This window comes from Oncorhynchus tshawytscha, linkage group LG09 (genome assembly GCF_018296145.1).
Source record: "Oncorhynchus tshawytscha isolate Ot180627B linkage group LG09, Otsh_v2.0, whole genome shotgun sequence".
Taxonomy (NCBI): Eukaryota; Metazoa; Chordata; class Actinopteri; order Salmoniformes; family Salmonidae; genus Oncorhynchus; species Oncorhynchus tshawytscha.
The window spans coordinates 15,878,690-15,989,183 of record NC_056437.1 but is presented as its reverse complement, the minus strand read 5'-3'; the positions used below and the strand labels follow the sequence as shown (position 1 = coordinate 15,989,183).

The window sequence follows — 110,494 nt, the reverse complement described above, 5'->3', positions numbered from 1 at the left end:
CCTCCTCTTGCAGGAACTGCTGACACACTCCAGCCACATGAGGTCTAGCATTGTCTTGCATTAGGAGGAACCCAGTGCCAACCGCACCAGCATATGGTCTCACAAGGGGTCTGAGGATCTCATCTCTGTACCTAATGGCAGTCAGGCTACCTCTGGCGAGCAGATGGAGGGCTGTGCGGCCCCCCAAAGAAATGCCACCCCACACCATGACTGACCCACCGCCAAGCCAGTCATGCTGGAGGATGTTGCAGGCAGCAGAACGTCCTCCACGGCGTCTCCAGACTCTGTCATGTCTGTCACATGTGCTCAGTGTGAACCTGCTTTCATCTGTGAAGAGCACAGGGCGCCAGTGACGAATTTGCCAATCTTGGTGTTCTCTGGCAAATGCCAAACGTCCTGCACGGTGTTGGGCTGTAAGCACAACCCCCACCTGTGGATGTCGGGCCCTCATACCACCCTCATGGAGTCTGTTTCTGACCGTTTGAGCAGACACATGCACATTTGTGGCCTGCTGGAGGTCATTTTGCAGGGCTCTGGCAGTGCTCCTCCTGCTCCTCCTTGCACAAAGGCGGAGGTAGCGGTCCTGCTGCTTGGTTGTTGCCCTCCTACGCCCGCCTCCACGTCTCCTGATGTACTGGCCTGTCTCCTGGTAGCGCCTCCATGCTCTGGACACTACGCTGACAGACACAGCAAACCTTCCTGCCACAGCTCGCATTGATGTGCCATCCTGGATGAGTTGCACTACCTGAGCCACTTGTGTGGGTTGTAGACTCTATCTCATGCTACCACTAGAGTGAAAGCCAGCATTCAAAAGTGACTAAAACATCAGCCAGGAAGCATAGGACCTGAGAAGTGGTTTGTGGTTATCACCTGCAGAACCACTCCTTTATTGGGGGTGTCTTGCTAATTGCCTATAATTTCCACCTGTTGTCTATTCCATTTGCACAACAGCATGTGAAATTTATTGTCAATCAGTGTTGCTTCCTAAGTGGACAGTTTGATTTCACAGAAGTGTGATTGACTTGGAGTTACATTGTATTGTTTAAGTGTTCCCTTTATTTTTTTGAGCAGTGTATATATATATATATATATATATATATATATATATATATATATATATATATATATATATATAGTAGTATATATATATATATATATATATATATATAGTACATACATAGATGGAGGCAGGTAGCCTAGTGTCATTGCTTGCTCCCGCTCTTCCTCCCCCTGGCGCTCGGATCTCCAGCCTCCCCCCCATCACGCGTATCAGCGATCATTGGACTCACTTGGACTCAATTACTATATGTCTGTTCCCAAGCTCTGTTCCCTGCTTCGGGATTGTCATATGTCCATGTTACCCGTGTTCTGGCGCTATTCCTGTCTTGTTCTATGTCTGTTCCCTATTAAATGTTTGATTCCCCGTATCTGCTCCACTCCTTACACCTAGAGGTTAAGCGCGTTGGGCCAGTAAACGAAAGGTCGCTGATTTGAATCCCTGAGCCGACTAGGTGACAAATCTGCCAATGTGCCCGCTTTACCCTAATTGCATCTGCAAATTGCTCTGGATAAGAGCATCTGCTAAATTAAATGAATATATATACTACCTCAATCAGCCTGACTAACCGGTGTCTGTATGTAGCCTTGCTACTTTTATAGCCTCGCTACTGTATATAGCCTTGCTACTGTTTTTCACTGTCTTTTTACAGTTGTTTTTATTTCTTTACTTACCTACTTGTTCACCTAATACCTTTTTTTTGCACTATTGGTTAGAGGCTGTAAGTAAGCATTTCACTGTAAGGTCTACCTACGCCTGTTGTATTCGGTGCACGTGACAAATAAACTTTGATTTGATTTGACGGTAGAGAAATTAACATTAAATTTTCTGGCAACAACTCTGGTGGATTTTCCTGCTTTCGGCATGCCAATTGCACGCTCCCTCAAAACGTGAGACATCTGTGGTATTGTGTTGTATTGTCTAAAACTGTACATTTTAGAGTGGCCTTTTATTGTTTCCAGCACAAAGTGCACTTGTGTAATGATCATGCTGTTTAATCAACTGTCAGGTGGATGGATTATCTTGGCAAAGGAGAAATGCTCACTAACAGAGATGTACAGTGCCTTTGTAAAGTATGTTAGTTTACAGCCTTATTCTAAAATTGATTAAACTGTTTTTCCCTCATCAATCTACACCCAATACCCCAAAATTACAAAGCAAAAACAGGTTTTTAGAAAAAAAAAACAGAAATATCACATTTACATAAGTATTCAGACCCTGCACTCAGTACTTTGTTGAAGCACCTTTGACAGTGATTACAGCCTCCAGTCTTCTTGGGTATGACGCTACAAGCTTTGGCACAACTGTATTTGGGGAGTTTCTCCCATTCTTCTCTGCAGATCCCCTCAAGTTCTGGCAGGTTGGATGGGGAGGGTTGCTGCACAGCTATTTTCAGGTCTCTCCAGAGATGTTCGATGGGGTTCAAGTCATGGCTCTGGCTGGGCCACTCAAGGACATTCAGGGACTTCTCCCAAAGCCACTCCTGAGTTGTCTTGGCTGTGTGCTTAGGGTCGTTGTCCTGTTGGAAGGTGAACCTTTGCCCCAGTCAGGTCTACATTGTAGAATAATAGTGAAGACATCAAAACTATGTAATAACACATACGGAATCATGTAGTAACCAAAAAAGTGTTTATTTGAGATTCTTCAAAGTAGCTACCCTTTGCCTTGATGACAGCTTTGCGCACACTTGGCATTCTCTCAAACAGATTCATGAGGTTGTCACCTGGAATGCATTTCAATTAACAGGTGTGCCTTGGTAAGAGTTAATTTGTGGAATTTCTTTCCTTCTTAATGCGTTTGAGCCAATCAGTTGTATTGTGACAAAGTAGGGGTGGTATACAGAAGATGGCCCTATTTGGTATAAGGTAGTTGTTGTGTTGTTTGTTAGAATACTTGTTAGATTTTACTGCATAGTTGGAACTAGAAGCACAAGCATTTCGCTACACTCGCATTACCATCTGCTAACCATGCGTATGTGACCAATACAATTTGATTTGATTTGACTTGAAATAAGCAAAGAGAAGCGACAGTCCGTCATTACTTTAAGACATGAAGTTCAGTCAATCCGGAACGTTTCAAGAACTTTGAAAGTTTCTTCAAGTGCAGTCGCAAAAACCATCAAGCGCTATGAAGAAACTGGCTCCCATGAGGACCGCCACAGGAAAGGAAGACCCAGAGTTACCTCTGCTGCACAGGATAAGTTCATTAGAGTTAACTGCACCTCAGATTCCAGCCCAAATACATTTTTCACAGAGTTCAAGTAACAGACAGATCTCCATATCAACTGTTCAGAGGAGACTGCGTGAATCAGACCTTTTTTTAATTGAACCTTTATTTAACTAGGCAAGTCAGTTCAGAACAAATTCTTATTTACAATAATGGCCTACCCCGGCCAAACCCGGACGACGCTGGGCCAATTGTGCACCGCCCTATGGGACTCCCAATCATGGCCTCAAGGTCGAATTGCTGCAAAGAACCACTACTAAAGTACATCAATAAGAAGAAGAGACTTGTTTTGGCCAAGAAACACAACCAATGGACATTAGACCGGTGGAAATCTGTCCTTTGGTCTGATGAGTCCAAATTTGAGATTTTTGGTTCCAACCGGCGTATCTTTGTGAGACGCAGAGTAGGAGTAAGGATGATCTACGCACATGTGGTTCCCACCGTGAAGCATGGAGGAGGAGATGTCAGATGTGATGGTGTGGGGGTGCTTTGCTGGTGACATTGTCTGTAATTTATTTACAATTCAAGGCACACTTCACCAGTATGGCTACCATAGCATTCTGCAGCGATATGCCATCCCATCTGGTTTGCGCCTAGTGGGACTATCATTTGTTTTTCAATAGGATAATGACCCAAAACACACCTCCAGGCTGTGTAAGAGCTATTTGACCAAGAAGGAGAGTGATGGAGTGCTGCATCAGATGACCTGGCATCCACAATCACCTGACCTCAACCCAATTGAGATGGTTTAGGATGAGTTGGACAGCAGATTGAGGGAAAAGCATCCAACATGTGCTCAGTATATGTTGGAACTCCTTCAAGACTGTTGGAAAAGCATTTCAGGCAAAGCTGGTTGAGAGAATGCCAAGAATGTGCAAAGCTGTCATCAAGGCAAAGGGTGGCTACTTTGATGTCTTCACTATTATTCTACAATGTAGAAAATAGTTAAAACAAATAAAGAAAAACCCTTGAATGAGTAGGTGTGTCCAAACTTTTTACTGGTACTGTATGTATATATATATTTTTTACATCAAACTAGTCAGGGATTGCATTGGGAAAATAGCTTTCTTGTCTCACCTTTTGAATACAGTGGCTGAATCATAAAATGGATTCTATTTCTATAGGCTGATTTTTTTTTTTTACCCTCTTCAGTTGAACAACCACATTATTGTGAAGGGCACCCCCTAGTGTTTCTTCAGCAGACTGCGAATTCTCTGTCTCAGTACTTCTTCGTGACAGCCAGGGAGGGGGAAGCACAGAACTGTAAGCTCAGGATCCATCTTAAAGAGAAAATACGAAATAGAAATCGCGTCCCAGGTTTATCTCTTAAAAGCTGTATATTTTCTGCGTGATCCGTGCTAGGGAGGCCGAGGAGGGGGCTGTGTCATCGTCTGTAGGATGTCCCGACATGAGGGTAAGTGAAAAATAGACGTCCATAGCTAACATTAGCTTCCTGGGGTTGGTCAGTGGGTTGCCATGTTTTGTATTGCAATGCATTAGACAGGGCTCATGATGGCGGCCACCATGAATTTTCTCAACCTCCTGATTGCTGAGTAGAACCAGGCTGATTCTTGATAACGACAGTCTTCGTATTTATGAACAGTCATGTTTCAAAGAAGTAATACTTCTAGTGAGCGGTCGTTTCTTATTCTAGCGAGTTAGCTAATGCTAGGTAGCTTGCTATCTAACGTGGCTAGCTAAAGTGATGGTCCGACAGCCAGTTGCTATAGCTAGGACGTTGGCTAGCTAGCTTTCTTCAATGACAACGTCGTTAGCCTAGTAGTTAAGTTTTCAGACTGGCCTTTTTTAGGAAGGGTGAATGCGTGGTGTGTGTTGGTATGGCCACATTGTTTTCGTAGGTAGTTTAGTTAACAAGTTATTTAACTGGACTAAGTGCTGAAATACTCCATGCCACCCAAGAAGGGTTTGGTCACTGAATGCACTGTCATCAAGGTAGTTTGAGGCCTCAGTCACAGTGGCCCAAACTTAACCAGGCAGCTAGCTAGCTGCTACCTAGTTTACTAACTAGTTCGCCCGTCTTCTACCTTCACTTAATTAACGTTATCTAGCTACCGGTGTTATGGTTAAATTCTTTAGCTAACTCATTGGATCAGTAGAGTATGCTAGCTAACTGCAAACAGAGTGAATCGACTAACTAGTATAAGTTCGCTAGCTAGTTAAGTTGACCCTGTTAGAGCACGATTTTGGAGAACACCCGGCATCAAACCTACTTGATAGCTACTTAGACATCTGTCTGGCTTGCTGGACTCACTTGTTGGACTACGTCATATTAGGTCTGGATGAATAGCCAGGTCTGGATTTCTTTCTCCTATAACGTTAGCTAACTAAGGATCTGTGCACATATGAAGGAAGGCCTGTCAGTGTATGGTGAAAGTGTTCTCAGTCACTGTCCCTCCATAGTCAAAATGACATACAGTTCCAACTGGGATGTTTGCCTAAGCAGCACACCTTTATCCAGAGTCCAGACAAGCATTGCATAGACACCCATAGGTGTGACAGACACCAGGCATCTGAAAACCATTTGAGTAGTGTATCAAGGGGTGTAACTAAATGATTTGGTGTCATTTTTTTCCATTAGTGTTTTATTGTCATCAAGAATGGGAAGTCAAGGGCTGTTGTCATCACAGAGCAAGGGCAAATTCTCAATTTGGAGAATCCAGACAATTTAATGATAGATCAGTACAGAAGTTCTCAGAAATGTCTGACTGTGGGTGCGTTCGTAAATGAATTCTGGCTATCTTTTATTTTATTTAACCTTTATTTAACTAGGCAAGTCAGTTAAGAACAAATTCTTATTTACATTGACGGCCTAACCAGGACGATGCTGGGCCAATTGTGCGCCGCCCTATGGGAGTCCCAATCACGGCCAGTTGTGATACTACAGACCCTGGTTCGATTCCAGGTTGTAACGCCTCTAGCACTGAGATGCAGTGCCTTAGACCGCTGTGCCACTCGGGAGCCCTACTCCAATTTCAGAGCGCTCTCGTCTGGAGGAACCCTTGCTCTAGATGACATGAAAACAGCCTAACTAGGGCGAGTAAAATTGTCAGTGAGGTGTTGTCTCATTTTTATCTGGAAGAAGCTGGCAAGCTAGCCAACTTTAGCAAGTTAGCTTGGGTGCTTGACTGCCATTGTTAGGTTGGAACACTCGGATCAACCCTATTCCTCAGCCAGAGCATCCAGTGTGCGCTCCAAGAGCGAACCGCTCTGAATTTACAATCTGGACAATATGACAACTCTCTGAATTTAAGAATGCCCAGAGCGCGCTCTGAGTTTACTCTGGCACTCCAGAGTGAATTTACGAATGTACCCTAAATGTGAGCAATGAACAGCAGCATAGCCTAACCTTTTTCAGTTTCAGAATTTTGTTTCTTGCTTTGTCAGTTATCTAAGGAGGGATGTGTCAAATGCCTTGGCTTTATGACAGCGGTGAAATGGTCTCATTTCAGCAGCATTAACAAAGTTAAGGTTCTGGTTATAGCAGTTTACATAGTGCCTGTTGGAAGGAGGAAACTACAGTATGTGTATCAGTACAGTATCACTGAAATCACCACGTGATATGATCGAGAAAAACCACGAAGGGACAGCTAGATGACAGTTTTGTGTTTCTTTTAATTTTCACTCTGTCTATACACTCTTCTTTTCTCTTGATCATCTCGTCTGTCCATCTGCTGTTTAGGCCTGCTTAATTTACTGCACTGTGATATAAAGGCCTGTTTTGCATTTGCAACAACAAATGCAAATGATTACGTACAAATGCATGAGAACTGGACAAGATGGGACCCTATTATTCTGTTCTAGCCAGGTACACACACTGGCATTCATTAATGACCTGCTATTGATGTTCGGTGGATTTGAAAAATTCCTCTCCAATCACATTTGTGGGTTAGTGCCAGTGCCAATGTCATCCAGCCTCTCTTTCTGACTGTCTGCACACAGTGTCCTACTGCACCACCTTAGTGGGCTATTAGCCTGTACATTTTGACATTGAATCCTCCCCCTTGTTTTGCAGGTGTGAGCTGTGACGCGTGTTTAAAAGGGAACTTCAGAGGGCGCCGGTACAAGTGTTTAATTTGCTACGACTACGACCTGTGCGCATCGTGCTACGAGAGCGGAGCTACCACAACGAGACACACGTCGGAGCACGCCATGCAGTGTATATTAACCAGGGTAGACTTTGGTAAGGACATCTGCCGTGTAGATTAACCAGGGTAGACTTTAGTAAGGACATCTGCAGTGTAGATTAACCAGGGTAGACTTTGGTAAGGACATCTGCAGTGTAGATTAACCAGGGTAGACTTTGGTAAGGACATCTGCAGTGTAGATTAACCAGGGTAGACTTTGGTAAGGACATCTGCAGTGTATATTAACCAGGGTAGACTTTAGTAAGGACATCTGCAGTGTAGATTAACCAGGGTAGACTTTAGTAAGGACATCTGCAGTGTAGATTAACCAGGGTAGACTTTGGTAAGGACATCTGCCGTGTAGATTAACCAGGGTAGACTTTAGTAAGGACATCTGCCGTGTAGATTAACCAGGGTAGACTTTAGTAAGGACATCTGCAGTGTAGATTAACCAGGGTAGACTTTGGTAAGGACATCTGCAGTGTATATTAACCAGGGTAGACTTTAGTAAGGACATCTGCAGTGTATATTAACCAGGGTAGACTTTGGTAAGGACATCTGCAGTGTAGATTAACCAGGGTAGACTTTGGTAAGGACATCTGCAGTGTAGATTAACCAGGGTAGACTTTGGTAAGGACATCTGCAGTGTAGATTAACCAGGGTAGACTTTGGTAAGGACATCTGCAGTGTAGATTAACCAGGGTAGACGTTGGTAAGGACATCTGCAGTGTAGATTAACCAGGGTAGACTTTGGTAAGGACATCTGCAGTGTAGATTAAACATGTTACATTATGAGAAGGGACAGGAGTTTTTTTTCCTGCCCACGTGACCCAGCAGGGCTATCTTGTAGTTCTTCCTGGTGAGGTGGCCCAGCAGGGCTATCTTGTAGTTCTTCCTGGTGAGGTGGCCCAGCAGGGCTATCTTGTTGTTCTTCCTGGTCAGGTCATGTGGTCCGGAAAACTCTTCGCACTTAATGTTATTATTAATTTGATTTTCGTTGATCCTTTTGCTTTCAGTGTATTTGCATGGTGAATTTTAAATGTATTTTTGTCTTTGTTTTCTACCTTATGCGCTTTGAGCATGTGAAATGTGCTCAACAAATTCAATATGATTATTATTCGATATGAGGTTTGTTGTATTATGGCGATTATTATTAATGTGTCTCTAAAGATGGATGGTTTTGCTTTGCAGACCTGTATTATGGCGGCGAGGCGTTCTCAGTAGAGCAGCCCCAGAGCTTTTCCTGTCCTTACTGTGGTAAAATGGGCTACACAGAGACATCCCTACAGGAGCATGTCACCTCAGACCATGCAGAGACTTCCACAGAGGTGGTAAGTGGGGGATATCCTAGTGTTTCATCTAGCATAACTAAGACAGGACAGACTGGTCCCTCAGTCTAGCTCTGTCGCTATTCTGCCTGAAAAAATGTGGCCTCCATTTCTTTCAATAGAATGTTTTGGTGTTTACCACCTCTAAAAATCTAGGGGAAACATTGCATCCAATGACATCTCATACATCCAAATTTGATTCCAGGGCTCATGGAAGCATTAATGCAATTCTCAAATAATTATTTGACAACTGATGCTTGTGAATGGTCAGTTGAATATATCCAGAGGGTGCTTACTGCTTCATTTCAGATCTGTCCAATATGTGCTGCGTTGCCGGGCGGGGACCCCAATCATGTGACTGACGACTTTGCTGCTCATCTCACACTTGAACACAGAGCACCTAGAGACTTAATATCCTTTTACGCAGCTCGACTGTGTGTGTGTGTGTGTGGTCTGCTTGTGTGTGCCGACCGACCTTTGTGGATGCGAAAACTATACACGCCTGTGGATGTGACTATTCCAGTTACTTGCGAGCCCCTTGGTCTGTACTCCTTAACCCACTGTGTTTTACGATGAGTCCAGTGGCGTCCGGCATGTGCGTCGGATGTTCCACCACGGTCGTGGGCTGGGCGGTCCTAGGGCACGCAGGACCAACATGCACTTTACTAGCAGCTCCACTGGGGGGCTCTCTTCCTCACAGAGTTCCTCTTACTCCCCCAGTAACAGGGAAGCCATGGACCCTATAGCAGGTGAGCAGTGCACCTGGTCTGACCAGTCTGTCTGTCAGTATAACTACAAACAGGGTCTTCCTCATAGAAATGGATAGAGATTCTATAGTTTCTCCCCTCTTGTAGCTCCTATGTACTTGGTTACTCATGGAGTCATTTGACATAAAATAAGTAAAATTCTCTCTCCATGAGTCTGAATGGCTCCTGTCTCCAATTAAGTATAACCAGTACAACCACTGTGTAATGTCTCTTGTCCAAAGCACTGTGACACCCCTACAGTAGTGTGGTGTCTCCCAACAGCGTGTCTATACTGGAGAATGTTAATTTGACTGTCACCAAAATGATCTCAAAATAAATCTCTTCATCTCCCCTCCCCACAGAGCTATTGTCTCAGCTGTCGGGCGTGCGTCGCTCGGCGGGTGGCCAGCTCAACTCGTCGGGCCCGTCTGCGTCTCAGCTGCAGCAGCTACAGATGCAGCTGCAGTTGGAGCGCCAGCAGGCCCAGGCGGCCCGCCAGCAGCTGGAGACAGCCAGGAACGCCACACGACGCTCTAACCCCGGCGGCAACATCAGTGCCACCATCCCACCTCCCAGCGCCAACTCGGTCGGCGTGGCCGAGAGCAATCCCATGGCCTCCCACAGCTCCCAGTTCCTGCTCACACGGTGAGTTGTCTACTCGTGGACAGAGCCTTCTACTTAGTGTTTTTAAAAATAGATCAATGCTCTGCAGACTTGACATCTGAGGCCCTTCTGGACTTCTACCACATTGTTACAGCTCCCAGGACCCAAGTTGTTCCTATCAACTCCCTGTGGCATGGTCTCCCTTATCCTCCTGTTTGTCCCCCTACGTGGTGTCGTAGAGGGTCATCTCCCACCCCCCCGCGGTGTCGTGGGTCGGCACCTACTCGGTGTCGTGTTTTTGCTATGCCAGATTAAGTGATATGACATGATATTTTATAAAATCATTTCTCTGTAATTAATATTACCTGATTTAAACTAATCATGTAAATGTAATTAACTAGGAAATCTGGGCACCACGGAATAATATTTATAGAGCTGTTGTCTCCCGAATAAACTCTTAAAGACCTGGGAATATTTTATATCAATAGCAGTCACATCTGAACGTCGTAAAATTCTTGGTTATCGTCACAAACCGTGGCTAACAAGTTGAATCAGCAGTAGAAAATTTGGTTTAATTATTTATTTACTAAATACCTAAATAATCACACAGAATTACAGATACACAGGATGGATCATACATTGATTACTAATTATGTCATACAAGAAAACGTCCCTAGCGGACGGGGCCGATATGACGGCTGGTTACACAAAGAAAGGGGGTTGAGTTTGAATGAAAGCTCGAGAAGACTGAGAAACCAACGGATTGGGTCTCTGTAGGACCTCATGAAGCTATGCTATCGTAAATACAGAATCTAATGCATTCTAAATTTGGAAAAGGAAAATAAAATAAATATTTACTCTGAGCTGCGCTTCGATAGATTAGTCGTAGATGGAAGGCTGGGTTGCCCAGCAGAGATATCCCTTGTCCTTGGAAGAATATGTATTGTGGTAGAACGGATACGTTGTAGTACCATCGTCGTGTGGTAGAATGGTTCTGTTGTAGTACCCTGTCTTTCTGAAGAGATTGTCCGTCCTTTCCTAGCCCACGTTTACAGCTGCTGCTAACTCAACGTCTAGGATGTATCACTTCTTTAGTGAATAAGAGTTCAAAGTTCAAATCAAGTTGCCATACTATAAGCTCATGCTATATTCTGGCTGGTATAGTCGAAATTCATCCTTCCAGCGTGTCGATCGTCACCTCCACGTTGAAATTCGCTCTTCTAAACGTATGGACATCAGTCCTCACGTCATCGGGAACACAATGATAATTTCGTTAGGTTGTAGTCGTTCAACCATTCGCAACCAGAGCTCACGCTGAGGTTGGCTTAGTTCTGTAGTTGATATTAGCTCTTTTAAATGTATGGACAGCAGTCCTCACGTCACCGGGAACAACAGGTTGACTCTCGTCAATGGGCTTTTGTAGTGGTGGAGAGAAGGGTGTGTTTCCTAGTTCACAACCAATGTCTGTTCAATTGGGCGGGGGCCACTGAGTGAGCAGAGTTTACTTATGAAAACAATTCTCTAATTTAGAAGCTAAAATTACATTTGATTTTTTCACAAAGAGTTTCATATTTAAACATTTAAATTGCACAACAATTCCATGTGAATCCGATATCTAGAATGTGTAGACTTTCCAAGATACAGTTTATGTCGTCCTATCATCAGTAATAATGTTTCAGACAACAACTGATCTGACATCATATTATTTAAGTACCAACAGATACTTTCAACTGGTTGGATTACAGAAATATTGTTCCGTTCCCAACCTTTTGATGTTACCATACTCTCTCTATGTTAACAAAGGGCTTTCCAAGAGTCAAATCTGTAGAGAGAGAAAAGGGGGAAAGGTATTTATGGGGTCATAAACCTCACCAACAGAACGTCATGACAGCGGTGTCGTCTCCCAACACCCTTATCTCATGTAGAGGTCCACTGATTATGATTTTTCACCGCCGATACCAATTATTGGAGGACCAAAAAAAGGTGATACCAATTAATCGGACTGTCTGTGTGTTTGTAATAATGACAATTACAACAATACATCAATGAACACTTATTTTAACTTAATGTAATACATAAGTAAAATCTATTTCGTCTCAAATAAATAATAAAACATGCTCAATTTGGTTTAAATAATGCAAAAACACAGTGTTGGAGAAGAAAGTAGAAGTGCAATATGTGCCAAGTTCCTTGCCCAGAACATGAGAACATATGAAAGCTGGTGGTTCAATATTCCCAGTTAAGAAATTTTAAGTTGTAGTTATTATGACGCGTCGACTATTTCTCTCCATATACCATTTTTATTTAATATACCTTTGACTATAGGATGTTCTAATAGGCACTTTAGTATTGCCAGCCTAATCTCAGGAGTTGATAAGCTTGAGTTGATAGGCATCACGCTGTGAAGCAAACATTGCTAAGAGCTGCTGGCAAACGCAGTCAAGTTCGAATGAATGCTTACGATCCTGCTGCTGCCTACCACCTCTCAGTCAGACTGCCCTATCAAATTATAGACTTAATTAAAATAAACACAGAAATACGAGCCATTGGTCATTAATATGGTCAAATCTGGAAAGTATCATTTCGAAAACAATACGTTTACTCTTTCAGTGAAATACGGAACCGTTCCATATTTTATCGAACAGGTGGCAACCCTAAGTCTAAGTTATTGCTGTTACATTGCACAACCTTTAATGTCATTTAATGTTATGTCATAATTATGTATAATTCTGGCAAATTAGTTCGAAACGAGCCAGGCTGTCCAAACTGTTGCATATACCCTGACTGTGTGCAATGAACGCAAGAAAAGTGACACAATTTCCCTAGTTAATATTACCTGCTAACATGAATTTATTTTAACTAAATATGCAGGTTTAAAAAAATATATACTTGTGTGTATTGATTTTAAGGAAGGTGTTGATGCTTATGGTTCGGTACATTTGTGCAACGATTGTGATTTTTTTTTGCGAATGCGCTTTCGTTAAATCATCCCCCGTTTGGCGAAATAGGTTGTAAATAGGTTGCAATAGGTTGTAAAGTAACAGGCACCGCATTGATTATATGCAACGCAGGACAAGCTAGTTAACCTGGTAATATCATCAACCATGTGTAGTTAACTAGTGTTTATGTGAAGATTGATTGTTTTTTATAAGATAAGTTTAAAGCTAGCTAGCAATTTACTTTGGCTCCTTGCTGCACTCGTGTAACAGGTGGTCAGCCTGCCACGCATTTTCCTCGTGGAATGCAATGTAATCGGCCATAATCGGCGTCCAAAAATACAGATTACCGAATATATGAAAACTTGAAATCGGCCCTAATTAATCAGCCTCTACTCCCAACCTCCTTTACATGGTGTCTCCCAACCTCCTTTACATGGTGTCTCCCAACCCCCTTTTCATGGTGTCTCCCAACCCCTTTTCATGGTGTCTCCCAACCCCCTTTTCATGGTGTCTCCCAACCCCCTTTTCATGGTGTCTCCCAACCCCCTTTTCATGGTGTCTCCCAACCCCCTTTTCATGGTGTCTCCCAACCCCCTTTTCATGGTGTCTCCCAACCCCCTTTTCATGGTGTCTCCCAACCCCCTTTACATGGTGTCTCCCAACCCCCTTTACATGGTGTCTCCCACCTCAATCTGTTCTCAGCATCCACAGGCCTAGCCAGGTCTTTTCTCCCACTACCTTGAACCGTCTCTCCCATTTCCTTCATGTAGTCCCTCTGGTCTGTGTTAACCAGGTATCCTCCTCTCTGTTCTCCTACAGTTTGAATGAGCCCAAGATGTCGGAGGCGGAGCGGCAGGCGCTGGAGGGTGAGCGCGCCGACCGCAGCCTGTTTGTCCAGGAGCTGCTGTTGAGCACGCTGATGCGTGAGGAGAGCTCCTCTTCGGACGAGGACGAGCGGCGAGACTTTGCCAGCTTTGGGGCCATGGGCTGCGTGGATATCATGCCTTTAGACGTGGCCCTGGAGAACCTCAACCTCAGGGAGAGCGGTACTGGCGGTTACAACAGCAGCTCTAGGAGCTCTAAGGAACCTCCACCACCTCCTCTTTGATGATATCCCAGCACCACGCAGACTTTGGCCTCTGTGCTGCCACTGCCAGTGACGGGCGGGCAGCAGGATCTTTTGGGGTTTGTTTTTTGGTGATTGTAATTTCAGGTCTGTCACCTTTGTTACATTTGTGTACAACCATAAAAAAGGAGAGTGGGAGCGATTGGGGAAAGTGCAAGTGGATGAGTGCGCAGCGCTAAGCGAGCGAGAGATTGAGAATATATATATATATCTCAAATGTTGATAATCAGTTCTACACAACTAATTTTTTCCTTTAGCAGGTAAGCATTAGGTAGATGTGGCAGATCTCTCTTCCTGTTCTCATGCAAAATGATCTCCTTATAAATACCCCACATTCAAAACCTGAGGAGGAACCAGACACCCTATGGTGAAGCTGCTGTGTGTATTTATGACTTAACAAATAAAAAGTGCTTGGATGGTTAACCATAAACTACTGCATGAGGTTATTTGCATCGTGCATGACTTTTAATGACCTCATCATTAAAAAGGGAGAGAGAAAATATCCCGACGCTTTCTCTCGCCAACCATTTTAAACGGTTACTTGAAATATGATTTGAGTTTTTCCGAAAAATGTGATATTGCAAAAAAAACTGACATGCTGAATAATTTAGTAACTTTTTAAAACTTTTTTGTTTGAAATAGAAAAACAACATATTGGAATCTGCAGTAGTTTTAAAAAGAAAACAATGCAATGTGTTTATCTCTCAGCTCCGGTTGGTCCTTCCCTCCTTTGTGACATCGTCTGACTATAACATCAACTTGCTGCACTAACAGCAAAACTCAAGAGAAACTCGAGACATCTGCATTCACTTAGCAGATAAAATAATACAATACTAGGAGCAGAAAAACCCGATCTTGTCTCTGACATTTTTCCTAGCTGTTGATTGTTCTAGTGAGAAGCTGTGTGTAACCACCAGATGTTGTTTCTAATTTATGCACCTGTACAGAAGAACTAGTCTCCCATTCTCATCCATCGCACTCTACTCTTCTCCATCTCTCTGCTTCTGTAGGCCCAGATTCCCTAAGTTCATTTGTATTACTTTCTTTGAGGAAGGGGAGCGCGAGACTTTCCACATTGCAGGCATTGTTTTTTGTTCGACTGAAGAATATTTTTTTTTCTCAGCTAAGGATAGCACCTTCTATTTATTATTTTAGTTTCTCTGATTCTTTTAAGCCTTGTAATGAATCATACCACCTCCATGCCTATACTCTTATCCTCTGTAAAATACAATGAGATGTATATTGAATTTGTGCGTTAACTTTCATAATGGTTCTAGGATATGGGCAGACTTTTTTTTATTTTTAATGTAAATTTAGAATACAATAAACTGCGCACAGCTTTTGATGAAACCAAGCCCCTCCCTCTTGATCTTTGTGGTGTCTTATTTGGCTACTGTATAGGGCTCTTCACACTACTGAGCTGAACTGAGCTGGCCTGGTTACTCATCCACCATAGTTGCTGGAAAGGACAATGTGAGAAGAAAATATCCAACCCTTATCCAGTACAGTTTTGGTTTGGATCTGCTAGTGTGAAAAGGTTATATGTATCACAATGTGCTAGGCTATAAAGGGATAGTGTGAGATTCTGGGAATAAAGCCATATTCTAGTTCCCCCGTGTCAGGTGAACTTGTGGATACCATTTTTGTCTTTGCGTGCAGTATGAAGAAAGTTGGAGGTAGTTTTGTGAGCCAATGATAACTAGAGTTAAGCAATGACTGGATGTCTACAGGTGCGTTAGTATACTCAACAGTACCTACAATTGTATTTACAATTTCACCTGACTCTGGGTAAGTAAAAAAATTGCTTAATTTCCAGAATCTCGCAGTATCCCTTTTAAGGAGTTATTTTATTTAACTGGGTGTGTACCAAACAAGGTTACAAAAGCAAGGCTCAACAAAATACTATTGTGCAGCACCAACTTCCCTGGTTGTAAAGACCAATGTACTTTGACCTCTCACTACCTATGCACATCAATGCCTGCACCTTTTTACTACTAGTATGACTGAGCAGTGTGCAACACACTGCACTCACTATGGAAACAAGTAGGCCCTAGTGTCTATAAACACAGCCTCACCCTTGTCCTACAAACAATGCTGTGCCTGTAGACAGCCGTTTCCCTGGACCTGCAAACTACACTGAGATTTTTTTCAAACACAGTAGCTAGCTACATACTAACCATGCTCAACTCTACCTGCATGGCATAGAGTGCATTTTGGAAAGTATTCAGACCTCTTGACTTTTCCACATTTGGTTACGTTAGTCTTATTCTAAAATGTATTAAATAAAAACTGTCATCAATCTACACAAAATTCCCCATAATGACAAAGCAAAAATGTTTTCTTTTTTTTTTCGTGCAAATTTATTACAGAAATACCTGATTTACATAAGTATTCAGACCCTTTGCTATGAGAATTGAAATTGAGCTCAGGTGCATCCTGTTTCCATTGATCATCCTTGAGATGTTTCTACAACTTGATCGGAGTCCACCTGTTGTAAATTCAATTGATTGGACATGATTTAGAAAGGCACACACCTGTCTATATAAAGGTGTCACAGTTGACAGTGCATATCAGAGTAATAACCAAGCCAGGAGGTTGAAGGAATTGACTAGAATGCCAAGGCAGGATTGTGCACAGTTCTGGGGAAGGGTACAAAAACATGTCTGCAGCATTGAAGGTCCCCAAGAACACAGTGGTCTCCATCCTTAAATGGAAGAAGTGTGGAACCACCAATAAGCTTTTTCTGTGGTGTAACTGTGTTGGTGGTGTAACTGTGTTAGAGCTGTCAAATCTGTGAGCTCTGGTGGTCATTGTCACAAACCACAGAAGTTCAGAACAAGAAATTGTAAGCTATATGGAAATGACACCTTGTAATTCATTTTAAAGAAGTAATAGGTTAAAATCAGTGTACAAACTTGTAACACAGCTGCATGGGATTTTTACTCGTGCATCCAATGCAGGAGCCGCTTGTTGATTTGACAGCTCTATCACAGTTCACCCTCCTACACGCTTTAAACATTTTTTACATTTGTCAGTTTACACAGGTTACCGCTGATCGAATCCTGGCCTAAATGACTGCAACAAAGGTTATGCTCATTAGGGCACACTGTAGCAAAATGTTTTGCGACGTGAAAATTTTTAATTTTTTATATTGGGTAAGTTCAGATATAGAACCACTCCATTTTGTGCCTAATGAAATTGACCAAGCACTAAGAGAAGAATTTGCGGCCCCCAAATCTTAACCTAGAACAAAGCGGCGTGTTTTGCTCTTAATTGTAATCAGAGGGCTGATATAAATACTATGCATGGCAGTCTCTCTTGGCTAAGAATTGAGGAGAGACTGACTGCATCACTTATTTTTATAAGAAACGTGTTGAAAATCCCAAATTGTTTACATAGTCAATTTACACACAGCTCTGACACACACTTATGCCACCAGGGCTATTTTCATAGTCCCCAAATCCAGAACAAATTCAAGAAAGCGTACAGTATTATATAGAGCCCTTATTGCATGGAGCTTCCTTCCATCTCATATTGCTCAAATAAACAGCAAACCTGATTTCAAAACCAGATAAAGCAAACCAGCACAACGCGATGCTCCTCTATTTGACCTAGATAGTTTGTGCGTATATGTAGGCTACATGTGCCTTTTAAAAATGTATGTAGTTCTATTCTTGTCTAATGATGTTCTGTATTATGTCATTCTGTATTATGTTTCATGTTTTGTGTGAACTCCAGGAATCCTAATAAAATACCAAATAACCAGTTGGGGAGGAAATGTAAGAACTGTCCTGGGACCACATCATCCTGTGCAGCGAACACTGCTAGTTTTGATTTGACTGTGTATCAGGACCTTTGCTACGGGCCAGCTGCCGTTGTCACTTAACTGTGTTTGTTAGATCCCAACTTTGACCTTGGAAATCCTTTCATAAAACTGCGAGGGCTGGCTCTTTTAAAATAGCCACCAGACGCAATGGTGGGTGCACATATCAAGTATCAATCAACAAGGCTTAGATACTCTGCCTGTCTATCAGATAGACTAGAGAGTTGGGTCATATTCAGTAGGCACAAAATGTAAGAAAGTACCTCCCTGGAAAGAACAGCTATATGAACAAGTAACTCCTTTTCTGTTGCAAAAACATTTTGCTATGGTGTGCCCTGATGGTGGAGCAGGAGCAGTAAATCAATGTGATTTATGAGATGCATGGATCTGGTGAGGCTACTGGGGTACAAGATTGGGAGCGTGCTATGGAATTCTGCTGCAGGTCGGTAGCCTACTTGCAATATATAATGTGAATTGATTTGATGAGATATTATTGGCATATCCGGTTTACAATTTCACATAACCTGCTAACAATTGAACAGCTGCACAAAGACACCCATATCTCAGATAATTCAATCAGCTTGGTGTTCTATAAATTATTTAGATGTACACAACTTCACGGAACATAACGCATGAGATTGGTATTGTAAATTATAACTGACATTCTGAAAGGAGACAACTTATTGTAAGACATACCACCTTTATTAAATGCACAGTGTTACAAGGAACAATTCCATTAACTGCAGAGAAGTTACTCGCATGATGCACAAAGATTTGATTGATAGAATTGAATGTTACGTAAGCAGTGACACAATCTGCTGGGAGAAAAAAAACACACACACACACACACCGCAGCTCAGGGGCATCATACTCACAAACGTATGAACGTGTACACTCTGACTCTCACTCAAAATCATTCAGCCAGCAAGTAAAACATATCTGCACAGGGATAAAAAAAAAATGCTTTTTCATATTTACAAAATAACCAGTGGCAATCCCCCCCATCCCGAGAGCTTACATTCAAAATAACATACTATTATTCATGATGCAGTCACAGTTATTCATCTGAAAGAAGACCAATAGGCCAGAAATAGACGAGTGGTTGGGTGGTGAAATGATGATGGTCCCCATTGGTTCACCTGGTCGCTGGATTTGGTCCTTCGATGTTCCAGGTGACCAAGAAGTTATGGCCTTCTCACAGACAAACGGCGCTCAGTCAGTCATAACCTCTATGGTCCTTCCACCAGATAGGAAAGAAGGGTGAGCTGGGATATAGGACTGAATCAGTTCCTTCTTCATAGAGAAAATACCATTTTAAAGGAATCTCTTCTCGAGTTCGAAAGTTCCACCAAAAAATGTGATAGTATTCTCACTGATATGAACAAGCACAAATAAATTATATTTGTTTTTTTAGCACTAATACATTTGTATTTACATATTGCCAGTGGCCCATAACACATTTTTGTCACACATTTTTTGATAAAGTACCTGTTTGAAACAGAATATACTATAGAACATACTATTAATTTAGACAAATATACGAACTGTACAAAATGGAATGCAGATTACAAGCGATTCAGAATATTCAGAGCAGACACACATGACTATAATAGAGAATGGCCTAAAAAGCTGGAACTGGTCAAGAAAGAACCGACCATTGACAGATGGTCGCCAAACAAATATGTACGCTTTTTCAGTGTTATGTTGCAGACAGTCCAACATAGCTGAAGGCAGGTTTTTGTGGTGTTTAGCAAAGAATGCAACAGGGATGATGGTGATAATACAGCAATTGAAAAGACAGTGACTCAAAGCACAGGAATTTGCGTGTGCACTTCTGACTCACTAAAGAGCATTATTGCCACAGCAAACATTAATGCACTGGATAATCTCCATATCAAAAGCCAAAGGTTATGGGAACTGGGATCTTATGTAGTATCACTGATAAAACAGTAGTGTAGAGATCACGTTTATGAGTAAGAGTTCGGCCTGAGATTCTATCAGATAGTCCCTTTTCGGCTATACATGTTAGTGTCGCCATGGAGATCGCGTTCAAAGTAAACACTGCAGATGTTGGCTCAATTGGAAATTACTGTTAAATGCAAACTGCGCTACAACGTGGATCTTCTGCAGTCCGGATTGAATCCTGGCCTTAGCCTACTCCAGTAAAGACAGCATAGAGATAGAGAAAGTGGAAAGATTTTACATTGATATCACTGCAGAAAAAATCTGATCTGAAACACCACAGATCCCTGTGACATTAATGGTCCTTTTCCATATTGACCAGTCATAATGGAATGCATGATCACCATGAAGATTCAGTCAAAAGCAGGGGAGATGGTGGTTAATAGGAAGTTGTTTTGGTAATCATATATTGGTAGATACTGCCTCAACAGAGTTACCAAGTCATCACATCCTTGATAGGACCTGTTCAGGAGGCCTCACAGCTCTACTGTACAACATGGGGGATCAGACTTAAGCTACTCTCACAACTGATCCTAACCACTGCAATAGCTTATAGGACAAAGATCATCAACTACACTGAACAAAAATATAAACGCAACATGTAAAGTGTTGGTCCCATGTTTCATGAGCTGAAATAAAAGATCCCAGAAATTGTCCATACACACAAAAAGCTTATTTTGCTCAAATTTTGTGCATAAATTTGTTTACATACCTGTTAGTGAGCATTTATCCTTTGTCAAGATAATCCATCCACCTGGCAGGTGTGACATGATCATTACACAGGTGAACCTTGTGCTGAGGACAACAAAAGGCCACTCTAAAATGTGCAGTTTTGTCAAAACACAATGTCACAGATGTCTCAAGTTTTGAGGGAGTGTGCAATTGGTATGCTGACTGCAGGAATGTCCACCAGAGTTGTTGCCAGATAATTTAATGTTAATTTCTACTGTAGCCACCTCCAACATCATTTTAGAGAATTTGGCAGTACATCCAACCGGCCTCACAACCGCACACCACGTGTAACCACGCCAGCCCAGAACCTCCACTTCCGGCTTCTTCATCTGTGGGATCGTCTGAGACCAGCCACCCAGACAGTTGATGAAACTGAGGAGTATTTCTATTGGTAATAAAGCCCTTTTCTGGAGAACTCAGACAGCTGATTCAGATATAGCTGGCTTTAGATACTTACAATAGTCTATCCACTCAGAAATCGACTGTTTGGAATTATGAATTTAAGATTTATTTTTGATATTTTTGTTGGCTGGGCCTGGCTCCCAAATTGGTGGGCCCATCCATGGCTGTGCCCCTGCCCAGTCATGTGAAATTCATAGATTAGGTCCTAATTTATTTATTTCAATTGACTGATTTCCTTATATAAACTGTAACTCAATAAAATCATTGAAATTGTTGCATGTTGCGTTTATATTTTTGTTCAGTATAGATTCAGCTGTGGCCGATGTCTTCATTGAGCGGATGCTCAGGGGGCCGGAACATAGTTATAAGTAATTTGTAGACTACAAATAGACCGCATGAACTCCAGACCTTGCTTACATTTGTATACGGTCTCAATTGGGGCGACTAACCAGTGCTCCCGCACATTGGCTAACAGGGCTATCTGCATTGTGTCCCACCCACCACCCCCTCTTTTACGCTACTGCAACTCTCTGTTCATCATATATGCATAGTCACTTTAACCATATCTACATGTACATACTACCTCAATCAGCCTGACTAACCGGTGTCTGTATGTAGCCTCGCTACTTTTATAGCCTGGCTACTGTATATAGCCTGTCTTTTTACTGTTGTTTTATTTCTTTACCTACCTATTGTTCACCTAATACCTTTTTTGCACTATTGGTAAGAGCCTGTAAGTAAGCATTTCACTGTAAGGTCTACTACACCTGTTGTATTCAGCGCACGTGACAAATAAACTTAGATTTGATTTGACTTAGGTTGGAGTCATTAAAAATAGTTTTCATCCATTCTACAGATTTCTTGTTAACAAACTATAGTTTTGGCAAGTTAGTTAGAACATCTACTTTGTGCATGATTTTAATAATAATTTTTCCAACAATTGTTTACAAACAGATTATTTCACGTATAAGTCACTGTATCACAATTCCAGTGGGTCAGAAGTTTACATACTGTCCACTAAGTTGACTGTGCCTTTAAACAGCTTGGAAAATTCCAGAAAATGATGTCATGGCTTTAGACGCTACCTATAGGCTAATTGACATCATTTGAGTCAATTGCAGGTGTACCTGTGGATGTATTTCAAGGCCAACCTTCAAACTCAGTCCCTCTTTGCTTGACATCATGGGAAAATCAAAAGAAATCAGCCTAGACCTAAGAAAAAAATTGTAGACCTCCACAAGTCTGGTTCATCCTTGGGAGCAATTTCCAAATGCCTGAAGGTACCACGTTCATCTGTCCAAACAATAGTACGCAAGTATAAACACCATGGGACCACGCAGCCGTCATACCACTCAGGAAGGAGACGCGTTCTGTCTCCTAGAGATGAACTTACTTTGGTGCGAAAAGTGCAAATCAATCCCAGAACAACAGCAAAGGACCTTGTGAAGATGCTGGAGGAAACAGGTACAAAAGTATCTATTTCCACAGCAAAACAAGTCCTATATCGACAAAACCTGAAAGGCCACTCAGAAAAGAAGGAGCCACTGCTCCAAAACCGCCATAAAAAAGCCAGACTACGGTTGGCAACTGCACATGGGGACAAAGATCGTACTTTTTGGAGAAATGTCCTTGGGTCCGATGAAACAAAAATATAACTGTATGGCCAAAATGACCATCGTTATGTTTGGAGGGAAAAGGGGGAGGCTAGCAAGCCGAAGAACACCATCCCACCCACGGGGGTGGCATCATCATGTTGTGGGGGTGCTTTGCTGCAGGATTGTAACGTTCGTCGTTAAGGGTAGACCAAGGCGCAGCGTGATTTGAGTTCATCATATTTTATTAAAATGTGAACCAGCAAAAAAAAAACAATACACCGAACGAAAAGCTTTGTCGTGCAAAAATACATGCAACCAAACAAAGATCCCACAACTGAAGGTGGGAAAAAGGGCTGCCTAAGTATGATCCCCAATCAGAGACAACGATAGACAGCTGCCTCTGATTGGGAACCATACCCGGCCAACAAAGAAAAAAAAACATAGATATACAAAAACTAGAGTACCCACCCTAGTCACACCTAACCAAAATATAGAGAATAAACAGGGATCTCTAAGGTCAGGGCATGACAAGGAGGGACTGGTGCACTTCACAAAATAGATGGCATCATGAGACAGGAAAATTATGTGGATACATTGAGGCAACATCAGTCATGAAGTTAAAGCTTGGTCACAAATGGGTCTTCCAAATGGACAATGACCCCAAGCATATTTCCAAAATTGTGGCAAAATGGCTTAAGGACAACAAAGTCAAGGTATTGGAGTGGCCATCACAAATCCCTGACCTCAATCCAATAGAAAATTGTGGGCAGAACTGAAAAGGCGTGTGCGAGCAAGGAGGCCTAGAAACCTGACTCAGTTACACCAGCTCTGTCAGGAGGAATTGGCCAAAATTCACCCAACATATTGTGGGAAGCTTGTGGAAGGCTACCTGAGATGTTTGACCCAAGTTAAACAATTTAAAGGCAATGCTACTAAATACCAATTGAGTGTATGTAAACTTCTGACCCACTGGGAATGTGATGAAAGAAATCAAAGTTGAAATAAATTATTCTCTCTACTATTATTCTGACATTTCACATTCTTAAAATAAAGTGGTGATACTAACTAACCTAAGGCAGGGAATTTTTACGAGGATTAAATGTCAGGAATTGTGAAAAACTGAGTTTAAATGTATTTGGCTAAGGTGTATGTAAACCTCCGACATCAACTGTATCTCTATTATGCGTGGTAATACTTTGGAACATATTTCCAAAATTAAAATAATTTGGGGCTGCTTTTCTGGTGTTTTTACATTTTTATGTCCAAAAATAAAAATATATTATTATTTTTTGATCAAAAAACATGGGGGGCAAATAAAATCACCCACGGGCTGAATTTGGCCAACAGGTGGGGAATCCTGTTATAGGATATGAGATATACTGCATATCAATCAATGTAAGATCACAGAATCACACCCTGGTTGCAATAATATGCTATACAAAATGGAAACAAGTAAATGAGTAATTTAAGTGCATAAATAGCTGAATAGGGGCATTCTACCAGAAAACCTTTTCTAACTCAAGGCTCATACTAAGAGCAGCGCCCATACTCTGTCAATTCCCCACAAATACAGCTGAAATAGATCAAATATCCTCAAAAGGCAAAATCCATCATTTCCTATCAGCTTCAATATACTGTAACATTTTATCAATGTCGACAACAACCTCAACAACATTTGTAAAGCTGCCTCTGAAAATGCAAAACAAACAGTGGAGTAGAGTTATGGGCCACCAAAAGAATCATACGGTGGAAGATAAAGGGGATGCTCTATCTAAAGGGGATGCTCTATCTAAAGGGGATGCTCTATCTAAAGGGGATGCTCTATCTAAAGGGGATGCTCTATCTAAAGGGGATGCTCTATCTAAAGGGGATGCTCTATCTAAAGGGGATGCTCTATCTAAAGGGGATGCTCTATCTAAAGGGGATGCTCTATCTAAAGGGGATGCTCTATCTAAAGGGGATGCTCTATCTAAAGGCGATGCTCTATCACCAGCCATTGCTGGTGAATGTGCTCTTCACAAATGACAAAACAAAAGGACAATGTTATGCTATGCTCAACTTCCATATGCTGTGATTTGAGTTGAGGCAACTCAAAGTTCCTCCCTCTTCCAACTTTATACTAGGATATTTTTCACTGTGCTTTAGTTATGCAGTTAAGACTGACATGTGTAGTGCATTCTAACCACATTCAAAACACCAACACCTTCTACATGGACAATGGACAATGTAAGAAGCTAGCAAAATATATTCAGAAAGAAAATCCCACTGATAATGAACCACAAGCAGAAAACATTCATAAAAAAAAAAAAATAATAATAATAATACAAATTAAAAACAGATTTATAAATATGGCATAGAGATGCCATTGTCTTTTAAAATGTAAACGCTTATTTTAATAAGATTAATGTGTTTTCGTAATATGCACATATGGATATCAACACTCAGGGATTTAACGGTGTTGGTTGTGTGGATGAATGGCTCTCATTCTCTCTGGACTGAGGGTACCTACATAGAGACTTAACATAACATTCATAACCCTACATGCTGCAGTACATTAGCATTTCATAAATACATGGGGAAAAACATTCATGACATGCTTACATACTGCTTATGAATGTGTTATGAAGTCATTATAAGTCCTAAGAGGTACCCTTCATGGCCAGCTCTGGTTGGCCATGACGACAACAGTCCAGTCACAAATCAAAATGTAAAGACATGACTTAACATGGAAACAATAGAGTCAAGAGCCCGTGACATCAATTAGAAAGTTCTCACATCATAAAAATAGTCCATGACATCTATATAAGTGTTTTTTATTGTACCTTACTTCATTGCAATGGGTTTAGTTTTCTTTGCACGTCTCGACTTTATATGTCGCTCCACACGAGATGTTCCTCCTCATGTTAGGAGGAACAAGGAAATGCTGCATCCATGTTGGCACGTATCCATTATAATTTTGAGACGCAGCGATCTGTTTCGCTGACCCAGATTTGGCCTAGTCCTTTTTTGGGGGGGGAGGGATTTGACCCCTTTTTCTCCCGAATTTCGTGGTATCCAATTGTCTAGTAGCTACTATCTTGTCTCATGGCTACAACTCCCGTACGGGCTCGGGAGAGACAAAGGTTGAAAATCATGTGTCCTCCGATACATAACCCAACCAAGCCGCACTGCTTCTTAACACAGCGTGCATCCAACCCAGAAGCCAGCCGCACCAATGTGTCGGAGGAAACACTGTGAACCTGCCAACCTTGGTTAGCGTGCACTGCGCCTGGCCCGCCACAGGAGTCACTGGTGCGCGATGAGTCAAGGATATCCCTACCGGCCAAGCCCTCCCTAACCTGGACGACGCTAGGCCAATTGTGTGTCGCCCCACAGACCTCCCGGTCGCGGTCGGTTGCGACAGAGCCTGGGCGCGAACCCAGAGTCTCTGGTGGCACAGCTGGCGCTGCAGTACAGCGCCCTTAACCACTACGCCACCCGGGAGGCATTGGCCTACTCCTTGACTAAATTACAATTTAATAAAGATTACAGATCATTTGGTATCATGGACATTATTAAGTTATTCTTTGACTATTATTTAAAAAGTCCCCGTCAAAGTCCAAGAGTATGTAATTCAAGGTTAACTGATATTTATGAAATCCTATTTTTTGCTCTTGATTAACTAAACCAGAATTGGGCCTACTCCAGGATTCTTTTAATCTGGGTTTGAGAAACGGGTCCTAAAAGTATTTTCAAATGGACAAGGAAAGGAAATGGCAATCAAATGTAAGGCTTTTGTCTATGTGATGAGCAGGCAGAAGCACAGTCAGCACACAGAAACACATACAGTATGCTCACACACACCTCTACCCTCATCCTACCCATATACACACATACAGTATGCTCACACGCACACACACACACACACACACACACACACACACACACACACACACACACACACACACACACACACACACACACACACACACACACACACACACCTCCACCCTCATCCTACCCATACACACACACACACAGTATGCTCACACACACAAACTCCACCCTTATTCGCACCCATACAAACAGTATGCTTGCTCGTACGCATACAACTCCACTCCATTCCCTCCCATACGCAAACACAGCCGATCAGACTCACTCAGCCCAGAATATCCAGGTAGACAGGCGAGGCCTTGGACAGATTCTGGAGCAGGCTGTGGATCTCTTTGATGTTCAGTCTCATGTAGGGTTCTCTCTGCCAGCAGCCCAGCATCAGGTCGTACACCTCCTTTGGACAAGAACGCGGCCGCTGCAGCACGCGCCCCTGGGTGATGCACTCAATCACCTGTAGGGGGGGGGCACCACGGGTCACTACCACTGCTCAGTACTTTTTCAATTTAATTAAAATGAAATGCATTTATCCCCACAGGGTCAATCAAGGAAGCCATTGCTCATATGATAACAGCGTCTAAACAAATGTGAGGTTCACCAAGGTGATGTTTTTTAGACTGGTTTATTTAATAGATTGCTGGGAAATGTACAGTACTTTATTTTAATTATTTAACCTTTATTTAACTAGGCAAGTCAGTTAAGAACAAATTCTTATATACAACGACGGCCTACCCCGGTCAAACCCTAACCACGCTAGGCCAATTGTGCGCCTCCCTATGTACCCGTCAAAGGTTTCGACACACCTATTAATTAAAGGGTTTTTCCTTATTTTTACTATTTTCTACATGTACAATGGTCTAATGTCCATTGGCCATGTTTCTTGGCCCAAGCAAGTCTCTTCTTTTTGGTGTCCTTTAGTAGTGGTTTCTTTGAAGCAATTTGACCATGAAGGCCTGATTCATGCGGTCTTCTCTGAACAGTTGATGTTGAGATGTGTCTGTTACTTGAACTGTGAAGCATTTATTTGGGTTGCAATTTCAGAGGCTGTTAACTAATGAACTTATCCTCTGCAGCAGAGGTAACTCTGGGTCTTCCTTTCCTGTGGCGGTCCTCATAAGCCAGTTTCATCATAGCGCTTGATGGTTTTTCAGACTGCACTTGAAGAAACTTTCAAAGTTCTTGAAATGTTCCGGATTGACTGACCTTCATGTCTTAAAGTAATGATGGACTGTAATTTCTCTTTGCTTATTTGAGCTGTTCTTGCCAAAATATGGACTTGGTATTCTATCAAATAGGGCTATCTTCTGTATACCACCCCTACCTTGTCACAACACAACTGATTGGCTTAAACGCATTAAGGAAAGAACTTCCACAAATAAACTTTTAACAAGGCACACCTGTTAATTGAAATGCATTCCAGGTGACAACCTAATGAAGCTGGTTGAGAGAATGCCAAGAGTGTGCAAAGCTGTCATCAAGGCAAAGGGTGGCTACTTTGAAGAATCTCAAATATAAAATATATTTTGATTTGTTTTACATTTTTTGGGTTACTACATGATTCCATAAATGTTATTTTATAGTTTTATGTCTTCGTTATTATTCTACAATGTAGAACATAGTAAAACATAAAAGACAAACCCTGGAATGAGTAGTTGTGTCCAAACTTTTGACTGGTACTGTATATTCATAATACATTTCAAATCTATGTGGACAATACAAATGTGACCTACTGTAACTAAGATTAGAAAAAGAGACAACAGCAGAGTGATGTATTTGGAGATAAATCTCATCATTGGAGGTCAGGTGCTATGGTTAGGGACCTGTGTTTTGGGCTATCATGTCACATGACCTCAATTTGACCTCAATTTGAACTAATTTGAACAAATTAAAGCAATTGTCTGAGGATGGTGCCGGACGATCTGACATAAAAATAAAAGGGGACAGTTTGTTGAAAAAGCTTTAAATAAGAGTTTAAAATCCAGGTCATGTGACATGACTGTCCAAAACACAAGTCCCTAACTATGCTACCAGTGTAGTCAATCTACTTTAGGAAAGGTTTGAGCTTCTGTCTCTGACCTTGTCATCTCAGAACCCAGAACCAAATCCCATTTGAGTGCTGCTGTCTGTCATAAGAGACTACTGACCTCATTGTTGGAGAGCTGGTACCAGGGCTGCTTCCCATAGGTGAAGATCTCCCAGAGGACCACGCCCAGACTCCAGACGTCGCTCTCCGTGGTGAACCGCCGGTACATGATGCTCTCAGGAGGCATCCACCGGATGGGCAGCATGGTGTGACCCCCCACCTGGAAACAGACAAAGGATCCATCAGGAACCATCCAGGAAAACCACAGAGAAGGTCAAAGGAAGGAGATGAAGGTTAGAACAAACTGTAGTGAAGAAAAGAAGCTACCCCCTGAGAAAGGGTTAAATGGATAGGTGTTGAGTCACTTAGCTCCACAAGAAGCTGAAAGGACTGAGTCAGTCAGGTCAGTAACCAACCTACACGATAAGGCCTTTGGTTAACATGACATGTACACAAATGTATATTGTGTGTGAGCCTAGAGTTCTCGTGGAATGCAATGTCATGATGTGATATATAAAAAATAAAAAAATGTATTTAAACCCAACTCGCACAATTCATTTTTGCCTGTAATGGTATTAACAATCTTCTGCCATGGCTAATATTGACATCACATGTGTCGGTTTACAATAACTGGCTAATTATTACATGTGTTGAGCCAAGTGCTGTTCAGCTGCATTCTTGGTCTTCCTATATGTGTATTAGTGAGTGGGCCTATTCATATGCTGCTATCTGATTGGGGGATGATGGGTCTCAGTTACATTCATCTGTTTTGTATTGATTCTCCCCAGAGAGGGCCAGTCAGCAGCAGAGGGTACTGTTGTCTACATAGACCCTAGGACTGTGGCTGACTGGGAGACAGAACATGTCTGGAACTAACAAATCATATTACTGGCTTAAAATTACTATCTGTAATGTCTGTAGCGTTGTCTATACTATAATTTTTTATTATAACTTTTTTTGTGTTACTTTTACCCATTTTTCGCCACAATTTCGTGGTATCCAATTGATAGTTACAGTCGTGTCTCATCACTGCAACTCCAGTATGGACACGGAAGAGGCGAAGGTCGAGAGCCGTGCGTCCTCCGAACCACAACCCAACCAAGCCGCACTGCTTCTTGACACAATGTCCACTTAACTCGGTAGCCAGCTGTACCAATGTGTCGGAGGAAACACCGTGCACCTTCTGACCGTGTCAGTGTGCACTACGCCCGGCCCGCCATAGGAGTCGCTAGTGCGCGATGGGACAAGGACAACCCTGCCGGCCAAATACTAACCCGGATGACGCTGGGCCAATTGTGCGCCGCCCCATGGCATGGGTCTCCCGGTCGTGGACTCTAACCCAGAATCTCTAGTGGCTGTTTATACTATTCTAGTGTAGACTAGATAGTAACAGCTAGCCTGGTCACCCAATCGGTTTGTGCTTTAACTAGCCAATCCCAGTGCAGCATTACAACAACAATAAAGTTGGGTAAAGCAGAAACAGATTGGGCTAGCCGCTATGGTAGATTATTTTTTCCTCACAATATGTGAAATGGGTTAGATACTGGAGAGGAGTTTTCATGAAATCTTGGTATTTTAAGAACAGTAAAAAAACAGACTTGCCTTCAACTAGTGTAGTAGAATTCACAGCAAAATTTGCATTGCAGTGTTAACGCAAAGTCAACCATGAACTCCTTGCTCAGGGAAAAAACTGCCAGTGCAATTTGCACTGTTGCCCCCTATAACCATGGAAACAGCATGTATATGCAGATTATAGAATTTGCATTTAAATGGCATTAAAAATAGATTTTTTTTAAAATTGTTAAAATAACTATTGTTGTAACTGCATGGCTGTTACAAACCAAAACCATAACAAAATTAAAATTATACATGTGAGAGTATTCCTGTCCTGCTTGTATGTATGCATGTATGTATGTATGTATGTATGTATGTATGTATGTATGTATGAGACTCACTCTGTAGTAGTCGGTACTGTACACATCCCTGGACATTCCAAAGTCCCCAATCTTGACCAGCAGGTTCTCTCCCACTAGACAGTTGCGTGTGGCCAGGTCTCTGTGGACAAAGTGCTGGGAGGCCAGGTAGACCATGCCTGCAGCAATCTGCTGGGCGATGTGCAGCATCTGGGACTGGGTCAGCTCCACCATCAGGCTGTGCTGCCCATCAGCCATCAGCACCATGTCAGGACCATGGGACCTGCACCACAACACAGGTGGGTCAGACACAATGCAAACTATAGTTACCTACAGCTGACTACAGCGAAGGATAAGTGCAAACTCATACGCTTGCATTGAAATGGAGTTCTCCAGTTTTAATTCAAATACAGTATCACCATCAAACTAACATGCAGTACCAGTCAAATGTTTGGACACACCTACTCATTCAAGGATATTTCTTTATTTTTTACTATTTTCTACATTGTAAAATAACAAGCAAAGACATGAATGTATGAAATAACACATATGGAATCATGTAGTAACCAAAAAAAGTGTTAAACAAATGGTATACAGAAGATAGCAGTCGCAAAAACCATCAAGAGCTATGATGAAATTGGCTCTCATGAGGACCGCCGTGGGAAAGAAAGACCCAGAATTACCTCTGCTGCAGAGGACAAGTTCATTACAGTTACTAGCCTCAGAAATGTCAGCCCAAATAAATGCTCCAGAGTTCAAGTAACAGACACATCTCAAAATCAACTATTCAGAGAGGACTGCGTGGATCAGGCCTTCATGGTTGTATTGCTGCAAAGAAACTACTACTAAACTGCAACAGAGCTATATCTATCCTACCCTGCCTTTCTAAGGTCTTCGAAAGCCAAGTTAACAAACAGATCACCGACCATTTCGAATCCCACCGTACCTTCTCCGCTATGCAATCTGGTTTCCGAGCTGGTCATGGGTGCACCTCAGCAGCTCTTGCTGCTGGTGATTCTCTGATCCACCTCTACACAGACGACACCATTCTGTATACTTCTGGCCCTTCTTTGGACACTGTTATCTAACCTCCAGACGGGCTTCAATGCCATACAACTCTCCTTCCGTGGCCTCAAACTGCTCTTAAATGCAAGTAAAACTAAATGCATGCTCTTCAACCGATCGCTGCCCACATGTGCCCGCCCGTCCAGCACCACTACTCTGGACGGTTCTGACTTAGAATATGTGGACAACTACAAATACCTAGGTCTATGGTTAGACTGTAAACTCTCCTTCCACACTCACATTAAGCATCTCCAATCCAAAGTTAAATCTAGAATTGGCTTCCTATTTCGCAACAAAGCATTCTTCACTCATGCTGCCAAACATACCCTCGTAAAACTAACTATCCTACCGATCCTTGACATCGGCGATGTCATTTACAAAATAGCTTCCAACCCTCTACTCAGCAAATTGGATGCAGTCTATCACAGTGCCATCCATTTTCTCACCAAAGCCCCATATACTACCCACCACTGCAACCTGTATGCTCTCGTTGGCTGGCCCTCGCCCTCTCTAGGGCGGCAGGGTAGCCTAGTGGTTAGAGCGTTGGACTAGTAACCGGAAGGTTGCAAGTTCAAACCCCTGAGCTGACAAGGTGGATGGATGGAGCGCTGCATCAGATGACCTGGCCTCCACAATCACCCAACCTCTACCCAAGTGAGATGGTTTGGGATGAGTTGGACCGCAGGGTGAAGGAAAAGCAGCCAACAAGTGCTCAGCATATGTAGGAAAAGCATTCCAGGTGGAGCTGGTTGAGAGAATGCCAAGAGTGTGCAAAACTGTCATCAAGCCAAAGGGTGGCTACTTTATCTCAAATATATTTTGATTTGTTTAACTCTTTTTTTGGTTACTACATGATTCCGTATGTGTTATTTAATAGTTTTAATGTCTTCACCATTATTCTACAATGTAGAATATAGTCCAAATAAAGAAAAATCCTTGAATGAGTAGGTGTGTCCCAACTTTTGACTGGTACACGTCTTATTTCTTTCTATTCAATACAAACACAGGAAGAATGGACACAGGTAGACATCGGGACACAGGACGGTACCTGAGGAACTTGTTGAGGTCGCCGTGCTTCATGTACTCGAACACCATGATGAGCGGGTCGCTGTCCACACACACGCCGTAGAAGGTGACGATGTGCTCGTGCTGCAGGTTGGTCAGCAGCTCCGCCTCCCGGTGGAAGTCAGCACGGCCGCTCTCACTGGCCTCTTTCAACGTCTGAGGAGGACAGGGATGTGCGTGCATGGGTACGCATGCACACATAATTATCATAATTGATTGCTGGGATTGTTGATTTTTTTTCAGTCTCCTTCCTACAAAGTTCAATTAAATCCAAAGAGATATTAGTTTGTGGTACTATTATCCAAAACAATGCACAATGAAAAGCACAAACTGCAATTTTTTATATCAAAGCCAGGACAAAAGACCCATTGTTTCATTATTTGACTTTTGTAAAGTGTATGTTGATAGTTTGAAATAACTGCGTGGAGAGGTGTACTTTACCTTGACAGCCACCAGGATCTTGTCCTGATCTGGAGTCAGGTTGTAGCACTCAGCCAGAAACACCTTCCCAAATGCCCCCTCTCCCAGCTCACGCTTCAACACAATGTTGTGTCTCTTGATGTGCTGGACAACTGAGATGTAAAGAGAGACACAGTTAGGCTATGAAAAAAATGATGTTTTGTCAAATACACTGGATAGGTGCAGTGAAATGTTTTGTTTTACAGGGTAAGCCATAGTATTTTCGGCGCCCCTGGAGCAAAGAAGGGTTAAGTGCCTTGCTCAAGAGCACATTGAAATATTTTTCTTCTTGTCGGCTCAGTTACTGGCCCAATGCTCTAGGCTATCGGCCACCCAAGGCTCATAAAAGGCCTATTAAGAAGGGTGAACTGACCAGGAAAACCTCCTGGCCCTAGTTATAATTAGTCAGGTCAAGAGGTGAAGAAAACCTCCTGGCCCTACTCATTACATACACTGAAGCTATAGCAACAGCCCTAGTCTACTGCTGTATAGAGGATATCCACAGACGAAAATAGAATAATGTACTGTTCGCTTGTCAGACCAGTTTGGTAGCCATTATGGTAGGCGTTATGGTAGCCATTAACAGAACTACATTTCTCACAGGGCAACAAGTGCAAAAGTCAGATGTGTTTGTCTGGGTTTACCAAAGCTATCTATGGCCAGAATGTATGTCCAGTGATAGCAGGGGAGGCTCATAATAATGGCTGTAATGGAGTCAATGGAATGGTATCACATGTGGTTGATGCCATTCCATTGACTCCATTGATTCCAGCCATTATTATGAGCCGTCCTCCCCTCAGCAGCCTCCACTGAGTGATAGCCTCTCTACCATACAGTCTGATACTACAGCATTAACTGCAGGTCACACGGCAAGAGGTCAACCAAATTCATCGCCATGGTAACATCAGACAGGAAGTGGATGGAGAAGACAGTCCAGTCAGTGTCCCTGTCATGGATTTATCAGAAAAATACTAGGTTACGCCACCAGCAGGACTTGGCGGCACGGTAACTCACATGTGTCCGATTTCAGCATGCTGCCAGATTGGCGGAAATACTGCGGGTTCTCGATGACAGGGATCTTTGTCATTCCAATGATCACCGCATCGTGGCTCATCTCCGAGGACGACGGGGTGTTGTTGCCGTTTGAGACGTGATGAAGAGGACTGGCAGAGTCATCATCATTACTGATGACCGAAGAGGAGGAGCCTGAGGAGGAGGTGGAGGAGCCCAGTGGGAGGAAATATAATTATGACAGGAGTGAGAGGTCTTTTTCATGTTTGACTTCTGTATGTTGTTATGTGGCAAAACTTAAAGCTGCAATGTGGTGGGACTAAATATACTGTAGAAATGTGCACAATGTTCATTATCATTTAAATGGGAATCCAACTGAGTCCTGCAAGTCTTAATACAGGTCTGGAAAACGACTCAACTGAGATTAAAGAGAAAAGCTTACCCTTCATCCCAAACTTAGAGTTTCTTCCGTATTTCAGAATGATCACCATCAGAACACATACAATTAATGCCACACCAGCGATTCCCACCACTACGTACACCTGGGAAAACATCATTCGACAACATAAAATACCTGCCAATATCAGTGCACTACATTATAGTACTGTATATAAATAACCATGCATGACAAATGATGGCGTATATGTTAACTTACTGCAACACTGTCGTCTATTGGGGGTAGTGGTGAGTCTGAGAGAAAAATACATATTTAATACAGATTGAAAATAGCATTAAGCATACAAACATTTACATTGAAGTACATAATCTAATCTAATTTCCTCTCAAACGCTGAAAATACTGTCTGGTTGGGATATGTACAGTATTAAAGATGTGTTAGCTACGTCATGTCATGTTGACCACAGGATTTCAACGTTAAAGCACCTACCAGTGGTGTCTAAGGACCAGCATGGTGACGATATCCCACAGCACAGGATGAGCAGTGGACAGAGGACATTGAAATGATGACAAGGCAGGAATCGTCAATCTGTCATTATCCCTAAACTCTTAAACTTAATGTCATGTCAAGAGAAAAACACATACATACATGTCTCTGTAACAGCAAATTTTAGAATGATAATTCTTAGCAAAATACTTACAAGGGTAATATGGCTGTTCTGAAAAAAGTAAAAAGGAGAGTTGGCGTGTTATTCATACACATCCGTTACATACACTATGCTATACAGAAAACAGTATATTCTCAGAAAAACAGAGTACCATGTAGAACCATTTGTCCCCGCAGGAGACTTCAGGTCATATAGAACTATTTTGGTTCCACAAAGAATATCTGGTTCCAAATAAAACCCTTGAAAGGATGCTATTTGTAACCAAAAAGGGTTTTATCTGAAAACTGGAAACTGGAAACTGATCTGTTCTATTTGAAAACTTTTTTCAGGTCCTACGGGGACAGATCGTTCTACATAGTGCTCTTTTTTTCTGAGAGTGTATAAAACCGCTTATATCTATTATATAACATCTTATATAGAATTGCAGTAACTATAAATGAAACAGGAGTGAGACCTGAGGGATAGTCGCCCTCGTCTGGCGGGAGCAGGAAGTGGGCGTCAATTACTTTCTGGTCCTCCCCGAACTCGTTCCTGGCCACCAGCGTATACTGCCCGTTGTGGATGTGAGTCGGGTTGGCAAGCTGCAGGCAGCCGTGGTGAACGCTTCCAAGGCTCTTGTGGATCTCAGTCTTGATATACTCTTGTTCGTGGAGCTCCTGGTCCTGGTGGTACCACTGCAGCTCGGGCTTGGGGTTCCCAGTCACACTGAAAGGGATACACCAGTGGTGGAGTCTCAATGGCTCCAGCAGCTCCAGGATAGTGGGGCAAACTGACAGACAACAGGAACAGGAAAGGAAGAATAGTCACAGGATACTGGGAGTGGGTGCTAGACACGAGGAAGGAGGTCTGGAGGAGTGCCGTGGGAGGGATGGAGGGAGGGTATGGTATGGTAAGGCATTGAGGGCAACCAGGAGCTGAACAGGAGGAGAAGAGTATGGCAAGGTGACAGGAAGACATGTAGAGTCAAACAGATTGTTGAGGGATAGTGGACAGTACTAAAGGAGAAGTGAGAAACATTATTTTCAGTAAGGACACAGAGTCACCAGACGAAGTCTTTCAGAATGTAGACCACAAATATAAGGATGCTATAGATCCAGGAAAAAACACTGTAGAATCATCCGTGAAAATGACATTTTACATTTTGCAACCACAGTGCCAGAATAAAATGTAACTAAAAAAGGCACATGTACTCAACACAATAGAACACGTCCTTACAGAGGATGTTGAGTTGGAGGTAAGCCTCGGTTTGGCCGACTACGTTCTCCACATTGCAAGTGATCACTCTGCCGTTGTCCGAAGGCGAGAGACCTGACAGTGTCAGATTGCTTTCCAGCTCCAAGACATTGACCTGTAAATACATTTATCATTATTAGCGCAAGAATTAGTGGTATTATTAATAGTTACATATAATACATGGTAGATACAGTTAACAACATATCATTGTGATCATAGTGAAAAATCTGGAGTTAAAATCTTAAATGCTGTAAGTTCTAAAACACCTTCTAAAAGTATGGAATAATGTACTGCTATTATTATAAAACAATTAGATATTGCTTTTCATAATATATGTATTGAAATGTAAAAACTTGTGACAAGTTTCATGTAAAATAATGAATAAAATGTAGTGCTATGTGGTTCAGTTACATATAAAGCCAGGAGTTATTCAATGCCAACATGGCCTCATCATCCTAGCTCTTGTAATAGTCAGAGGATTGTGCCTTCATAATATACCAAAACAAAGAACATCATCTCACCTCATAGCTGGTGAAGATGGTGTCCAAATTCCACGAGATCTCAGGGGCAGGAGACCCTGTTGCACTGCACACTGCTGTGACATCACTTCCCTCCGTCTTTGTGACGATAGAGGGACTGACCTCCACTGTGGGAGCCTCTGTGAGACAAACGTAAACAGAACTTTTAACAACGTTGTTTTACTGTACAAATCAAATCAAAAAGTATTAGTCCCATGCCCGAATACAACAGGTGAAATGCTTACTTACAAGCCCCTAACCAATGCAGTTTTAAAAAATGCAGATAAGAATAAGAAATAAAAGTAACAAGTAATTAAAGAGCAACAGTGAAATAACAATAGCAAGACTATACACAGGTGGGTACCGATACAGAGTCAATGTGCGGGGGCACCGGTTATTTGAGGTAGTATGTACATATAGGTAGCGTTATTAAGGTGACTATGCATAGATGACAACAGAGAGTAGCAGTGGTGTAAAGAGGGGGTGGCACTGCAAATAGTCTGGGTAGCCATTTGATTAGATGTTCAGGAGTCTTATGGCCTGGGGGTAGAAGCTGTTTAGAAGCCTCTTGGACCTAGACTTGGTGCTCCGGTACCGCTTGCCATGCGGCAGCAGAGAGAACAGTCTATGACTAGGGTGGCTGGAGTCTTTGACAATTTTTTGGGCCATCCTCTGACACCGCCTGGTATAAAGGTCCTGGATGGCAGGAAGCTTGGCCCCAGTGATGGACTGGGCCGTAAGCACTACCTTCTGTAGTGCCTTGTGGTCAGAGGCCGAGCAGTTGCCATACCAGGCAGTGATGCAACCACTGCTCTCGATGGTGCAGCTGTAGAACCTTTTGAGGATCTGAGGACCCATGCCAAATCTTTTCAGTCTCTTGAGGGGAAAGAGGTTTCGTCATGCCCTCTTCACGACTGTCTTGGTGTGCTTGGACCATGTTAGTTTGTTGGCGATGTGGACACCAAGGAACTTGAAGCTCTCAACCTGCTTCATTGCAGCCCCGTCAATGAGAATGGGGGCATGCTCTGTCCTCTTTTTCCTGTAGTCCACAATCATCTCCTTTGTCTTGATCACGTTGAGTGAGAGGTTGTTGTCCTGGCATCACCCGGCCAGCTCTCTGACATTCTCCCTATAAGCTGTCTCGTCATTGTCGGTGATCAGGCCTACCACTGTTGTGTCATCAGCAAATTTAATGATGGTGTTGGAGTCGTGCCTGGCCGTGCAGTCATGTGTAAACAGGGAGTACAGGAGGCGACTGAGCATGCACCCCTGAGTGGCCCCCGTGTTGAGGATCAGTGTGGCGGATGGGTTGTTACCTACCCTTACCACCTGGGGGCAGCCCGTTAGGAAGTCCAGGATCCAGTTGCAGAGGGAGGTGTTTAGTCTCAGGGTCCTTAGCTTATTGATGTGCTTTGAGGGCACTATGGTGTTGAACGCTGAGCTGTAGTCAATGAATAGCATTCTCACATAGGTATTTCTTTTGTCCAGGTGGGAAAGGGCAGTGTGGAGTGCAATGGAGATTGCATCATCTGTGGATCTGTTGGGGTGATATGCAAATTGGAGTGGGTCTAGGGTTTCCAGGATGATGGTGTTGATGTGAGCCATGACCAGCCTTTCAAGGCACTTCATGGCTACAGGCGTGAGTGCTACAGGTTGGTAGTCATTTAGGCAGGTTACCTTAGTCTTCTTGAGCACAGGGACTATGCTGGTCTGCTTAAAACAGGTTGGTATTACAGACTCGGCCAGGGAGAGGTTGAAAATGTCAGTGAAGACACGTGCCAGTTGGTCAGCGCATGCTCGCAGTACACATCCTAGTAATCAGTCTGGCACTGCGGTTGGTATTGTGAATGTTGACCTGTTGAAAGGTCTTACTCACATCGGGTGCGTAGAACATGATCACAGTCTTCTGGAACAGTCTTCTGGAACAGCTGGTGCTCTCATGCATGTTTCAGTGTTATTTGCCTCAAGCATAGTCACTGGTGCTTCCTGCTTTAATTGTTGCATGTAAGCAGGAATCAGGAGGATATAATTAGGGTCAGATTTGCCAAATGGAGGGTGAGGGAGAGCTTTGTATGTGTCTCCATGTGTGGAGTATAGGTGGTCCAGAGTTCTTTTTCCTCTGGTTGCGTGCACACATTCTCTCTCCAGCTCTCTCTCTCTCTCTCTCTCTCTCTCTCTCATTGGCATTACCACAATCAGGGAGAATTAATCTGAAGATGGCCCTCCTCACTCCAAGGTTGTCTATGCATTTCAGCTGTTGACTCTCTGTACTGTCAATGTCCTCTTGCAGCCTCAGTTTGATCCACATGTTCTCACATACACACTCCAGAGGGTTACCAGACAGGAGAGGACTAGAGGGGAAAAAACTGAGCATTAACACACACACACACAGTACGCTCAAATTCTTCCTATCACATATTTATTGGCATTTTATCTATAACATAAGTCCCATAACAGAGTAAATAGAGATAGGTACTTACAAAGATGTCATGTTTAAGTTTATGAATGTCCTCCAGGACAGTGTTGACAAGTTATTGTCTCTCAGATTCCTACAAGTCAAAGTAATACATCATAAAGGTTACAATGAAACAACTCATGTAGGTCAAACATAAATAATACAATCAATTTATATAACCAGTGTGTCGTTACAACAAAACAGTATGTGATGTTGGAACGCTTGCTCTATTTGCTCTATCACCTTTCAAATGTTGTACCTTGTACAGTTTAACTATGCATGAAAAAAGTATGGTTTCGATAGTCTAGCCATTATCTTTGCATTGTGCGGACAGGACTCCTTCCTCTCTTACGCCTCTCCTACTGATTAGAATTATTCCCTTGATTGGCAGTAACATAGATTTAGTAATTAGAATACTAGAATGGACTTGAACCTTCTAATGATGGGATAAAGGTTAGCCATTTTGGTCAGGGAGTTGGTCAACCGTGGTTTGCCAGTGATTTGATAAGATATTGTGTAAGGGGTTGTAACCAAAACTATTTACCAATAGTTTCATTCTGAATAGAACCATTATTTTTTTGTTCCATTCCACTGTTCCAGGGGGGTGGGGGGCTTGAAATACTGGCCGTCTTGGTATGACATGCATTATCTGAATTGAGGTCCACAGTATTATACCTACGAAGGAGTGGCTTCTTTAGAGGAACATTGAATGTCTTTGAACCTCTGAGAGTTGGACCAGTGCTAGCTAGCTAGCGAACATGCTTGTGTGTGCAGAGCGGCACCAGAATTAAAAACCTTCTAAATTAAAAGCTTCTAAAGTCTTACCTTTTTGTAGTTAATAAATCCAATGTGAAATGTGAATACTATAGTATACGTAACTAGAACTGAAAAGGTTCATCCATTCTTCTCCAATTAAAAATCCCTCTCTAATTTCTTAATCACGCTTGTAACGCCATCAGTAGGCTACAGTAGCCTATACTTCAGAGGGAGAGGGGCACGTTGCCTACACACACACATATAGGCAAAGATTTACAGCTGGCAGGCAGACACTGGAATAAGTTTATGTGTGACGGAATGAGGGCTTTGGCATAGGCCCCTTGTTGCATTATTTGTGAGACTGAATTTAAAAAATGCCCAGAACATAAAATAAAGTTATTAACTGGTTCCCATGCTTTTCAAATGACGGTTCTGTTCCGGAACAGTATAGAGCACTTTCGTTCCCTTTTCTGATTCTGTTCCTTCCTTTAATTTCAGGTTTTTGCTTCTGTTCCCTGAACTGGTTCCAACCCCTGTGTAAAATAATGAATTTTAAGAATTTATCTACACTGTAGCTAGCTAGCCATCGCTACAACTCCCGTACTGGCTCGGGAGAGACGACGGTTGAAAGTCATGCGTCCTCCGATACACAACCCAACCAAGCCGCACTGCTTCTTAACACAGCGCCGTGCACCTGGCAACCTTGGTTAGCGCGCACTGTGCCCGGCCTGCCACAGGAGTCGCTGGTGCGCGATGAGACAAGGATTTCCCTACCGGCCAAACATTTTAATGAATTAACTGCCAATACGCCAACATTCCAATCAAACAATGCAGTCAACCCACAGTCATTCACAGGCTGAAATCTGTTGATGGTAGGATTTAGAAAAGTTGTAAATGCAACAAGTACTGATATTGCATCATATAATAGCACTCAGCTTTCCAAGAAAACAAAAATGTAGACATTCATGGCCTGTTTACATATTTTTAGAGGCTATCTATATAGAAAATTGGTATATAACTCATATGAACTTAATTTATAATTACATTACACTTTTAGGTTGACAATAATTCTATTACACCATTTCTTATATATCATGTCTTACTTTTATTTTCCTTTTATATGCCTCTACTGCCATTCATTCCAAATAGACTGGTTTGGATTTCTTCCTGACCAATATGGCTGCCATTTTCACCCTATTCTGGAACTTTTTTGGTTTAATGACATAGCTCCTCTAGTAATTTAATAGGATCTCTATTGGCAGTGATCACACAGCTCAGTTAAACACAATGTTCCTCACTGTTTGCTGAGCGTGTTGTCCTGTTACCCAGCCATTAGCCTTACCATGCCCTGGTCCCAGATCGTTATGTGCTTGAGCCAACTCCTTCAACTATACATCATCATGCCAATCCATGCAGATTTGGACCATAATTACCACACAACTAGAAGCCATGACTTCAGTGTGAGGTAAATAGTAAAAATCTACTTCCCTATAATATGAACTTGGCTTAATTGTTTTTGACTGGCTTGTGGCCCCTAGATTTTCTCTTTGCGAGTACATTAACTAAATATGTGAGGAGAAGGATGAGAAGAAAAACACCAAACAGAGGATCAATCAAAGACTACAGTACTTACAGATATTGAAGTCTTGTATTGTTCAAAAAGGCTTCTGATGAGATAGAAGTCAGTCCCGTATTTGTCACAGTTCTGGTTCAGAGAGGGAGATTTAGAAAGAGAGAACTTTTTAAAAGTCAGTTACACATTAACAAAGTTCTGCATAACCTACAATACATTTGTGGCTAAAAGGTTTGAGAATGACACAAATATTAATTTTCAAAGTCTACTGCCTCTGTTTGTATGATGGCAATTTGCATATCCTCCAGAATGTTATGAAGAGTGATCAGATGAATTGCAATTATTTGCCAAGTCCCCTTTTGCCATGAAAATGAACTGAATCCCCAAAAAACATTTCCACTGCATTTCAGCCCTGCCACAAAAGGACCAGCTGACATCATGCCAGTGATTCTCTCGTTAACACAGGTGTGAGTGTTGATGAGGACAAGGCTGGAGATCACTCTGTCATGCTGATTGAATTCGAATAACAGACTGGAAGCTTCAAAAACAGGGTGGTGCTTGGAATCATTGTTCTTCCTCTGTCAGCCATGGTTACCTGCAAGGAAACACGTGCCGTCATCATTGCTTTGCACAAAAAGGGCTTCATGGGCAAGGATATTGCTGCCAGTAAGATTGCACCTAAATCAACCATTTATTGGATCATCAAGAACTTCAAGGAGAGCGGTTCAATTGTTGTGAAGAAGGCTTCAGGGCGCCCAAGAAAGTCCAGCAAGTGCCAGGACCGTCTCCTAAAGTTGATTCAGCTGTGGGATCGGGGCACCACCAGTACAGAGCTTGCTCAGGAATGGCAGCAGGCAGGTGTGAGTGCATCTGCACGCACAGTGAGGCGAAGACTTTTGTAGGATGGCCTGGTGTCAAGAAGGGCAGCAAAGAAGCCACTTCTCTCCAGGAAAAACATCAGGGACAGACTGATATTCTGCAAAAGGTACAGGGATTGGACTGCTGAGGACTGGGGTAAAGTAATTTCCTCTGATGAATCTCCTTTTCGATTGTTTTGGGCATCAGGAAAAAAGCTTGTCCGGAGAAGACAAGGTGAGCGCTACCATCAGTAGTCCTGTGTCATGCCAACAGTAAAGCATCCTGAGACCATTCATGTGTGGGGTTGCTTCTCAGCCAAGGGAGTAGGCTCACTCACTATTTTGCCTAAGAACACAGCCATGAATAAAGAATGGTAGCAATACATCCCCGAGAGCAACTTCTCCCAACCATGGTGACGAACAATGCCTTTTCCAGCATGATGGAGCACCTTGCCATCAGGCAAAAGTGATAACTAAGTTGCTCAGGGAACAAAACATCGATATTTTGGGTCCATGGCCAGGAAACTCCCCAGACCTTAATCCCAATGAGAACTTGTGGTCAATCCTCAAGACGCAGGTGGACAAACAAAAACCCACAGATTCTGACAAACTCCAAGCATTGATTATGCAAGAATGGGCTGCCATCACATGTGGCCTAGAAGTTAATTGACAGCATGCCAGGGCGGATGGCAGAGGTCTTGAAAAAGAAGGGTCAACACTGAAAATATTTACTCTTTGCATCAACTTCATGTAATTGTCAATAAAAGCCTTTGACACTTATGAAATGCTGGTAATTATACTTCAGTATTCCATAGTAACATCTGACAACAATATCTAAAGACACTGAAGCAGCAAACTTTGTGGAAATTAATATTTGTGTCATTCTCAAAACTGTTGGCCATGACATATTCCATAACATGCTACAATAGTCTGGGTAATGACATTAACATTTGAGTAGTACTAATACTTACAGATTTCTGAGATTCGAGTAGTACTTCAAGCTGTTATCATTAATGTCAAATAGTCGATTTTGATTTGCAATGTATCTGTAAAATTGAAATACAACATTTACAAATGATTATTATTACAAATAAAGTACATTCACATGTTCTTGTCCCTAAATTAGTATTTTAAATAGCACTCCCTTTCAAAATTCTTCATAAAGAAACTCCAGTACACTGACATTCTTGTATGTTCCACAATGTATGGTAAACCAACGTGTTGGTCAATAGACCTTCACCAAGGTTTAAAAAGTACTTCTCAAGCCATTTTTAGGCATTTAGTGTCTGATGATATACAGGGACAATAGATGGATAGTATTTTCAAACATATGGAAATATCTGAGTATTTGGCCATCATGCCCACGTTGGGCAGTTTTACAGGATTCTGAACTGTTTTGATAGTGGTAGAAACTGGTGTCTCTTCAGACACTCCTCCAAATACTTTATCTACTGACTAGAACAGCTAAGATGATAGATACATCTTTATGCTAGAGTACACAACTCCTGGATGGGTGATGGTGGTTTAGAATTAACTAGATGTTACATTTTCAATCTTTAATGAGAATGCCTTGTATGCCAAGGTGACATGCCAGTAGACCGTCATCAATGAAGGTTTTCCTTTGATTAAAGTAAGGAAGGTGGACAGGGTCTCGGACAAGACAGTTAAATAAAACACTACCCTGTCTAGATGTTTGGCACCTGCACGCTGGTGTCGATAGTTTGCTCACTATCTGGATTTGTTTAGGAGCCATATACGTGACAGGCACACTAATCTACAGTACTCTACACTAGGCTACATCTTACCCTGAGAATGATATGAGCCTGAATATACATGTATTGTTTAGACATACTGTACTGAAATATGGCAAATCTACAGGCCTACATATGCTGCAATAACAAGCCTGATACAATTCACTATCACCAACAACTTTCAGTGGTAAGGACTATAGACTATCTTCTCTACACAGACTTCACCACGTGCACCTCTGGCAATTCAAAAAATTGTGGCCTAAGCCTAATAAATGGCAAGCAAACTGTCTTATACACATACCACTGTGACCTTGAGCTACATACACTGCCATCGGAAAGTATTCAGACCCCTTGACATTTTTCCTCGTCAATCTACACACAATACCCCATAATGAAAATGCAAAAACAGGTTTTTATAAATGTAATAAAAAATAAATTTAAAAATGAAACATCAAAATTACTTAAGTATTCAGACCATTTACTCTGTACTTTGTTGAAGCATTGTTGGCAGTGATTACAGCCTTGAGTCTTCTTGGGTATGACACTACAAGCTTGGCACACCTGTATTAGGGGAGTTTCTCCCATTCTTATCTGCAGATCCTATCAAGCTCTGTCAGGTTGGATGGGGAGCCTCGCTGCACAGCTATTTTCAGGTCTCTCCAGAGATGTTCGATCAGGTTCAATGCCGGGCTATGGCTGGGCCACTCAAGGACATTCAGAGAATTGTCCCGAAGCCCGTCCTGGGTTGTCTTGGCTGTGTGCATTGGGTCGTTGTCCTGTTGGAAGGTGAATCTTTGCCCCAGTCTGAGGTCCTGAGCACTGTGGAGCAGGTTTACATCAAGGGTCTCTCTGTACTTTGCTCCGTTCATCTTTGCTTCGATCCTGACTAATCTCCCAGTTCCTGCCGCTGAAAAACATCCCACAGCATGATGCTGCCACCACCATGCATCACGTAGGAATGGTACCAGGTTTCCTCCAGATGTGATGCTTGGCATTCAGGCCAAAGAGTTCAATCTTGGTTTCATTAGAGCTGAGAATCTTGTTTCTCATGGCCTGAAAGTCTTTAGGTGCCTTTTGGCAAACTCCAAGCGGGCTGTCATGTGCCTTTTACTGATGAGTGGCTTCTGTCTGGCCACTCTACCATAAAGGCCTGATTGGTGGAATGCTGCAGAGATGGTTGACCTTCTGGAAGGTTCTCCCATCTCCACAGAGGAACTCTGTAGCTCTGTCAGAGTTACCATTGGGTTCTTGGTCACCTCCCTGACCAAGGCCCTTCTCCCCCGATTGCTTAGTTTGGCCAGACAGCCAGCTCTAGGAAGAGTCTTGGTGGTTCCAAATTTATTTTATTTGAGAATGATGAGGCCACTGTTCTTGGGGGCCTTCAATACTGCAGACATTGTTTGGTACCCTTCCCCAGATCTGTGCCTTGACACAATCCTGTCTCCGCGCTCTGTGGACAATTCCTTCGACCTCAAGGCTTGGTTTTTGCTCTGACATGCACTGCCAAATGTGGGACCTTATATAGACAGGTGTGTGCCTTTCCAAATCATGCCCTATCAATTGCATTTACTACATGTGGGCTCCAATCAAGTTGTAGAAACATCTAAAGAATGATCAATGGAAACAGGATGCACCTGAGCTCAATTTCAAGTCTCTTAGAAATGTCTTTCTATTTTAATTTTATTTTAATTTTAATAAATGTGTAAAAATTTCTAAAAATCTGTTTTTGCTTTGTCATTATGGGGTATTGTGTGTAGATTGCTGAGGAAAAACATATATTTAATTCATTTTCAAATAAGGCTGTAACGTAACAAAATGTGGAAAAAGTCAAGGGGTCTGAATACTTTCTGAAGGCACTGTACCTGTTTGATATTGGCAAGAACCACTCCATAGTCCATTGCTACGTTGGGTATTTTGTTGGGGCGACATAGATTCGAGTACATAATATTATCTGACATTTTTCCGTCGTGTTTTTTTTTTTCGTTCTTCCCACAGTCCCTGTATTTTTGGGCCACGGCAGACATCGTGCCATAATCCTCCATAATATAATTTCCACTATCACTGCATGGGCCTGGTTTCTAGAGGAAAATACCCGAATTCAAATATTCCAAACAGCGCGCACCCACACCACCCGAGACGCAAGCTCACACACACAGTCACACACACTCAGTCACAAGCACAAAACTCTCCTTTGCATGATAATTATCCCACACTATTATCTTTGCTTGTTGTTGCTTGTTGTTTCCATACAAAACTGAGAAACATGAGAGTTTAACAGCCTGCATGGCATAGTAGACACCCCTTTTATTATGTATTTGTTTTAGCAATCTGACATTGGTGTGCTTAAAAACGTTAACCTTTATACTATTGTGCAGTTCATTGTAGGCTTTACCATGTCTACAATGGTGTAGCCATTCATTTTACTTACATATCGGTGATGTTGATGTCCATTTCCATGTCATCTAACGTAAGGGTAGGGAAATCCTCGATCCCTGGGTCAGGATCGATACAAACAAGCCTTGAGATGCTGCAAGTGCAGGATGCAGGGCAAGCAGAGCTAAACCTCCACAACCCCATCAACACGATAAAGATTCCCAAGCGAGCCATTCCATATCCCCCTACGTTGTAGCCCATCGCAGGTCCAACGATATCACACAGTACCGTAGGCTATTGATCAAATCTGGATATTATGAATCCCCCGCCTCCCACCCCCACCCCCACCCTATAGCCAAATGAATCAGTTTGGCACCACGAATGAGACTACAGTTGATCACGAATGCGCAATCCCTGTCTCCGCAGAATTGGTATCACACTACTGCATATCGATGCCGTGAAGCAAGGTGTCAAGTGCTCGGTCCTGGGGCTGCCTCTCTCGTCTCTTTCTTAGGGGCAGAGCGACTGTCTCTGCATGGTCAAACGTTGTGCTCCAGATGTTTTGAGGAGCAAACCGTTGTCGTGGAGATTCTTCTTCATACGTAGTACTGATGGAGATCGAAATAAGAGAGACAGCACCGTGGAGTCAGAATGCGTGGCGATGTAGCGACACAGCCTGTTCTCATAGACTAGACGTAACATAGTGAATGTAAATCCGGGACAATCGAATAAATATGATATGTTATGTTTGGTGTGTTTAAATAATAAATTTACTTCAAACGAAAGGAGGGTAGTTGATTGGGGTGGCTGGGTGGTCATATAATGCAAACGTCTAGCAACCCATGAATTTCATCATGAACAACTTTAGATTTTTTACTAATTAGAAATTTTGCACCTACTTACTACTTGTTTGCTACTTTGCAACTACTTAGCATGTTAGTTAATCCTTCCCATAACCTTAACCCTTTAACCTTTCTCCTAACCCGAACCTTAACCTAACCCTAACCCCTAGCCTAGCTAACATTAGCCACAACAAATTGAAATTCACAACAGAACATATGTATTGCAAATTCGTAACATATCAGACAAATTTCAAATCGTAACATACCATACGAATTGTAATTCTTAACATATACGAAATGGATGGTGGACATCCACAAATTAATAAACCTCGGATTTACGTACAGAATAATACAAAGTGCTCTGAGACCAGGTTGCGCGACAGAGTGCTTGTGCATGGAGGCAGGGTACCTGCATTCGTCTATCGATTATGGCTGTGTACGAGCGCATCTCTGCCAGCCATCACTGGAATTGCTTTTAAAGGGAGATGGTTAAGACGCTCGAGACAGTGATATGTATGGCTGACAGTTTATCAACATTTATCAGTTTTTGGACAATTTAATTCAACAGCCTTCAATTTGCATGCTTATCATGTACACATATTCGGAAAATAGGTGGGAATAGGCTACTACATCACCATCATATTTAAGTTATAATAAGGGGTTGAATATTTGAATAAAATGTAATTACATTACCTATATTTGATGTGGCAATTTTATTCTGAATACCCACAAACTCGTTCCATAGGCCTAGACAGTGCATCTTCCACAACAATACCACAGCTCCATGGATGGCCATTATCAGTCTGACGTGCCGTTTGACGCACAAGTAGGGCTGCATCTTTGAAAAATAATTACTAAACAAAATATGACTGTGTGTGCTTCAAATGTTTTATTTTTTATTTTTTTATTTAACCTTTATTTAACCAGGTAGGCTAGTTGAGAACAAGTTCTCATTTACAACTGCGACCTGGCCAAGATAAAGCATAGCAGTGTGTACAGACAGCAACACAGAGTTACACATGGAGTAAACAATAAACAAGTCATTAACACAGTAGAAAAAAAGAAAAAAAAGGAAAAAAGAGTCTGTATACATTGTGTGCAAAAGGCATGAGGAGGTAGGCGATTTAGCAGATTAACACTGTAGTGATAAATGATCAGATGGTCATGTACAGGTAGAGATACAGTGTGCAAGAGAGCAGAAAAGTAAATAAATAAAAACAGTATGGGGATGAGGTAGGTAAATTGAGTGGGCTATTTACCGATGAACTATGTACAGCTGCAGCAATCAGGTAGCTGCTCAGATAGCAGATGTTTAAAGTTGGTGAGGGAGATAAAAGTCTCCAACTTCAACGATTTTTGCAATTAGTTCCAGTCACAGGCAGTAGAGAACTGGATGGAAAGGCGGCCAAATGAGGTGTTGGCTTTAGGGATGATCAGTGAGATACACCTGCTGGAGCGCGTGCTACGGTGGGTGTTGCCATCGTGACCAGTGAACTGAGATAAGGCGGAGCTTTACCTAGCATGGACTTGTAGATGACCTGGAGCCAGTGGGTCTGGCGACGAATATGTAGCGAGGGCCAGCCAACTAGTTACAGGTCGCAGTGGTGGGTGGTATAAGGTGCTTTAGTAACAAAGCGGATGGCACTGTGATAAACTGCATCCAGTTTGCTGAGTAGAGTATTGGAAGCCATTTTGTAGATGACATCGCCAAAGTCGATTTTACTAGGGTAAATTTGGCGACGTGAGTGAAGGAGGCTTTGTTGCGAAATAGAAAGCCGATTCTAGATTTGATTTTGGATTGGAGATGTTTGATAGGAGAGTTTACAGTCTAGCCAGACACCTGGGTACTTATATAGATGTCCACATATTCTAGGTCGGAACCATCCAGGGTGGTGATGTTAGTCGGGCGTGCAGGTGCAGGCAGTGAACGGTTGAAAAGCATGCATTTGGTTTTACTAGCGTTTAAGAGCCGTTGGAGGCCACGGAAGAAGTGTTGTATGGCATTGAAGCTCGTTTGGAGGTTAGATAACACAGTGTCCAAGGAAGGGCCAGAAGTATACAGAATGGTGTCGTCTGCGTAGAGGTGGATCAGGGAATCGCACGCAGCAAGAGCGACATCATTGATAGATACAGAGAAAAGAGTCGGCCCGAGTCTTCCATCCCAGTCGAGGAAGAAAGACAGTGGAGAAATAGCTACTATCGAAATATTCCTTGTAATTTGTCAAAGCAAAAATAGCCTAACCTAGCATATGGTTTTAAAATTAAATGTTTGTGGACACATGTTATTTGGGGGTCATGAGATTAAATATGTCTGCTATCTATGCATTTAAAAAAAGAGTGATTGTGAAGTTAGCATATTGAAGCATATTGAAGCATATTGAATAGCCAGTGAAATACAACAGAGTGATATAGATTATTAAAAAATAAGTAATATGCTCAGTTCAACTTTTTAAATCTGGGAACTTTTCCACTTGCGCAAAAGTAAATCAACTACCCATGGTAGTGTCACTTGACACAGTTCTTCTCATTCTGGGTGGTCAACAACACACACAGCTGCTGTGATGTTGTGTGACCATTGTATCTCTGTGGGATAATGGTTATCATTTTGACATGGTCTTTTAGTGATCACAGAAATAGCACAATGTGCAAGTGAAGGACATTTCAGACATCAATGGTTAATGAACTGAGACCAACAATAAAGTCAGCTGGATAAAACATTGCAACCATGTGCATAAGTTTTCTGACCCTGTACCTTAGCTTAATCACATGGCACTTATGAAGAATAGAAATAGAAACAGGTATCCAGTTGTGATTTACCCAATGTAGAAGATAGAACAGGGTGGGGTGTGGGATTGGTACTATAGAGTGATTCTATGAGGTCATGTTTTGTTCACATTTGTTCATTAGGATCAGATTAGTTTGAATGGTTTACTCACTGAACAATCAGTAGAGGACCCAGAGTCATGTATTTACATCTAAATATATGGCTCTGGGGGGGACGTGATGGAATGAGTGAATGTGAGGTGCTTTAGTGCTTAACCTCTTGACCAGACACTGTTGGACATGATCTGAGGTATTCTGTGCCTAAACTCATCACTCTGATCCACACACACACATACACAACCTGGATGGATAGTGTCGCTATGGATACTTAGGGCTTTCCAAATAGCATGGACAATGTCAAGTGTCGCTATGGATGCAGATGAAAATGTGAAAGCAGGCTTTTCTATGAGAAACGTCAAGTACGAATGATATCTGTCTCCATGGTAACCGGCTCAGACTTTGAGAGAAAGATGAGAGCTCTTTATTTTGCTTATAGTTGACACTTGCCTATCTCAATAGGCCTGGCAAATCAGGGAGAAATGGCATTTTGCATAACCAAGATAAAGGTAATCATCCAAGAGCTTTCCAATTCACTCAACTGGAAGATACATTTGTTGTTATTACAGAAATTCACTAATGAGGGTTCAAATAGTTGGAGAAGTCACATGTCCTCAATTGTACCTAGATGGGGAAGTCAAGTGCAGAAGGATACAAACTATATTGTACTGTATTGAATCTCTTTTGAACCAAAAATACAAGCTTTTTCTGCCAATTTCCAACCACCTCTCAAACTCTGTCAGGTCTCTCCAGAGACATTAGATTTACGTTGGATTGGGTTCAAGTCCGGGCTCTGGCTGGGCCACTAAAGGACATTCAGCGAATTGTCCTGAACCCACTCCTGCGTTGTCTTGGCTGTGTGCTTAGGGTCATTGTCCTGTTGGAAGATGAACCTTTGTCCAAGTCTGAGGTCCTGAGGGCTCTGAAGCAGTTTTTCATCAATGATATCTCTGTACTTTTCTCCATTCATCTTTCCCTCAATCCCCACTTGTCTCCCAGTACCTGCCGCTGAAAAACATGCCCAGAGCATGATGCTGCCCCCAATATGCTTCAATGTTGTCACATCCTGACCATAGTTTGCTTTGTATGTTTCCATGTTTTGGTTGGTCAGGGTGTGATCTGAGTGGGCATTCTATGTTGTGTGTCTAGTCTGTTTCTGTGTTTGGCCTGATATGGTTCTCAATCAGAGGCAGGTGTTAGTCATTATCTCTGAATGGGAACCATATTTAGGTAGCCTGTTTGGTGTTGGGTTTTGTGGGTGATTGTTCCTGTCTTTGTGTTTGTTGCACCAGATAGGACTGTTTTGGTTTTCCACGTTTTCTTATTTTGTATTATACATTGTTCAAGTTATCATCTTTATTAAAGATGTTTACAAATAACCATGCTGCGTTTTGGTCAGGCTCTCCTTCCCAGGAAGAATCCCATAACAAATGTAGGGATGGTGCCAAGTTTCTTCCAGACGGGACGCTTGGCATTCAGGCCAAAGAGTTCAATCTTGGTTTCATCAGACCAGAAAATATTGTTTCTCATTGGCTAAGCATCCATTAAGTGCCTTTTGGCAAACTCCAAGTGGTCTGTCATGTTTATTTTACTGATGAGTGGCTTCCGTCTGGCCACTACCATAAAGGCTTGATTGATGGAGTGCTGCAGAGATGGTTATATTTCTGGAAGGTTCTCCCGTCTCCACAGGGGAACTCTGTAGCTCTGTCAGAGTGAACATCAGGTTTTTGGTCACCTCCCTGACCAAGGCCCTTCTCCTTCTCGATTTCTCAGTTTGGCCGGGCGACAAGCTCTAGGAAGAGTCTTGGTGGTTCCAAACTTCTCCCATTTAAGAATGATGGAGGTCACTGTGTTCTTTGGGACCCTCAATGCTGCAGAACTTTCTAGGTACCCTTCCCCAGATCTGTGCCTCAACATAATCCTGTCTCTGAGCTCTACGGACAATTCCTTCGACCTCATGACTTGGTTTTTGCTCTGATATGCACTGTCAACTAGGGAACCTTATACAGACAGGTGTGTGCCTTTCCAAATCATGTCCAATCAATTGAATTTACCACAGGTGGACTCCAATCAAGTTGCAGAAACATCTAAAGGATGATCAATGGAAACAGGATGCACCTGAGCTCAATTTCAAGTTTCATAGCAAAGGGTCTGAATACTTATGTAAATAAGGTATTTCTGTTTTTAATTTTTAATACATTTGCCCAAATGTTTTTTTTATTTAATCCATTTTAGAATAAGACTGTGACGTAGCAAATGTGGAAAAAGTGAAGTGGTCTGAATATTTTCCGAATGCACTGTAAGAGAACGGAGTTCATCAGCTACTTCTTATCAAGTAATTTCTAAGATTGGTGCCCCACCGCCTTTGAATTCTGCAGGGGCTCCAACTGTCTCTACAAGGAGGACCAGAGGGCATTCCTATTCGGATTAATGAAAAGACTCATGGTTGAGCAGTGTATCCAATAGTAATTGTTACATTGTAATAAAACCAATGTATATCGATGCATGACTGAACAATTAGCTTGGGCTACATTTTGAAAACAGATGTTAGGCTACTTAGTTTATTCTGAATCATTGCAATGATGATCACCTACTATAACGTAGGAAACTTGGTAACCTGTAAACCTTTTCATCCGTTCACGATGTAACATATCTTACCCGTGTCAACCTGTGTCAACCTCATTCCCCTTTACACATTTCATGTTTTGTCAATAGTTCAGCCACACACTCCATGCACAGATGTATTGCAAAATATACTGAACAAAATATGAACGCAAAATGCAACAATTTCAAAGATTTTCCTGAGTTACAGTTCATATAAGGAAATGAGTCAACTGAAATAAATCGATTAGGCCCTAATCTATGGATTTCACATGACTGGGAATCCAGATATGCATCTGTTGGTCACAAATACCTTAAAAAAAATGGGCCTCACAATGGGCCTCAGGATCTCGTCATGGTATTTCTGTGCATTCAAATAGCCATCGATAAAATGCAATTGTGTTGATTATCTTTAGCTTATGCCTGCCCATACCATAACCCCACCGCCATAATGGGGCATTCTGTTCACAACGTTAACATCAGCAAATCACTCGCCCACAGGACGCCATACACGTGGTCTGCGGTTGTGAGACTGGTTGGGCATACTATTAAATTCTCTAAAACAATGTTGGAGGCGGCTTATGGAAGAGAAATTAACACTCATTTCTCTGGCAACTGGTCTGGTGGACATTCCTGTAGTCAGCATGCCAATTGCAAGCTCCCTAAAAACTTGAGACATCTGTGGCATTGTGTTGTGTGACAAAACGGCACATTTTAGATTGGCCTTTTATTGTCCCCAGCAAAATGTGCACCTGTGTAATGATCATTTTTATTTTTGTTCAGTGTACACATTAGCGATTTTATCATGTAAATCTTGGTGGGGCAAAGAAATAAATGTGGGGTGCATGCCAGTGAAGTCACTACATAACACAACACTAAACGTTACATGAATTGCACTATAATGGTGAAAAACGGTGCCCACAAACTGTTAGGGCCTATAGTCCCAACAGCAGTCCCAACACCTTACCACTGCTACATCTGGCTTTCAGCTGAGCCTTGTCTGGCAGCAAAACAGTTCATTCAGCCTCCTTTACTGTCTTTTAAAAAACATAGCTGATATGGCTGACTTTCTTAAACAAATGTGGTTTCTACTGAAAATTGAGGATGACAAGCGGATAAGAGGCAATCCCTAATTTCGATTAAGACAATGAGCGAGTGACGACAGACGTAGTCAATATAACTATTTGTTCAGCACTTTTGAAATGTACAGTGACAGAATTGAGAACATGGGCCGTTCTTACAGTGTTCTCCCTGTACAACAAGTCAGAACCGTAGGATAAATAAAAGGGGCATATAAACAGGCAATGAAAGTTCTAACAATATTCAATGATTACATTTCTCTAAAACAGGTCATAGGCTATATGTGCACCACCAAGTTAGAACAGTAGGTGAAATGAAGAGGTGAAAATAGACCAAATTATTAGCGTGAGGCACATTGAACGCCGTTTGTGTCTTTACTTGTCAAAAAGATACACGTCATATAACACTATTTGACACATTAAATAAGCTTTTAATTTGACACATCAAATAACACAATTATATTATAGAATCTTGTGTGTGCTGAATTTGCATGTGCAAGCCAAGCGCCACCACTTCTATCAGTAGCACTGTCAAAGCTGTACAAAACAAGCACACATCGGCCACGAACGATGTGAGTACAATATTGCGTTGGTGAAAATAGACCAAATTATTAGGGTGAGGCACATGGGCTACTAACAGCTTACTACACAACATACACTTAGTATTACTTTCTTAGCTACAGTATACATATCTCCCTTGCATATTACATAATTTATACAGCAGCATACAATACATTTCTGGACTCGCCTTGTGAAGGGGCCGCGGCCGTCCTTTGTGGGCAAATTTTGTCATCAAAGTCTGTAATTCTCTGGATTTATGTCGGGAACTCAGAAGAAAAAACACACAGCCACTCCATTGAATAGCAGGCTGACGTTCGTGGTTGCTTTGCAATGCTTGCAGTTTGTCACTGATTTCTTCCAAACCACTCATTGTTGAGTTTGCGATTTCCACCTTGTTGTGTAATCTTTGTCCAATGGCCGATGAGCACCGTATCGGTTTTATCTATAATTTCTCTTCATTATTTCTCTTCATATGATAAGGATTAAAAAGGATTTGCCAGTAGATTGTTGACTAGATTCATGATGATGACTGCTAGCTTGCTTTGAAAGTAAGATGTTGACATGATCAGTCCAATCTACTGGACATATAACGTGATTTGACGTTATTTTATCTGTGGCCAGCGACCTTGAACCTTATTGGAAAGGCACTTGTAATATAATTCTATGGCAGGATCCAAAGGGCAGAAATTTTGGATGTCTTACCCCTACTAAGGACTTAAACTTGGCGGTGACGGACTGTCCCCATGAGTGACGGAACACTGAGCCAATCACGGCGCAATGCTCCTATTTTCTGCTGGTTCGCCCCACCACCACAGAAAGCACTGAGCAAGGCTGAAACACCTGCATTTTGGAGCTGCTTTACTCAAGAAAACAAAAAAGAGACCATGTGTGTATGCAGCTTTATTAACTGAATTATATATTATTTTTTATTTTTTACATTGTTTGCAAACTGATTTTTGACACTATTAATGCCAAAATAACATGTAAAACAGGCAAGCCCCCCTAATTACATTTAAAAAAAATAATAATAATTGTTTGGTTGTTTTTTTTGTTGCTAAAAATGTGGAGCCTCACTCGTCCTGAATGAAGGGTCGCCACTGAGTGGTAGGTACTGATAGGCAAGGTCTCTGGGGCTCGGGACTTATAAGTCCCGCCCAGTTGCTATAACGACTCCCACATCGCTCTGCATGATTGGTAAATCAAAGGTTCGTGCCTGGCGTCAGCTAATTTGTCGACCTCTTACATTTCTTTGAAGACGTGTTGACTTTGAGAGACAACTGACATACCCAATCTCGAACCTGCTCTCTTCAATCAGTGGAAGAAGAAAGTAGACTGACTCCCTATTTTGCCGTTTCACTGTATTCGGAAGGTTTTAGTTGCTGACAATTTCAGGACAAGAAATTGCTGTGGAGAACGCGGTTTGGTTGGAGGTTTGTTAAATGTTTTGTTTACATTTTTTAGGTTTGTGGTTAAAGTTAAATTATAAAGAGGTTGTTTGTTAGTTCATTTTCATTGTAATCGGTCAATGAGAATTAAATCACTTTTAGGCTCAATTGGGGATAAGCCTCGTGAACTCTATCGCTAATATTAGCTACGCTAACTAACGGTAGCTAGCTATGTAGCTAACGTTAGCAATCTAGCCTAGCTAATTTAGCTAGCTATCTATAGCTAGATACCATATTTGTTTTGCCCTTTTGAGAACGTCAGCTAACATTAGTTAAGTATTACAATTATTTGGACTCTATGTGCTGCAAGTTAACTTATTCAGCCAATCGTTAAACGACATTAGGCCGTTTACATACACTAACGTTACACTGTAATCTACAGCGTATGTATGTTAGCTACTTGTACAGATGAGTAGTTAGTCATCTAGTTAACGTTAGCTGCTGGTGGCTAACTAACGCAGCCAGGTTGTTAGTTAATGTGATAATAACTAACGTTACCTGGCTAACGTTTCGCGTTAGTTAATACAGGTTAAGACTGCTGGTTAACGTTAGTCAGACAACTAACGTTAAACCAATTTAGCTGACTAAAAAAAAACAAGTAATTAGCCGTTAGCTAACGTTAATCTATATGTTTTTTTGTGCAGAAGCAAGTAACGTTAACTAGTTAAGCCTTCAATGTAGCAACACCGGAAATAATCTAGCTACTCTATGTAGCAAACGTTAATTTGGCTAGATTACTTAGTGTTTCCATGTATAACATTAGCATGTTGTCTAGTTCCCTAGTTAACAGCTGCTAGTAGTAACAACATCTGCGTCAGTAGTCAACGAACGTTAGCTAAGTATCTAGCTAATGTCATCATCCAGTTCTTTGTTAATGTAACTCATTGGCTTGCAGGCATCCATAAATAGGTTTTCATAATATTTAAGGCAGAGAATACTACACCCACATAACTACCTAGCTAGCGGTTCACATTGACTCAAACTACCTCCTACAATTTGTGGGGGGGGGTACTATTTTCATTTTAGCCCAGTTATCATGATTATGTCAAGTGGTAACCACTCATATCAAGGACAGTGATTTGGGATACATTCCATTGTATTATAGTAGAGAACACTTTTGTGTATCCTGTGGCCAAGAATTAATAGGAATTAAAATTGTAAATAGGGGCAAGGCAGCAACAGGTTTGATTAGTGACAAGATTGGATTGTAGAGGCTTTTATCATGAGGTGAGTTTCCCTCTGTCTTGTCTGACGCAGCCTCAGTGTCCTCAATGGGCATAGCCTAATTTTACATTGTTGCCTTCACACAGCAGATCCACAGTGAGGAGCCTGTTCTCATTTCACCGCTGGTGCAAGACAATGGAGACAGAAATCGAGCAGCAGGAAGAAGAGACCACTTTCAGCAATACTGACACTAACGGTAAAGCTATTGTAGGCTATTTTGGCAGTGCCTCATCAAAGCTGTGTGTAAGCCATGCATTTGCCTTGATTAGACTAGAAATATAACACTGCTTTTCTCTAATAGCTGTTATCAGTCAGAAGGGACTACAGGGATTGACATTAAGGGATGCTTTGATTTTCCTTGGGCAAGTGAACCAAACAATCAAACCTTTTTAAAGAATTCCAGTAGCCTAAAACTGATTGTTCTGGTTCCTCCCTGTTATTTATGTAAAATACAGACAATTTATGGCAAGTTAAGCCTGCTTTGATATGTTATTTCTTTTGAATAACAACCAAAATACTAATAATTCAATTACTGATTTTTCTGGTTCCTCCTCTGTGTAGGTGAAAGGCCTGCAATATATTGCACTTCTGGGTGTAAATAGCTAAGTACAATTTTTGGGCAAGTGAAGGGCAACCAAAAATTACTGCTGACCTGCCTGAAGGGCAGGTACTTTTCAGACTTTAATGTAAATCCCTGGACTACTGGTATAGCTACATGCTGACACCATGTGTGCATGTCAGATGGCCATGTGTTTCTCTTGTCCAGGTCACTGCTGTTTCGGGAGCAGTTCCGCCTAATTTTAATCCAGGAAGTGGACTGGTAAGGGCTGGGTGGATGCTGTCGCCTGGCTTTTGGCTGGAACCCGTATTGGGAAGAACATAGCATTAGGCTAACTTTCCAGGTTTCTCCCTCCAGGAAAACGCCCTGCCGAGGACATGGAGGAGGAGCAGGCCTTCAAGCGCTCTCGCAACACTGATGAGATGGTGGAGTTGCGGGTACTGCTGCAGAGCAAAGTAAGCCTTGCAACAGAAATGGGATTGTAGGCCTATTGCTTTTAAATCAGGAATTCCCTAGATTTTTTGTTTGTTTACTGTGTAAAATCCACAATGGTATTTCTTACATTTCCGTCTTCCTGAATACTTAGGTGTTTTTTCTGGTGTTCTGACTTTTGCTAATCACATCTTCCAAGTTTTATATCATTCAGCGGACTCTCAGACCCATTACTCTGTTCCTAAGGAAACACTTGTTTCTCCTCAGAATGCTGGAGCTGTTATCGGAAAGGGCGGCAAGAATATAAAAGCCTTACGCACAGACGTGAGTACAGTTGACTTTGTCAAATTCTTTCCTCCACTGGGGGATTTGCTGTAAAGCTATATTTATGTCCTTATATAAACCTGACACTTTCATAGACATTATGGTATCCAATTACCCCATTCTAATGACAACCCTTATGCGTCCTATTAAAGAAATGTAACCCCTGTACTAAATAGTTTCCCTCTCATTTATATACACGCACATCTATCTATATCTCATCTCCCATCTATAGCCAATCATTCTGTTATCTGAATATATTGTTTAACTTGATTGGGTCAATTCCACATTAACAGAATGATGCAGAGACTTAGATGTTTTACTTTAAAATGTATGTCAAACACAAACCAATGTTTTGGAAAGTTAAACAAACCATGGAACTCTATGCACATGGACTACTTTCAACAATTTCCACTGAACATTTAACAAAAAACACATTTACTTGAACAGTGCAGCTGCAAAGTTTAACAGAAGGAAAGTTTGTGCCATCATTCTGTTACCAAATTTTGCATTTTGATGGTTGAGTTATGTTTTTTTGTTGCATTAATTGTATTTTTTTGTTGGTTTACATTTTTAAAATGCAAAATTGCAGTCTGCATCATTCTGTTACTGTGGAATTGGTCAAATGTTGCATGTCTGTGAACACTTGGATGAATATTTGCGATGTTTTTGTACAGTAGTCAGATTCTCTTTCCCAAATGACACATCTATAGGTTGGCTCATGTGAACAGACATGGTTTGGCTTGATTGGATCAGATTTGGGGGAGAGTGTGGGTGTGGGCATTTTTCTTGTGTTTCCAATAAAAGGGAACTATCCTCTACTAGTCTCTGAACGTGATTTCTAATGCCCCTTACATCCCTGAAGCAATACCGGACTGTGGCGATGCCATAAAAACCCCTTTAAACAGGTGTCTCAAAGCCTGAGCGGACCTATAGTATATTACAGCCTCTGTAGTATCTATGCAGTCCATTTAGCTAAGTGTCTTTGCTAGAGCTGGCTTAGTCCAGCTGCCCTTGTTCTTGTGCACTCACCATCTTTTTTTTTGTTTTGTTTTTTTGGGAAGCTATATAGTGAAGGAGTATAGCGTGTATTCAATTAAAATGTATTCCTTCTCCCCCTCTTCCCTCTCCTTTACTTTGTTATTTTTGGCCACCTTCCTCCGTTGCCCATGTACTGGATCGACATGCCCCTCCTGCGTTGCCCACCTTGACGTTGGCCCAACCTTCGCCCCTGAACGCCCGCCCACCTGACACCCCGGTTGGCCCTGCCCCGCCCCGCCGCCCGCCCACAAACGTGCCCCTCCCTAAACGGGCACCTTACTTGACATCTTGTGATTGAATGCCCTTGCCCAATGCCAACCTCCACGGCCAATGCAGTACAATGCCAGTGTATCTGTCCCTGACAGCAGTGGCCCAGAGCGGTATGTCCCACCAGTTATTGCCTCACTGCCTGATTAGAACAGATAAAAACACATGTCTTTGATAGCCTGCCTTCTGTTTCATTTGAACATTTTCTACATATAGAACCCCCTCTCCCTTTATCAAGAGACGTGTATTGTTCCATTTGAATTGTTCTGTCTTCTCCCCCCCTCTACCCTTCTTCCCCCACATTCAAGTATTTCCATTTAATTTGGACCTTTTTGTCACTAGAAATGAATCAATGAACCCACTTTCAGTAGATCATATTAAATGGGAGGAGCCCAACTGTTGGCTGCTGTTACCTTTCTGTGGTATTTTTAATTGTGATTTGTGGAAAGCCAATGATCTTTCCCACTCTGTCCTTGTGGCCCACCTTGCTACTCCCTGCCCTGCCCCTCCCCCACCCCACTGTTCTCAACATCACTGTTCATGATCTGAGTGCTCAAGCTCCGCCCACTCTGTAACTCATCACTGTTCTCTTTTTTTTTCCCCTTGTGCTACATCTCTCTGTTGGGTTTCTCTATCCTCTGTTAGGTTTCTCCCCTCTTGTTTTTCTCTCAGTCCCCCCATCAGTCCAGACTGCCTGCCAAACCTTTCATTCCACCCTCTATCCTGTCCACCTAGTGGTTACCACTCACATCCCCCCTGTTTTATTTTGTTTCTCTTCTACCTTCCGACTCCCTGTCACTGAGAATGTGTGCCGGTGGCACGATTGTGATGGCAGGTTTTTTAAATTAACTTTTTTCTTTCTTCCCCCTCAAGTGCTGGTGGTGATGGTTAAAAGGACCCCCCTCCCTCCATACAGAGCCCCCCTCCCTCCATACAGAGCCCCCCTCCCTCCATACAGAGCCCCCCCCCCCTCCAGACAGAGCCCCCCCCTCCCAGACAGAGCCCCCTCCCTCCAGACAGTGGTCAGCCTTGTGCTTCATGTTGTAATCCTAAAGCCTCGCTCTCTTGTTGGATGTGAGATAAATGAGCGCACATCAAGTTGCTCACATTTCAGTCCAGTGTTGGGAAAGTCTTCGTTTTCTTTTTGTTTTTAAATGTTATATTTTAGAATTTTTTTTTTTTTTTAGCTCTGTGCTTCATAGGAGTGTTAGTCTGGAAGTAAGTTTTTCTTTATTTTTTGCTTTTTGTCCTCCCTCTGTTTTGCCTTGTTGCCTTTGGCCACATGCTATTCCTTACCAGGATCCTGAGTGTGAGTGCAGATATTGAGACTATCGGAGAGATTCTGCTGAAGATTATCCCTACTCTGGAAGAGGTGAGTGCCCCGCGGCCACCAGAGATATACACGTATAGGTTTATCTTTTTCCTAATCCTCAAAGTCAAGAGCTAAAAAGGCTTTCTTTCACCTGACTGATCTGTACCTGTTTTTTCCTAGTACCAGCATTATAACGGGATTGATTTTGACTGCGAGCTGCGTTTGCTGATCCATCAGAGTCTGGCCGGAGGCATCATTGGGGTGAAGGGTACCAAGATAAAGGAGTTAAGAGAGGTAAGATGGGATCCCACTGATTTCAAATGCTGACTTGACTCAGTCCATACTCATTTACAAGAATTAGCTGAAGTGCATAGATTGCATGTGCTTGATCTGCCCTAACAGGTTTTCTTTGTTGCCCACTTGTCCACAAATGGTTATGGGGAATGTATTGACGGTCTCATTTAATGCTCACAGCTGAAGACTGGTCAAACCCATTTTGAACATATGGCGTTGTGCTGCGTCTTCCTGTTGTGTTATGGGTCTATTTCATGCTGGGCTTCATGTCTCCACCAGAACACCCAGACTACCATCAAGCTATTCCAGGAGTGCTGTCCTCACTCCACTGACCGAGTGGTTCTGGTTGGAGGAAAGCCAGACCGTGTTGTCGATTGCATCAAAGTTATCCTGGAGTTGGTGTCTGAGGTGGGTGAGAGTTAGGTCTGTGACGGTCATGGAATTTTGGATGACTTATTGGTCAGCTAAATGACGCAGTCTCCGTTATAGTAGTTTTAATAGCGTGCGGATACATTTTAGCACGCACATTTTCTCTTCTTTTCCTGACTGCATGTGCTGTGCTTCTGCAGACAGAGGGCTGTTGCCTGGGCCAGGGTTTCCAAACGCTGACCTGGTGACCCCCCCCCCCCCTCCCCGTGTGCATGTTTGGTGTTTGCCCTAGCACTACACAGCTGATTCAAATTGCCAACTCATCAAGCAACCAAAGACTAATTTGCTACAACACCTTGCTTGTTTCAGCAAGGAGCATCAAAGTTTCATTGTGTTGTAAAGGGTCCTTGTTATCGTGGAAACTGACACGACTGCACAAATGCCTGGCCGCCCAGTGTTTAGTCAACTGTTCGTTCCACAATTTATTTGATTTTTAAACCCCCTACTGTAAGTCTTCTATAATTGTCGGTAAAATGATTATACGGTAATTGTGTCAGCTCTTGTGAGTTCAGTTCTGAGCCAGTGACCGCAACACACTTCACCACCATTACCAATGTCTAAACATGGAAACTCAATGAGTCAGTCAAACTAGAATTGTACTTGTTTAATAACAGCAGATGCTTTTTGTTTGTTTTTATATATTCCATTTACAACAGTTGTTGACATTGTAGTCGTTCCAGAGCAAAACTAATTTATATAGGTAACTGGCAAAATAAAGGAAACACCACGAGAAATTACATCATTTGGTGGTGGAAAACTCTCTCAGGTGCCGCTAAAGAAACTCCCATAAGTGTTGATTTGAAATCTGGTGACTGACAACACACACACCCTTTAAACCCATATGCTCCTTTGAGACCCTTCTTTCAAACTCACTGAGATCTATTCTAGCCATGGTATCCAAAATAATGGGCAACTGGACATTTTTATACATGACCCTAAGTACGATGGTATGTTCATTTCTTAATTAACTCAGGAACTACACCTGTGTGGAAGCACCTGCTTTCAATATACTTTGTAGCCCTCATTTCCTTTTATTTTGGCAGTTATATGTAGCATCTCAACAATGGTCTCATAGTATTATCTATCTTCAGGCTCCTATCAAAGGGCGCGCCCAGCCTTACGACCCCAACTTCTACGACGAGACATACGACTACGGCGGCTTCACCATGATGTTCGAGGAGCGGGGCCGGCGGCCTATGGGGGGGTTCCCCGTACGGGGCCGGGGTGGCTTTGAGCGCATGCCCCCCGGCCGCGGCGGCCGACCCATGCCCCCCTCCAGACGGGACTATGATGACTTGAGCCCTCGCCGAGGACCGCCCCCTCCCCTGCCTACCAGAGGGCGTGGAGGGAGCCGGGCTCGAAACCTGCCCCTCCCCCTACCACCACCCCCAAGAGGAGGGTAAGGAACTTGACTTCCTTTCAATTGTTGTTTATGGCTACCTCTTATCACCTCATCAGTCACTCAGTGACGTTTATAACCATGTGCCTTCACTGTGCCTGAGTACATAGAACTAGAATGAACATGAACCTATTTTGTTGGACTAATCCTTTAAAGGAATCTTTTCTGACACATTTCCACTGAGTCATGTTGACCCTGTCGTGTGGTTGCAGAGGCGACCGGTTCTCTCATCAGAGCTATCACGGCAACATGGACGACAGACCAAAGTAAGTCATTTGTGTAAAACAAAGGCAGCACCTGCAGATTGGTTAGGGTGGAGCTCCTTCACCTCTCCAAATCGAGTTAGTCAATTGGAGAATGGCTCACTCAGATGTGGAGATTACTATCTCTGTCAAATGTTGTTTAATCCTTTTCTGTTGATTTAATGACCGTCAATATAACGGTAGTTATTTTGTAAACATGACCGCTCATCCCATGAGTAGATGACTATAAGAACACAATGTCAGTGTCTTCTTATCAACACAGATTTTAAAAACAACTTAGCTCTTCACACTTTCAGGAGGACTGGTATCACTCTTGTATAGTACAGACTTAGCAGCCCCCAAACCAATGGGCTGACATCAGTCCATCAGAGGTGGTGAACTGATCCCTCTCTTGTCATGTTAACCCCGACACCCTCCTTCCCCTCTTATCTAAGCAGCGACAGGAGAGGGAGACCAGGAGACCGCTACGACAGCATGGTGAGTGACCTGGGAATTTTAAGTGTTTTAGATGAGGGTTTAGCATGGATGAGTGACAGAGCTTCAGTCTGTTGCCTGGTGTTTTAATAGTAGGCAAGTCGAACACAAATTTTAATGGTTTTAGTTACAGTGCATTCAGAACCTTTTCAGCTTTTGACTTCTTCCACATTTTATGTTACAGCCTTATTCTAAAATTGATTAATTAGTCTTCACCCCCCATCAATCTACACACACTACCTCATAATGACAATGCAATCAAATGTTTTTATAAATGTTTGCGCATTTATGGGGAAAAAAACACATTTACATAAGTATTCAAACGCTTTACTCGGTACTTTGTTGAAGCTGGGATTACAGCCACAAGTCTTCTTGGGTATGATGCTACAAGCTTGTGACATCTGTATTTGGGGAGTTTCTCCCATTCTTATCTACAGATCCTCTCAAGCTCTGTCAGGTTGGATGGTGAGCGTTGTTGCACAGATATTTTCAGGGCTCTCCAGAGATGTTCTATCGGGTTCAAGTCCGGGCTCTGCCCGGGCCACTCAAGGACATTCAGAGACTTGTCCCAAAGCCACTCCTGTATTGTCTTGGCTGTGTGCCTAGGGTCGTTGTCCTGTTGGAAGGTGAACCTTCGCCCCAGTCTGAGGTCCTGAGCGCAGAGGAGCAGGTTTTAATCAAGGATCTCTGTGCTTTTCTTCGTTCATCTTTTCCTCAATCCTGGCAAGTCTCCCATTCCCTGCCGCTGAGCATGATGCTGCCATCCATGCTTCACCGTAGGGATGGTTTTGGCCAAGTAATGAGCGGTGCCTGATTTCCTCCAGAAGTGACGCTTGGCATTCAGGCTAAAGAGTTCAATCTTGTTATCATCAAACCAGAGAATTTTGTTTCTCATGGTCTGAGAGTATTTTAGGTGCCTTTTGGCAAACTATGCAGGCTGTCATGTGCCTTTTACTGAGGAGTGGCTTCCGTCTGGCCACTACCATAAAGGCCTGATTGGTGGAGTGCTGCAGAGATGGTTGTCCTCATTGGAATGTTATCCCATCTCCACAGAGGAACTCTAGAGCTCTGTGACCATCGGGTTCTTGTTCACCTCCCTGACCAAGGCTCTTCTCCCCCGAATGCTCAGTTTGGCCGGAGACCAGCTCTAGGAAGAGTCTGTGCCTCGGCACAATCCTTCAACCTCATTGCTTGGTTTTTGCTCTGACATGCATATGCACCTTATATAGACAGGTGTGTTTTTCCAAATCATGTTCAATCAATTGAATTTACTACAGGTGGAATCCAAGTTGTAGAAACATCTCAAGGATAATCAAGGAGACAGGATGCACCTGAGCTCAATTGAGTCTCATAGCAAAGGCTCTGAATACTTATGTAAATAAGGTATTTCTGTTTTTTAAATATTTTTTTTATACATTTGCAACAATTTCTAAACCTGTTTTTGCTTTGTCGTTGTGGGGTAGTGTGTAGATTGAGGAAGAAAAGTAATTTAATACATTTTATGGTAAGGCTGTAACATAACAAAATGTTGAAAAAGGGGTCTGAATAATTTCCAAATGCACTGTACGTGTGTAAATGGATTGGGATTATTATCCTGCCCTAGTGAAATCATGGTGGTTTGGACACTGGCGCTGCTCTTCACCAAGCGAACACACTGGTTAGGCCTCTTGTAGCCTGGCAACAGTTGTCTCCTTGGTTACCAAGGAGCAGCTGAATACGTAATCTGGAGCCGCCAAACTAACAAATGAACTTCGGGTGAAACCATTCCAATTCACTGACGGGGTTGGTCGGGTCGTACCAATAACATGCATAGTGGAAAATAATTCATATGCACAAATGATGGAGCTCAATATCAAACACATTTAAACCAGTATTTTACTTAATGAATGTTTCAGTCTTGTAATAAGTCTCTCAATTTGTCTTTCTCTCCCTATGTTCTGCTGAATACAGAGTGGTGGATACGGTGGTGAGTCTTTAAGTTTCTTCTGGTTATGGTTGTCTACACTCTTGTTTGAATGTGTCTTTGGTCAGAGTATAGTTCTTTCTGTCTAGTAAGCACCACCAGCTCTCCCCTCTGTCCTTTGTTGGTCTGTCTATGTGGTCTGTCAGCCACGGTGTGATGTATTGTTATCCTTCCTTTTCCTCCCTTCATATTTTCAAAGACAACACTTCCTCCTGGGAGCCCTTTCAGTCTGGTGAGTGCAAATGAATCACATTTGTATCAATGTCTCATTTTGTTGCTTCTGTATTTGTTTTCGTATCGTTTTGAGACTTTCCACACGAGGATAAATTCTGAGTCTCTCTCCAGGTGGCCGAGGGTCATACAGTGACATCGGGGGTCCCGTCATCACGACACAAGTTACCATCCCCAAGGATGTGAGTAAAGGTTTAATCCGCACAGTCCCAAGCGTAATAACAGCCCTTACCACAGATCGACACAGACATCCCTGTAATATATTCATGAGAAGGACCAAGATGAGATTATTCCCAATTGATCAAAAAGTTCCCACATCAGCCTTTATTCATATGTGATTGATATCTCCCCCCCTCCAAAAAAAAACCTGTGCCCCCTTTACCTGGTTGTCATTGTGCCGATCACATTGTTGGGGAGAAGTAACCCTGGCTTCCCACTTGTCGTAGCTGGCCGGCTCCATCATTGGGAAGGGCGGACAGCGAATCAAGCAGATCCGTCATGAGTCGGGAGCGTCCATCAAGATCGACGAGCCACTAGAGGGCTCCGAGGACCGCATCATCACCATCAATGGAACACAGGACCAGATCCAGAACGCCCAGTATCTACTGCAGAACAGGCACGTGCTAGCACCCTTTCCTCGTCTCCGCTGAAAGCAGTATGGTGGAAACCTATTCATCCCTGTCCCCTATCCGTGGTAATCAAGGAAGGAAATGAGTCGTTCATGACTAACTAATGAAATTGAACTTAAAGTAGTTCTAGAAATGACTTCTGGGGTCCCTTTATTCACTTGTCCACTGTGTTTTGTTGCAGTGTGAAGCAGTACTCTGGTCGGTTCTTCTAAAGAGGGAAGAGGAGCCAATCTGCCATGCCCGTTCGCTCCCTCTATTCAGAGCCAACATTCCTCAGCTTTGGGTAGTTGTGTGCCCCCCACCCTGTCATCTAACACCTTTTAATAAGAAGTTTGGAAATTCTCTCAAAGCTGCCGGATGAGTGTATCACTTTTTTTTTTTTTTTTTTTGCCTTGTTTTTTGGGGTTTTTCTTTATTGATTATTTTGCTGTTATGTCCTTGGAGTAAACTAACCTGTCTGTGTTCACTCTTGGCCTCCCCTGCTCCTCCCAGTCAGCACAGCATGCAGAATGTAATCTTGTTTTGTAAGAAACATTTTATGATTTAAAAAAAAAATACATTTAGTTTATTTTTGCTTAATTTCCCCCCGCTGAAAGATAAGGGGCTGTATAAAAATGTACAGTAATTGTGTCATAGGATGAATAAGAGTGCTAGAATTGTTTCATTTTGTTGGGAGACTGATAGGGCTAAAATAAAATATTGTTAATTTTAAGTTTTCTACATGATTTCAGCTGGTTAATGGGGAGGGACTTGATATAATTCCTTTAATACATAATCATTGACATTTGGATCCATTTAGACTGGCTAAAGCCTGTTTTTTTTAAGTCGGTTTGTAAGCGTTTTTAACATTTTAGATGGGATCTTTGTAGACACCAGTCAGTTTGGGATGGGAATGCAGCCTTTCTTTCCATATGAGTGGCATGTCACCCCTGTTAATCTACCTGTCTGTGGGGTATAGTGTGCTGCAAGTCTGAGTAATAAAGTCTGTGCCACCTTTTACTAAACATGTGGGGGGAGGTTTTGTTATTTTTCCATGTTTCCTAGATGCGATAAATAAAATGGTTGTAATAAAATCAACTTGATATTTTCAGTAAACTGTGCTTTCAGTATCAAGGAGAAGTTAGGTGTAGCTGTTATGGTAGGCATTTTCTACACGTAATACAGCATGAGTATTAAGTAATATATTGTATTGTGACATCTGTGTTCTGTATTAACATGCACTGAGTATACAAAACATGAAGCACTCCTGCTCTTTGCATGACCGACTGGTCAGATGAATCCAGGTGAATGCTATGATCCCTAATTGATGTCACCTGTTAAATCCACTTCAATCAGTGTAGGTCAGGACTCAAATGTATTCCATGGAGGGTCTAGTGTCTGCTGGTTTTTCCTTTCCAGTGGTGTAAAAATGCTTAAGTAGTTTTTTTGGGTATCTGCTTTACTGAACAAAAATAAATGCAACCATTTCAAAGATTTTACTGAGTTCATATAAGGAAATCAGTCAATTGAAATACATTCATTAGGCCCTAGTCTATGGATTTCACATGATGGTAGGGGCGCAGCCATGGGTGGGCCTGGGAGTGCATAGGTCCACACACTTGGCAGCCAGGCCCAGCCAATCAGAATGAGTTTGGACCATCCGCAGCTGTAGAAGCCAGATGTGTAGGTTCTTGGCTGCCATGGTTACACATTGTGTGGCTGGTTGGAGTTACTGCCAAATTCTCAAACAATGTTGGAGGTGGCTTCTGGTAGAGAAATTAACATTACATTCTCTGGCAAAGGGGCTCCAGAGTGGCGCAGCGTTCTAAGGCACTGCATCTCTGTGCTATAGCTGTCACTACGGACCCTGGTTTGATTACCGGCTGTGATTGGGAGTCCCATAGGGCGATTGTCCCAGCGTCATTAGGGTTTGGCCGGAGTAGGCCGTCATTGTAAATAAGAATTTGTTCTTAACTGACTTGCCTTGTTAAATAAATAAAAACAGCTCTGGTGGACATTCCTGCAGTCAGCCTGCCAATTGCACGCTCCCTCAACTTGAGACAGCTGTGACTTCGTGTTGTGTGACAAAACTGCAGATTTTAGTGTCCTTTTATTGTCCCTGGCACAAGGTGCACCTGTGTAATGATCATGCTATTTAATCAGTTTCTTGATCTGCCACACCTATCAGGTGAATGGAATATCTTGGTAAAGGAGAAATTCTTACTAACAGGGATGTAAACAAAATTGGAGAGAAATAAGCTTTTTATGCTTGTGGAAAAATTCAGAGACCTTTTATTTCAGCTCATGAAACATGGGACCAACACTTTACATGCCGCGTTTATATTTTTGACAACATTTACTCTACTACATTCCCAAAGAAAATAAGTACTTTTTACACCCAAACATTTTCCTGACACCCAAAAGTGCTTGCTACATTTCGAATGCTTAGCAGGACAGGAAAATGTCAGATTATGTCATTTATCAAGAGGACACGTGATCCTTAGTGCCTCTGATCTGAGGACTCACTAAAGAAAAATGCTTTGTTTGTAAATTATGTCTGAGTGTTGGAGTGTGCCCCTAGCTAACTGTAAAGTATTTTAAATCATGCTGTCTGGTTTCATTTAAGGAATTTGAAATTATGTATTGCATTTCCTTTTACTTTTGATACTTAAGTATATTTAAAACCAACTACTTATTTTGACTCAAGTAGTGTTTTACTGTGTTACTTTACATTTTGAGTAACTTTCTATTAAGGTATATTTACTTTTACTCAAGTATGACTATTGTGTACTTTCTCCACCACTGTTCCTTTAAATTAAGACCGAGACAATCAGGTTAGTGGAGTTCCTTACTAATTAGTGACCTTAATTTATCAATGAAGTTCAGGGGCGGAGCGAAAATCTGCAGACACTCGGCCCTCCGTGGTGTTCCTAATTTTTGGTATACTGTAGTCAATAACATGTAATAACACATTTAAAAATTGTGAAATTAGCCTCTGTATTCTTCAATCCAAGATATGTTAAGTGTTTATGTAAGTATGAACTGCCCAACCTTTTTATGTGCCTCCGGACAGTTGTTTCATTACAATGTAACATATTGAGCGACATGCCTTCATGATCCTTTCCCATCTAAACACACCCTCTCCTAACGTCACATGGTTCGGGGCTTGAGTTACGCCAGCACAACACGACAGCAGCTGGCAGCAATAATGGCTAGAATTGTGTGAAAATAAGAGTCCTCTACTTCGAGAGACACTGTCCGACACACCCCGTTCATTGGCCCACACTTTTTATGTTGGTGAAAATGATTAAGATGTAGAATAATGACGAAGAGAAAAACGTAAATAAAGGCAAGGATGAGTGATGTTGAAGAAGAATGACAAAATGGTGGATGAATATGAAGAAAATGTTTTACTGTGTAGAGCACTTTTATTTTTATGGCTCCTTGCCTTTTTGCTGCTAGGTTCACATAGGGTCCAGTCAGAGTACACTGTATTCTGTACCTAATGAAATTACAGATGGGACAAGCAAAGGGGACAATAGAAAAAATATAACGTTAAGCAATGCATCTTCAATGAAGACAAATTCAAAAGGAACATATTGTGGTATGGGATTATTTTTTGTTACTCCTGTGGAATAATGGAATTTCGTTTTTTATACATTTATGGTGATATGGAGTAAAAGTCCGCCATATTCACTCACCACACCCGGAGTTCAACTATTGGAGGTAAAGATTTGCTTTTCTGTTTACATGTTGCTATTTCATTATTCATTCTCCCAACGGATTGGCTCCTATTGCATTTCGTAATGGGACCGTAGTTTATATAAATATAAAATAACAAGTGGTCTGTTTCTGCCAAAGGTTCAATCAGTTTCTGGGAATTGTATTCGCATTATTACGCTTGGCTTTTACTGTGGACTCTAGAGCGTAGGCTATGCATGGCACTGTAGATAGAGAATTCAGTCAGTGTTGAGGGAGGACATTTATTTTAGTTAAATATAACAATTTATTTAACAAAGTGACAATGTTTATCGCCTTAACATTTTTTAATTTAAATTTAATTTCACTTTGGAATATAGGCCTACCTCCTCGACCCCAAAAGTAAGTGTTATCAAGAGAGTCATGACTCTGGGCTCCGTAGGGGCCTGTTGCCTCAGCGAAGAGGGAAAGGAGGCTCGACGGATCAACGACGAGATCGAAAGACAGCTTCGCCGGGACAAGAAAGACTCGCGCCGCGAGTTTAAGCTGTTGCTTCTCGGTAAACCAACGATCACAGTTCTAATTACCACTCAAAGCACTAATATGACATTGTATCATTATTTGAAACATGTTCATAATATCACTGACTCTATCAGTGCACATTGTATCTGTTATTTCAATGCACATGCCTATAAAAAAAAAACATTGCCTGGCAATTTGAATTTATTTGAGATATTGCCAAGAAAACAATGTTTCAGAGGCTTGTGGGAGGAGCTGTAGGAGGAGGGGCTCATTGTAATGGCTGGAATGGAATATTTGGAAAGTTATCAAACACATCAGACATATGGAAACCACATGTTTGACTCATTTCCATCTATTCCATTCCAGCCATTACAATGAGCCTGTCCTCATGTAGCTCCTCCCACCAGGCTTATCCGTTATGTTTAATGTAGTGTAATGTCTTTGGTACTCTGTGATGTTTATATAACTTAAATATGTAGAATAATTTATTAAGTTCACACATCCAGCTCACAACTGTCACCCTGCTGGGAGCAAAATAAGTTATAACTCAAGGAAAGAATGTCGACAGCAACCAGGCTCATGTAATTTGTTAGGTGACTAAGGAAGGGTGACCATTGCTACTATAAACGTTAGGTTGATTAATTGCATAGGGGCCACATTTCTTAGAAATCAATAAATTATTGTCATGGATCACTGTCCATTTAGGTTCGGAGATCAGAAATATGTTCCTGTGACAGATACAACACACAATAGACCACACCCTGAAACTGTTGTATCAACATTCCATGGCCAAAACAAAGTTGAAAAATTGTATTCAATCAAAATGTTTGGGTTACTCAGCAATAGTTTAATCTACATGTCGCGTGTCCATCAAATTGACAATATAAAAATGACACTCTATAATAAGCCTAAAATGTGCATTGGCTTTCATCAGCAGTGGCAGGCTACTGTGTGGGTAATTTAAAAGTCAAACGGAGTTAATCTCTGAGCTTTTTCTTCCCAGGGACTGGTGAGAGTGGGAAGAGCACCTTCATCAAGCAGATGAGGATCATCCATGGGACGGGCTACTCCGAGGAGGACAAGCGAGGCTTCACCAAGCTGGTGTACCAGAACATCTTCACTGCCATGCAGTCCATGATCCATGCTATGGAGACCCTCCAAATCCCTTACAAGTGTGAAGACAACCAGGTGACCCTTCTGTTGTTCCATTTATACCAACTTTGCCTGTTTTTTTTGCCAACATTTTGAGTTTTTCCACACCTTGACACCACTCTGGAAACACTTTAGGCTTTAGTTATAGCCTCTAGGCTAGAAGCTTTTCATTGTCAGAAAAACCTCCGGACCTGGCTAGGCCCATGTTTGTACAGACCTTTTATTTGTTTCTACAGTCTCTGAGTCTCTGTGAGGATTGTAGTGAAGGATCAGGTGATGTCGTTATGATATCTGTATTTACTTTCTGCCTAGTTGATGATGTCATTAGTTACTTGAGCAGGATGACAGAGTGAAGGCCTTGTAAAAGGTACACATGTGGTTGACTGTTGGCACACACGTAAAGTAGGGCAACTCCTGGGACCAATATGCCACAAGAGAGACAAAATTACGTTGCTTAATCACGTAGCTCTCTATCCCTTACCTTAAAGCCACCATATGGGGCCTAGTAATCATACAAATTCACTACCTCACAGCTATGTGCTAACTGCCACGCACTAACACACATTTAAATTCTAGATAGGTCTGAGGCCAAGCTAACACAATTCTTTGGCTTCCATTTACAATAAACATGATCACTCAGACAAATACCTCTCTAGGTCTCTTATGTAATGATCTCTTTCCCCTTCTCTTTCTCTCTCCTATTTCAGGGCCATGCAAATATTGTCATTGAAGTGGATGTAGAGAAGGTCACAATGTTTACAAATCCGTATGTTGACGCCATTAAGAGTCTATGGAATGACCCAGGGATCCAGGAATGCTACGATCGGAAGAGGGAATACCAGCTCTCAGACTCTGCCAAATAGTGAGTAAACCAATACCAAACCTCTAGTTTAGATTGCCAAATAGTGAGTGGACACAGACCAGTGACTACTCCCCACACTCTTCCCAAATAGTTTCCACTGTGTCCAATGCCAGTTACATCTCAGGCATAAAAGGCTGTGCAGATTCAGGTAAACAATAACGCGATCCAATGGCCAGATTGATTGCTATTGTGATGGTCAGCTGAAAGATCTGTATTTTAAGACTTCTGTGTTTTTCTGAAAAGTGACCTAATAAGTAACAGAACTGTTAACATGATGATGATAATAATAATAATAAATAACCCCATTTCTCTCATGCCCTTTCAGCTACTTGAATGCACTGGACCGTATAGCTGAGTCATCTTATGTCCCGACCCAGCAAGACGTGCTCAGGGTCAGGGTCCCTACCACAGGCATCATAGAGTACCCCTTTGACCTCCAGAGTGTGGTCTTCAGGTAAACATCCACATAGCCTACTATTCCATCCCTGTCTGCTGAACACAATTGATCAAGATGATCCTAGAAAAGTAATTGGTATTAAAAGACTCCATTTTGAATTATTCAAATACAAATGGATGTTTCTCCATCTCCATGCTTTTCAGTACAGTACATATTGATGTTAATGTAATAACTCATCATAACCCATTAGAACTCTGTGTTCTCTATACCTGCCTGTTGAGAGTTGCCCCTAAACCTCATGGTGCTGTGCTGCTGTTCTCAGAATGGTGGATGTGGGTGGCCAGAGGTCCGAGAGGCGGAAATGGATCCACTGCTTTGAGAATGTCACCTCCATCATGTTCCTGGTGGCTCTCAGTGAATACGACCAGGTCCTGGTAGAATCTGACAATGAGGTGAGTTTGGTCATTGCACTTTCAACAGTCCAATGCACGATGGTGTTCTTAGAGGACATGGTGCTCCTAAAATCCACGGCAGCCATGTTGGCACCTCCTGGACAATACTGACCAATGACAATCCGCTGAATAATGACAATTCTAAACCGAGCTACCTAACTGAGCTGCTTGAACGTATGAATGGATTGTTTGAATGCTTAGAGACAGAGATACATGGCATTGTACTAGAAAGTTGGCCAAACTCTCTCCCTCTTGCTATCTCTTTATGACTGGATCTCTGCTAGTGGAGGAGAGGATCCAGGAGAGAGATAATCACCTAGTCAGTCTGAACACAGAGGCACATTGTTCCACTGCTAAATGTTGAATCAGCCCAAACCAGTTATGTGAAGATGACCCAGATTTTCCCGGAGCCCAACGCCTGTCTGCCTCAGCTGATATCCATTCACACTCCGCCATAGGGTTGGAGTTAGACTTCGCCTGTGCCCAGATCTGTACTTTAGCCAACCCCTCTGATTATTGTTGTATGACAACTCCTATAGTCGTAGGAGTTGGCTAAATGCACGTACAGATCTGGGACCAGGCTACGTGTTCTCAGAGAAAAAGAAGGAGAATACCCCACACACTGTTTGAATGCTCCCAAAGTTTTAAACTGGACATTTGAACTGGACTTTGACCAGCTCAGGGGTTGTGCTTAGTGTTCACCTGCAGGGGGAGCCCTTCAGTCACTGTAATGATTCTTGGAACAAACACAAGGGCTGTTTTTCTACAGTATTTGCATCATGCACAATCACTGCAAAGTAATTGTCCACACTGACTGTGTAGAACACTGGGTCCAGCAGCACAGTAACAGTCACCAACACTCTGGGTAACATGAAAACAGCCTAACAAGCTCTGCTAGGGCGAGTAAAATGCTCAGAGTGAGGTGTTCTCTCATTTGTGTCTGGAAGTAGCTAGTAAGCTAGCCAACATTAGCCAGTTAGCTTGGATGCTTGACTGCTGTTGTGAGGTCAGAATATGGAGCCAGATACCTGCCAAACGGTTGAACGTACATATCATTAGGATCGTAAGAAAAGCCAAGCGTGAAAAATGAAACGTAAATGTTAAAATACATCTGTAAACGTGTTACGACTATGAACTAACATTTACACGTTCAATTCTTACTTTACGTTTCCCTTGGTTACAAATCTTTTTTATCGGTACAAACTTTTGTCAGTAATGTGGCATCTGCAAAGGACATGAACCGAATGTAGCTAGTCAATCAAGCAACTTTAGCCCAGACTTTAGGGTTTGCAGCTTCCGCTTTCATTTCCAAAATAAAAGTCTAGAGCTTGTTTTAGAACTGCATTCAATAACAACGTTATATCAGTAGATGGCGTAGTATAGTCTTGGGCCTTCAACAAATTACTTGTGATAAAGACACAGAAGAGCCTTGTCTAGAATAACCGCCTGAGATGCAAAATAGAAAGTATATATGATTTATGCTAGGCCTATCCCACTATATAAATATGCCATGCTGTTGTGTGTTATTTAATGGCCATATAATTGCATCATTTATTTTTATAGCCCTGTGGGGATATTGTGGTGATCATGTAAACTAATGAATCACACCTTTTCCAGTATTTGGGAGCACGGACTGTAGGCCTTATATTAGGCATTTTGAGTGTTATATTTGTGAATTCCACTCTGCATGTAGGCTTGTTATAGCCATTTGCATTGCACAACCCCATCACACAGAGGTTATATCCATATCAATAAATAAAGTCTTGGCTATAACCTGTCCTGAGCGAAATAGCCAAGGAGTCCCAAATGGTCAAGACTATCTATAGTCTATTCTTATTGCCAGATCTGTTTTCTCTATCAGCCACTGCACGTGCTTCTTCAACTATTTTTTTGAATGTATTTAGAGGCCTGTGAGCTAGGGTCTCTTTTTAAAGGGAGCCTTATAATATAAACAGTTATAAAACACAAAATTATTCTAACATTATTCTGCAAAACACCAGTACCCAAAATGATAGCCTAAATTGCAATGCCTACAAGTCGAATTGCCTATTTTGTTTTGTTTTTGTTGATAGGCCTAAATTAAACATTGAATTATTAAAGTGATAGGGTAAAGAACTTTGGAGAATTTAGATCATTTTGAATACACATTCATTTCAATATACAAATGGATAAGACTGTTCTATTCTCTTTGATTTAGTTCCTATTGAAACTCAGACAAATGACAGAATGGATGACATACTGACTGACTGAACTGAATGAAGGATGAATTAAATGTTCAAATATGTTGGAATGACGAGTGTCACCCATCATGCATGCTCTGCAATTTATTTGGCTAGTAGGCAAATAGGCCTACATGAGGGTATAATGACTCTATGGCTGAATGCCTCCAGAAGGGCATGTTCTGAGGATGAGCGGTGCTTTTCTGAAGGAGCGTGGTGCTGCATGGAGATCACAAGCTCTTCAACTGGGCAGCAGCATTGTGATGGAGGGAATAGCCTATGAGGAGACTACCTAAAACCATTGCAACAGAGTTATTGTAAAGTGTGGGGAATAAGCTTATGCCAGACTTAGCCTACGTTTAACCTCTCTCTTGTTAATTTCAAAGTACATAGAGTGCATTTGGGAAGTATTCAGACCCCTTCACTTTTTCCACATTTTGTTACGTTACAGCCTTATCCTAAAATGGTCAATACCATCCCTATGTGAAGCATGGTGGTGGCAGCATCATGCTGTGGGATGTTTTTCAGTGGCAGGTACTAGGAGACTAGTCAGGATTGAGGGAAACATGAACGGAGCAAAGTACAGAGAGATCCTTGATGAAAACCAGCTCCAGAGCGCTCAGGACCTCAGACTGGGGTGAAGGTTCACCTTCCAACAGGACAACGACCCTAAGCACATAGCCAAGACAATGCAGGAGTGGCTTTGGGACAAGACTCTGAATGTTCTTGAGTGGCCCAGCCAGAACCTGGACTTGAACCCGATCAAACATCTCTGGAGAGACCTGAAAATAGCTGTGCAACGATGCTCCCCATCCAACCTGACAGAGCTTGAGAGGATCTGCAGAGAAGAATGGGAGAAACACCAAAGGTGTTTCAACAAAGTACTGGTTAGAATGGTCTAAAAACCTGATTCTGCTTTGTCTTTATAGTGTATTGTGTTGAGATTTAAAAAACTATTTAGTCCATTTTAGAATAAGAATAATGTGGAAAAAATGAACGGATCTGAATACTTTGAGTGAACTGTATGTTCATGACCCGATTCATATTAATCATGTCCAATTATTTTAAATGTATATTAACCCCTTCTACAGAATATGCTTTAGCAAGATTTTGAGTGGCAAAAACTCCAGTGGTCATACATAATTCATAGATTCACCAAGCATCTATTCTTGTTCTATGTTTCATTATTCCTGGTAGATACTACTGGTTATGATTGCAGACAGAGTCCAGAGAATGGGATGGTGCAATATTGAATTAGTCGTATTTTGATAAGGTGTATGCATGGGGATGTCCACGTCACCCAGAGATATGCCCATGCTGTAGAGATACACCTAGCAGACTGAAACTTTACTGTTTTAGGCATAATACAGCTAGTATTATCTAGACTCACGCTGGCAAACAAATCTATTACATGAGCTACCTAAATGTGAAGTAAACTCAACTGAGGAGTAATAGAGAATGGAGACTTTTAACTTGAAAACGTGCAGGATACGTCTTTCCGGTCTCCCTGACTTCCATTGTTTTTATACTGTGTTATGCATGTTTGGGTAGCACTTCTCATAGGTGTACGTTTTTTTTGTTGGTGAGATGAAATTGCCAAACTCTGAAAGGTATTATTGTATGTCAGAATTGCAACACAAGATCTGTTCCAAAAAGTTTTTTTAGGGGGTAGATCAGCTTCAAAATTTGTATTTGTATTTATTATGGATCCCCATTAGCTGCTTCCAAGGCAGCTCTTCCTTGGGTCCAGCAAAATGAAGGCAGTTTATACGATTTTAAAAACATCACAGACTGTGTGCTCTCAGTCCCCTACTTCACCACTACCTGTCAGGCATATGTGTATGGGTGGCAGGGAAGTCAGGCGCAGGAGAGTCAAACGGAGTGTAAAATGAAGTCTTTTAATAATGTCATAGTAACATGCTCCATAACACTAAACAGGAAAAGAACATAAACAAATATGGGTACGAAGACCCGTCGCGCACCTATACAACAAAAACACTACACTGACAATAAACAATCTCTGACAAAGACATGAGGGGAAACAGAGGGTTAAATACACAACAGGTAATGAATGGGATTGAAAACAGGTGTGTGGGAAGACAAGACAAGACCAATGGAAAATGAAAAATGGATCAATGATGGCTAGAAGACCGGTGACGTCGAACGCCGAGCACCGCCCGAACAAGGAGAGGAAACGACTTCGGCAGAAGTCGTGACACTACCACATATATACAGTACCAAATCCATGTGTATGTGTGTGTATAGTAAGTATGTTATCGTGTGTGTGTATGTGTGTGTGTGTGTGTCTGTGCCAATGTTTGTGTTGCTTCACAGTCCCCGCTGTTCCATCAGGTGTTTTTTTTATCAGTTTTTTAAATCAAATTTTACTGCTTGAATGAGTTACTTGATATGGAATAGAGTTCCATGTAGTCAGCTTAATGTAGTACTGTACGCCTTCCACAGTCTGTTCTGGACTTGGGGACTATAAAGAGACCTCTTGTGACGTGGGGTATGCCTGGGTGTCTGAGCTGTGCCCCAGTAGTTCAAAAAGACAGCTTGTACATTCAACATGTCAATACCTCTCATAAATACAAGCAGTGATGAAGTCAATCTCTCCTCCACTTTGAGCCAGGAGAGATTGACATGCAACTATTTAATATCAGCTCTCTGTGTACGTCCAAGGGCCAGCCGTGCTGCCCTGTTCTGAACCAATTGCAATTTTCCTTATTTGTGGCACCTGACCACATGACTGAACAGTAGTCCAGGTGCAACAAAACTAGGGCCTGTAGGACCAGCCTAGTTGACAGTGCTGTTAAGAAGGCAGAGCAGCACCTTATCATGGACATACTTCTCCCCATTGATATTGTTGTATCAATATGTTTTCACCATGACAGTTTACAATCCAGGGTTACTCCAAGCAGTTTAGTCACCTCAACTTGCTCAATTGCCACATTATTTATAACAAGATTTAGGTAAGATTTAGGCTTTAGTGAATGATTTTGTCCCAAATACAATGCTTTTAGTTTTAGAAATATTTAGGACTAACTTATTCCTTGCCACCCACTCTGAAACTAACTGCAACTCTTTGTTAAGTGTAGCAGTAATTTTAGTCGCAGTAGTAGCTGACTACTACTGCGTAGTAGCATGTATACTGTTGAGTCATCCGCATACATAGACACTCTGGCTTTCCTCAAAGCCAGTGGCAATTTGCGTTATTTGTAAATGATTTTGTACATAATGTTTCTGTAACCGTATCTTACGGAAGAAAAGAGCTTCTGGATATCAGGACAGCGATCACTCACCTCGGATTAGACAAAGATTTCTTCAACAACAACAACCACAACAACAAGCAGGACTCACATGATATTCTCCAAACACCCCACAGGGCAGACATCCCAATTATTCGCAAAAGGAAGCAATGCTGAGGACAAAGAGCCGGGTGCCTCGTCCGGACCCGCAGAAGGCAACTAGGAAAGTTACTGTTACCGTCAATATTACTCGCCAACGTGCAATCATTGGACACTAAACTAGACGAGGTAAGATCACGAATATCCTACCAACGGGACATCAAAAACTGTAATATTCTATGCATCACGGAATAGTGGCTGAACGACGACATGGATATTCAGCTAGCGGGATACACGCTGCACCGGCAGGATAGAACAGCACACTCCGGTAAGACGGGGGGTGGTCTGTGCATATTTGTAAACAACAGCGGGTGCACGAAATCTATGGAAGTCTCTAGATTTTGCTCACCTGAAGCAGAGTATATTGTGAAAAATTGCAGGCCACACTATTTGCCTAGAAAGTTCTCAGCTATACTTTTCGTGGCTGTTTATTTACCACCACAGACAGATGCTGGCACTAAGACCGCACTCAGTCAGCTGTATAAGGAAATAAGCAAACAGGAAACCACTCACCCAGAGGCGGCGCTCCTAGTGGATGGAGACTTTAATGCAGGGAAACTTAAATCAGTTCTACCAAATCTCTATCAACATGTTAAATGTGCAACCAGAGGGAGAAAAATTCTAGATCACCTGTACTCCACACACAGAGACTCGTACAAAGCTCTCCCTCGATCTCCATAAATCCGACCACAACTCTATCCTCCTGATTCCTGCTTACAAGCAAAAAATAGAGCAGGAAGCACCAGTGACTCGGTCTATAAAAAAATGGTCAGATGAAGCAGATGCTAAACTACAGGACTGCTTTGCTATCACAGACTGGAACATGTTCTGGGATTCTTCCGATGACATTGAGGAATACACCACATCAGTCACTGGCTTTATCAATAAGTGCATTGAGGACATCGTCCCCACAGTGACTGTACGTACATACCCCAACCAGAAGCCATGGATTACAGGCAACATTCGCACTGAGCAAAAGGGTCGAGCTGCCGCTTTCAAGGTGCGGGACTCTAACCCAGAAGCTTACAAGAAATCCTGCTATGCCCTGCGACGAACCATCAAACAGGCAAAGCATCAATACAGAACTAAGATTGAATCATGCGACACCGGCACCGACGCTCATTGGATGTGGCAGAGCTTGCAAACTATTAGACTATAAAGGGAAGCACAGCCGCGAGCTACCCAGTGACACGAGCCTACCAGACAAGCTAAATTACTTCTATGCTTGCTTCGAGGCAAGCAACACTGAGGCATGCATGAGAGCATCATCTGTTCCGGATGACTTTGTGATCACTCTCTCCGTAGCCGACGTGAGTAAGACCTTTAAACAGCTCAACATACACATGGCTGCGGGGCCAGACGGATTACCAGGACGTGTGCTCCGGGCATGTGCTGACCAACTGGCAGGTGTCTTCACTGACATTTTCAACATGTCCCTGATTGAGTCTGTAATACCAACATGCTTCAAGCAGACCACCATAGTCCCTGTGCCCAAGAACACAAAGGCAACCTGCCTAAATGACTACAGACCTGTAGCACTCACGTCCGTAGCCTTGAAGTGCTATGAAAAGCTGGTAATGTCTCACATCAACACCATTATCCCAGAAACCCTAGACCCCACTCCAATTTGCATACCGCCCAAACAGATCCACAGATGATGCAATGTCTATTGCACTCCACACTGCCCTTTCCCACCTGGACAAAAGGAACACCTACGTGAGAATGCTATTCATTGACTACAGCTCAGCGTTCAACACCATAGTACCCTCAAAGCTCATCACCAAGCTAAGGAACCTGGGACTAAACACCTCCCTCTGCAACTGGATCCTGGACTTCCTGACAGGCCGTCCCCAGGTGGTGAGGGTAGGTAGCAACACATCTGCCACGCTGATCCTCAACACTGGAGCTCCCCAGGGGTGCGTGCTCAGTCCCCTCCTGTACTCCCTACTCACCCACGACTGCATGGCCAGGCACGACTCCAACACCATCATTAAGTTTGCTGATGACACAACTGTGTAGGCCTGATCACAGACAACGACGAGACAGCCTATAGGAAGGAGGACAGAGAACTGTCCAGGTGGTTCCAGAATAGCAACCTATCCTTCAACGTAACCAAGACTAAGGAGATAATTGTGGACTACAGGAAAAGGAGCACCGAGCACGTCCCCATTCTCATCGACGGGGCTGTAGTGGAGCAGGTTGTGAACTTCAAATTCCTTGGTGTCCACATCAACAACAAACTAGATTGGTCCAAACACACCAAGACAGTCGTGAAGAGGGCACGACAAAGCCTATTCCCCCTCAGGAAACTAAAAAGATTTGGCATGGGTCCTGAGATCCTCAAAAGGTTCTACAGCTGCAACATCGAGAGCATCCTGACCGGTTGCATCACTTTCTGGTGTGGCAATTGCTCGGCCTCCGACTGCAAGGCACTACAGAGGGTAGTGCGTACGGCCCAGTACATCACTGGGGTAAAGCTGCCTGCCATCCAGGACCTCTACACCAGGCGTTGTCAGAGGAAGGCCCTGAAAATTGTCATAGACCCCAGCCAACACAGTCATAGACTGTTCTCTCTACTACCGAATGGCAAGCAGTACCGGAGTGCCAAGTCTAGGACAAAAAGGCTTCTCAACAGTTTTTACCCCCAGGCCATAAGACTCCTGAACAGGTAACCAAATGGTTACCCGGGCTAGTTGCATTGTGTGCCCCCCCAACCCCTCTTTTATGCTGCTGCTACTCTCTGTTTATCTTATATGCATAGTCACTTTAACTATACATTCATGTACATACTACCTAAATTGGCCCTACACACACACCTTTTTTTCCCCCACCATTGGTTAGAGCCAGTAAATAAGCATTTGTTGTATTCGGCGCATGTGACAAATAAACTTTGATTTGAATTCATTAGTAAAGATTGAAAAAAGTTATGGGCTTTAGACAGCTGCCTTGGGGAATTCCTGATTCTACCTGGATTATGTTGGAGAGGCTTCCATTAAAGAACACCATCTGTGTTCTGTTAGGCAGGTCATTCTTTATCCACAATGTAGCAGGGGGTGTAGTTTTGCCAGCAGCAAACTATGATTGATATTGTCAAAATCTGCAGTGAAGGCTAACAAAACAGCCCCCACAATGTTTTATCATAAATTTCTCTCAGCCAATCATAAGTAATTTGTGTAACTGCTGTGCTTGTTGAATGTCCTTCCCTAAAATCATGCTGAAAGTTTGTTGTCAATTTGTTTACAAACCAAGGACACGTAGAAAGAAAGAGGGAAGATGTCCCCCAACCCCCCATCTCCTATTCCCCCCTCCCATAACTTTTTAAATTCCTCATCAATCTACGTGTTACGGTTTTCTAGGTGTGAAGGATAGTCGGACCAAAATGCAGCGTGTAGATTGCGATCCATGTTTAATGAACAACGTGAAACACGCTGCTCCATGCTGACTGGCGGCTCTGGCTGCTCCACGCTGACTGGCGGCTCTGGCCGCTCCATGTAGGCTGACAGCTCTGGCGGCTTCTTACAGACTGGCAGCTCTGGCGGCTCCGTGCAGACTGGCAGCTCCTTGCAGACTGGCAGCTCCTTACAGACTGGCAGCTCCTTGCAGACTGACAGCTCCTTGCAGACTGACAGCTCCGTGCAGACTGGCAGCTCCTTGCAGACTGGCAGCTCCTTACAGACTGACAGCTCCTTGCAGACTGGCAGCTCCTTGCAGACTGACAGCTCTGGCTGCTCCACGCTGACTGGCGGCTCTGGCTGCTCCATGTAGGCTGACAGCTCTGGCGGCTTCTTACAGACTGGCAGCTCTGGCAGCTCCTTACAGACTTGCAGCTCCTTGCAGACTGACAGCTCCTTGCAGACTGACAGCTCCGTGCAGACTGGCAGCTCCTTGCAGACTGGCAGCTCCTTACAGACTGACAGCTCCTTGCAGACTGGCAGCTCCTTGCAGACTGACAGCTCTGGCTGCTCCATGCAGACTGACAGCTCTGGCTGCTCCATGCAGGCTGGCAGCTCTGGCTGCTCCATGCAGACTGACAGCTCTGGCTGCTCTATGCAGACTGACAGCTCTGGCTGCTCCATGCCGGCTGGCAGCTCTGGCTTCTCCATGCAGGCTGGCAGCTCTGGCTGCTCCATGCAGGCTGGCAGCTCTGGCTGCGCTGAACAGGCGGGAGACTCCGGCAGCGCAGGAGAGGAGAGAGGCTCTGGCTGCGCTGAACAGGCGGGAGACTCCAGCAGCGCAGTAGAGGAGAAAGGCTCCGGCAGCGCTGAACAGACGGGAGACTCCAGCAGCGCTGTAGAGGAGAAAGGCTCCGGCAGCGCTGGAGAGGCGAGGCGCACTGTAGGCCTGATGCGTGGTGCTGGTACTGGTGGTACTGAACCGAGAACACGCACAGGAAGCCTGGTGCGGGGAGCTGCTACCGGAGGGCTGGAGTGTGGAGGTGGCACAGGATGGGCTAGACCGTGAAGGCGTACTGGAGATCTTGAGAGCAGTGCTGGCACAGGACGTGCAAGGCTAGGGATGTGGACAGGAGGCCTGGTGCGTGAGGCTGGCACCAACTTCACCAGCCGACTAACACGCACCTCAGGACGAGTATGGAGCGCTAACCCAGGTGCCATCAAATCCCCGACACGTTCTGTCGGGCGAATTCCATGCAAAAAGCACCAACACAGCAACTCCCTCATTTCTCTCTCCTCCAATTTCCCCATTAACTCCTTCACAGTCTCTGCTTCGCTCACCTCCAACACCGGCTCTGGTTCTGGTCTCCTCCTTGGCTCCTCACGATAAACAGGGAGAGTTGGCTCAGGTCTGACTCCTGACTCTGCCACACTCTCCCTGAGCCCCCCCCCCAATAAATTTTTGGGGCTGACTCTCAGGCTTCCTTCCGAGTCGCCGTGTTGCCTCCTCATACCGGCGCCTCTCCGCTTTCGCCGCCTCCAGTTCTTCTTTGGGGCGGCGATATTCTCCAGGCTGAGCCCAGGGTCCTTCTCCGTTTAGGATTTCCTCCCATGTCCAGAAATCCTTATAGCGCATCTCCTCTTTGGGCTGCTCCTGCCTGTTGACACGCTGCTTGGTCCGTTTGTGGTGGGTGATTCTGTTACGGTATTCTAGGTGTGAAGGATAGTCGGACCAAAATGCAGCGTGTAGATTGCGATCCATGTTTAATGAACAACGTGAAACACGAATAAACACAAAACACTACAAAACAAAGAACGTAACGAAAACCGAAACAGCCTATACTTGTGTAAATAAATAAAGAGATAGGAACAACGACACTAAGGACAATCACCCACGACAAACTCAAAGAATATGTCTGCCTAAATATGGTTCCCAATCAGAGACAACGATAAACACCTGCCTCTGATTGAGAACCACTCCAGACAGCCATAGACTTTGCTAGATAACCCCACTAGCTACAATCCCAATACATACACACCAAAACCCCAAGACAAAACACACCATAATACAAAAACCCCATGCCACACCCTGGCCTGACCCAATACATGAAGAAAAGCACAAAATACTTAGACCAGGGCGTGACACTACGGGGATTTAACAGTTTTTACAGTCATTTTCTTAAAAGACGCATGCGTAGTAGCAACTGGAATAAGCAATTTCATAAATGTGTCAAGTGCAGTGTCTGTTTGCTCCTCATTACACACCACGGACCAACATATTCTTTACATCAATAATATAGGAATCACTACAAAACTTCTTGTATGACCTCTTACACTAATATTGTGTATAATATAATGTATAACGGCTTTCCTCTTCTGAGGAGGAGTAGCAAGGATCGGACCAATACGCAGCGTGGTAAGTGTCCATTTTAATAATAATACTGAACACTACAAAAATACAAAACAACAACGTGAAATGAACAAACGAAAATCGAAACAGTCCCGTGTGGTACAAACACAGACACAGGAAACATAATCACCCACAACATAAAAGTGAAACCAGGTGACCTAAATATGGTTCTCAATCAGGGACAACAATAAACAGCTGCTTCTGATTGAGAACCATACCAGGCCAAACACAGAAATCCCAAAACATAGAAAAAGGAACATAGACAACCCACCCAACTCACGCCCTGACCATACTAAAACAAAGACATAATAAAAGAACGAAGGTCACGTGACAGTACCCCCGCCCCCCCACCCAAAGGTGCGGACTCCGGCCGCAAAACCTAAATCTATAGGGGAGGGTCTGGGTGGGTGGCTGTCCGCGGTGGCGGCTCTGGCGCGGGACGTGGACCCCACTCCACCATAGTCCTTCTCTGCCTCTTTGCCCGCCTCCGTGGCCTCGTTAACGCGGCGACCCTCGCCGTCGACCTCGGACTGGGGACCCAAGCCACGGGTCCCGAATGGACGAGAGATTCCGGCAGCACCGGACGGACGGGAGACTCCGGCAGCTCAGGACATACGGGAGACTCCGGCAGCTCAGGACAGACGGGAGACTCCGGCAGCTCAGGACAGACGGGAGACTCCGGCAGCTCAGGACAGACGGGAGACTCCGGCAGCTCAGGACAGACGGGAGACTCCGGCAGCTCAGGACAGACGGGAGACTCCGGCAGCTCAGGACAGACGGGAGACTCCGGCAGCTCAGGACAGACGGGAGACTCCGGCAGCTCAGGACAGACGGGAGACTCTGGCAGCTCAGGACAGACGGGAGACTCCGGCAGCTCAGGACAGACGGGAGACTCCGGCAGCTCAGGACAGACGGGAGACTCCGGCAGCTCAGGACAGACGGGAGACTCCGGCAGCTCAGGACAGACGGGAGACTCCGGCAGCTCAGGACAGACGGGAGACTCCGGCAGCTCAGGACAGACGGGAGACTCTGGCAGCTCAGGACAGACGGGAGACTCTGGCAGCTCAGGACAGACGGGAGACTCTGGCAGCTCAGGACAGACGGGAGACTCTGGCAGCTCAGGACAGACGGGAGACTCTGGCAGCTCAGGACAGACGGGAGACTCTGGCAGCTCAGGACAGACGGGAGACTCTGGCAGCTCAGGACAGACGGGAGACTCTGGCAGCTCAGGACAGACGGGAGACTCTGGCAGCTCAGGACAGACGGGAGACTCTGGCAGCTCAGGACAGACGGGAGACTCTGGCAGCTCAGGACAGACGGGAGACTCCGGCAGCTCAGGACAGACGGGAGGAGATGGAGAGACTGCCTGGTGCGGGGGGCTGCCCCCGGAGGGCTGGTGCGTGGAGATGGCACCGGATAGACCGGACCGTGAAGGCGCACTGGAGCTCTCGAGCACCGAGCCTGCCCAAGCTTACCTGGTTGAATGCTCCCCGTAGCCAGGCCATTGCGGCGAGGTGGAATAGCCCGCACTGGGCTGTGCTGGCGAACCGGGGACACCATGCGTAAGGCTGGTGCCATGTACCCCGGCCCGAGGAGACGCACTGGAGACCAGATGTGCTGAGCCGGCTTTATGGCACCTGGCTCGATGCCCACTCTAGCCCGGCCGATACGAGGCGTTGCTATGTATCGCACCGGGCTATGCCTGCGCACCGGGGACACCGTGCGCCTCACGGCATAACACGGTGCCTGCCCGGTCCATCTCTCTCCACGGTAAGCACGGGGAGTTGGCTCAGGTCTCCTACCTGACTTAGCCACACTCCCCGTGTGCCCTCCCCAATACATTTTTGGGGCTGCCTCTCGGGCTTCCAGCCGCACTGCCGTGCTGCCTCCTCATACCGCCGCCTCTCAGCTTTCGCTGCCTCCAGCTCTGCCTTGGGGCGGCGATATTCCCCAGCCTGTGCCCAGGGTCCTTTGCCACCCAGGAGTCCTGAGATCGCTGCTGCTGCTGCCCGTTACCACGCTGCTTGGTCCTTTGGTGGTGGGTGATACTGTAACGGCTTTCCTCTTCTGAGGAGGAGTAGCAAGGATCGGACCAATACGCAGCGTGGTAAGTGTCCATTTTAATAATAATACTGAACACTACAAAAATACAAAACAACAACGTGAAATGAACAAACGAAAATCAAAACAGTCCCGTGTGGTACAGACACAGGAAACATAATCACCCGTAACTCAAAAGTGAAACCAGGCAACCTAAATATGGTTCTCAATCAGGGACAACAATAAACAGCTGCCTCTGATTGAGAACCATACCAGGCCAAACACAGAAATCCCAAAACATAGAAAAAGGAACATAGACAACCCACCCAACTCACGCCCTGACCATACTAAAACAAAGACATAATAAAAAAACTAAGGTCAGAACATGACAATTAGGCCCATCCTTTGGAACTTTGGTTTTCCTAGATATGGCAACTATATTGTGATCTTGCTTTCAAGCAAATTCCTGCAGCATTAGTAAAGATCTGATCAATACATGTTGATGATTTCATTCCTATGCTGTTTTTAACTACCCTGGTAGGTTGACTGATAACCCAAACCAGTTTTTAAAACTTTTTCTTGAGTGGGCAGCTTGATGAAAGCTGGTCAATATAGAAATCACCCAGAAAATATACCTATCTGTTGATATCACATACAGTGGCAAGAAAAGTTATGTGAACCCTTAAGGATTTACCTGGATTTCTGCATAAATTGGTCATGAACAATAGACAAACACAGTCTGCTTAAAGTAATAACACACAAATAATGATACGTTTCATATCTTTATTGAACACACCGTGTAAACATTCACAGTACAGGGTGGAAAAACTGTGAACCCTTGGATTTAATAACTGGTTACCCTCCTTTGGCAGCAATAACCTCAACCAAAGGTTTTCTGTAGTTGCGGATCAGACCTGCACAACAGTCAGGAGGAATTTTGAACCATTCCTCTTTTACAAAACTGTTTCAGTTCAGCAATATTCTTGTGATGTCTGGTGTGAACCGCTCTCGAGGTCATGCCACAGCATCTCAATCAGGTTGAGGTCAGGACTCTGACTGGGCCACTCCAGGAGGCGTATTTTCTTCTGTTGAAGCCATTTTGTTGTTGATTTACTACTGTGTTTTGGGTCATTGTCCTGTTGCATCACCCAACTTCTGTTGAGCTTTAATTGGTGGACAGATAGCCTTACATTCTCCTGAAAAATGTCTTGATAAACATGGGAATTCATTTTTCCGTCGATGAAAGCCAGTTGTCCAGACCCTGACGCTGCAAAGCAGCCCAAACCATGATGCTCCATCCATCATACTTTACAGTTAGGATGAGGTTTTGATGTTGGCGTGCCTTTTTTTTCTCCACACATAGTGTTGTGTTCCTTCCAAACAACTCAAATTTAGTTTAATCTGTCCACAGAATATTTTGCTGGAACATCCAGGTGCTCTTTTGCGAACTTAAGACATGCAGCAATGTTTTTTTGGACAGCAGGGGCTTCTTCCATGGTGTCCTCCCACGAACACCATTCTTGTTGAGTGTTTTCCGTATCGTAGACTCGTCAACAGAGATGTAGCATGTTCCAGAGATTTCTGCAAATCTTTAGCTAACACTCTAGGATTATTCTTAACCTCATTGAGCATTCACGCTGTGCTCTTGCAGTCATCTTTTCTGGACGGCCACTCCTAGGGAGAGTAGCAAAAGTGCTGACCTTTCTCAATTATATACAATTTGTCTTACTGTGGACTGATGAACATCAAGACTTTTAGAGATACTTTTGTAACTCTTTCCAGCTTTATGCAAGTCAACAATTCTTAATCTTCTGAGGTCTTCTGAGATCTCTTTTGTTTGAGGCATGGTTCACATCAGGCAATGCTTCATGTGAATAGCAAACTCACATTTGGTGAGTTTTTTATATTGCAGGGCAGCTCAAACCAACATCTCGAATCTCTTCTCATTGATTGGACTCCAGGTTAGCTGACATCTGACTTCAGTTTTCTTTTGGAGAAGTCATTAACCTAGGGGTTCACATACTGTTTAAATTATGTTTTCAATATAGACAGGGAAAATACAACAATTTGTGTGTTATTAGTTTAAGCACACTGTGTTTGTCTAATGTTGTGACTTAGAGGAAGATCAGTTCACATGTTTTCACCAATTTATGTGGAAATCCAGGTAATACCAAAGGGTTTTGTAGGCCTCCTTGCTCACTTTTTCAGTTCTGCCCACACATTTTCTATGGGATTGAGGTCAGGCCTTGTGATGGCCACTTCAATTCCTTGACTTTGTTGTCCTTAAGCCATTTTGCCACAACTTTGAAGTATGCTTGTGGTCATTGTCCATTTGGAAGACCCATTTGCGACCAAGCTTTAACTTACTGACTGATTGCTTCAATATATCCACATAATTTTCCTTTGTCATGATGCCATCTATTTTGTGAAGTGCACCAGTCCCTCCTGCAGCAAAGCACCCTCACATGATGCTGCCACCCCCGTGCTTCACGGTTGGGATGGTGTTCTTCGGCTTGCAAGCCTTCCCCTTTTTCCTCCAAACATAGCGATGGTCATTATGGCCAAACAGTTCTATTTTTATTTGATCAGACCAGAGCACATTTCTCCAAAAAGTATGATCTTTGTCCCCATGTGCAGTTGCAAACCGTAGTCTGGCTTTTTTTATGGCGGTTTTGGAGCAGTGGCTTCTTCCTTGCTGAGCAGCCCTTCAGGTTATGTTTTGTACTTGTTTCCTCCAGCATCTTCACAAGGTCTTTGGCTGTTCTGGGATTGATTTGTACTTTTCACATCAAAGTACGTTCCACAGGTACACCTGCAATTGACTCAAATGATGTGAATTAGCCTATCAGAAGCTTCTAACGCCATGACATAATTTTCTGGAATTTTCCAAGCTGTTTAAAAGCACAGTCAATTTAGTGTATATAAACTTCTGACTCACTGGAATTGTGATACAGTGAAATAATCTGTCTGTAAACAATTGTTTGGAAATATTACTTGTGTCATGGACAAAGTAGCTGTCCTAACCGACTTGCCAAAACTAGTTTGTTAACAAGAAATTTGTGGAGTGGTTGAAAAACTAGTTTTAATGACTCCACCCTAAGTCTATACATACACTGCTCAAAAAAATAAAGGGAACACTTAAACAACACAATGTAACTCCAAGTCAATCATACTTCTGTGAAATCAAACTGTCCACTTAGGAAGCAACACTGATTGACAATAAATTTCACATGCTGTTATGCAAATGGATAGACAACAGGTGGAAATTATAGGCAATTAGCAAGACACCCCCAATAAAGGAGTGGTTCTGCAGGTGGTGACCACAGACCACTTCTCAGTTCCTATGCTTCCTGGCTGATGTTTTGGTCACTTTTGAATGCTGGCGGTGCTTTCACTCTAGTGATGTTTTGGTGTTTTGGTCACCAGTCTCCAGACTGTCACGTCTGTCACAGGTGCTCAGTGTGAACCTGCTTTCATCTGTGAAGAGCACAGGGCGCCAGTGGCGAATTTGCCAATCTTGGTGTTCTCTGGCAAATGCCAAACGTCCCGCAAGGTGTTGGGCTGTAAAGCACAACCCCCACCTGTGGACGTCAGGCCCTCATATCACCCTCATGGGGTCTGTTTCTGACCGTTTGAGCAGACACATGCACATTTGTGGCGTGCTGGAGGTCATTTTGCAGGGCTCAAAACCCTTTAACCAAAATTGCTTTTTAGAGATGAGTACTGAATTGCGTGGCCTCTAAAGGAACATTTAAAGTGTCCCATAGAAAAATCATATTTGCTGTACCCATGTTATGTAAAAAAAAAAAAAACTGTTATATATTCCTCTGTCCTATTTAAAAACAAGTTATTATCCAATAGGCTTTGATTAAAATTCAAATATCCTCGCCTACGTGGAAATTCAGTAAGAGTAATGTATAAGCCAATTATCTGATGGTCCGCCTGCATTCTATCCCCTTTCAACACCTCCCTTATATTTCTTTACTATTTGCCATATATTTTTAAACTGTGCTGTTTCACAAAAGTTTTCCATAGTTTCTACAGATTGTAAATGAAAGATTTTTTTTTGCTAAAAGTATTATTATCTTATTGACTATGACTTTTCAGGTCACCCAGTAGTGCACCCTGTAGTGCTAAAATAGTGCAGTAGTGCAAAACCTAAAATGTTAGTCCGTAATCGTAACATGGTTTTTGAATGTTCACAGTGTTGGATTTGGGCTAAACATTGACCATTGAGATATTAAAGATATGATCGATCAGACGCATAGTACATAAAGGAGTGAGAGCTGTAGAAAGACAGAGTGGCTGTGGAATGTGCTGGGTGGACGGGAGAGAGTCATGGGAGTGCGATAGGTGATACAAGAGGACATCTGTGGATTAGGCGAAGGAGGGGTTGAGGTCAGGAGGACAGGTCAGATCCCCTGAAGGGAGAAATAATGGTTTTAGTATCCTGTTACCCTCTTCCTGTCGAACCATAAGATGTAAGGATTGGAGAGGAAGAGGGGTGTCTGAAGTGGAGTGTGTGTATGTGTGTGTATATATATATATATATATATATATATATATATATATATATATATATATATATATATATATATATATGATGGTGAGAAATGTTTTTGTCTGAATACAGCTGTGTCGACCCTTTGGGAAGAATTAAGCTTGGTCAAGCTTCAAGTGTCTGTGAGTTATTTACTCTGAAAAATAAGAACCAAACAACAGATAAAATTTCACGCTTACGTTCATGTTTCAAGCATAGCTTTTCTTACAATCCTAACAATTTACGTATGGATTTTCTTAGGATCGTAACGATACGCATGTTCAACCTTTTGATAGGAATCTGGATCCATATCAGAGCGGTTGGATCAGCCCTACTCCTCAGCCAGAGCGGACTCCCCAAGAGCGAAACTCTGTGAATTTACAAATGGACAATGACAACGCTCTTAATTTACGCACGCTGGGCACACACTGGCACTCCAGATTGAATTTACGAACATGGAGTTAGAACAAAAGAAGGGCAAATACAGGTTGTCTCTCTAACATTGTGTTTTTTTTTACTTTCCACAGAATCGAATGGAGGAAAGCAAAGCATTGTTCAGGACAATAATAACCTACCCGTGGTTTAAAGATTCCTCAATCATTCTATTCTTGAATAAGATTGACTTAATGCAGGAGAAAATCTTGTTCTCACATCTGGTGGATTACTTCCCTGAATATGATGGTAAGAACTCCTTTTTTTAATGTATTTAATGAAAGAAAGACAAGCTCAATTTGCATGGACCAGCTAAATGTGATCATAAACTACCAATGCAACCAGGTAGGTTAGTTGAGAACAAGTTCTCATTTACAACTGCGACCTGGCAAAGATAAAGCACAGCAGTTCGACACATACAACAACACAGAGTTACACATGGAATAAACAAACATACAGTCAACAATAAAGTAGAAAAAAGAAAAATCTATATACAGTGAGTGCAAATGAGGTAAGGTAAGGCAACAAATAGGGCATGGTAGCGAAGTAATTACAATATAGCAATTAGACACTGGAATGGTAGATGTGCAGAAGATTATTGTGCAAGTAGAGATACTGGGGTGCAAAGGAGCAAGATAAATAAATAAATACAGTATGGGGATGAGGTAGTTGGATGGGCTGTTTACAGATGGGCTATGTGCAGTGATCTGTGAGCTGCTCTGACAGCTGGTGCTTAAAGCTAGTGAGGGAGATATGGGTCTCCAGCTTCAGTGATTTTTGCAGTTCGTTCCAGTTATTGGCAGCAGAGAACTGGAAGGAAAGGCGACAAAATAGCACCCCTCTGTCTCAGTATGTGAAACCTAGTGGTTAAGAGCGTTTGGCCAGAAACCAAAATGTTGCTGGTTCAAATCCCTGAATGGACTAAGTGAAATAAATCTGCTGATGTGCCCTTGAGCAAGGCACTTAACCCTAATTGCATATTTACAGAAGGGGCTTTTCTGTCTACGATACAATGTGGTTCACACTGACAGGGACATAGGCCTATAGGATATGTGAGTGTCAGCTGCAGCTGGATACTATTGGCACCAAAAGAGACCAGGGTGGGTGCTCTAATAGTGACACTTTCCTGTAGACTTCATAGGTCAGAATCATACTAGGCTAGGCTACTCCTTTTATGAGGACATTTAGATTTTAAAAAGTACAATATATGTAAAAGTACAATATACAGTGCATTCGGAAAGTATTCTGACCCCTTGACCTTTTCCACATTGTGTTACATTACAGCCTTCTTCTAAGCTGTTAAATACACATTTTTCCTTGTCAATCTACACACACACAACGCTATAATGACAAAGAGAAAACAGGTTTTTTGAATTTTTTGAAAATGTATTAAAAATAAAAAACATATATACCTTATTTACTTAAGTATTCAGACCCTTTGCTATGAGACTCGAAATTGAGCACAGGTGCATCCTGTTTCCATTGATCATCCTTGAGATGTTTCTAAAAATGTATTGGAGTCCACCTGTGGTAAATTCAATTGATTGGACATGATTTGGGGGCTCCCGAGTGACGCATCGGTCTAAGGCACTGCATCTCAGTGCTAGAGGCGTCACTACAGACACCCTGGTTTGAATCCAGGCTGTATCATAACCGGCCTTTATTGGGAGTCCCATAGGGCGGCGCACAATTGGCCCAGTATCGTCCGGGTTTGGCCGGTGTAGGCCGTCATTGCAAATAAGAATTTGTTCTCAACTGACTTGCCTAGTTAATAAAATAAAAAAAATCTGACTCGTTATTTTATTGTTACTTTTTATTATTTTTTTACTTAGTTTATTTGGTAAATATTTTCTTAACTCTTTCTTGAACTGCATTGTTGGTCAAGGGGTTTGTGTACTTTCTGAATGCACAGTAACAAATGAACCAGCACTTGCACTTGACCCCCCCCATGAAGGAGTAGCATGTCATACTTTATTGGGGGTCAGACAGCGCCAGATACAGTACATTGGCTACATCTAGTAAGACAGAGGTGTGCTGTTTCGCGTAGGTGCTGTTTCGCTCGCTCAGATGCTTTCTCCAGTGAGATAGTTTTAGCCACTTGAGAAAGTTGGGGGGTGAACTGTCCAGATGCACTGTTCAGATGCTGGAATTATTTTGGACAAAAGTGCGAAGGCTACCTACTTTAAGTAATTTGTTTGACAATCAGATGACAACATCATGACTGGTTGTGTTCATTCCACATTACACGGTAATATATTTTTACAGTTAAATTACATGTCTTTACTATAAAACCTAATTTAAAAACGGTGTGCTTGCGCTGGCCCTGTATCATATTACCAGTATACTTTATAGATAAAAACACCCTAAATAAACCATATATACAATGCACATCATAAATAAACTATTGTATGTATATGATGCAGCCGTCTAACACCATTTACAAGACCTTGCCCCTTATGGCCTGTAATCGATCCTTGGCGGTGCAATTTGTAACCTCTTGGTCCCTGTGGCCACCGAAGGCGATTCGCAAACAATCAATGTTCAAACCACACACACACACAGTTCCAGTTAAGACAATCGGTGGGCAGTACACTTTCAAACACCCTCCCTCTGTGCTGCTGGGTCAATACCTTGTTCATTTCACCAGATATGAAACAATATTTAATATATTGGTTTAGATTGATATAAGAGTTAAATTAACTGATGTGCCATTATTTCATGAATCATATAACTAATCATATCTCCTCCTCCTCAGGGCCCCAGCGGGACCCACAGGCAGGAAGAGAATTCATCTTGAAGATGTTTGTGGACCTGAATCCAGATTGCGATAAAATCTACTCCCACTTCACCTGTGCCACCGACACGGAGAACATTCGATTTGTCTTTGCCGCCGTCAAGGACTTCATTCTGCAGCTGAATCTGAAGGAGTACAACCTGGTTTAAAGACTACAGCTGAATCTGAAGTAGTACAACCTGGTTTAAAGGCTCCAGCTGAATCTGAAGTAGTACAACCTGGTTTAAAGGCTACATCTGAATCTGAAGTAGTACAACCTGGTTTAAAAGCTACAGATGAATCTGAAGTAGTACAACCTGGTTTAAAGGCTCCAGCTGAATCTGAAGGAGTACAACCTGGTTTAAAGGCTACAGCTGAATCTTAAGTAGGTACAACCTGGTTTAAAGGCTCCAGCTGAATCTGAAGGAGTACAACCTGTTTTAAAGGCTCCAGCTGAATCTGGTAGTACAACTTGGATTAAAGAATCCAGCTGAATTTTACGGAGTACAACCTGGTTTAAAGACTCTAGCCGACCGCAGTTACAGACTCTTTAATGCAATGTGAAGGAGTACAACCTTGTTTAAAGATTCCAGCCCACCGCAGTTACAGACTCCAAAAGCTGCAGCCAGAGACCAGGGCCTGGAGCCATAGTACAGATAGACTACTTCAGTATGTCTGGTTGTCTTTCACTATGGTGAAACCCTACAGAGAATTTACATAAATGACTGTATTATTTCAACTGTTCACCAATGCATTATTTTTTTGTTTATGGGTATCTTTTGATTTTGTTTACGAGGTGCATCGTGATGATGAATATCACCGTGCCTTTTTGAGGATAGAGGATTCTGGTGTACATTGAGAGTTATTGAGAACTCTTTGTAAACCGTTTAAAACACATTATAACACATTTCATCAGATGAGAGTTAAAAAGTGCTTTTATGTGCCTAGTGTCTCTCTGAGGACTGTTGACCGACGGCTCTCTTGTCACAGAAAGTCTGGTGGACATTTAGATAACTGCTATGAATCACATCACATTACATCCTCCAGCGGGTCATAGTCACACTAGTGTTTCACCTATATGCATTTAGCAGGGGTGCATTGCCACTACATAAAACAATGTAGATGTATGCCCTCCCCACCTCACGCAGAAGGACCCCATGAAGGCCCCAAACACTGCACAGTCTATAATGTGTTTTTTATATTGAGACGTGGTTTAAATACATTGTTTCCGTATTTAAAATGAGTAGTCATTCTCTAGGTCAGAGGATAGAAGAAACAGTCATAATCATCACCTAGAACACGTAAACTAGTAAACAGCTATTATTTGCACAGTTGACACATTTTGTTGTTTTTCTATTGGTGTATAGCTAAGTGTTGCCAAATTAATATTACCTCTATTGATTGAACACCCTCTACAAAAGGGTGAAATCTGACGCTGTACCATCAAATTTCAGCCAAAACGCATTTGACTATCAACACTTTTCAGTTGTGATACTGGATATGTCAGCTACCAGTGTTATAAAATAAGCATATTAGCTCCCACTAAACAGTGCATCTTGATGCTGTTCCTCATCCAATGAGGGATTGTTATCATATTTACACAAGGTCTATCGTTGATACATAACATCTGCCTTTTGACAGTCCTTTGTTTTCTCAGTGGAGATGTACTGTATTGCTTTGGCACAGTTTCAGTTTAGGGATTTTAAACTTTAATGAGTTATCGAATCACTCTCTGGTTTCAAGATTATTTCTGATAAGGGCTGAAAATGATTCCCCATATGTAGTATATGTCTCCTTGCACTTTGTAAATACAAACTGATACAGTGATTTTCTGTTTTAAGGTCCTGTAAAATGAAAAGTGTTGCAATTGTTACCTGCTGAATGAGAATGTTGGGTCCAATGACCTGCTTTGTACACAGGCATTCATTTCTTGAACTCATTTTTTGAATCATAAATATGTAATTTGAGAGTAAAAATAAGAACTTACATTTTTATATAAATTAAAGAACTAATCAAGGTTTTCGATTTGTGTCAATCTTCACACACCCTGACGTCATGTGCCATTTCAAAGTCTCGATTGACAATAAAGCATATATATTTCACATTTATGTCAAATTATCTTCGGAGCAATTTTGTCCATGTTTTGAAATTAGGAGTGACGGAATAAATCATTACAATTTATGCAACATCCTTCTCCGCACTTTTTTCAGCTACTGTGTATATTTCTGTGGCGATTACCATTAGAATCTAAGGCATAGAGTACACCGTACTGTTGGAAGTTTATGCTGCCACTCATTGTTTGTCATGGCATTTAATGTCTGTCTGCCTTTTCCTAGCTGTGAGAGTTTAGCCTCTCAAATCATTTCAGTGATATCCATCTGGTCAGACAGCATCGCTGCAGGGATGGATGTCCTGCTGCTGATTTAGAGAACATTTTTACAGAAGGGGCTTTTCTGTCATGGATACAATGTGGTGCACACTGACAGGGACATAGGCCTATAGGATGTATGAGTGTCAGCTGCAGCTGGATACTATTGGCACCAAAAGAGACCGAGGTGGGTGCTATCATAGTGAAACTTTCCCGTAGGCTTCATAGGGCAAGAATCATACTAGGCTAGGCTACTCCTTTATGAGGACATTTAGATAAAAAATGTGATTGTCCCACCTAGCAATCTTAAGATGAATGCACTAACTGAGTCACCCTGGATAAGAGTGTCTGCTAAATTACTAAAAAGTCAAATGTAATGAGGTCATTGTTGCATTGTTCAACTGGCAGGCACACTCCTATAAACCCAGTGGGTTTACAATATCAACAGAACAGCCCAGTTTTTATGGGGAAAAGCTTACCCTACTTGGTGACAGTTACCTTACCTGTAAAATGGAAAATAATTACAACCCAACTTGTGTGTGTGGGAGGGGTTTGTTTACACAATACCCCAGGTTTCAGTTGTTTCCAAACCCAAACTATATAATGGAGAAGAGAACTACAGTAGTTTACATCAGGGTTTCCCCCAAACTCTGTCCTGCCCCCCTCCCTGGGTAGAGATTTAGTTATTTGCCCTAAAAATGCATGGCCAATTCAAATCAAAATCAGACCTTACCATTAAATTTGTACTTACAATCCCCTAACCAACAATGTAGTTTAAGATAATATTTACTAAATAAACAAAAGTAAAAAAATAAATAATAAGCCACACAAAATAACAATAAAGAGGCTATATACAGGGGGTACCGAGTCAATCTGTGGTGTACAGGTTAGTCAAGGTAATTTGTACATGTAGTTAGGGGTAAAGTGACTACGCATGGATAATAAACAGTGAGTAGCAGCAATGTAAATAGTCCAGGTAGCCATTTGATTAATAATTCAAAACAATTCAAATAATCGAAGCTTGATCAACTAGGGCAAAAAAACAACACAGGACTGAGTTTGGGAAACCCTGGCCTATATCACCTGTTTCTGGTTTAAATGCATGTTAGGAATGCGACTCGGTTCCTACACGTAAGCATGACTTCTGCATTTTGACAGGGAGGGAGGACGTTATCTTGACCCGCATCCCCCTGGTTGGAATAAAAATTATTATCCATCTACCTCACTTTATCTACGGACGGCTACAACACGGCACCAATATGGGTGAATGCTGTATGTCGGCTGAAGAATTGGAGAGAAATAAGATACATCAGGAGATTGAGAGACAGCTTCGCCGGGACAAGAGAGAATCTCACCGCGAGATAAAGTTGTTGCTTTTAGGTGAGTCATGGCGTATGCTATGTATAATTGGTTATTCGGCAACTTTATGCGCGAGGTATAGTTAACTACGCTACTCCAAGTTGATTTTATATCATAAAAAAATTGTTAGAGGAATAGGCCTAGTCTAGATAGCGTTTTGACAATTATTTTAATCTTGCAAATGAACATTTGACTTTCCTCAAATGGTTCCCATCATCTGTGGTTTAGTTTAAACTCGATTTGTCTTTACTCTGCTATAGATCAGTGCCATTTAAAGACCCAGTGCAGTCAAAAACTAGATTCTCTGGGTTTTAAATATATTTCCACACTATGAGGTTGGAATAATACTGTGGAATGAGGTTGGAATAATACTGTGATATGAGGTTGGAATAATACTGTGGAATGAGGTTGGAATAATACTGTGGAATGAGGTTGGAATAATACTGTGGAATGAGGTTGGAATAATACTGTGGAATGAGATTGGAATAATACTGTGGAATGAGGTTGGAATAATACTATGGAATGAGGTTGGAATAATACTATGGAATGAGGTTGGAATAATACTGTGGAATGAGGTTGGAATAATACTGTGGAATGGTGAAAACAATGATAATCCCTTTTTAGTGTAAGAGCTGTTAAAAGGACTGCCTGATATGTCAGCGTGTTTTGGTGTATGGAGTTTTGGCGGTAAATTAGTTAATAGATCAATAAGAAATAGGTGACCGACTGGCTCAAATCGGTATTAGGTAGCAAATTTGAAATTGTGTTTTTTGCATTGGATACAAGTAGAGACAAGTAGAGCTACAGAATGGTATATCATACACTGCATTTGAGGACCAATGGGAAAGTAATTCTGCTTTGAAAGTTGACAAACTTGTAAACTCACTTTTGAGAAAATAGCTTTTGAATGTTTTGGTACTTACCAGAGAGCTCTCCTTTGTCTACACCCATTCAGCATTGTTCACACCCTCTTAAGCCAGCCCCACCCATCTCTTTAAGGATTCACATGGGAGGTCATGTGCAAAACAGTGAGTAGTGTAGTAAAGATTAAGACTAACAGTGGAAAAAGTAGTCACCTACAATAAGGAAAAATTCCAGGCAAACACAAAGTGTCCAGATAAAAATATTTTATAAATATTAGATGACGCTTACCCAGACACACTAAATTGCTGGGTCATGTGAAAGAAATGCTATAAATCAAATCAAAACAAATCAAATTAGTCAATTAGTCACTTGCGCCGAAGACCTTACAGTGAAATGCTTACAAGCCCCTAACCAACAATGCATTTAAAAAAATATGAATAAGAAATAAAAGGAACAAGTAATTAGAGCAGTAAAATAACAAGAGCGAGACTATATACAGGGGTTACTGGTACAGAGTCGATGTGCGGGGGCACCGGTTAGTCGAGGTAATTGAGGTGATATGTACATGTAAGTAGAGTTATTAAAGTGACTATGTATAGATAATAACAGAGAGTAGCAGCGGTGTAAATGAGGTGATCAAATCAAATCAAATTTATTTATATAGCCCTTCGTACATCAGCTGATATCTCAAAGTGCTGTACAGAAACCCAGCCTAAAACCCCAAACAGCAAGCAATGCAGGTGTAGAAGCACAGTGGCTAGGAAAAACTCCCTAGAAAGGCCAAAACCTAGGAAGAAACCTAGAGAGGAACCAGGCTATGTGGGGTGGCCAGTCCTCTTCTGGCTGTGCCGGGTGGAGATTATATCAGAACATGGCCAAGATGTTCAAATGTTCATAAATGACCAGCATGGTCGTATAGTAATAAGGCAGAACAGTTGAAACTGGAGCAGCAGCACAGTCAGATGGACTGGGGACAGCAAGAAGTCATCATGTCAGGTAGTCCTGGGGCATGGTCCTAGGGCTCAGGTCCTCAGAGAGAGAGAAAGAAGGAGAGAATTAGAGAACGCACACTTAGATTCACACAGGACACCGAATAGGACAGGAGAAGTACTCCAGATATAACAAACTGACCCTAGCCCCCCGACACATAAACTACTGCAGCATAAATACTGGAGGCTGAGACAGGATGATGATGGGGGAGCAATGCAAATAGTCTGGGTTGCCATTTGATTAGATGTTCAGGAGTCTTACTGCTTGGGGGTAGAAGCTGTTTAGAAGCCTCTTGGACCTTGACTTGGAGCCCCGGTACCGCAGCAGCTGAAACCTGGTTCCTGACTGAGTCCGAACACTCCTTGGCGACAACAACACCAGGCTCCAGAGCATCAAAACTCTAAAACAGAAAATAACAAAAAAAGTTAAGAAATTACAACCTTGCACAACATCAATTCACCTTCCAAGTTTAGATAAGAAGAATAACCTCATACAATGCAATGAAAATAATATTCACCTGAAGTCCTGGTACCACTTGAACTGTGGCAGCGGAGTACAGAGTCACGTGTCGTTGCCAGCCATACAGTATTTTTCCACCAGCACCGTACCATCCTCCAGTCCAACCAGCTGTGGGACGTTGACCCCTGTCACAGTGCTGTCCTTCACAACACCAGCAATCTCAGACAAAGTGTTCACTCTGGTCTTTCTGAAGCGCTGCTTTGGTGAGGCCGAAGCCCCAGTCGAGGGCAAACTTGGTGTGGCCTGTGATCAGGAAGTGAAGGTCCAGACTGTGGTGGAGCTTGTGCACAGTCCGCCAGACACAATACCAGAGCACAAACTTGTTCTTGTTATGGCCACTGCAGTTATCACAAATTAGGCATGTGTGTTTTTCCCCAACTCCGTAGTTGGTGAAGAAATAAGGCTTGTAGTTGACTGTGCTGATGCCTTTGCTGGATGTCATGCCTTCATCAATCAAGTAGTTGACTCGTTGTGGTATTTCTTCACAGCAGACACCAAACAAGCCACACTTGCAAGGAGTTAAAAAGTAGATGGGACCTGGCTGCGTAGGGTCCAGAATGATAGTGCAAACAACAAAATAATATTAAGTTAATGAAAAGAAAATGTAATGTAAAACATAAGATAATGTTTTAATGCATCATTATCAGGTAAGTTTCACTTACCTACAAATGTAAAGAGCAGCAGCACTGTATACAGAAACATAATCTTGGAAACTGGAAATTAAAATCATAAAGCCCGACTACACACACCTCTAGAAAATACAGAAATAATGTTAGATCAATAAAAGTAGTGCCAATCTGTTTGAGGTCAATTAAATAGTCAAAACGTTTTGCTTATGCTTCACATACCAAGTGTTGCCATCAATTCCTTATAGAGACTCCACACTGCTGCTTTTGTCACATGGAATGGCAGCAGATTTCCACCAAAGTGTTTGTGTCCTGGTAATACTATTGCATTATCCTCTGCGTAGTTGTTGATGAAGTTCACCACTCGTCCTCATTCTTCAGGTGTAACCTGTGCTTGCTTGGGCCAGCTCTTATTTTGATGGGAGGCATTAGACCATTCTCCTTGTATGACTGGTGGAGGAGAGTCAGGCGTGTTCTACTGATGCTGAAAGACAAATTCCAGATACAAATATTTTGGCATTATAATACAATAGTTGGCTGTAATCACCGCCAGACATACCTGGCTAACTTGATGGGTCATGTAATCATCTGGCAAAGTGGAGTCTTTTGTTTAGACATGCTAGCTAAACATTGAACCATAATCCTAATCCATAGAGTACTAGCAATACAAACCGATTGTCATAACTAGCTAAAGTTAACCAAATAGGTTCAATGTTAGCTAGTTAGGCTATAACTAGCAATGCGAATTGGCATTCTGAGATAACATTACTACATACAGATCATAAACGTAATGTTAGCAAGCAAGCCAATGTTAGCAAGCAAGCCTAGCTAGCTAACAGTATGCTTTAGCAACTTTCTGACAAAATTAGAAACGTATAATATCTGAAACTGTAGCTAGACTCTTACCCGTATACATGGATGAATGTATAAGACATCCTGTTTCGTTTCCATTGCTTGGCCCGTTGTTGTGTCTTATCACTCTGGTTCACACTGACCATGTACAATGCCATAAGAATCATCTTAAACTTTAGCCCCCACCCAAAATCTGACCATTTCACTCACCCTAGCAGAGTTTTTTAGACTGTTTTCATGTTAACCAGTGTTGGTAACTGTAACTGTGCTCCTGGCAACAATTTAACTACACTTTTTTGCCGATTTACTGACACCGGCCATATTCAACCATTGTTGAGCGTTATTAAATTCATAAATTATTCTGCACTCTGGCACACTCAGACGAGAGTAATCTGAACAGTAGTTGCAGTGAAGTTCTAATAAAATGAATACTTGCATAGTCAACTCTTTTGTTAAGTTTTAATACGCAATTCTTTAAAAAAAAGCTGCTTTTGACAGGATTACCTACTGACCAGCTCAAATAGACAGAAGCATGCTATATGGCAGACCAATCCAAATTCATCTTTCGGCACTCATTATCTCAGCCAATCATGGCTAGCAAGAAACTATTATAATAAAAGTAACACAATAACAAGGCTATATCACAGGAGGTTGGTGGCACCTTAATTGGGGAGGATGGGCTCGTGGTAATGGCTGGAGCAGAATCTGTGGAATGGTATCAAATACATCAAACACATGGTTTGATGCTATTCCATTTGCTCATTTCAAGCCTTTATTATGAGCCATTCTCCCCTCAGCAGCCACTGGGCTATATACAGGGGGTCTGATATCCAGAAGCTATTTTCAGTCATAAGAGAAATTAGAAGAAACATTATGGACTAAATTTGTTACAAACCATGCAAAAAAATATTATAATAGCACAATTGGTTAGGACCCGTAAAACAGCAGCCATCCCGTCCTGCACCATGAGATGAACATCTAGTCTATATATCACCTCTATGGAATAGTAGGCTGCATCTTCCCTGACAGGACAAGTTTTCTTATCATAGTTGTTCTCCAGAGAAGCCCTGGGCAGTTGAATAGGTATGAGTCACTCCAAACCCCATTCTCCACATAGAAACCTGTTATTAAACCAGTAGATAATTGAGCAGACACTCAGAACAAGGCTACACTTTTTGTCTTGGTGATTTTCAGCCCTGAAAAAGGTGAGTATTACTGGCAGAGTAATTACAGTCAAGTCGAATAACAGTAGGCTACATTTTTTAAATGACTGTCTGTACCTCTGCATGACATAGTTTAAATGTGCTGTACAAAGTGTGACTGAATGTGTAATCTAGGGGCGACTGATGGTGAGTGGGCATTATCATTCATAGAACAGTCCTTCAAAACTACTTGGAGAGGGACCAAGAAGCACTTTCTGAAAGCCTCTATCCTACGTCACACTTATCTCACCTGCATCTCTCTTCTATCCAAACTGTCATCTAGCACATTTTAACTCTCTGATCAGCAGTTATGGCTGGCTATGTGTGGTATGTGGACAAGTGGCAGTAGTTGATCCTGGCTTGCATTTTAATGCAACAGTCATGTGAGGCCAACTACAATGCAATTTAATGTCAGAATTTCTCATAGTGAAATGATTACTAGCCACACCATACTATTGTAATAGCTACATGAAGGCCTACTGCACTATTATAATAGCTACATGAAGGCCTACTGCACTATTGTAATAGCTACATGAAGGCCTACTGCACTATTGTAATAGCTACATGAAGGCCTACTGCACTATTGTAATAGCTACATGAAGGCCTACTGCACTATTGTAATAGCTACATGAAGGCCTACTGCACTATTGTAATAGCTACATGAAGGCCTACTGCACTATTGCAACATTTTCACACGGTGCATTTTACTACTTATTATCAAAACATGGATTGTTCTTAGGTTATTTTAGGAATGCGTTAAGTATTACAGGACATTGAAGAAAGGTCAAACCAATCTTATCCTTCAGCTTTAGTTAACAAACTTCTCAATGTATTCCTGCTCTAAAGGTCATATTATTGGCCAATAATACATGTGGATGAAGTGGTACCTTTATGTAACACACACCCACATGTAACACACACATTCTCGTACACACATGCGTACATAAACTCACACACACACACACACACACACACACACACACACACACACACACACACACACACACACACACACACACACACACACACACACACACACACACACACACACACACACACACACACACACACACACACACACACACACACACATTTGTTTTACTATCCTTGTCTGGACCAAACAATTGATTCCCATTCAAAAATAAGCATAAATACCTTTTTTCCTTGTGGAGACCGGCAAAATATTTTCCTTGTTTTACTATACTTGTGAGGACTTCTGGTCCCCACAAGGATAGTAAAACGAAACACACATACACTGAGGGTTGTGCTCAATTCACAATTTTGCAATTGACTCCAATAGACCATGACAGTTTGTAGTCCCAAAAACAGGAAATTAGTACAATATTTGCGTAAATGTTTGTTTTCGCTGGTCATTCCTTCTAAGATTGACCTGAAAATCAATTGTTTCATCAATATTTGATATGCATGTGTATAACAACATGTTTGATGTTTTATGTACAATATGTTTATTTGTATAGACTACACCTAATTTAGAAGAGGCATTTTGAATTTCATAGGAAATATAATTTAATTTTGTGAAAGTCTTTAATTCAAATTTGAATTGAAATTCTTTATCCTGTTTACTACATAAATTCAAGAATTGAATTGGGATTTGTGAGGCACTCTCAATTCCATTGTAAATTGAGCCCAATCCTGACACACACCGACATTCACAGACTCATGTCTCTCCTTTCCCAGGGACTGGTGAGAGTGGGAAGAGCACCTTCATCAAGCAGATGAGGATCATCCATGGGACGGGCTACTCCGAGGAGGACAAGCGAGGCTTCACCAAGCTGGTGTACGGGAACATCGTCATTGCTGTTCAGAAAATGATCCAAGCCATGAAGACCCTACGGATTGATTTCAAAGATCACCAGAACATTGCAAGCAGCTTGTCAGAAGATTCAGTATCATATGATTGTGTTTTTCTAAAGGGGCTTGCTGGTTCATAAGTTTAAGTATCAATCTCTAGGAACATCTACTCTATGAATAGGTTTTTATTGTCATGTCTAAAACGACATCTCTGTGTGTTCCAGAGCCATGCAGACAAGCTGAGCAGGGTGGAGGCAGACATATTGACCAACCTGGAACCATGGCAGGTGGATGGCATCAGAAGACTGTGGAGTGACCAGGGCATGCAGAAGTGCTACGAGCGTAGGAGGGAGTACCAGCTCTCTGACTCTACCAAATAGTGAGATTTGTCTTTTACCCACTCACTCAGTCCAAGCTCAGGTATACATGCATGTAACCTCAACAAGTCCCAGCTCCTTGAATCTGCCAAATGTGTGATCTGTATCCATAGATAGATAGATATGACTATGCACTCCATAATAAGTCAGGTATCTAGTGTTAGGGTATTTAGCAAAGTATGTGCCACTGCCAATGCATTTTCCAATGTTATTTTCATGACAGTTACCTGAGTGACCTGGACAGAATCGCTGCGCCCTCATACCTCCCCACTCTGCAGGATATCCTCAGGGTCAGGGTCCCTACCACTGGCATCATAGAGTACCCCTTTGACCTCAAGACTGTCATCTTCAGGTCAGTAATCTCTCTATTGGAGTAATGGTGTCAGAGCCTTGTTGTCCACTGAGGCTATGGTTCTGTTTATATACTTCTACTATACTTTTTTCTACCCACCCACCCTTCCTTCCTTCCTTCCTTCCTTCCTTCCTTCCTTCCTTCCTTCCTTCCTTCCTTCCTTCCTTCCTTCCTTCCTTCCTTCCTTCCTTCCTTCCTTCCTTCCAGTAATCTCTGATCTAACTTGTTTGCATCTTTGAAAGCTATGTACTGTAGTTGAGCTCTTACCTCCACTTATTTAGTAATGTTAGACCAGTGATTACTTCAAGGAAGAGTGGAGGGAATGAGGGAAGGAAGTATTCCCCATGTCAGCATTTTAAATGACACCCTGAAGGTGGTTCCCTATAGCTGGAATAGAGTGTGATTTGAGATGTGTTCCGTGTTGTTTTTTCCAGGATGGTGGATGTTGGAGGTCAAAGGTCAGAGAGGAGGAAGTGGATCCACTGTTTTGAGAGGGTCACCTCCATCATCTTCCTGGTGGCTCTCAGCGAGTACGACCAGGTTCTCTATGAGAGCGCCAATGTGGTGAGATGTTTCTCCCATGGTCACATAAAGTCAAATAAATGATTTGGGGTACTGTAAAATGTACTACCACTACCAGCCAGGTAGACTCCCTTCATTGTGTACGTGCACAGTAGTGTATAATCAAAGATTATGGAGGGTTCAATGTGGAGGGTTCAATGTGGAGGGTTCAATTTCATTCCAAGCCTAAGTGTTTTTAGACATATATTATTCTACCAATAACACATTTGAACATGATCTGAATCTTCCTATGTGTTTATGTTCCTTGCAGAATCGATTAGAGGAGAGCAAAGCCTTGTTTACAACCATCGTCACCTATCCCTGGTTCCAGGAGTCCTCCATCATCCTCTTCCTCAACAAAACAGACCTCCTAGCAGACAAGATCTTACACTCCAACTTAGCAGACTACTTCTCAACGTTCACTGGTTAGTACACTAGACTAGTACACTGGTAGTCATACATTTAGTTGTATATTCAGGCTATACTCCAACCTTGCTGAGTACTTTCCTAAGTACACTGGATAGTTATGCCTTGATAGGTGTGTGTCAATATCTTTTACATATCCATTGTTGGGGTCAATTCCACCTAAATTCCAGTGAATTAGAGTTCATTCCTATATATAAAAAAACAGAGTCCATATCCAATTCAAGTGATGGGAACTGGAAGGGACCCCAACTCTGACCGTATTATGCACGAAGCGATTCCCAGTGTATTTTACAAACATTCTTTTTCATAAATGTATTTTTTTAAAGGTCCACAGAGAGATGCAGAGTCTGCTAAGATGTTCATCCTGAACATGTACAAAGAGCAGCACATAGGGCGTCACAAATCTCTGTACAACCACTTCACCTGTGCTACCGATACAGAGAACATCAGAGTTGTCTCCAAAGCTGTCAGGGACACAGTCTTCCAAGAAAACCTGGATCGGTTTGGGTTAGGGGTTTAGGACTAGTGTGGTCACGGTTATATGCTACAAACATGTTATTTTAGTTTGGGGTTACAGTTTTGCTACAGAATAGCTGTGGTCGTGAATAACACACTTTCTTACTATAGCAGGACTTCAGTACCATTGTGATTTACACTGCCGTTCAAAAGTTTGGGGTCACTTAGAAATGTCCTTGTTTTTTAAAGAAAAGCACATTTTTTGTCCATTAAAATAACATACAATTATTGTGAATCTAATGTACTTGTCCTCTTGCTCAGAGTTGACATCGAGAACTCTCCATAGAGACTGGTGTTTTGCGGGTCAACAGTGAAGCGGCGACTCTGGGTTGCTGGCCTTCTAGGCAGAGTTGCAAAGAAAAAGCCATATCTCAGACTGGCCAATAAAAATACTAAATTAAGATGGGCAAAAGAACACAGACATTGGACAGAGGAACTCCGAGAACTGCCTAGAAGACCAGCATCCCGGAGTCACTGTTGATGTTGAGACTGGTGTTTTGCAGTTACTATCTAATGAAGCTGCCAGTTGAGGACTTGTGAGGCGTCTGTTTCTCAAACTAGACACTGTAATGTACTTGTCCTCTTGCTCAGTTGTGCACCGGAGCCTCCCACTCCTCTTTCTATTCTGGTTAGAGCCAGTTTGTGCTCTTCTGTGAAGGGAGTGGTACACTGCGTTGCACACGATCTTCAGTTTCTTGGCAATTTCTCGCATGGAATAGCCTTCATTTCTCAGAACAAGAATAGACTGACGAGTTTCAGAAGACAGTGCTTTGTTTCTGGCCATTTTGAGCCTGTAATCGAACCCACAAATGCTGATGCTCCAGATACTCAACTTGTCTAAAGAAGGCCTGTTGTATTGATCCTTTAATCAGCATAACAGTTTTCAGCTGTGCTAACATAATTGCAAAAGGGTTTTCTAATGATCAATTAGCTTTTTAAAATGATAAACTTGGATTAGCTAACACAACGTGCCATTGGAACACAGGAGTGATGGTTGCTGATAATGGACCTCTGTACGCCTATGTAGATATTCCATTTTAAAAAATCTGCCGTTTACAACAGTAACAAAGTCTACACTGTATTTCTGATACATTTGATGTTATTTTAATGGACAAAAAAATTGCTTTTCTTTCAAAAACAAGGACATTTCTATGTGACCCCAAACTTTTGAATGGTTGTGTGTGTATATATATATATATAAATATATATATATATATTTTTTTATATATCAGCAGTTGTCGCAGTGCTATACAGACACCCAGCCTAAAACCCCAAAGAACAACCATGTTTTTCCTGGCCACTGTGCTTCTGCATTGCTTGCTCTTTATGGTTTTAGGCTGGGTATCTGTAAAGCACTTCATGACAACTGCTGATGTAAAAGGGCTTAATAAAATACATTTGATTGAATTTGATTGTAAAAAGTATGAATTGTAAGAAATAACAGACAGTCTCCTGAAAGTCTACCATATTATGAGATGGGGTATCAGTAGGCTATCCCATCTGTATGACATGGTTGATGAGAAAAATACCCTGGGAAGAATGTTGCCGATCCTGCCTGCACAGTTCCTGCAGGTTAAGAGGAAGTAAAGGGAAAATATGCCTACAGAGTCAAAGTTCCTTAGTTTACATTTGTGTTGTAATAGGTGCGTTTCACATTGTGTATGTTTTATAATTGACACTTTCCTCCTTTTTTGTATCTATAAAACCTCAAATAAATTATCAACACAATTATCAACACATTCACAGGATTCTGGAATGGTCACTGGTTTGTTAATGTTTGTGCAGGTATCTTAGCAATAAATCATTAAAATCGACCCTATGGAGAGTTCTGTCTCATTTCTCACAGGACATGTAGAGTAGGGAACTAACCTGTGGTTTAATATTGTAATAGTTCATGATAGTCTATATAATTTATTATAAACTGGGTGGATTGATTGGCGGAAAGCAGGTATGACAAAACATTTATTTTTTACTCTTCTCATTATGTTTAACCAGTTTATAATAGCAATAAGGAACTTTGGGTATTGCCAATATACCACAGCTAAGGGCTGTATCCAGGCGCTCTGCATTTCATCATGCATAAGAACAGCCCTTAGTGTGCCTTATTGTGCCTTATTGCTTTAATATATAATAGAAGGGTTATAATAAGGAATAGTACGTCACCTCATTATTGGCTTTTTGAACAGCCAGATTGTGTATTTCAGTGCTTGACTTGGGCTGGAGATGTCCAGAACACCATAGCAGCACTTTACATTTTGGGAAATTGCATACCAAAGCAAGTAGCCTATCGCTGGCCCAGATTCACACACCAAGGCAAAACAAATAATCAATGCAGAATGAAGGCGGAATCTTCATTTAATAACAATGTAGAGTGGGCATTCATTTTCTGATTCCTCTGTTCAAATGTATTTGCCGCTA

The 110,494-nt window shown here is 42.4% G+C and overlaps 5 protein-coding genes and 2 long non-coding RNA genes across 17 annotated transcripts; 5 read left to right on the top strand and 2 right to left on the bottom strand.

The window, feature by feature from the left end:
• The first annotated feature begins 4,474 nt into the window (after positions 1 to 4,474).
• On the top strand, positions 4,475 to 15,537 carry LOC112257433 (E3 ubiquitin-protein ligase KCMF1). Its single transcript, XM_024430983.2, has 7 exons — positions 4,475 to 4,697; positions 7,317 to 7,484; positions 8,620 to 8,759; positions 9,066 to 9,167; positions 9,328 to 9,505; positions 9,865 to 10,147; positions 13,864 to 15,537. Exons 1-7 carry the CDS (start codon positions 4,682 to 4,684, stop codon positions 14,150 to 14,152), a joined length of 1,176 nt encoding a protein of 391 aa, XP_024286751.1. The 5' UTR covers positions 4,475 to 4,681; the 3' UTR covers positions 14,153 to 15,537.
• A 2,614-nt stretch (positions 15,538 to 18,151) lies between these two features.
• LOC112257439 lies at positions 18,152 to 33,898 on the top strand. The gene is made up of 3 exons (XR_002954572.2): positions 18,152 to 18,435; positions 30,671 to 30,849; positions 32,623 to 33,898. It is a non-coding gene; the product is annotated as an uncharacterized LOC112257439 (long non-coding RNA).
• On the bottom strand, positions 26,680 to 47,035 carry LOC112257428 (BDNF/NT-3 growth factors receptor). Its single transcript, XM_024430969.2, has 18 exons — positions 46,786 to 47,035; positions 43,578 to 43,652; positions 41,810 to 41,881; positions 39,446 to 39,514; positions 39,156 to 39,316; positions 36,969 to 37,105; positions 36,430 to 36,562; positions 35,669 to 35,983; positions 35,248 to 35,265; positions 35,037 to 35,045; positions 34,806 to 34,840; positions 34,593 to 34,692; positions 34,154 to 34,345; positions 33,122 to 33,252; positions 32,664 to 32,836; positions 30,593 to 30,833; positions 28,699 to 28,857; positions 26,680 to 27,008 (listed from the first exon to the last, which is right to left on the bottom strand). The coding sequence occupies exons 1-18, from the start codon at positions 46,989 to 46,991 to the stop codon at positions 26,823 to 26,825; spliced, it is 2,412 nt and encodes an 803-aa protein (XP_024286737.2). The 5' UTR covers positions 46,992 to 47,035; the 3' UTR covers positions 26,680 to 26,822.
• Positions 47,036 to 55,972: 8,937 nt separating this feature from the next.
• LOC112257431 (heterogeneous nuclear ribonucleoprotein K) lies at positions 55,973 to 68,066 on the top strand. 10 transcript variants are annotated; one of them, XM_024430975.2, is made up of 16 exons: positions 55,973 to 56,123; positions 57,449 to 57,558; positions 58,279 to 58,376; positions 58,621 to 58,677; positions 60,052 to 60,095; positions 61,282 to 61,354; positions 61,481 to 61,588; positions 61,868 to 61,996; positions 63,109 to 63,416; positions 63,629 to 63,682; positions 64,114 to 64,156; positions 66,104 to 66,119; positions 66,316 to 66,348; positions 66,462 to 66,529; positions 66,794 to 67,041; positions 67,158 to 68,066. In XM_024430975.2, the coding sequence occupies exons 2-15, from the start codon at positions 57,498 to 57,500 to the stop codon at positions 66,995 to 66,997; spliced, it is 1,296 nt and encodes a 431-aa protein (XP_024286743.1). In that variant the 5' UTR covers positions 55,973 to 56,123; positions 57,449 to 57,497; the 3' UTR covers positions 66,998 to 67,041; positions 67,158 to 68,066. The 10 variants fall into 10 exon arrangements, with proteins under 10 accessions (XP_024286743.1, XP_024286749.1, XP_024286742.1 ...); XM_024430981.2 differs by having other exon boundaries at positions 61,475 to 61,588; positions 64,117 to 64,156; positions 66,794 to 66,963; XM_024430974.2 differs by having other exon boundaries at positions 61,475 to 61,588; positions 64,117 to 64,156.
• Positions 68,067 to 70,418: 2,352 nt separating this feature from the next.
• LOC112257435 (guanine nucleotide-binding protein G(q) subunit alpha) lies at positions 70,419 to 97,433 on the top strand. The gene is made up of 8 exons (XM_024430986.2): positions 70,419 to 70,681; positions 71,035 to 71,213; positions 72,180 to 72,364; positions 73,036 to 73,190; positions 73,516 to 73,644; positions 73,910 to 74,039; positions 92,575 to 92,728; positions 95,235 to 97,433. Exons 2-8 carry the CDS (start codon positions 71,078 to 71,080, stop codon positions 95,420 to 95,422), a joined length of 1,077 nt encoding a protein of 358 aa, XP_024286754.1. The 5' UTR covers positions 70,419 to 70,681; positions 71,035 to 71,077; the 3' UTR covers positions 95,423 to 97,433.
• Positions 97,434 to 98,772: 1,339 nt separating this feature from the next.
• Positions 98,773 to 108,532, top strand: LOC112257255 (guanine nucleotide-binding protein subunit alpha-14-like). Its single transcript, XM_042326595.1, has 7 exons — positions 98,773 to 99,000; positions 105,731 to 105,915; positions 106,069 to 106,223; positions 106,445 to 106,573; positions 107,008 to 107,137; positions 107,406 to 107,559; positions 107,887 to 108,532. Exons 1-7 carry the CDS (start codon positions 98,880 to 98,882, stop codon positions 108,078 to 108,080), a joined length of 1,068 nt encoding a protein of 355 aa, XP_042182529.1. The 5' UTR covers positions 98,773 to 98,879; the 3' UTR covers positions 108,081 to 108,532.
• On the bottom strand, positions 100,834 to 102,441 carry LOC112257440. Of its 2 annotated transcripts, XR_006084034.1 has the most exons (5): positions 102,201 to 102,441; positions 102,015 to 102,103; positions 101,351 to 101,893; positions 101,095 to 101,233; positions 100,834 to 100,872 (listed from the first exon to the last, which is right to left on the bottom strand). It is a non-coding gene; the product is annotated as an uncharacterized LOC112257440 (long non-coding RNA). The 2 variants fall into 2 exon arrangements; XR_006084033.1 differs by having other exon boundaries at positions 102,015 to 102,441.
• Positions 108,533 to 110,494: the final 1,962 nt, after the last annotated feature.

Coding starts and splice junctions, on each gene's coding strand:
- LOC112257433 (XM_024430983.2), top strand. Junction 8,760..9,065: donor CAGAGACTTCCACAGAGGTG/GTAAGTGGGGGA, acceptor GCTTCATTTCAG/ATCTGTCCAATATGTGCTGC. Junction 10,148..13,863: donor TCCCAGTTCCTGCTCACACG/GTGAGTTGTCTA, acceptor GTTCTCCTACAG/TTTGAATGAGCCCAAGATGT.
- LOC112257428 (XM_024430969.2), bottom strand. CDS start 46,991: ATGGGCTACAACGTAGGGGGATATGGAATGGCTCGCTTGGGAATCTTT. Junction 39,317..39,445: donor AACTTAAACATGACATCTTT/GTAAGTACCTAT, acceptor TTTCCCCTCTAG/TCCTCTCCTGTCTGGTAACC. Junction 35,984..36,429: donor CCTCCAACTCAACATCCTCT/GTAAGGACGTGT, acceptor GTTGTCTGTCAG/TTTGCCCCACTATCCTGGAG.
- LOC112257431 (XM_024430972.2), top strand. CDS start 57,498: ATGGAGACAGAAATCGAGCAGCAGGAAGAAGAGACCACTTTCAGCAAT. Junction 61,355..61,474: donor TTATCCCTACTCTGGAAGAG/GTGAGTGCCCCG, acceptor GTTTTTTCCTAG/TACCAGCATTATAACGGGAT. Junction 61,997..63,108: donor TCCTGGAGTTGGTGTCTGAG/GTGGGTGAGAGT, acceptor ATCTATCTTCAG/GCTCCTATCAAAGGGCGCGC.
- LOC112257435 (XM_024430986.2), top strand. CDS start 71,078: ATGACTCTGGGCTCCGTAGGGGCCTGTTGCCTCAGCGAAGAGGGAAAG. Junction 73,191..73,515: donor CTCTCAGACTCTGCCAAATA/GTGAGTAAACCA, acceptor ATGCCCTTTCAG/CTACTTGAATGCACTGGACC. Junction 74,040..92,574: donor TGGTAGAATCTGACAATGAG/GTGAGTTTGGTC, acceptor TACTTTCCACAG/AATCGAATGGAGGAAAGCAA.
- LOC112257255 (XM_042326595.1), top strand. CDS start 98,880: ATGGGTGAATGCTGTATGTCGGCTGAAGAATTGGAGAGAAATAAGATA. Junction 106,574..107,007: donor CTCAAGACTGTCATCTTCAG/GTCAGTAATCTC, acceptor TGTTTTTTCCAG/GATGGTGGATGTTGGAGGTC. Junction 107,560..107,886: donor CTACTTCTCAACGTTCACTG/GTTAGTACACTA, acceptor ATTTTTTTAAAG/GTCCACAGAGAGATGCAGAG.